The 144179-nt window shown below is 40.8% G+C and overlaps 3 protein-coding genes across 3 annotated transcripts in view; all 3 read left to right on the top strand.

Moving 5' to 3' along the window:
* Positions 1-11668, top strand: part of LOC139318474 (uroplakin-3b-like) — a 19965-nt gene extending 8297 nt beyond the window's left edge. The window contains exons 4-6 of the mRNA XM_070945941.1: positions 5266-5342; positions 8634-8763; positions 11497-11668. Of these exons, the coding sequence (XP_070802042.1) occupies positions 5266-5342; positions 8634-8763; positions 11497-11668 (379 nt within the window). The remainder of the gene's footprint in view (positions 1-5265; positions 5343-8633; positions 8764-11496) is intronic.
* A 14257-nt stretch (positions 11669-25925) lies between these two features.
* Positions 25926-39493, top strand: LOC139318465 (uroplakin-3b-like). The gene is made up of 7 exons (XM_070945930.1): positions 25926-26013; positions 26286-26373; positions 29818-29967; positions 32871-33093; positions 36022-36101; positions 37667-37796; positions 39385-39493. The coding sequence occupies exons 1-7, from the start codon at positions 26002-26004 to the stop codon at positions 39491-39493; spliced, it is 792 nt and encodes a 263-aa protein (XP_070802031.1). The 5' UTR covers positions 25926-26001.
* A 25571-nt stretch (positions 39494-65064) lies between these two features.
* On the top strand, positions 65065-143958 carry ZZEF1 (zinc finger ZZ-type and EF-hand domain containing 1). The gene is made up of 55 exons (XM_070932096.1): positions 65065-65692; positions 71275-71419; positions 72645-72839; positions 75046-75217; positions 76829-77028; positions 80655-80865; positions 82900-83016; positions 83117-83295; positions 84632-84730; positions 85840-85931; positions 86623-86771; positions 88048-88159; positions 90474-90689; positions 92288-92388; positions 92881-93050; positions 94707-94837; positions 95159-95229; positions 96445-96559; positions 103742-103901; positions 104082-104203; positions 104300-104422; positions 105385-105551; positions 106541-106622; positions 106751-106952; positions 108195-108343; positions 109258-109498; positions 110311-110390; positions 111259-111352; positions 112265-112757; positions 113578-113742; positions 113952-114071; positions 115511-115672; positions 117186-117315; positions 118225-118363; positions 119095-119260; positions 120286-120548; positions 121845-122005; positions 122922-123096; positions 123459-123595; positions 123938-124215; positions 125067-125241; positions 125639-125771; positions 126819-127015; positions 128872-128991; positions 130047-130232; positions 131150-131250; positions 131983-132118; positions 132769-133128; positions 134143-134286; positions 136267-136435; positions 138135-138233; positions 138613-138778; positions 140358-140508; positions 140595-140666; positions 141028-143958. Exons 1-55 carry the CDS (start codon positions 65162-65164, stop codon positions 141100-141102), a joined length of 9099 nt encoding a protein of 3032 aa, XP_070788197.1. The 5' UTR covers positions 65065-65161; the 3' UTR covers positions 141103-143958.
* The last annotated feature ends 221 nt before the right edge of the window (positions 143959-144179 follow it).

Genomic DNA, 144179 nt, shown 5'->3' with positions numbered 1-144179 from the left:
CTATTCCAGGTCCTTAGGAAGGACTCGATAGGTGGACAAAAAATGCCAAATCCATTCTAAACATCTGGCTGACGGTGTGACCAACCATCATAATAATTTCCTAAAAGAAATCAAGACAGAAAATGGATAAACATCCCCTCGTTTCCACTTGGTTATCTAAGCCAACAGACCTATCGGTGTCTCAGATTGCATCCAGTCACAAATCTGCAGGGCACGTTAAACATAATTTAATCCTGACTAGGTTTGTTTTTTATGGATGCACATGGCTTACCACATCGGCAAAGCTGGCTTCATTGGATAAGTGTGCAGGGCAAATCCATTCTCAAATTCTCTTGGAAGCTATTGGACCTGACTGGCCATGAAATGTTTTTTGGGGGGATGGGAGGAAGAGAAACAAAAAAATATTGGGGAATTTTGGAAACCTCACTTCAGTAACTAATTATTTGGGGAAAGAAGGGGAGGTATATAAAGTCATTAGGAGCGTGAGGATGATCAGTTTTCGAGTCTTTTGTTTGCTGTATATGAAATAAAAAGCAGGGAAGCTTCCTTGATTACTGGACTGATAGGCAAGATGTAAATCAAAGAATGATATCCATAATTTTAGCAAAGGCTTTCCTCTTTTGTCTCCTCCTCCTTTCCTTCATTTTGAAGGCTACAAGGGTCAGAGCAGCAATGCAATCTTTGGCTATTTCTTTTTGGAATTTTGCAAGCTTGGGAGAATTAAGACAAAACGTTTTGCAGCAGAATTTCAGCAGCAGCCTCAGGGATGGTAAGGAGAGAGGTTTGAAGAGGCTTCCTGCTAAAGGATAGATTATTTATTTATTTATTTGTATCCCACCTTTATTACTTACTAATAACTCAAGGCGGCAAACATATACAACACATCTTCCTCCTCCTATTTTCCTCACAACACCAATCCTGTGAGGTGGGTTGAGCTGAGAGAGAATGACTGGCTGAGGCTTTAACCACTAGACCAAACTGGCTCTTAATCAGGGGTGAAATCCAGCAGGTTCTGACAGGTTCTGGAGAACCGGTAGCAGAAAGTTTGAGCAGTTCGAAGAACCAGTAGCAGAAAGATTGAGCAGTTCGGAGAACCAGTAGCGGAAAGTTTGAGTAGTTCGGAGAACCGGCAAATGCCACCTCTGGCTGGCCCCAGAGTGGGGTGGGAATGGAAATTTTGCAATATCCCTCCCCCTGGAATGGGGAGGGAATAGGGATTTTGCAGTATCCTTCCCACGCCCACAAAGCCATGCCCACAAAGCCACACCACACCCACAAAACCACACCCACAGAACTGGTAGTAAAAAAATTTGGATTTCACCAATGCTCTTAATGCAATTAAGTTATTTATTTTTAAGTAATATATGCCTGCAGAGATACAAACAAAACTTTCTACAGCATTTTATGATTGAGAGACTTTGATGATGTTCACACACACACCCCGTCCTCCATAGCCAATTTTCTTAACCAACTGCATTTGTTGATCTTTTTCTGTCAATTTCCAATTGGAGAGAAATAAATATTTGGGGTGAGCAGCCATTTCTCCAAAAACATCTTTAGAGGGAAGGGCGTAAAAAAATAAATCAAGTTGATGGCCATAAGGCACTGATTGAAGCCCTGCCCCTTTTTAGCCATGTCAAAAAATCAAGATGGCAGCCATAACCATGCAATCGAAACCACATCCTTTTTACATGCATCTTTGATTGCACAGTTATATTTATTTGTTGGTTGGTTTGTTTGCCAAACATGTACAAGGTAGCAGGTATAGGTATAAACATAAACATAAACAAAGGAAGTAAGTACAGATAAATGGGGACAGTAAGACAGGGATGGTAGGCACGCTGGCACACTTATGCATGCCCCCTTTATGGGGTGAGGTCCACAGTAGACAGTTGAAGCTGTGAGGGTTTGAGGCTGTAACAACAGAGTCAGGTAGAGCATTCCAGGCGTTGACCACTCTGTTGCTGAAGTCGTATTTTCTGCAATCGAGTTTGGAGCGATTTACCTTGAGTTTGTATCGATTTTTTGCCCGCGTATTATTGTGGTTGAAGCTGAAGAAGTTGTTGACAGGTAAGACGTTGTAGCAGACAATTTTGTGTACTATGCATAGATCGGACCGCAGGCGGTGCAGTTCCAGATTGTCCAAGCCCAGAATTTCAAACCTGGTGGCATAAGGGAATCTATTGTGAATAGAAGGGTGGAGTACTCTTCTTCTGAAATACCTCTGGATCCACTCAATCGTGTTAATGTCCGGTATACAGTGTGGATTCCAAGCGGATGAGCTGTATTCAAGAATTGGACTGGCAAAGGTTTTTTGATACCCTGAGACACTCAGGCCTGCGTCTGCCTTAAAAATTAAGGAAGAATGAAACCAAATGTCACAATTCTGAAACAAAGAAGGGGAAAAAAACCAACCCCTATTTATTCTGAAGTTGGAAGTATAACCAGTTTTCGACACTTGGGGGGCCCATCCCTTGAGAAAACAGCCATGGGAATGCAGACCCATTCAACCAGATTTTCCACCCTATAAGTGAATGGAATGAAGTCAGAGCCAGGAAGGTTTCGCAGGCTTGAATAATACAAAAGGAAGTTACAGCTCTAATCAGATAATGATGGGTTTGTAGCTACAGAGCCTCAGAGGGCAGAGGCGGGCGGGTGTATGTGTAATGGATGACATCCGTAAATAGGATGAAGGCTTCTAATATTTCAAAAGTTGTTATTTTGCTTGAGATTGTGAAAGTTTGGGTAAATTCCATTTTTTCAAATATCCATCAATCTTTTCCAGGGAGACTTTCTATGTTTTTCATACAAATTCAAATAAAATCATGGAAGGATTTTTAAATACACACATTACGTGTTAACATAGTCTCACCTTTAATCAATCAAACTATCAGAATAGAGCTGGAAGGAATCTTGGAGGTCTTCTAGTCCAGGGGTCTGCAACCTTAAACACTCAAAGAGCCATTTGGACCCGTTTCTCACAGAAAAGAAAACACCGGGAGCCACAAAACCCTTCCTGTGCCTAACTATTTCTTGAGTGGCCACAAAACTAGCATATGTAATTGAATTAAATGTTCTGTTTTCTTCTGAAACTTTTTTTTTCTTGGATTTATCCATGGTTAGCCTACCGGAGGTTGAAAAGCTCAATAAATTGCATGCCAGCGGGTGTGGCACATTGGTGGTTGTGATGCATATTTTGAGTGACAGGGAGCTGCAGCAGAGGGGTGAAAGAGCCACATGCGGCTCCAGAGCCCTAGGTTGCTGACCCCTGTTCTAGTCCAACCACCTGCTCAAGCAGGAGACTCTGACCATTTCAGATAGGTGGCTGTCTTTTCTTAAAAACCTCCAGTGATGAAGCACCTGCAACTTCTGAAGTCAAGCTTTTCCACTGATTAATTGTCCTCACTATTAGGAAATTTCTCCTTAATTCCAGGTTGCTTCTCTCCTTGTGTAGTTTCTACCCATTGTTTCGTGCCTTGTTTTCTCGTGCTTTGGACAATCATTTGACCCCCTCTTCTTTGTGGAAGCCCCTCAAATACTGGAATGCTACTATCATGTCACCCCTAATCCTCCTTTTTTTCTTCCCCCCCTTTTTTCCTTCCTAAATTTATTTATTTATTTATTTATTCAATTTGTATGCCACCCCTCTCCAAAGACTCAGGGCGGCTCACAATGCATTTAAAATCATTATAAAAAACATTTAAAAATAAAAAACATTAAAAACATTAAAACCCATTCACACCATTCATGGCCGGATCTCGCCGGATCGCAAGAGCAAGATCAACGGCCCCAAGCCTGCCAGAAGAGCCAGGTCTTCACTGCTTTTCGGAAGGCCAATAGGGTGGGGATGATCCGGACCTCAGGAGGTAACTGGTTCCAGAGAGCTGGAGCAACCACAGAGAAGGCCCTCTCCCGCGGGCCCGCCAGCCGGCATTGTTTAGCTGATGAGACCCGGAGGAGACCAACTTTGTGGGATCTTACCGGTCGTTGGAAGTTATGCGGTAGAAGGCGGTCTCAAAGATACCCTGGCCCTGAGCCATGTAGGGCTTTAAAGGTAATAATCAACACCTTGAATTGTGACCGGAGACCAATAGGGAGCCAGTGCAGCTTGCGGAGAATTGGTGTAATATGGGTGTACCTAGGTGCACCCACGACAACTCACGCGGCTGCGTTCTGGACCAACTGTAGTCTCCGAACACTTTTCAAGGGTAGCCCCATGTAGAACGTGTTGCAATAATCTAACCATGAGGTGACAAGGGCACGAGTGACCGTGAGGAGAGCCTCCCGATCCAAGTAGGGTCGCAATTGGTGCACCAGGCGAACCTGTGCAAAGATCCCCCTAATATCATTTTCTTTTTTTTCCTTCCTCAGTTTATAAACCAACCATTTTCCCTGATTTGTTTGCAAACTATAATTTTTCTTTGCTTCACATAATTTAATTTAGTCTCTATTTCGCTCATGGTTAACATAGATATTTGCTGATATAAAATAAAATAGGGAAAGCACCAGGTCCTGGTGAGCCGTCAAGTTAATATTATAAGTATTTTCAAGACCAGCTTCTACAACCACTTAAAATGTGCTAAACTCTATTTTGCAAGGATCTGCTATGCCAGAATCTTGAAAAAGGGCCAATATTACTTTACTTCCAAGATTTGTCTTCAACCAAGAATTATAGAACAATTTCATTGTTGAATACAGATTATAAAATATGTACTGCAATATTAATTATTATTATTATTAAGCTTTAAATTATTATTAACATTATTAATATTAAGCTGATAGCTTAAAGAAAATTTTGCAGCTTTTCATTCATGATGGTCATGATCAAAGCAGCCTGTTAGATTCGGTGATAGAAGAGACGGACACAGTTCTTCAGTAACAACAGCTCTTTAATAGGAGACCAGTACAACCCAACAACCAGCTCGTCTGGCAGTGTCCTCTTTTATAGAGGGCTGCCAGATGGCTTAGCCAATGAGATTCAAGTATTTTCCCGCCTATTTGGAGGACCTGAGTGAAGCCTGCAGCTCACTTTCTTACTTCCTTATATGGTATATAACACAGCCCAAAATAGATGGGTCCTCTGTTCTCTTTCTGGACCTACCTCCCTGTTTTGTTCATTCACCATTATGTCCAACATCCTGAGAGTTTTGACCAAACTCTGTGGACACACTTGGTCATTAACTGAGTTGAAATGCATTTGGAATGTCACGGATATTTCTTTCCATTCCTTCCTCCTGTATTTTAATTCCACTATATACTTTTCAGAGTAAAATTCCTCGCCATGAACTCCTCGGGCTCGAAAGCAGAAACAAGATGGTCTTCTCCAATCTGGCTGAATAAAGGTATGCAAGGAGAGGAGCTTGCTGCCCATGAAAAAGCTGAGAAATGTATGGTAATGTAAAGTTTTGTGGACCTGGGAAATAACGGGAGTTTCATCGGGTTGGAAAAGGCTATTCTAGACGACAGAAATAATCTCCATCATCCAAAAATGGTGGAACCTCCCATCGCTCTTTTATTTTCAAAGGATGCCAAGAGCAGTGCCATGCCTATAATCCTTCTAGTTCTTTATTAATTTCCCTCTTTCCCCATCCATTGAAAAAACACTCCACAAAAAGCAAGGGCAGTGCAATTTCTATGCAGGCAAAGAAACTCTTGTTCAAAATTAAAAGCAAACTTGGTTTTCTAAATTGTATATGTATGAAACAGTGGTGGGTTTCAAAAATTTTTTACTACCGGTTCTGTGGGTGTAGCCTGTTGGGCGTGGCATGGCTTGTTGGGCGTGGCTTGTTGGGCGTGGTAGGGGAAGGATACTGTAAAATCTCCATTCCCACCCCACTCCAGGGGATGGTTACTGCAAATCCCCATTTCCTCCCGATCAGCTGGGACATGGGAGGCAGAGAATAGATGGGGATGGGGCCAGTCAGAATTTTTACTACCGGTTCTCTGAAATACTCAAAATTTCCGCTACTGGTTCTCCAGAACTGGTCAGAACCTGCTGAAACCCACCTCTGGACTGAAACAAGGGGTCCTTGGCACTCTCTGAACTGGCTTGTTTTCTTGCAGACGTTTTATTACCCAAACTAAGTAACATCATCATTGCTGTTGAAGTTACCCACTTTGGGTAATAAAACGCCAGCAAGAAAGCAAGCTAGCTCAGAGAGCACCAAGGACCCCTCATTTCAACCCTCAGCTACAAATATAACATCTTAAATGAAAAAGAAACACATGCAAAGGGGAAAGAGATCTATTTGCAGGATTGGAGGAAGCATACAGGCTTTCAGAAGCATACAAACAAAATATTAATGGGCAAAAATACTTTTCACAGGTAGCAAAATGATGATTAGAGCAACTTTTCCCCAAACTACTGCCTTCTGGATGGGTGAATTCAGTGGTGGGATTCAGCCAGTTCGCACCACTTCGGGAGAACCAGTTGTTAAATTCCTGAGCAGTTTGGCAAACTGGTTGTTGGAAGAAATCATTAGGGCAGAGAACCGGTTGTTAAATTACTTGAATCCCACCACTGGGTGAATTACTGCAGCAATCTCTTCATTCCTAGCCAAGATAGTTAGGAGGCCTGTAGTCTAACACATCTGGAGAACAAGTCATGCAATTCTGAATGATTTGGGAAGGAAGGAACCCAGATGAGAAAAATAAAAGAACTGTTATGACTTATTAGCTAGCTTGGACTCCCCACAAAATCTCTTCCAACTATTGGGGCCATGTTCTTTTTGACATGTATGTTTTCATTCTGTAATCTTTAACCCACTCACTCTTAAAACTATAGTTAATATATAGAATAAGAGACCTAATGTGACGTAGTCATTAATGTGATGCACAAGGGCTGGGGAGATTCAGGCTCAAGTCTACTCTTGTACTTGGGGCTCACGGTTCACTGGAAGACTTTGTAGGGTTATTTTTAGGAGGGTAAAATGGAAGGAGATCCTTCTGCATCCATATATGTCTGAGAACAAAGGAAGAAATGATACGTTGTGTGTTCTAATATCATGATGCAACCCTAGTGTTTACATATTTTTGTCCAATCTCAGTCACAAGTATGGAAGGGCAGGGTTTGCACTGTGAAGTCACCACATGCACTCTGCCCATTTTTTGTCATCATGGCCACCTATTCTGTTTTATGTACGTAAGCCAGGGGTGAAATGCTCCTGGTTTGGACCAGATCGCCCGATCCGGTAGCCATGGAGACGGGTGGTTCAGAGAACCGGTAGCAAAAATCCCTCCCCCCACCATGCCCAGCTGAGCCGCACAATCATCAAAGTTTTTTTTTTTTTACTTTTAAAAGCATTTTTTCTACAACCTGTTCGGCCGAAAAAATGCTTTTAAAAGTAAAAAAAAAAAGCCTCTGATGATCGTGTGGCTCAGCTGGGATCGTCAAAGGCTTTTAAAAGAAAAAAAGGGTTTTTTTCTTTTAAATGCCTCTGATGATCCCAGCTGAGTTTTTTAAAAAGCCTCTGCCAATCAGGCAACTCAGCTTGGATCATCAAAGGCATTTAAAAGAAAAAACCCCTTTTTTTCTTTTAAATGCCTCTGATGATCCCAGCTGAGTTTTTTAAAAAGCCTCTGCCAATCAGGCAACTCAGCTTGGATCATCAAAGGCATTTAAAAGAAAAAACCCCTTTTTTTCTTTTAAATGCCTCTGATGATCCCAGCTGAGTTTTTTAAAAAGCCTCTGCCAATCAGGCAACTCAGCTTGGATCATCAAAGGCATTTAAAAGAAAAAACCCCTTTTTTTCTTTTAAATGCCTCTGATGATCCCAGGTGAGTTGCCTGGTCGGCAGAGGCTTTTTAAAAAAGCCTCTGCCAATCAGGCAACTCAGCTGGGATCGTCAGAGCCTTTTGAAAGCAGTTTTTTACAACCTCTTCGCCAAAGAGGTTGTAGAAAAAATGGTTTTAAAAGTAAAAAAAAAAAAATGGCCACGCCCACCCAGTCACATTACCCTCCCACCAAGCCACGCCCACAGAACCAGTAGTAACAAATTTTAGATTTCACCACTGACGTAAGCCACTTGATCCCAGGAACAAAAGGAAGATCACAAACTAACAAACAAACTAACACAACCAACTGGAAAGAAGATAAAACCAATAGTTTGAATAGAGGTACATCGGTTAGATAAAAGCCACAATCACATCAATGCATCAGCCTTCACATACACAAATTATGTAATTTGTGGCAGACATATTGCATAATCTGGATCATTAATTACATGATTATGTCTAGACCAGTGGTAGGTTTCAATTTTTTTTACTACTGGTTCTGTGGGTGTGGCTTGGTGGGCGTGGCATGGCTTGGTGGGTGTGGCTTGGTGGGTGTGGCAGGGGAAGGATACTGTAAAATCTCCATTCCCTCCCCACTCCAGGGGAAGGTTACTGCAAAATCCCCATTTCCTCCCAATCAGCTAGACTCGGGAGGCAGAGAATAGATGGGGGCGGGGCCAGTCAGAATTTTTACTACCGGTTCTCAAACTACTCAAAATTTCCGCTACCAGTTCTCCAGAACTGGTCAGAACCTGCTGAAACCCACCTCTGGTCCAGACATATGTTATTGCTCCCCTCCCCCAGATCATCAGAAAACGATATCATTAATGAATAATGTTATATATTATCATTCTTCTCAGCTGAAATCTGGAAAACAATAGACACTTGGCCCGGACGACGTAGTGGAGACATGATTGTCATCACTGTCATTCTCTCCGCTCTCTGTGGAGTCATCACCGTTGGCTTCCTGAGCACCGTCTGCTACGAATGGTAAGTACCCACACCTAGAACCTTAGCGCTGCAAAGGACAGGGGATTGTCTTATCTACACCCAGAGAAAAATGAGGTGTTGGAGTCGTGAAACAGTAGACAAGGTTGAAGGGTGAAAACAATGCTGAAGAACATTGGCATAAATCAGGGGTCTCCAACCTTAGCAACTTTAAGACTTGTGAACTTCAACTCCCAGAGTTCCTCAGCCAGCTTTGCTGGCTGAGGAATTCTGGGAGTTGAAGTCCACAAATCTTAAAGTTGCTAAGGTTGGAGACCCCTGGCATAAATATAGTAGAGGCAGGGGAGGCCCACCAACACTGGGAAGCCCAGAGAGCTCTTAACTTCTGGCTCCTTCCTTCCTCCACACCTTTCATGTGGGATAGGTAACGTATCTGAGCTGCAGAGATCCAGCTGACCACCAGATGGTGGCAAAGACTTATCTGAATACAAATAACTTTGAATTTTCCAGAAAGCCCAAAGGTCAGCCCTTTAAACACCAAATGAACGAATACTAAAGCTACCTTTATTTTAGGATTACAATAGCAGAATCTTGCAAGTCTGAAAACACCTCCCCTTCCTTCCTTTATCCTAAAGAGTACTATGGAGGGTCAAGCCTGAGGCATTGATTTTCTCCACCTGAATTCCTTCGGTGTGGGCTGAGGTTTCTCTTATCTGACTGTTGCTTCACAGAATAATAGAGCTGGAAGGGATCTTGGAAATCTTCTAGTCCAGGGGTCTCCAACCTTGGCAACTTTAAGACTTGTGGACTGCAACTCCCAGAATTCCTCAGCCAGCAAAGCGGGAGACCTGATACCATTTCAGGCAGATGGCTGTCCAATATTTTCCTAAAACATTCTTTCCAATTTTATTTCTTAAAACCTCCAGTGTTGGAGCACCCACAATTTCTGATGGCAAGCCGTTTCTCCTTAATTCTAGGTTGCTTTTCTCCTTAATTAGTTTCCATCCATTGTTTCTTGTTCTGCCCTCAGGTGCTTTGGAGAATAGGATGACCCCTCCCGTTTTTTTTCTTCTTTATGGCAGCCCCTCAAATATTAAAATACTGCTATCATATCATCCCAAGTCCTTCTTTTCATAGCAATAGCACTTAGATTTATATACCGCTTTACAGCCCTCTCTAAGCGGTTTCCAGAGTCAGCATACCGCCCCCAACAATCTGGCTCCTCATTTTACCCACCTCAGAACGATGGAAGACTGAGTCAACCTTGAGCCTGGTGAGATTTGATATGCCGGTGATAAGCAGAAGTAGCCTGCAGTACTGCACTCTAACCACTGCGCCACCGAGGCTCATCAGTCTGCCTTGGTTGCAGGTCTTCCTTCTCTTCCTTATTCTTACTGCCCATTACACCAAGTGAAGAGGTTTTCTAATGGGGAGTCGGTGTGGCATTTGAGGTTCCCTCTTAACTCTAATAGAGGAGACCATTGCAAGGTATAAACCCATTTCTGCACTGCTGGCAGGAGAAAGAAGCACTGATGAGAACAGGAATCTCTCCATAAAGGGAATCAACAGAGCCAAGTGCTGGCTAGGATTGTACAGGTAGTCCTTGAATTACGACCACAATTGAGCCCAAAATTACTGTCATTAAGTGAGACATTTGTTAAGTGAGTCTTCCCTCAGTTTACGGCCTTTCTTGCCACAGTTGAATCACTGCAGTTGATAAGTAGTTAAACTGGTTGTTAAGTGAATCTGGTTTCCCCATTGACTTTGCTTGTCGGAAGGTCACAAAAGGGGATCAAATGACCTTGGGACATAGCAACAGTCATAAGTATGAACCAGTTGCCGAGCATCTGAATTTTGATCACGTAACCATGGGGATGCTGCAAAGGTCATAGCTGTGAAAAATGGTTTATTAAGTCACATTTTTCAGTGTCGTTTCAACTTTGACAGATAGTCCAAAATTGAGGACTACCTGTGTAATCTGGGGCTTTGATTATTTGATCACTCCTATACAGTGAGGGACTTGGTAGCTCAGTGGCTAAGACGCTGAACTTGTCGATCGAAAGGTCGGCAGTTCAGCGGTTCGAATCCCTAGTGCCGCATAACGGGGTGAGCTCTCATTACTTGTCCTAGCTTCTGCCAACCTAGCAATTTGAAAGCACGTGAAAAATGCAAGTAGAAAAATAGGGACCATCTTTGGTGGGAAGGTAACAGTGTTCCGGGCGCCTTTGGCATTTAGTCATGCTGGCCACATGACCACGGAGACGTCTTCGGACAGCGCTGGCTCTTCGGCTTTGAAACAGAGATGAACACCGCCCCCTAGAGTTGGGAACGAGAAGCACATATATGCGAGGGGAACCTTTACCTTTATATAGTGAGGAGAGTCAAAAGATGGGGACCATGGCTGTGCAACTGAACACATTAAAAAAAAAGATAAGGATTTGACCATCTTGACTTTTTGACCCTTCTGCACACATCACTGAATCCAAGTGAGAATTAAATCATAGTCCTTCTGCCACTGTCAATGATTGGCAAGATAATACGGTACAGTGGTCCCAGGACTGAAGAAATTGAGGTCAGGTTTATGTTAGATTAGTGGATGACTTTAGGCAAGTTTCAGCATATTTAGGACAGGGATATTTAGGACATATTTAGGACAGGGACAGGGATTTAGGACAGTGGCCTCCAACTCACGGAAAACTCAGGTTGGTCCATCAAAGAAATAAATTAACATGCAGCCGCTTCCTTACTCAAGCCAGTTTTTTTCTTTTTTGACAGCTTCAAGCGTTGGCGCCACGATCCATCTGAGAATCAAGAGGAGCAGCGCCAGGAGCCTTTCCAAGGCAGCCGCTATGACACCCACCACATTCCCCCTGCCCCACCTGTGCCTCCTCCTCCACCACCTCCTGCAGATATGCCTGGCTCTCATCTCACCCCTTCCTCTTCATAAGGCCCACAACTGCACCAACAGCCCCCTAACTGGATCTCTATGTCTTTCCATGGCTGTCAGACCCTACTCACACCCACAACCATGCTGCTACATGCAATAAATGCTCTCTGCATTGTCATCTCCTTGGCTTTTCGTAGGAGAATTCTGGCCAAGAGGACGCAATACAATCAAAGCTGGCTCTGCCCAGTCAGGCAATGCATTTACAGGTAGTCCTTGATTTACAACCATTTGTGTAGCAATCATTTAGAGGAGGGGTGGTATTCACTTACCTTCGCTACCGGTTCGCAAATGTGAGCGCGTGCACAGGGCCTTCTGCGCAAATGCAGATCATCCAAAATGAGATGTGATTATGTCCGGGTGGGTGGAGCCTCCCACCGCCACCGCTACCGGTTTGCCCGAACTGGATAGAACTGGCTGAATACTACCACTGATTTAGACTAACAATGGCCCTGGAAAAAGTGACTTACGTCTGGTCCTCAGACTTATGACTGTTGCCGCATCCCTGTGGTTGTGTGATCAAAATTCAGGCACATAGCACCTGGCGTGCATTTATGATGGTTGCATATATATCCTGGGATTCTATGATCCCTGTTTGCAGCCTTCCCGGAGAGCTTCTGACAAGCAAAGTCAATGAGGGAAGGCAGATTTGTTTAACAACTGTGTGATTTGCCAAACAACTGTGATGATTCGTTTAACAACTGTGTCAAAAAAGGTCATGAAATTGGGCATGGCTTATTTAATAATCGTCTTGTTTAGCAATGGAAAGTCTGGTCCCCGTTGTGTTCATGAGGATTGCCTGTATGTACCTTAATATGAGGTTGGCTCTAAGAGCAGCTGGGTTGGAGCCAAACATTCGGTTGGGCAACCACGAAATTCTGGCTTTGCATGGTTGGCTCATATATATTTTTCCCCCATTACCTGCCCTCCTCCTCCAGTTTCCCAGAGTGCCTGCTTGGGTCTGCCAACTGACTCTCACAGGCCTTCTGCAAATGCTGGCAATAGGGCTGCTTCCGAACTCCCATCTTTTGCTGAGATTACTGTTTCTCAACCTTGACAGCTTTAAGTTGTGTGAACCTTAATTCCCAGACAAGAACAGAAAATTATGGCTTAGGGCGAGTCTTCAAGGACAGTGTTTCACTCAGCAACTTTACATGCGTGGACTTCAACTCCCAGAATTCCCTACCTAGCATGCTGCCTGAGGAATTCTGGAAGTTGGCCCATATATCTTCAAGCTGTCAAGATTCAGAAATGCTAGTCTAGTTTAATGACTTCTAGGTCTTTGTTAAGCATGAAAGTCAGCTGGGTGACTTTGGGGTGATAGAGAAAATAGGAGGTGGGAACAGTATGTGTGCCTCCTATACAGAAATAAAGCAAGAGATAAACAAAATAAATCAGATGCTTATTCTCCTAACATAATATGTTACGTTTCGTTGATGTTTCTATATATATGAATCATGAGGGCAGTGGATTCTGTACATATTTCCATTGTGACAGTGTATAGCTGTATATCTCTTGTTCAACATGTTTTCAAATCAATGAGTTATCTTGTTTTAATGGCACACCTTTACAAGCCAAAGCAAAGCATAAAATAAAATAAAATCTTCAGAAAACATTTTCTGTGATAAATATATCATATCAGAAATTTTGCTTTCTGGAGTCCTTCCCCACAATTGAGTGAAAGCCCCTCTTTGAGGAGAGCAACAAACACCGAGACTTACAAATGGCGCCATATTCTCTTTATAGTGAAAACAACATCTTTATTTATTTATACACATATCAAATCTGGAGATCACTCATCTTACTCACAAAACAACTCTGGGCGATGTACAATTAAAGCACAAAACATAAAAACCGTAAACCATATAAATACCATATTCATGCAGACATGGGTCTTTAAAATTCATAGCCAACCACCAAAGCAACTCAAGCAACAGAAGTGTGATATGCATCATTTGTGAGACACCAAGTTTTTGCTATCTCCAAGATTACTCTAGTTTAATTTGCTATGTGAACCTGTAGATCTCTCCAGCTTTCCATCTACAAGGAATCCATTTCTACTGCATAAAATGTCTACTTTGGCTTTACTTTTTAATCCCCCCCCCCGGGTTAAAATAGGGAGTTTGGTGCATTTCAGTCCCTTTTTGTATTTATATATTCATCCTTATTGAAGTTTTGATGTATTTTGCAGTAATGATCTCCTCTGTTGGTTTAAAAGAGAAAGTGATTCTCTTTGTAAAACCAATACATACCAGCTATTCTCCAAATATGCTGAACTTAATAATTAGCATGGTTAATGTCAATCTTGGTGTGTGGGTGGGTGCAACTGGCTTAACATGTTGTGTAAAGCCACCATATTTTATTAATTTAAGATTCAACCAATCCAGTAATCTCATCAAGTATCTTATAGCAGGGGTCTCCAACCTTGGCAACTTTAAGACTTGTGGACTTTAACTCCCAGAATTCTTCAGCCAGCAAATTCTGGGAGTTGAAGGCCACAAGTCTTACAGTTGCCAAGGTTGGAGACCCCTATGTTACAGTATATGAAGATAGCAAACAACTACCTGGGCTATTTGCCTATAGGTCAGACACATGTGGTATTTGTGATGTAACCTGATGTTGCACATCAATCAGTTTTAACAAAATAAAATTAAATGAAGAAAGGGAACCAGATGGCTTCTGCACCAGAGACAAATTCCTTGTGTGTCTAATCACACTTGGTCAAATAAACTATTCAATTCAATTTTCTATACTTTTTTGTTCTATGCTGGTTTTTGGACATAAAGAAGTTTAAATGTTAAATTTTTCAACCCCCCATGGGCATTTTTGAGGGGCGGGGGCAGGATATTAATTGAAGCATCCCCTGGAAGAAGTCTTTATATGGACTGCAGCTTATATGGAGGTCATTTGTCTCCACTGAAACCCGAGATAATTCTTAGGGTTGTGCCTGAATTGATGAGTAATGATTGTCCTGAATGAAAAACATTGATTCATTTGAATTGTGAAGCACAGTTGACGTGCATACTTTCAAAGCAATTGCCGCTCCCCACATGTCTTCTGCTATATGACAAATAGAAGTAGAAACCACTTCTGAAACTACTGGACCCAAGGATGATCTCTCTCTCTCTCTCTCTCTCTCTCTCCCTCCCACTCCCTTCCTCCCACTCCCCCCTCCTTCTCTCTCACTCATAAAATTGGAATTCACTGCACACTGCAGGAATCCAAATCAAATCCAAAGCAGAACAGTCTCGTGGCTGCCCCTGCTTGAATACACATATCAAACAAAGGAGAAACATCAATCTCTTTGGGTCACTAGTTTCACCTGTCAAAGAGTTCCTGTTCCTGTTGACAATTTTTTTCCTTAGCTTTTAATCAGAACTTTTTTTTCCTATAACTTAACATCTTTAATATTTTTATTTTATTTATTTATATCCCACCTTAATCTTTTTTTACAAATAACTCCAAAACTTTTGAGCAAGACAAAATATGGTTTGATGTTTTAGGTGACATCCTATCAGGTATTTGAAAGAGAGCTATGAAAATCCTTTTTAGCTCATCATCCAGCCTCACCTTCTCTCTCTTTATTTACCCAGAAAAGGGAGAACTTGCATTTGGCAATAATCTTGCACTTTCAGGGGACTTTTGAAATTATTCAATAGGTGAGTTGCCTCTGTTTACCCAAGGCAGATCCATCTTAAATCTTATGTTTCATGTCTCATGTCTTCCCTAAGTTCCTATATGTCACTGTATTTGACTGACACGAAAAGAATAGAAAGAATTTTTTTTCTAAATACGTTTTTAAAATAACAAATCCATCATAATCTGGATATGAAAATGCCAGTATTCTTAGCCCACATCAGAAGGAAGTCCCCTTTAAGACAACCTTATGCCTTGAAACAATATTCTCAACCCCTTTAAGACAACCTTATGCCTTGAAACAATATTTTCAACAACCCCAAAATTGCAATTAATCATGTTGGCTTTATTGCCATATGGGTTGAATGCTAAAAAAAAAATGCATGAAAACTGCATTTGGCATTTGCTTGCTTCAAATCTGTATGGATTTTTATCTTTGGTTATAAATGATTTTTAAATAAATCCTGGGGGAGGGGGAAAGAACACTGCTTTATTGAAATGATAGCATTTTACATGATAAATGAAGTCTGCTTTGGATGTGCAGGCAAATGTATACTACATATATATTGGTGTTTCTCAACCTTGATAAATTTACAACAACTTTAAGATGCTTGGACTTCAATTCCCAGAATGAAATGCTGATTGGGGAATTCTGGGAGTTGAAGTCCAGGCATCTTAAAGTCGCCGTGATAGAGAAACATTTCTCTACAAGTACTTTGATCTCTGCCACTCTCTTGAACTCCATAATTCACACAAATTGTGTCAACTTGGAATCTCTCTCAAACAATGTAAGCTAGTTTGATGCAATCAGTAGCTGAGAGAAAGATCTCCCAAAGTCATGCATCAATTTGTTGAAGCCAAGGTGAATTGGGTCAAAAAAGTCAACAAGGCAATTATGATTGCACCATCAAGTTCCTTTCTTTTGATACATGCATTAAGTTTTCACACACGTGCAAGGAGGGAGGACTTTATGGTGTGATTATGACTGTCCTTTCGATTATTTTGGATGCATACAAACACACATACACACAGCCTAGACACACCCTACATCCACAACACATAGATAAATTCAGATTTGAATAAGGAGGTAAATAAAGAGGAATCCGTGGGGAGGACACCAAAGATGATGCAACTTACGTATTTTCATCAGAATCAGCACACAAGTATGCAAGGGAGGTATTTGAGAACTGTCATCATTTCCAGATCAATGTAGTTTGCTATAGTTCCTGCTGAATTGAAAGCAGGGTGCTAATTTCCTTCTCTGAGATATCCCTGGGTCTTCGTTTAATAAAACTCTTGCCCATCTCGTATCTGATGTCATGTTGGTTTGATCCTTGTAGTTAGCAGGGAGCAAAATTGAACATTGGTTGAGATTCACCTGAATTTAGTGGCCCATCTAGAAGAGTGCCTCTCTCTTCCTGCCTCCCTGGGGAATTTTGTATATGTATTCACATGAGGTGGGGATTGCATTTAGAATGGGCATCCACTCGTGAGAAACTTATGGCTCAATTTACATTAGCCTTCCCAAAGAAGCGAGAAGCATCTGAAATATATTTTCTGTTAGTCATATCATAATAGAGTATAGAAGTGGGGAATTTTTCAAAATAGTCATAAAATTGGGCATGGCTTACTTAACAATCATCTTGTTTAGCAATGGAAATTCTGATCCCAATTGTGTTCATAAGGATTACCTGTATGTATGAGCTGCTCTAAGAGCAGCTGGGTTGGAGCCGAACGTTGGGTTGGGCAACCACGAGATTCTGGCTTTGCATGGTTGGCTCATACATATTTTCCCCCACTACCTGACCTCCTCCTCCAGTTTCCCAGAGTGCCTGCTTGGGTCTGCCAACTGATTCTCACAGGCCTTCTACAAGTGCTGGCAATATGGCTGCTTAGATTACCGTTTCTCAAGCTTGACAACTTTAAGAAGTATGGACTTTGTTTCCCAGACTCAAACAGAAAGTTATGGCTTAGGGCAAGTCTTCAAGGGCAGTGTTTCTTAATCTCAGTTGTGTGGACTTCAACTCCCAGAATTCCCCACCTAGCATGCTGGTTGAGAAATTCTGGGAGTGGGTCCAGATATCTTAAAGTTGTCAAGATTCAGAAATGTTAGTCTAGTTTAATTACTTCTTGGTCTTCATTAAGCATGAAAGTCAGCTGGGTGACTTTGGGCTGGTCACTGTAGCTCAGTACACCACCCCTATTCTAATTTTTCCTTGGTCTTTCCTGGAATTGCTCCTGTTATTCCATTGAATTCCATATCTGAAATACTGAAGGTGTTCATTTTTTTCATATTTAAATCATATTTAAATCTTTTAGATATTTTGATTTTTATGATTCTTTATTAATGCAATACGGTAAAGCCAGTAACAGTAGCAATAACAGAATTGGAAGGGATCTTGGAGATCCCTACATTTATTATTCTAGTCATTTAAAAAAACAGGGTAAAAATGTAAATTTATGTAAATCAACCCAATCCCATCAGTTGTCTTTGAGATGCTGATTACGGAAGGTGGATATCTGGAGCTTGCTAAGTTGCGATGATCTGAGCTGTCAAAATTTGCCAAAATGACCTGTTTCACAAAAGGCTGGTCTCTATTTAGGAAACATTTAATTTCATGGTCCTATGATTCTTTAAAAATGAGAAGTGTTGCTAGATATGTTGTAACCAGTTGGTCCCATCTTCTCCAAAACTTCTGCTTATTATTGTGCTTGTCCATGCATGAATATTGGCAGGCACACATGAACATTTTCTAGGTATTTGTATGTATTCTTTTTAAAGGTATGGTTTTAAACCAGGTGAAAATAGTATGCAGCTAGGTGTGACTTGATAGATAATACCCCATTTGTTCTACTTCTTACCCAGACAGCTCTTATTCACCCATTGAAGGATAATAGAGATGAAATAAAACCTGGTAATAGAAAACACTTGCCGATAGAAGAGAATATTTATAGCTCAGGATTGAACTGTGGGTTCCTTGGTGCTATCTGAGCAAGAAAACAACCAAGCTCAGAGAGGACCAAGGATCCCCCACAGAAAGTACTTGGTTACATAGCATGTATGTAAATGCATATTTAAACTATGATATGGTGGAAACCATCAATTTAGATGCGGATAAGACAAATACATATATGCAGCGTAGGAATGTCCCATTATGTATCTGTTTGTCCTTTCACAACTCTGGAAAAACTTTCGTTGTATTTATTAATCGTATGGCACATTCACACCATATTTTAGTAAAAAGGAACACAGGGAATATGAACAAGAGAATACAAAACAAGAGAATATAAAATTTGAAATCTTGACAGGAAGATTACAAATGTATATCTAAGTTGCAAATATAGGTGTGTTTTTTTACTTCATTTGTGGCAGTCAGGAAATCAGCAAAATCTCCATTATAGGCTCTGTTTTGACAATGTCACTATGTGTTGGACAGTTTGTTTTTCAGCTCCACAGCCACAATACGATGATTCTATTTTACCCCACGTATAGAGGGCATCTGCACATCTATCATGCCCAATGTGAATCCAGTTCAATGTTTTTTTTTTCCCCCCAAGTCTGTATCGCATGGCGATGGCCAGGGAACAATTAGCCAAGAAGGGCCTTTGATGATATGGCATCATTGCTATGAAACTCTCTTCTTTTGAAGCTATACCACTTGCCTTCAACCACTGCCAGGTTTGCCAGCTGCTGAGGGCACATCACATTAATAGTTCTTAGTATACTGTTGGCCTTTGAAATGCTGATCGGTCTCTATGTTGTTGCAGTTATCATATATTTTTATTCAGGTTTTTTTTTTAGTAATCACTGTTTTTCTATTAAGTGTATATGTGCTTCTTGATAATAATAGCATCCATGTTTGGATGAGTAAACTTTAGTACCTACTCATTTGGACTGGAGCACTGTTTCTGAAATTTGGCAGCTTTAAGATATGTGGACTTCAACTCCCAAAATTCCCCAGCCGGCAGGTAATGCTGGCCCTGTCAGAGTTTTCTGATTCTGCATCAAACATAGCATTTTTTTTTTAATTTGATTTATATGCCGCCCTTCTCCGAAGACTCAGGGTGGCTTACAATGTGCTCAGCAATTTGATGTCTTATGCCAGCTCAAACCCCACTAGTGTTCAATTTGTGTGCTACATTTCACTCATCTAAGTTGCATTAACAGAGGGATATAATCAAGATCAAGTGAGGTACTAATACCACTCTATAAAGCCCTAGTAAAACCACACCTAGAGTACTGTATCCAGTTTTGGTCACCACACTATAAAAAAGATGTTGAGACTCTAGAAAACGTGCAGAGGAGAGCAACCAGGATGATTAGGGGACTGGAAACTAAAACATATGAAGAACGGTTATAGGAACTAGGCAGGCTAGTCTAGTGAAGAGAAGGACCAGGGGAGACATGATAGCAGTATTCCAATTCTTGAGGGGCTGCCACAGAGAGGAGGGGGTCAAGCTGTTTTCCAAAGCACCTGAAGATGAGCCTCTTTTTTCACCCGTTAAATTGACAAGATTTCAGGTGAAATTGACCACAATCCAGATCAGTGTTTCACAGCCTTTGCAATTTTAAAATGTGTGGCCTTCAACTCCCAGAATTTCCCAGCCAGCCATCATAAAGTTGCGAAAGTTAAGAAACATTGATCTAGATAGATGCTTTCTCCTTCTGTCCTATGGGTTAGAAAAATGGCAAAACCATTTAAAAAAAACAAACAAACAGTCCTTCTAAGCAGATAAACTCATCCCTTACGGCCAGGGCAAACATGGTCCAGTCAGAACATCAAGCCATCACTCTGGCAAAAGCAAAGGAAGGAATTGAAATACAGAAAAGGACTTCTTAAGCCAGATTCATTCCCAGGTGCATTACAGGTGGGAGAGAATTAGATGAAAGCTGCAGTGTGGCAAAACCCTGCCTCAAAAATCAGAAACAATATGCTTTATGAACTAGCATTATAAAACAGCAGAGAAAGAAAGCTATTACCCACCTGAGGGCATCTGGGTGGCTACTGTACAATGCAGAATGCTTGGGTTTTTAACCGCGGGAGGACCCCTTGGAGGGTAGAGCCGAGGATTTTGTTCAATATCTGTATGACAAAATCACTCAGATTCGGGAAGATCTGGACTCTGACTGGGTAGTCTCAGGGGGAGGGACTGGGGCAGGTCTTGAGAATGTTATCTGGGACGAGTTTGATCCTGTGACCCCTGAGGACGTGGACAGGATTCTGGGTAGACTGAACGCGACCACTTGTTTATTGGACCCGTGTCCCTCCTGGTTAGTGCTGGCTTCTCGGGAGGTGACACGAGGCTGGTTCCAGGGGATTATAAATGCTTCGTTGGGTGAGGGTGTCTTTCCTGCCACCTTGAAAGAGGCGGTGGTGAGGCCTCTCCTCAAGAAGCCTTCCCTGGACCCGGCAATGTTGGTAAATTATCGTCTCCAACCTTCGTTTTGTGGCGAAGCTTGTTGAGAGTGTGGTCGTGCAACAGCTCCCCCAGCACCTGGATGAAACGATGTATCTGGATCCGTTCCAGTCGGGCTTCAGGCCCGGGTACAGCACAGAAACGGCATTGGTCGCGTTGGTTGATGATCTCTGGAGGGCTCGGGACAGGGGGTGCTCCTCTGTCCTGGTCCTGTTAGATCTCTCAGCGGCTTTTGATATCATCGACCATGGTATAATGCTGCACCGGTTAGAAGAGTTAGGGGTGGGAGGCACTGTGTTGCGGTGGTTCTCCTCCTTTCTCTCTGACCGGTCGCAGTCTGTGTTGACAGGGGGACAGAGGTCGACCCCGAGGCCCCTCATATGTGGAGTGCTGCAGGGGTCGGTCCTCTCACCTCTCCTGTTCAACATTTATGTGAAGCCGCTGGGCGAGATCATCCGTGGTTTCGGGGTGGAGTACCATCAGTATGCTGACGACACCCAGCTGTACATCTCCACCCCGGATCACCCCAACGATGCCCTTGAAGTGATGTCCCGGTGCCTGGAGGCCGTACGGATCTGGATGGGGAGGGACAGGCTCAGGCTCAACCCATCCAAGACCGAGTGGCTGTGGTTTCCGACGTCCCGATATAGTCAGTTGACGCCATCACTGACTATTGGGGGCGAATCATTGGCCCCCACGGAGAGGGCTCACAACTTGGGTGTCCTCCTGGATTCACGGCTGTCCTTAGAAGAGCACCTGATGGCCGTGACCGGGAGGATTTTTTATCAGGTTCGCCTGATTCATCAGTTGCATCCCTTTCTGGATTGGGACTCGTTACGTACAGTCACTCATGCCCTCGTCACCTCCCGCCTGGACTATTGTAATGCTCTCTACATGGGGCTCCCCTTGAGAAGCACCCGGAGGCTCCAACTGGCGCAGAGTGCATCATGGCGCTCCCATGTGTCACCTCTCCTGCGCGAGCTGCACTGGCTCCCGGTGGTCTTCTGGGTGCGCTTCAAGGTTTTGGTTACCACCTTTAAAGCGCTCCATGGCTTAGGACCTGGTTATTTACGGGACCGCCTACTACCACCAATAGCCTCCCACCGGCCAGTACGCTCTCATAGAGAGGGACTCCTCCGGGTGCCGTCAGCCAAACAGTGTCGGCTGGCGGCCCCTAGGGGGAAAGCCTTCTCTGAGGGGGCACCTACCATCTGGAATGAGCTCCCCCCAGAGATACGGAGGATCCCGGATCTGCGCACCTTCCGCCGCACTGTGAAGACCTTTTTATTCCATCAAGCGGGCTTGGCCTAATCTCCTCCCTCTTTTAATATGTAAATTTTAATCTGTTTTTAAATTATTGGGGTGTTTTAATCTGTCTGGGCCAAAATGATTTAATTTGATTTTATCTGGTTTTTAAATTTTGTGTATTTATGTATTTTATTGCTTGGCTGTTCACCGCCCTGAGTCCTTCGGGAGTAGGGCGGTATACAAATCAAATAAACTAAACTAAACTAACTAAACTTACCTGTCTCTCCTCTTTTTGAACAGTGATGTGAATTTAAGTCCAAGAGAGGTGGGAGGGCCTGAGAGGGCCTGGGGACAATGAGAGGGCCTGGGGACAATGAAAAGAAAGCTGACTCCAGGGGTGAAATGCTCCCGGTTCGGACCGGCTCCAGCGAGTAGGTAGCGATGGCGGCGGGCAGTTCGGAGAACCGGTAGCAAAAATCCCTGTCCCCGGCCCCCATGCCCAGCTGAGCCCTGCGATCATCAGAGCCTTTTTTTCCTTTTAAATGGCTCTGACCAGCCAAGCTCTGACATCCCAGCTGAGTTGCCTGCTAATCAGGCAACTCAGCTTGGATCGCCAGAGCCATGTAAAAGAAAAAAAAGTTTCTTTTTTTCTCCCCCACTCCTCTCCCAGCCTCCAGCTTGCTTACCTTAGCTGCTGATCGCATGACAATCGCAATCCATGCATCAGCAAGCAACTGAATCTCCCTGCCTGCAATCAAGCTCATCAGTGAGCAGCTCTTTCTGCCTGCCTGCCTTCCTGCCTAGACTTGTGGACTTCAACTCCCAGCAAAGCTGGCTGAGGAATTCTGGGAGTTGAAGTCCACAAGTCTTAAAGTTGCCAAGGTTGGAGACCCCTGTTCTATTGGGTAAGTTTTTTTCCCCTTTGGGAGCTTTAAAAAAAATAGTTAATTGGGGTTTTTTTTAGTTGTTCTTTTTTTAGACCTAGCCATTTAAAGTTTAGGAAGTTTTAAATTTAGCTGCTTTTATATAAAAATAAAAATAAATTAAAATAAAATAATATTTGTGTAGCTTTCTGAGATTTAGTGTGTTTCTGTAGTGTTTCACTCTAACTACACAAACACACAAAATCTCACAAAGCTGTATGTGGAATTTTGTGTGTGTAAAGTGTGAAAGTTGTTTTTTTGGGCTTTTTGTGGCCGTGTGAGGTTCCTGCTTGTTGCGGGGTCATTATGAGTCTAGCACAGCTGCTTTTACATTGTGGGTTGTATTGTGTTGTGTTTTGTAGGTTAAAAAAAGGGCAAAGAAGTGACATTGACTTGGCCACGCCCACCCAGTCACCTTAGCACAAAGCCCCGCCCACTAATTAAGCCATGCCCACAGAACCAGTAGCAAAAAAATTTAGATTTCACCCCTGGCTGACTCGTTTGTGAATTGGAACCCACTGAGGATATTTGCTCTAAAGGTTCTTCAAAATAAAGGTGCTTTCCAAAAGGTGATGGGACTTTCCAAGTCCATCACAACCATAAGTGACAACAATAACCTGGATGATTGAGAATCTCCATAGATACGTCCTTCAAAATAATAGGGACTGTATTATCTCCAAAGCACTGTGTTGCTAATTTTCTTTCCCTGTTGGCTCTCCTTCCTAAAACATGGTTCTCTGGCAAGGCTTTCAAACTTATAGAACAATTTCCCCCAAACTTTGGCCTTTCAGGTGTGCAGGAATATTGTTTCCAGCCTCCCGAGCCACTTTGTTTACTAGCCATGGAGAACTCTTAATTGGGAAATGCTACTTAATGATGAATGAAAGTTAGGTCAGACAGTCCTGATTTTGGGAGGGGTGGATTGCTGTTCCTTCCAGTCCCCGACACCTCCTCTCATAGATGTTTCCTTCTTCTACTTCCACTTCCCAGGATTCTTCAAATTTTTTCTTCCATGGTCCAGTACAGGTAGTCATCAACCTACAACTATAATTAAGCCCAAAATTTCTGTTGTTCAGTGAGGGATTTATTAAGTGAGTTTTGCCTCGTTTTATGAACTTTTTTTGCCACCGTTAAGTGAATGACTGCAGTTGTTTGGTTAATACACAGTTGTTAAGTGAACCTGGCTTCCCCATTGACCTTGCTCATCAGAAGGTCACAAAAGAGGATCACATAAGCCTGGGACACTACAATAGTCATAAATATGAGTCAGCTGTCAAGCATCTGAATTTTGATCACGTCACTATGGAGATGCCTCAGACTGTAAGTGTGAAAAATGGTCATAAGTGATTTTTTTCAGTGCTGTTATAACTTCGAACTGTCACTAAATGAACTGTTGTAAATCAAGGGCTACCTATACAGATTGAGAAGGAGAGACATGGACATACAAGAAGCAAGCAGAGAATGCCTAGTCCATTTCTATGGACAGGCATTAATATCAAAGGAGTCTTGTCCATTTTCTCTATGTTGTTGTTGTTAGTTGCGAAGTCATGTCCGACCCATCACGACCCCATGGATAACATTCCTCCAGGCCTTCCTATCCTCTACCATCCCCCGGAGTCCATTTAAGCTCACACTGACTGCTTCAGTGACTCCATCCAGCTACCTCATTCTCAATCATTCCCAGCATTAGGCTCTTCTCCAGTGAGTCCTTCCTTCTCATTAGGTGGCCAAAGTATTTGAGTTTCATCTTCAGGATCTGGCCTTCTAAAGAGCCATCAGGGTTGATCTCCTGTAGGACTGACCAGTTTGATCACCTTGCAGTCCAAGGGACTCGCAGGAGTCTTCTCCAGCACCATAGTTCAAAGGTCTCAATTTTTTAGTGCTCAGCCTTCCTTATGGTCCAACTTTCACAGCCATACATTGCAACTGGGAAAACCATAGCCTTGACTATATGCACTTTTGTTGGCAGGGTGATGGCTCTGCTTTTTAGTATGCTTCTCTATATTTGTAAGCAATCATCTATTAAATAATAGCAATAGCACTTAGACTAATATTCCACTTCACAGCGCTTTACAGCCCTCTTTAAGCAATTTGGGTCCTCATTTTACCAACCTCAGAAGGATGGAAGGATGAGTCAACCCTGAGTCAGTGAAGATTGACCTCCTGGCAGTCAGCAGAATTAGGCTGCAATACTGCACTCTAACCACTGTGCCACCACGGTTCCTGTAACAAGTTTCTTTGAGGAGGCATCTCCCAAAATTCTACTAAAAAGAGGTCAGACATACTGATGAGGGGTAAATTCCTTTCAGTGCTCATGATATCATCTAAAATGGAGATTAAAGAAGCAATAAAAATCATTGGAATTGGAAATTTCAGAGACAACCTACCTCTTTCTGCCAGGTCCTCTTGATGTTGCCTTCATTTTACTAATTTTAGTAGCCCTACTCACGTTATTCATTTTTATAGCCCATTAAGTACACAGCTTTAAGTTGTCCATTGCTGTGCATGTATTAAAATCATCTTCCCCCACATCTTCAACACCATCCAAGGACAGTCCCGGATATGTAAAATATATTAAGCTTTGACATCCAAGGGGAAGTCAGGTGACTGAGGGACTTGAAATGGTGAGAGGCAGAAGACTCAGCAGCAGAGGTGACAAATTTCATGCTGGCACATTTTTTTTTTTTTTTTTGGCCAGCTTAAAGATAGATTAAAAAGCACTTCAGCTCGGGGATATATAATATTCATTAATTTATGAATTTTATTACTTATGTTTCTTTCCCTTCAGGGTCTCCAAGGCAGCCTCTCTCTTAATTTTTGTCCTCAAAACAAAAACACTGGAATACGTTGGGCTGAAAAGAAGTGATTTACCAGTGAGGGCAACTTGAAGCTGGCTTTTCCTAGTGCTAATCCAATCCTTTAACCAACATACCTTACTGGTTTTCTTTTATCTACTTAATGCCAGGCCAACCTGTGGAACATGCTGCATCTTGAGAAACACATCCATTGCCACAGTAAATACCTGCCCTTTCAATTCAAGATCTCCAAGACAAAGAGCATACATCTTCATTCTTTTCCTGAAATAAATCACCTCTAAGTGGCATCCAGAGAATGCCAGTCCAGGTGAGACATTTTACAACTCCCCTCCCTATTGACTTCTTTGTTCAAGTTGATTCGCTTGCTTGCTCACATTCAGTTTACCTCTCCCTCTTGAAAACTAGCCATACCTGTTTGCTGCCATCCTCCCTTGCCCCTTTTTATTGAGAAGAATACACAGTTGTCCCGAAGATGGATGAGATGTGTGGGCGAGGCCTAATAAGGCAGGACCACAAGTGGGGTGGTGAGGAGAGGGAAAAAAGCGTCTCAACTCAACTCTTCCACAGATACTTTTGCAGGACAGGAAAGGAGACATGATGATGGAAGCGCTGGCAGTCTCCATGGTACTTTTGATCGGGATAACAATCAATGCCACCCGTGCAGGAGGTAAGAGGGTTGTTGCTTGGCTGTTGTTTCAGTGGATTCCATGGGAAATTAATGAAATCCTCATTTGGAATTGAAGGTATAAAAGATAAGGTGCTACATCTTTCATCGAACATCCTCAAGCTAAACGGGCATTCCTCAGCCAAATTGCAAATTCTTTAGGGTAGGTGGGAAAAGGATGTTGGCTCTGTGTCAATATATTGCGTGAAACCTGGCGGAAGATGGAGGGAAGAGAGAAATGTTCCCACAACATGCTAATTTTGTGGGGAAAAAAATTATAATTTGTTCCCACAAATTATTATAAGAAATTATAAGAAAATAAATAAATTATAATTTATTTCTTGCTAAAAATGTTTTGGTAAACCAGTCAGTGTGGTGGATATATGGTTCAATGTATTATGCCGATCCAGAAAATTAATTAAATCAGCAATCACATTGTGTGAACACGGCCTTTGGATTGCAATTTCTATCTCTTGCTAATTATGATTTATTCTTTTAATGGGCAGATTATTAACAAAGCCCTAGATTTTCACCGTTCACCGGGGAAATATTAATCAACATGTAAGTGATTTGGTGGAAAGAGAATGAACAATGATTTGTATAGAGACCTTTCCTAAAATAAGGTAAAAAATCAGGACCTAATTATGAAAAGGTCCCTCCATTCTCCATTTTCTATTTTTAAAGAAGAAAAAAATTGGCATTTTTTCAATGGCATTTTTACACTTTTGAGAAAATTTTAAATTAACAAATAGCATAAACTGTCACAGGCAACAACCTGGTTCAGCAGATCTTGACATGAAACACATGAAAGCAAAGTGGAAAAGCTACTTGAAAGCTGATCAATGGAAAATGTTCCCACTTCTTTAATAATTAAGACAATGAAGGATCTTTGTAATACATTTAGTAATCATAAATCTAACTGATGTCCTAGAATCCCAAGATTTATATGGACAATTTTCTGATTAATGTCCTCTTTAATTTTGTTGGTAATATGCTTATTCAAACATCTAAAAGGACAAAGAGTTTCTCTTTTAAAAGTAAGATTTCTTTCCAGATAAACTTTGTTCCTATTCTATTTTTGTGAGAGACAACTAAAGTTATGGTTTGTGATGTAATAAACAAGGGTGTATAACCTTCATTTATTACAGGGTGTTCAAATTAGTGTTGACTTTGGGTGATTGCCTAGACAAATCCCTGCAGTTTTCTTAAGGCTGCAGTGGTGGAATTCAAATAATGTAACAACCGGTTCTCTGCCCTAATGATTTCTTCCAACAACCAGTTCACCAAACTGCTCAGAAGATTAACAACCGGTTCTCCCGAAGTGGTGCGAACTGGCTGAATCCCACCACTGGCTATGGTTCAATATTCTAAGACCATCTCCAAGTGTTCATAGTCTTGACTGCTATGCTTGACCAGTGGCACAGTGGTAAGAATGCAGTACTGCAGGCTACTTCGGTTGATTGCCAGCTGACTGCAACTTGGCAGTTCAGATTTCATCAGGCTCAAGGTTGACTCAGACTTCCATCCTTCCGAGGTCGGTAAAATGAGGATCCAGATTGTTGGGGGCCATATGCTGACTCTGTAAACTGCTTAGACAGGGTTGTAAAGTATAGAAGTCTAAGTGCTGTTGCAATTGCTATCCCAGCCACCATTCTCATGGATGGTTGGCTGCTGAGTCTTCACATTCTGAGCTTCCCTCATGTGCATCTAACTCAGCACAAGTTTACCTGCAACCTTAGCTTATAGTCAGCCCCCCACCCACCCTCTGCTTTAAATGCACACACAAAAGGCACCTGGGTAAGTGCAGTGAGTTTTGACAGATTTCTAAACTAGGAGTTTCTGGAGCAAGTCAAGATTTTTTTCAGAATCACATTGTGCCTTCGTGTCCAGGGAAATACGCTGTAAAAGAAAACCTTATCACGAGTTCGAGAAGTTTGATTAAACTCACGAGAAGGTTTTCTTTTACAGTGTGTTTCCCTGGACACAACGGTGAGGAAAGCGACGGACTTGAAAGGTAAGACCTGCGTCCCGCTTCTCACCTGCCCCACCTGCCACCCCCAAACTGCATCCCTAAAGGGGGTGGGTGGCTAAGCAAGGGGTAGAAGCCAGGGGTGAGTTCTACTTACCTTTACTACCAGTTCACAATGGTTGCTTTCTAGCGAATCTAAATCGCACGGCACAGCTGTTCCCCCCCCCCTCGCTGTTCTACTTACCTTGTGAAGCCTTTTTTCCCCATGCAAAGCGTGTGTTTGGTGTACAGTGTGCATGGGCGCATAGCATGCTTTTAGCGCCCACCGCAAATGCGTGGGCAGCGAACCGGTGGCAATCCGCAGAGGATTTCACCACTGCTGAAGACCGATCATGTCACCCCTAAAGCTTCTGTTTGTTAGGCTAAACATATTGTACCTAGTTCATTGTATGAACCTTTATCATCTTTGTTGCTCTTCTTTACAATCCAGGATTTTTAATTTTACTTCTTGGATTTTTTTTTTAATTTTACTTCTTGTCTTATAGCAAGATGAATGGCAAACAAAGTTAATAAATAAAAATAATATTTTTTTTATTTTACTTATCATCAATATTGTAGCAACAATAAGAATAGCACGTGGGAAATACTTTCTGTTTTGGTAAAAAAAAAAAAGTCTTTCAACAGCGGAGAAACAGCTTTCTTGGATGCAAAAATCTGAGGCCTCACAAATATTTCAAATAGTTTGGACTTGAGCTTCAAGCAGCCCACAACATAACTACTGCACTCTAGTTTCCAAACTGAAGAGTTCTTTCTCTGCACAGCTCAGATTTTAATCACATCACCCTTCCCTTACTCCTTAGCTATTTTAATACAGTTTTGATAAACAAGAGGTGTTACGAGAATCGTTTAATTTTTTTTGTCTCCGATGATTAATCCATTGCAGAATGCACTATATCAGGGGTGTCAAACTCAAGGCCCGGGGGCCGGATTCGGCCCATGGGGTGCTTAGATCTGGCCCGCGGGGCTGCCCTAGAAACAGCAAAGGACCAGCCCATGGTGCCTCTGCCAGTGAAAACAGAGCTCAGGAGGACTGTGCATGGTCGTCCCAGGCTCCATTTTCAGCCACGACGGCCTCCTGCTGCCCTCTGCCAGTGAAAATGGAGCTGGGGGGATGTGTGTGGCCCCCTCGAGCTCTGTTTTCACTGGCAGAGGGTGGCAGGAGGCCATCATGACTGAAAACAGAGCTCAGGAGCTGTTTTCACTGGCAGAGTGCTCGGGCCACCACAGACGCCCCCGACATGAGTGACGTCAATCTGGCCACGCCCACCCTTGCCACGCCCACCCCAGTCCCCGAGGTCAAACACAACCCTGATGTGGCCCTCAATGAAATCGAGTTTGACACCCCTGCACTGTATGGAGAAGCTGTGGGCACTGAATGGAGAGAAAAACTCACTTTGTTTTCTTCTTTTTTTTTTCAGACCTGGTTGACTATACCCCTCATCTCACTTCTGAGGAAATGGAAGGGAAGATCACTGCTTCCACTTTTGCCCTACAGCAACCACGTTGTGTTTTCAACAAGGTTGTCGATCCCGCTGATGTTATCTGGCTGGTTGTGGCTCTTAATGAAGGTGTGTTATGGTTCTAAGCAATGCACTACTAATATTTTCTAAAAGAGAGGGAATAACCAACCTCAAGTGGCCCCTTCTAGAGAAACAGATCTACATCACAGTTGCAATTACTATATTGATTGATTGATTGATTATTTATTTATTTATTGATCGATTGATTGATTACTGAAAAAATACTAACCCCATTTAAACTGTGTAAAAACCAGGTGATGTGGTCAGTAACCTTACTATGCAAATTAAATTCCTGTGCAGTGCTTTTTGAGTCGTATCAGCTGTGGTGGTGCAGTGGTTAGAGTGCAGTACTGCAGGCTACTTCTGCTGCCTGCCGGCTGCCTGCAATTTGGCAGTTCAAATCTCAGCAGGCTCAAGGTTGACTCAGCCTTCCATCCTTCAGAGGTGGGTAAAATGAGGACCCAAAATTGTTGGAGGCAATATGCTGACTCTGTAAACTGCTTAGAGAAGGCTGTAAAGCACTGTAAAGTGGTATATAAGTCCAAGTGCTATTTTTGCATAGAACAGCCCTCTTTTCTATTTAAAAAAACCAGCCCTCTTTTTAAAGATTATTCTTGGTTCGAAGATAATGTATGGTTACAGTCTCTACTGTATGATCCAGTTTAGCTCCAAGATAGAACACTCCATTAGATAAAGCTTTGGAAGTGCCATTATCACTTCAGGTGGGACTGGATGAGGAATTACAATCCCCAGTTTCCAACAGTGTGAATTAAAATTCACCAGCTAATCAAAGATTTTCAGAAAGGGGATTAGAGGAGGGTGGGAATTAAAAGAGGTATTAAGCCTTCATTAAGATCAACAGTTTTATCTTATTTTTTATTCCGAGACAACCCTCCAAACAGGACTTGGACATTTCAGGGTTGTACTTTCCAGTGACATTGCAACAACATAACCCATCTCCCAGAGGTGAAATCTACTTACCTTCCCTACCGGTTCGGAAGTGGTCCTGCTGCCCGCGCACACAAACCCTCTGTGCATGCGCAAACCCTTTTGCACATGCGCAGAGGGTAGAAAACAGGTTACTTCCTGGTTTTAAGCAGGAACGGCGACCGGGCAGGTGGGTGGAGCCTCATGCTGCCATCGCTACCGATTCTCCGAATTACCCGCTGCCATCGCTACTGGTTTGGCTGAAGCGGTCCGAACCGGTAACATTTCACTCCTGCCATCTCCTCATCCCCAACTTTTTCACTCTGGCAATGTGCATAGACGTGTTCCCAAATGAACTTAACAACTGCAGCGTATGAAAGGAAAACAGCTGGGCTGGACCTCAACTGAATGTTAAGGGAATTTATGTTATCGCAAGAAATGATTGCATGCCATATGTGCAGAAATGACCTCTACTAGGTTATAATGGTCCAGGATTCCTGCACTGACAATGAATTGCAAAAGAGATTAAATTGATTATAATGGTAGTAATAATAAAGTCCTGGCTTTTTTCCAGATACAGTAGGTTAGTTTCCATCCAGCACATTCTCAGTTTATCTTTTTTTTAAAAAAAAATAATATTTATTAAATTTCCAAAGATTAAAATACACAGTAGAAAAAGAAACGTAATACACAAAAAAAAGCAAGAAAAACGCACACACACACACACACACACACACACACACACACAACCAAAAAATATAAACAACCAAAAACAAACATATCAAAATTTCAATACTAATAACAACTTTTCTGCATTGGTATCTCTAGCCTATTTAACCTCTTTACACAAATTCTACTTCTAAATATCTGTATCTTAAACTTACATCTTTATCTCAATTATCTTGACTTCTATTTACAATTCGATCTCATAACAAAAACAGTTTTATGTTTACTCTCCAACCAGGAATACCATTTATTCCATATTAAATAGTACTTGGTGTCCTCCCTCTCCTTCATTTCCATAGATAATCTGTCCATCTCTGCACATTTGTATATTTTTTTTATTATGATTTGATCTGGAGGGGTGTCTGATTGTTTCCAATTTTGTGCTATCACAATTCTACTTGCTGTTAGTATGTGTAATATGATATTTTGTATACTTTTCTGCATTTTCCCTTCCAGAATACCCAGAAGAAACAATTCTGGCTTTCTTTCTATCTTCTGCCCTGTTATTTCATCCAGCCATTTTTTAATCTTGTCCCAAAATTTCCTAATCTTAGGACAAGTTCACCACATGTGGTAGAATGTCCCTTGTTTGTGTCCATATCTCCAAGAATTCGGAGACCTATTCGAGAACATCCTGGCCAATCTCGCTGGTGGCAAATGCCATCGGTAGAACATTCTCAGTTTATTTTTATGGTCAGAACAGAGCAAGTATTTAGGCTGCTCAGATTAGACACCAACAAAATAATATAGGTTGGTGTCAGTGGTGGGTTGCCCCCGGTTCGGACCGGTTCGCAAGAACCGGTAGTAAAACTGGCGGGAGGCCCTGCCCACTGCCCCGTATGTCATCATCAGCTATCTGCGCATGCGCAGAAGTAAGGCACGTGAGCGAGCGATCCCGTTGCGAACCGGTAGTAAAGGTAAGTAGAACCCACCCCGGTTGGTGTTAATCATAAATATCAGCAAACATCAAAACAGTTAACTGGCAAAGCTGGACAAAAGGCAGGCAAAAGCACAGAATGTGAGAAAGAGGAACAACAGGCAGTGATTTATATTGTCTATACATCTAACTACAGGTAGTCCTCAACTTACGACCGGTCACTTAGCAACTGTTTGAAGGACCAATCCTTTATTATTTGTTAACTTAATTTTGTTGTACATTAACGAATGTCACTTGTTTTGTGAGATGAATGGTATTTAAATTTGATGACGATTTGGTGGATAAGGCATGATGGATCCATCACTCACAACTTCAGCTTTATTGGAATGGAGAAATAACCATTTGCTCTTTGTCCCTCTAGCTGTGAAGAGTTTCAAAAATCCCAAAACGCCTGGGGATCTGCCTTACCAATCTTTTGCCAAGAATTATTTTTACATGACTTTGAACACCACGGTATCAAACTACCCCTGTCCAGAAAAAAGCGATGATATTGCCATCCTGCGTGTGGGAAGTGAAACCGAGTGTGTTGCGGATCTTTGGCGGCCAGATTGTAATGGTCCCCTCCCAGGCCCCGGACCGTACAGGTGAGAAAAGAATATTAAAAGTTTCCCTGAAGTTCTTCATAACTTATTTCTTCATTGTCTAAATTAATATCAAAATAATATATGTCCATTATACAGAATTGGCATCTTTGAACTGTGGTGCTGGCGTAAATTGTAGCATATATTGTTTGTTATTGTTTTTAATCATGGGGCCAAATTTATATATATCTTTTTAATTGTGTTTTAATGTTTGTAGTTTATGCTTTTACTTGGCTGTTCACAGCCCTGAGTCCTCAGAGAGAAGGGCGGTATACAAATTTAAAAATAAAAATAAAATAAAATGAATAATATATCATGGTCACCCAGAGTAACTAACAGAGAAGTGTCAAATCGTATAAAACCAGACACATCACTGGAAGTTAAAAATCATAAGACTACGTCTGATTTACTTTCACTATGTTATGTGTGTGAATTCTTTGGAGAAGGCAATGGTGCGAGGAATGGTAGACAAGGAAGAGGAAAGCAAAGAACACACTGGCTTGATAACATCAAATTTGATGCAAAGTCGAACAACAATTTTGTTCTTGAATTTTCCAGTGTTTTGTAACAATAGATCAAAAATTTATTCTTCTAAGAAAAGAGCTCAATCAATTATTTAGGTTGCAATAGTTTGTCTTAGGAAATATGGGCGTAAATCACTAACAGGATTCCTTGTCAAAGGGTTATTTCTCCAAGAACCTTGGACCACAAAAAATGACTAATTGGATGTTGACACTTAAGGTAATTGTGCTACATTTCCTGTTCATTTCTTGTTACAAGCCACCTATTTGGGAAGGAATGAGAAAGGGTTTAGTAGCTACATTCTAAGCCAACATGGGCGCTGGGTGATTGGAAGAAGAGAATCCAATAGAAGATTCTGGTGGCGCAGTGGTTAGAGTGCAGTACTGCAGGCTACTTCAGCTGACTGCTAGCTGCAGTTCAGCAATTCAAATCTCACCGGCTCAAGGTTGACTCAGCCTTCCATCCTTCAGAGGTGGGTAAAATAAGGGCCCAGATTGTTGGGGGCAATAGGCTGACTCTGTAAGGCTGTAAAAAGCACTATGAAGCAGTATATAAGTCTAAGTGCTATTGCTAGTGCTATTGCTATTTTAAAACTGTGATTTGCCTATTTTAGAACTTACACTACAATTTTCAGGTACTTCCTTTATTGATCTGGGACAATCAATCATCAGTCTATCAATCATGTGTTCTCCATCTCAGAGTGAAGGGACAAGGGTCAGTTTTGATGCTCATGTTCAAAGGAGGGTCCAAAAACCAGAATAAAAGGAAGGTGTAGGTCTCATCTGGCCCAGGAGCCACTGGTTCTCCATGCCTACACCAAGCCTGCCATACCACACCAAATTATGAATCAGTTTCACACACAAAAGTATATCATTTTTCTTTCTCCCCCTCCCTGTTGTTCAGGGAGAAGGTTTACATGTAGAACCTTAACTCCCTGTGGAGGTTTTCTACTGTTGTTGTGGCCCGCCAGTCGCCAGCGGAGCTGGCAGGAGATTCGGACAGTGAGGAGATTGGGGAGGAACATGGGGCAGTCCTGGAGTCTGGGGAAGGCTCTGATGAGGGCTCTGCGTCAGAGGCAGAGAGGGGGCCAGGGCCATAGGCCAGCTATCAGCTGCCTTCGGAGTCAGACAAATGAGGCAGATGAACAGCTGGAGGCTGTTCCCAGTGTGCGCATGAGCAGAGTTGCCAGACGAAGGGAACAGCTAAAGAACAAGGGTCGACCTGGGAGTAAGGCCACAGATGGACAATGAATGGCCCCTCCCAGAGGGAATAAAAGAGGAGCAAAAGGGGAGTGGGCTTTTGCAGGAAACAATTCGGTCGGTCGGTCGGTCGTTCTGTTCAAGAGTGTGAAGATCTGTCTGTGAATCTCAGAGACTTTGTGCCAAGTCTTTCCTTGCACAGCACTGCATTTGGAAAATATTTACATGGCAGCTTTCCAAGCTAGATAAGATCTGTGGTCATAAATTCACCTTTGAAAGATTGTTTGCCAGGCCTTTGCTGAAGGTGAATGAGAGGAATTCACTGTTTGTTTAATAACAGGGGTTTTGTCGGGACCAGGAATCTGCTAGGTGCTTTTTGGGGAAGCCTAGGTCAGAACAACTGTTTGTTTATTTTTTTAAAAAAAATCTTTTCTATTCTAGGAGGGGGGTGGCAGGAAGCTCTGCTCTGTATGCCATGCACATTAAAAGCAGGCGGAGCTTTGATCTGATGACCATCTTGACTTTTTGGGACACTTTGCAGACACGCCTGCTCTAATCTCTGGTCACTTGCCTATTCTCCACCATGCTTGCCTTCTTTTTACAGCTGATGTTCTTGTTAATGACACTTGTTCTGAATTGCAGTTGTTTTTAATGAGGTTGTTTTATTTTTTGCCTTGTAACACTGGATGGTTCTCCCCTCCATTATCCTTTTCTCACATCTGTATTTCATTCCTCTTTTTAATTATTAAATTAATAGTTAAAAAGCAAATAGAAATACAACTTACATTACTAAATTAATGTTAGCCGCGGGGTAGACATTTGTTAATTAAATTAACAAGTAAGGCAGTGTGGTTATTGGGCAGCCCCCACCCCACCCCAAGAATTCTGAAATTTGGCATTTAAAAGGCAGCTAAGGTGGGAAGAGAATGGGGGTCCACATGTGACATAGCTATTTGGTTTTTTTTTTCCAAGGCAAGAATCCCATCCATGTTAATGGTAGAAATTAGAATGGCCTTACCCAACCAATGTTGGTCACAAGCATCATACTACAAACCCCATACTTCCCAGCCTCACTGCGTGGTGAAGTCAAGGGCATGTGGGAAAAAAGATCAGGCAGGAACAGTTGCCATTTATTGGGGGGGGGAAGCAATTACTGACAAATTTTGGAACACCTTCACTGTTACTGACACTCAGAGCCTTCTCTTTCTAGGGTCAGATTCCTGGCAATCAATTCAACAGGCGTCGTCGTAAAAGAATCAAAATGGTCTGATCCCATCACACTGATTCAAGGTAACTAGAAATGGGTATCACTAGCATCACCTGTCACATATCCAGCCTGTTCAAATCCCATTCATTTTGGTCAGACAGTCACACTTAGCCTGGCTAGGTGGCTCAGTGGCTAAGACATTGAGCTTGTCGATCAGAAAGGTCAGCAGTTCGGTGGTTCAAATCCCTAGTATAGGTCTCCTGCATGAGCAGGGGGTTGGACTAGAGGACCTCCAAGGTCCCTTCCAACTCTGTTACTGCTACGTGGACCTACCTCTGCAATACTTCATGTACACTAACCTGAAAATAAGCATTAACTTCAGCTGGGTTTCTTTCTGAAAAGGAGCGAAACCATTGTATATTGAGTCTGCCTTTCTCCTCTGAGAGGGTTAGTTTTAGTATTGTGATTTTTGCCACTATTAGTTATTTTCAACTCTCTGAAAACTCCCTGGTGTTGCTTCACAAGTGGGCAACCTTAGACATTGGAATTAGACATTAGGGTTAGTTTCACTGGGTGAAACCAAGCTTAATAGCAGTAACTGTGAGAGGGATCTTGAGCAGTGTGCGGCGGCAGCCAAAAAAGCCAATGAAATCCTAAATTGCATTAACAGAGGGATACAATTAAGATCAAGTGAAGTACTAATACCACTCTATAAAGTCTTAGTAAAACCACACCTAGAATACTGCATCCAGTTTTGGTCACTACACTATAAAAAAGATGTTGAGACTATAGAAAAAGTGCAGAGAAGAGCAACTAGGGTGATTAGGGGCAGTAGTGGGTTTCAATTTCATTTGTTAACGGTTCACTCGTGGGCACGCACAATGCTTCTGTGCATGCGCAGAAGTTTCAGCACATGCGCAGAGACGTCCGGCAGGGTGGGCGGAGCCTCCTGTCGCCGCCACTACCGGTTCGCCCAATCCGAGGTGAACCGGTAGCAACCCACCACTGATTAGGGGATTGGAGACTAAAACATATGAAGAATGGTTACAGGAACTGGGCATGGCTTGTCTAGTGAAGAGAAGGACCAGGGGAGACATGATAGCTGTCTTCCAAAACTTGAGTGGCTGCCACAGACTGAAGAAAGAAATATTTCAGGCAGGGGTGAACTGCTCCCGGTTCGGACCGGATCGCCCAATCCGGTAGCGATGGCGGCGGGTGGTTCGGAGAACCGGTAGCAAAAATCCCTGTGCCCCCCCCCCCCCCACCATGCCCAGCTGGGATCGTCAGAGGCTTTTCGAAGCATATTTTTCTGCAACCTCTTCTTCCGAAGAGATGGTAAAAAAAAAATGCTTCGAAAAGCCTCTGATGATCCCAGCTGAGTTGCCTGATCGGCAGAGGCTTTTCAAAGCATTTTTTCTGCTGAAAAAATGCTTTGAAAAGTTAAAAAAAAAAAGGTGGCCACGCCCACCCAGTCACATTACCACCCCCTCACCAAGCCACACCCACAGAACCAGTAGTAACAAATTTTGCGTTTCACCCCTGATTTCAGGTATTACAAAAACTATTCTATTCTGGAGAAAGGAAAATTCTTCTAAGATGGCATCTTGAAAGGATTACATGATAAAAATATAAATTTGTTTTTTACCAGGGAGAAATCCTGATAGAATTGTTGCCAAGCCCAGAAGGCGGAGAACTGAGACAAACGTCATTATTACCATCCTCTCCATCCTCTCTGCCATTCTTGTAGCTGCTCTCATTGCCGCCTTCATCTATAAATAGTATGTTTCATATATCTATGAATATATGTACACACACACATCTATCTACCTATCTACCTACCTACCTACTACCGTGTTTCTTTCCAGACACAAAATAACAGGTCTTATTTTTGAAGGATTTTTTTTTTAATTTGATTTATATGCCGCCCTTCTCCGGAGACTCAGGGCGGCTTACAGTGCATTAAGCAATAGTCTTCATACTTTTGTATATTTATACAAAGTCAGCTTATTGCCCCCACAAACTAGGTCCTCATTTCACCTACCTTAGAAAGGATGGAAGGCTGAGTCAACCTTGAGCCTGGCGAGATTCGATCTTATTTTAATTGCAGACAGCTGGTGTTAAATTACAGTGCTTCTGTCTGTTGAGCTATCCAGGCTCCCGGATGTCTTACCCACTTATCTTAGGACCACTGCAGCTATGCTTCCACGCCTGACACCTGTTGCTCCAGTGTGTGACTTCTGCGGCCGCTTGTGGCCGCTCGCAGCCAACACCGCAAAGCTTGTTGCACCAGTGCTGCCGCATGTGGCAGGAGGTTGCATGGCACATTGTGCCATTGAGCAGTGGCATTGGCATGATGAGCCTCATGGCATCCTGCCACAAACGGCAGTATCAGCGTTATGCACCACGTGGCATCCAGCCATGAGCGGCCGCAAGCAGCTGCAGAAGTCGGGCAGTGGCATGACAGGTGTCAAGGCATGGGAGGCCTAGCTGCAGCGGTCCTAATGTAAGCGGGTGCAGGGCGCATGGGGCAGTTGTACCCCCTCACCCCCATAGTAGCTTGATTTTTACATCTGTTCCTTGCCCCATCTTGTACAACTAGATGGTGGGCAAGGCTTAAATAGGACTTATTTTGGGGGTAGGGCTTATATCAGGCTAGAGCTTGTTTTCGGGGTAGGTCATATTTTTAGGGAAACATGGTGTATCTATGTATGCGTATGTATTTTTCTTGACATTGTGAGAAAATCCACACATTTCACTAGAACACAGATTTGCTTGCTTTTAGGGATAAGAATCTAGCCATTGTGATTTGTATACCATTATTTACAGCTTAGTACAGTGCGTGAGGCCAGCCAAATGCGGTTTACTCAAAACCACGTTTAACAAACATTTGGCTCAGCAGAATAGACAAACTTGTCCATCTGGAAAGTCCTCCCAACCGTGAGGGGAAAAGATTCTTGCTGAATCTGGACTGAATGGAGTGGACCAACTCGTCTAGGAAATGATGAATTTAATTTAATTTAATTAATTCAATTTATATGCCGCCCCTCTCCTAAGATTTTCTATACTGTGGTGGAAGTTCTCCATAGTCTTTGGTAGGTCTTCTCCAAATTTGATACCTGAGATTCTACAAAGTGGGAACCTTCTGTACCAAAAGACAACATTTTTCTCTGAGGTGATAAGCTGTCCTTCAAATGGCTTCTCGAAACCTAAAGGCGCTGTGGGAAGGCTGCCATAAAACAGATGGGGAAATGTCAATGTTCTTCAACTAGTTGTCTACTAGGTAGGCTAACCCTATTATCTTGTGTAATTTCTAAGCCCTACATTGTATACTCATTTTCATTCTTTCGCTGCCTTTCTTTTCCACAGTTCCAACATTTGTGACAAACCGATGTCTGCCGATTTTGTGGGAATACAGGATCCAACCATAGTACGCTACACCACTCATCAAATGCATGATCGGTTGTCCATCAAGTAATGAGCTCCTACGTTGCTGAGGATTAGTCAGTATTTTCTTTCCTTTTCCTGCCTGCTTCCGGTTTCATTTATTAATTGCAAACTTCCAGTTGTGTTTTATGTTTGAAAAAGGGCTGCCACAGGGCTGAAATCTAAAATTTGTTACTACTGGTCCTGTGGGCGTCGCTTGGTGGTGGTGGGGGTAATGTAACTGGATGGGCGTGGCCAACTTTTTTTTTTACTTTAAAAAAAATGCTTTTAAAAGCCTCTGACGATCAGGCAACTCAGCTGGGATCGTCAGAGGCTTTTAAAGGAATTTTTTTTCCTAAGAGGAAAAAAGAGGTTGCAAAAAAAAAAAAATGCTTTGATGATCGTGTGACTCAGCTGGGCATGGTGGGGAAGGGGGTGCACAGGGATTTTTGCTACCGGTTCTCCGAACCACCCACCGCCATTGCTACCGGATCGGGCGATCTGGTCCGAACCGGGAGCATTTCACCCCTGACGCTGCCGTGATGATATGAGTTTGACACCCCTGGAGTAGATGATCAATGTTCTTTCAAAATTGTTTGCCTTCCTGGATTGAAAAATTGATTTGTAATGTGATAAATATATTGGAAATATTTCTTTTATCAATAGAGACATAAAACCTGTGAAAAAGGTTATCATTTGTGCCCATTTTCAAAAGATGTAGTCCTTAATGGAACTGCATAGTTCTTAATGGAACTGCATCTATATGGATGGAAGTATGCAATGGGGTATCAAGATCATGTGAAGTGTTAGTAACATTTTATAACGCCTTGATAAAACCACTCTTGGAATATTGCATTGAGTTTTGGTTGCCACAATAAAAAAAAAGATGTTGAGACTCTAAAAAGAGTCTAAGGAAGAGTAATAAAGATTTAGGCAACTGGAGGCTAAAACATATGAAGAATAGTTGTGGGAATTGAGTTTAATGAAAAGAAGGAATAAGGGTGACATGATAGCAGTGTTCCAATATCTAAGGGGTCGCCACAAAGAAGAGGGGGTCAACCTATTCTCCAAAGCACTTGAAGGCAGAACAAGAAGCAATGGATGGAAACTAATCAAGGAAAGATCCAACCTACAACTAAGGAGGAAATTCCTGACAGTTAGAATAATTAATCAGTGGAATGATCTGCCTCCAGAAGTTGTGGGTTCTCCAACACTGCAAATTTTAAAGAAGAAATTAGACAATCATTTGTCTGAAATGGTATAGGGTTTCCCGCCTAAGCAGGGGCTTGGACTAGAAAACTGCCAAGGTCCCTTCAAACTCTGTTATTCTGTTAAAATACTTATTATATGAGTTTGCCTAACTTGTAAGCCATGGCATAATGGGAGTGGGAAAAGATGAGTTGGTTCTATGATTAACAGCTAAACATCATACAACCCTCTAAGCTCTTAGTTTAGCTGGCCCAATGCAATCATTTAAATAGTTTTATCTCTATCTATCAGGTAACACTAAACAATTATTCTTGCTTAAGGTGCCAAGAAGACCTACAAAATGCATTCTTTCTGGGCTACGTATTCATATGCCAATCTATCTTTGATCGGTCATTGGTAGAGTCCCTTGATTTATTTGTATCTCAGGAAAAGAGGGGGACAATTGATATACTTATGATCAGCGGCCTCAAAATATTCTCATTGGTCTGTAGCAATAGCAATAGCACTTAGACTTACATATTGCTTCATAGTGCTTTAGAGCAGGGGTCTCCAACCTTGTTCCCTTTAAGACTTGTGGACTTCAAATCTCAGGATTTGAAGAACTCTGGGAGTTGAAGTCCACAAGTCTTAAAGGGAACAAGGTTGGAGACCCTTGCTTTAGAGCCCTCTGTAAGCGGTTTACAGAGTCAGCTTATTGCCCCCAACAATCTGGGTTCTCATGTTACCAACCTTGGAAGGATGGAAGGCTGAGTCAACCTTGAGTCAGTGAAGATCAAACTGCTGGCAGTGGGTAAAGTCAGACTGCAATACTGTATTCTAACCACTGTGCCACCATAGCTCCAGTAATGAGAACATTCCATTTTGTTAACCAACTAGGACAACGGTGGGACAGCAGGATCACTAACATATTCTGCAGACATAGCTGAAGAATCTTTGGAACGAAATACCAGTGTGTGCTACAATCCATGAAGACAAAAAAATAAAAATAAAATGATGAAACCTGGGTCATGATGTCAGAATGTAAATCCTAGCTATAAAGGCAATACAAGATGGGATCCACCTCTAATTCCCATTACAATGTAATGTTATATTTATTCTGATGTTAAAAAAAAACTTGAAGGGGTTTGTAATAGGATTTCTCTGTTTTAAATCATTTGTTTTTGTAAAGCAAAAATTACGAATATTATTAAGAGTAAATTTATATTCTTTCACAGCCAAGATATGATTGTGTTATTTTTATTGCATTTCCCAAAGGAGAATTTTTTTATTGGATTTTTAAAAATTGGATCTCACAAGGAAATTAATTTTCTTGGTTGGAGACTCACAGCACTCAACACAGTGGTGGGATTCACCGGTTGTAATTACACATAGTAATTAATGTTATTGTGAAAAGCTAAGAAGCCATTAAGAAAGTGTAGGAAGTTAGCACCCACCCCTCTCCTAGAAGAATGAAATATTTTAGGAAATATTAAAAAGGCAGAATATATTTCCCTGGATGAGAAATGGAGAAACATGTTTTAAAGACAAAGCAGCTTCCTGCCCCCCCACCTCTTTGTCAATGGGCCAGAGGCAGAAACCCAATCCCCCCCCCTTTGTCAATGGACCATCATCTGCAACACAATAGGATCCATCTAGCAACAGAAACTCATCACATGGCACCTGGGAAGATTGCATCAGCCAGCAAGCTAAGAACCCCCGCCCCCTGGGAGTCTGACAACCAATCAAGATACTCTTCCTGTGCCCCAGGAAGTTCAAAGCTCAGAGAGGGCATAAAACCAAGGCACGCTCAGCATCTTGCCCCTTTTTCTGTTCAGGAACTCAAACCATGTGATCCTGTCCACCATTAAACCATCTTTCCAAGCATCTTTTTCCCCACTTGGATATTTCTTCCAACAAAAGAATTCTGGCAATTAGTGTGCATCAAATGCAAATCCTATATACAGTGAAATAACACTTCAAGTTCTTTTCCACCTCTTCCTCCTGCCCAAACTGGCTGGAGGTCCATTTCTTTGGGCAGAAAATCTGGTTTTCACCTATCTTTTGTTTTGGCCATGATCTCACATCTGGTTGCTTTCCTCTGCCTGCATAAGAACTTATTTCCACTAAGTGCTACAACAAAAGTGCAGTATTAGAAATTTAAATTTGTTCATGGTGAGAGTAGGGATTATCCTGGGATAATCAGAATATCTTATTTCCTACAAGAATGTAGGAAGGGTCATAATAGGAGTGCTTTCCTGAGTCAAGTGTTGCATTCAGTAAGTAGAGTTGCATGGTCTTGGAAGAGGTAGAATGAAACCAAAACTATATGTGCATTTATTTCCTTTGTGTTTGCATTATTTATAGTTATGAATAATTAATTGTTATTCATTATGTCTCCCTTCTATAGCATTAAAAATTGAGAAACAGCATCTCAAATGTGGAGGGAGAGAGGAAAGAAATGTGATTTGTTCATTTGTCTCCTGAGTTACACATATGGCTTCTTAAAATAGCCCACAGCACAATGATTAAATCCAGAATCTAAAATTATCCAGCTGGACCATCAGGATATTATAATATAGGTAGTCCTCGACTTATGACCACAATTGAGCCTAACATTTCTGTTGTTAAGTGAGACATTTGTTAAGCGAGTTTTGCCCCGTTTTACGACCTTTCTTGCTACAGTTGTTAAATGAATCACTGCAGTTGGTAAGTTAGTAACCCGGCTATTAAGTGAATCTGGCTTCTCCATTGACTTTGCTTGCCAAAAAGTCACAAAAGGGGATCACATGACCTTGGGACACAGCAATGGTCATAATTATGAATCAGTTGCCAAGCATCTGAATTTTGATCACATGACCATGGGGATGATGCAAAGGTCATAACTATGAAAAATGGTCATAAGCAGTGATGGGTTTCTACCGGTTCGCCCTGGTTCGCGCAAACCGGTAGTGGTGGCAGTGGGAGGCTCCGCCCACCCGCCCGGACGTCATCACGGATGCTCTGCACACACGCACAGTTGCAGTTCTGAACTGGTAGCGAAGGTAAGTGAAACCCACCACTGGTCGTAAGTCACTGTTTTCAGTGCCATTGTAAGAGTCACTAAACAAACTGTTGTAAGTCGAGGACTACCTGTATGTTTATAGGACTGAGATTTTTATAACCGCCAATATGTCTCTTATGGATTTCATATTCCTTATGTTGTTGATTTTTTTAATGTGTTTTAATGACTGCAGTAATCATTTTATTTTAAAAATAATTGAATTGTCCCTAAAGCTAGCCTATAGTTATACATAAAGCTATGCCCAACCCCCAAAGGGGATAAAGTTATCCTCATTGTTCTGTCTACTGCTATTAGACTGTTTTAGAAAGTTTTGGATGTCACGTTATCCTAGAAGTCCTTCATCCATGTTGCGGTCGACTCCTGCACTCACCAGTCAATGTGCAGTCCTGGTAACTTGTTATTGCCAAGTTTATCTAGACCAGCGTTTTTCAATCTCAACAACTTTAAATTGTGTGTGGACTTCAACTCCCAGAATTCAGTGTTTCTTAACTTTGGCAACTTTAAGAGAATTCTGGGAGTTGAAGTCCACACATTTTAGTAACTGAGTAACTGAGGTTGAAAAAACACTGGTTTAGAAGAACAGAGGTCTACTCTAGAAGGACAGAGAATCAGTCTCAATAGAAAATCAGCATTACACTTTTTCCACAGGGTGCACCAGTAAGTCTGCAGGTGAAAATGTATATCCAATTTCCATCGATTCACCTTTAAACGCTTCTGAAGAAGATCGGTCCTTCCTACCATAAACGCTGTCCCCTTCTCTGCACATTTTTAATGGGAGTTTCCAGGAACTGAACTTGCTTCTTTCAGTTTTTTCTCAATAGGTTCTGCCTTGACAAGTCCAACTTTTGTTTCAATCTTCTTTCTCTCTTAGCATTTGTTTTTCTACTTGTCTCCAGTTTCCTTTCTTGGTTTTTTTTTTTTTTTTTTTTGCAAATACTGATGTTCCCTTGGGCTTTTCTCCACAACTTGTGAAAGCCTTCTCCAACCCATCTAGAAGATGGCAGAAAATTACACTGGTGTTAAATTTTGTGGTGCCTCTGCTCCCATACCTCATTCTGCCTTAATATAAATTCAATCAAGCCTTTGAAAAATCATGAGGAATTACAAAAGAACCAAGCAGTGATGCAGAAGTTCTTGGTCCCTTGGTCCATTTCATTCTTGCAGTCTTTCACACAACTGGCCAGAGGAATAGCAAAAGTACAGTACCAATAGGATTGAATTACACGATTACAGAATAACATCGCAGGGTGAGGTTGGATATTAAAACTTTGCCTCCAGAAGTTATGAATGCTCCAACACTGGAAGTTTTTAAGAAGAAATTTGATAACCATTTGTTTGAAATGGTATAGGGCTTCCTGCCTGAGCAGGGGGTTCAAGACCTTCAAAGTCCCTTCCAACTTTGAATCTAGATCATAAGTAACTTTTTTGGGGGGATCTGTCATAACTTCAACCGGTCACTAAGTGATGGATTGTAAATCAAGGATTACCTGTAATTACGATTAAGAGGTGGACTAGATTTGGTCCTGGTAATATATAAAACATGGGGGAGGAAGGATGCAGTCTTCATTTTGTGTGTCTGTGTGTCTATGTGTGCCTTCAAGTTAGTGTTGTGACTCCTGGCAACTGCTTGTGGTTGGCCACTGCCTCCTTCTCAGGGTGAGAGAGAGAGTGACAGGTCCAAGGTCACCCAGTTGGCTTTGTACCTAAGTAGAGACTAGAACTCACAGTCTCCTAGGTTCTAGCCCTATGCCTTTACTACTACACTGAACTGGCTCTTTTTATCACTACAGTCACCAGCTCAGTATTTCAAAGAGCAGTCCTATATTTACGATTAAAGGTATTGTCCACTTTCAACCTAAGAAGGAATGCAGACGGTTCTGTCTCTTTTTACTCTGAGAATCGGTGCTCTTGAAATGGCCAAAACTGGAGTTACACATTATGACAATACTTTAATTAAGTTATGTTCATTTACTACCATGATGGCGAACCTATGGCACACGTGCTAAAGCTGGCACTCTCTGCGGGCACGTGAGCCATCGCCCAGCTCAGCTTCACCACGTATGCACCTCCTGCTGGCCAGCTGATTTTTGGGATGCACGGGGGCGGGGCGCATGCAGGAGATGCATGCGCATGCTCAGGGGGTTGCATGCATGAGCTCAGGGGGGCAGGTATGCATGCTCGGGGGGGCAGGAGTCGTGCGCGCATGCACGGGGGTGCCTCCCCGCAGCCCGTTTTTGGGCCCAGGAGGCTGCAGGGAGGCCTGCTAGGCCAAAAATGGGTGGGGGGATTGCGCATGCAAAAATGGGGCGGGGGTAGCAGGGTGTCGCTTGTGCATTTGTATATGGGGGTGGGGGGGAGCATGGGGGTCATGCACACATTGCAGGGGGGGCGCATTGCATTATGGGTGCCTGCACGCACGTGTGCTGATACACGCCACTGGCATGCTTTCGGCACACAACGAGAAAAGGGTTAGCCATCACTGATTTACTATATACAAATGGACTTCTCTTGATCACTATCCCCCATGCAGTTCCTATTAATGGCTGTTCAGGGAAGACCATCAGTAGATCAAAAATTGAGCAAATGAGAAGATAGCCTAGGCAGAAAATAGCTGCAGGGAACATTTTATTGTTATCCAGCCCAGACTAGCTATAATGCTATCCCTCACTGAATAAACCATTTATATTTTCATTGTTGTTGTTTTTTCCTCCTCCCTCCCCAATCCCTTTCCTTGGTTCTTCCATCTCTGAAATTGTAAGACAGATGGCAAGGGCCATATATTGGTTTTTGTAAGTTGCCCCATGAACCTCCTTTGTTTGAAAAGTGGGATAAAATACTTTTCCCACTCCTGTAGTTTTAAAGATGACCATGATGTAGTCCTTGCTGTCAGTCCCTTTCTATCTGTGAATTGACTTGCTAGCAAGTTGCAGCAGGGTTTAAGCTTTTGAGATACGATAATCTTAAAATTAGGGTTCTAGGATGGCCGGCCTGTAGAAATAGGAACAGCAGCCGGGCTACCCAGGAAGAGAGGGGAGAAAGACAAGAGAGGAAGAAAGGGAGAAGAGAGACGTCCTATCTTCCAGCACTCTGTTCAAAATTCAGAATTCTCCACTCTTTCTTAGGAATCCTTTCTGGAATTTTACAAAAAAGATTTTGTGAACCACGTTATTGGTAATGGAAAAGGGGGAAGGAAATGAAAGGGTAGCAGAAAGAGATCGATGGCAACGTGTCAGCCAAAGAACAATTCATTGGGCTTTATCGTTTTTATTGTTTTGTGATTTTTATCATTGCTGTTAGCTGCCCAGAATTGTGTGCCACAAGTTCAGTGGCCATGTTAACCTTCTAACTAAACAGTTAAATTTTCATCCACCTTTCTGCTAATTGAGGGGATTTTAACCAATTGTGGAGCCTTGGTAGTACAGTGGTCTAAAGCACCCTGTTATTAAGACCAGCTGCCTGCAATTACTGCAGGTTCGAATCTCGCCAGGCTCAAGGTTGACTCAGCCTTCCATCCTTTCTAAGGTAGGTAAATTGAGGACCCAGTTGTGGGGGCAATAAGCTGACTTTGTATAAATATACAAAAGGATGAAGGCTATTGCTTAGCGCATTGTAAGCCGCCCTGAGTCTCCGGAGAAGGGCGGCATATAAATCAAATTTAAAAAAAAAAGTCCTTTGCTTACTTGAGTATGTTGCCCTTCAGTTCGAAAACAGATGCTCCAGAATGGCTCTGACAGCACAGCTGCTCTTCTTAGCCCATGGAGGTCTTAAGGAACTACATCCAAAGCAACTGCAGTTCAAAGATGTTTTTAAATGGGCCTTCTATTACTTAATTACTTAGTATCTTTCAGCACTCTGCTTGAGTTCAGGAGCATAATGTCTGACCAGGGATTTAACTTTCCAAAGGACTTCTGTTCTCTCTTCTTCCTCTCATATCAGGTCTCTCTTGCCCCTAGAAATAAGCCAAGATCCAGCATTTCTCCAATCATGGGCTATTTAGAGGAGGAAGTCAATGCTTGTCCCAAAGGTGCTTTTCAGTGGTGAAAACCATTTTTTTTTACTACCGGTTCTGTGGGCGTGGCTTGGTGGGCGTGGTGTGGCTTGGTGGGTGTGGCAGGAGAAGGATACTGCAAAATCTCCATTCCCACCTCTCTCCAGGGGAAGGATACTACAAAATCTCCATTGCCACCTCACTCTGGGGCCAGCCAGAGGTGGCATTTGCCGGTTCTCTGAACTACTCAAAATTTCTACTACAGGTTCTCCAGAACTTGTCAGAACCTGCTGGATTTCACCCTTGGTGCTTTTTGAAAAGGCAGATGGACTTTGTTTTTCCTTGAAGACATTTCACTTCTCATCCAAGAAGCTTCTTCAGTTCTGACTGAATGTGGAGAATGGAAGAATTCATATTCTTTGGAGTTAACTAGTCATTATTACTACAGCTCTCTTCTGAGAGTCGTTGAGACCCACTTGGAGTTTTATTCATGCCCTCAGGATCACCTGAGTCCTGATGGTCACCTGTATAGTGCAAATGGCTGTGGAGCCTTCTTGGGAAGGTTCCACAGCCATTTGTACTGTCCAGGTGACCCTGGGGGCACAGATAAACTTCCAATTGGCTTCAATGACTCTCAGAAAGAGTACTAACGACCAAATGACTGCAAGGAATAGAAATCCTTCCATTCTCCACCATTCAGTCAGAACTGAAGAAGCTTCTTGGGTGAGAAGCGAAATGTCTTCAAGGAAAAACAAAGTCCATCTGCCTTTTAAAAAAGCACATTTGGGATAACCATGACCTGGACGACCGAGAATCTCCATATTTTATTTTTTATTATTATTAATTTGATTTATATGCCGCCCTTCTCCGAAGACTCAGGGCGGCTTACAATGTGCTCAGCAATAGCCTTCATCCTTTTGTATATTTATACAAAGTCAGCTTATTGCCCCCACAAACTGGGTCCTCATTTCACCTACCTTAGAAAGGATGGAAGGCTGAGTCAACCTTGAGCCTTGGCGAGATTCGAACCCTGCAGTAATTGCAGGCAGCTGGTCTTAATAACCAGCTTAATAACAGGGTGCCTTAAACCCCTGTACTATCAAGGCTCTAGATAGATGAATAAGAAGAGGCTTTCCCACCAAACCCACAATGTTACCATGGCCTTACCATGAACATGGTCCTTGCTTAAAATATTATTACCCACCCTCCTAAAACAATACCAAACTCTGGTGCAGGGAAAGGGAAATACACCTGGATAAATGAATAAGGAGAATAACCTTTCTTTCCCATGATATAGTCAACAGGTATCTCTGGGAAGCCCAGGCAAGATAATAAGCCACTCCTGCTGTTTTACAGGTGCTGGTATTCAGAGCCAATCTATTTTTCTTTGCTTCAGGCTGATTCAAGAATGCACTAAACTGTTTGGGAAGATACATGCAGACACAGGTCAGGTCTCCCAGTAGTAATACTAAAATAGTACTAGCATCTGCTCTGAAATCACCAAGCGGCAGGTAATGGACCATCAGAACGGCTAGTCCTTCAGCTGGAGGGTTGCATTTTTGTTACAGAATAAGGGAGGTGACTCAGAGGCTAAGACGCTGAGCTTATCGATCGAAAGGTCGGCAGTTCAGCAGTTCGAATCACTAGTGCTGCGTAATGGGGTGAGCTCCCGCTACTGGTCCCAGCTTCTGCTAGCCTAGCAGTTCGAAAACACGTAAAAAATGCAAGTAGAAAAATAGGGACCATCTTTGGTGGGAAGGTAACAGCGTTCCATGCGCCTTTGGCATTTAGTCATGCCGGCCACATGACCACGGAGACGTCTTTGGACAGCGCTGGCTCTTCGGCTTTGAAATGGAGATGAGCACCGCCCCCTAGAGTCGGGAACAACTAACACATATGTGCAAGAGGAATCTTTACCTTTACCTTAAGGGAGGTTTGGTGAGAGGAAAGAACTGTAGGCTTGAGTAACTTTGTATTAGCACTTTATTTATAAATGTACATAACACGGCACGTAGGTAGACAGTTCTGGTCTTTAAAACAGCATCAGTTCCCTCAAGGGGACACAGTGTATTTTTAGAGATATTCAAGACCCCTCTTCACCTCAACTTACATTTCTAACCTTTAGCTGGTGATTTTGTACACAATGAGGGTTTTTTCCCCCCCAAACCTCAATCCAAACAATTGATATGTTGCCATCTAGTATCTTCCAGTTATTATAGATCTTTAAAACTCATTCAAGAAAACCTTTTCTAGTCACCATGTTGATAGATAAATAAATAGAGAGAAGCCCTTCTCTCCAGTTTGTTCAAATTGTGGTGGTGGCAGGGGAAACAAAAAACAGCAGACAGATATTAAGAAGGAAGCGTAGCTCCTGACCTTTGGTGACCAGAGTTATCCATGATTTGGATAAAGTTAGGGGAAATCAGGAGGTGGAGTTTGGGCATTCAATATCTATTTACCATTTGCCTTTTCATAACTTATTTTTTTGAACATAATGCTTTTGCAGAGCATTAATAATAAGCATATTGTGGATAAAGTCACATTAACATTGAGCCGATGGCCACCTGGACAAGGCTACATTGTTTTGTTGACAACAAAATTTTTCTTCCTTTTTTAAGAAAAAATTGGTTTAGTCATTTCCTAGTCATCTCTTACCTAAGTTCTAACTAGGTCCAATTTATCAAATACAAAAGAGTTAGACTGGTTCCCATACCAAACAAAACAGGGAAAATCCTAAAAAGAGCTTCATAGTCATTATGGATAAGGCACTATCCATCTGGTATTATTTTTTAATAACCATGACCTGAAGAAAGACCCTAAAACGATTCAATAACATCATAAAATGACTTCTGGCAATTTTTGCTAATGCTGCTCAATAAGCACAGTGATTGGAAAATATGGTGGATAACAGATACAGTTGGAGAATTTGCTGAAAATTACTGTATATAAACAGGTTTCAGCACCTCTGTGATTCCGTAGTGAAAGGAATTTAAATCAGACATAAATATTAAGGGTTTATGTATCTGGAGCATTTCTATTGCATATTAGGGATCTCTAAGACCGTATTTCTCTCTTTTCTACACCTGCGTGACTTGAATGTATTTTGAACTGGAGATATTTTGTAAGTACAATCAGGTCAGAGAAATAATTTGACCTTGCTTTTTTGCTTTAATCTATAATGAACAGCTGCTCAGTATGACATCTTGTATGGGAAGTGTCTGCAAGTTAGTTTGTTTGGGGGGGGGGGAAGCAACATATGAAATCAGACTGTGAATATAGATTTTTACTGATTCCTAAGGGCATAAAGTCACCAAGGGTAACAGCTTCTAGCAAACTTTTTCTGATTTCAAAAAGTTAAAGGACATCACACTTGATGAGCTTGTGAACGGGTTCCATCCATGTATTTACTGGGAGAGGAGCTTGAATAAGAGTGTCTTTGGGCTCTAAGCATAGCACAAACACTTCTTAGCAACTTTTTTCCTCCATATCTACCTGACATTGCTGCCCTAGCAATTTATAGCTCCTTCCAGAGCAGTGTTCCTCAACCTTGGCAACTTTAAGATGTGTGGACTTCCACTCCCAGACTTTCCCAGTCAGCATACTGCAGCCACTGATCTATAGCCATCTATCTGTCTTTTCAGAAAAATAACAATAATCACATTGCTTCATATGACGGCTGGGTAAGGCTCCTAGCCACTAGTGCAGAAATCAGTCTCACACACAGCCCGTAAATAAGGCAGCTTGAAGTCATCCTTCAGTGCTGTGAAAATGCTCTGGCACGCTTCACTGCTCACCTCACCTCGTGCTGAGCAATACTTAGACGCATGCGCTGACGCAACTACGCATGCGTCTAAGTATTTGGGGGGGCTTATTTTCGGGGGGGTTATTATAGCACGTGCGCTCGAAAGCTCAATTGGGCTTATTATCCAGACATCAGGGGTGAAATCCAGCAGGTTCTAAAAGGTTCTGGAGAACTGGAAGCGGAAATTTTAAGCAGTTCGGAGAACCGGTAGCGGAAATTTTGAGTAGTTCGGAGAACCGGCAAATATCACCTCTGGGTGGCCCCAGAGTGGGGTGGGAATGGAAATTTTGCAATATCCTTCCCCCAGGAGGGGAGGGAATGGAGATTTTGCAGTATCCTTCCCCTGGAGTTGGGTGGGAATGGAGATTTTGCAATATCCTTCCCCTGCCACGCCCACCAAACCACACCCACAGAACCGGTAGGGAAAAATTTTGGATTTCACCCCTGCCAGACATGTCTTATTTTGGGGGAAACACAGTATCCTTTTTCTGAACTAAACAAGGTGGAACTCAATCACTTCCTCCTGCTCTGGCCTGCAACCTCTATTGTCAGCCAAAATTATTTTGAACATGGGTTTAGTGGAAGGCTAGACCAGTTTCTTGAAATAACCTGATGGTCAGTGTTAGGTATAGAGGAGGAGATGAAAGAGCAGGGCATAAGGAGAGTTCCTTCTACTTCACTCGGTATCCCCCTCTTAGTTCTGTCACTGGTGAATCAGAATTTAGCAGGTGACTAAATCGGCTATTCAAAACGTCTGTTAAAGTCACCCTTTCCCATATTAGAAGAGTGATTCGTAGTTGTTTTTCAGCAGGCAAATCAAGCCGAGTGGGAAATGAAACTGGGGGACATTTATCAATTATAGAGAGTAAGAAAGATGACCTTTGCAAAAAATATGCAGAAACAATTACCGAGGAAAAAGGGGATAGAATATTTTTTTTCAGTCCAGAAAGAGATAACATTTGGAAGTAGCTCAGGCAGACACCTCCCTAAATCACTGGGGGAGTATAAAAAGGGGGAGAAGACACAGACTTGCAAGAATCTGCTATTATAGCCAATCTCAATAAAGTAGTTTTACCTAATGGGGCGGACATAATCCCTTCCTTAACTTGGCAGCAGTAACAAAAGGCAGCTTAGTTTGCTGAACTCCTTATAGATCGACCACAAGCAAAATGTATGCCAACATATTTTTCAACTGGCTCAAGGACTGGTGGATAGCACTAATTTGGCCATGAGCCCTTGACCTAGGGCAGAGGTCTGCAACCTTAAACACTCAAAGAGCCTTTTGGTCTTGTTTCCCACAGAAAAGAAAACACCAGGAACCACAAAACCCTTCCCGTGCCTGCCTATTTCTTGAGCGGCCACAAAACTAGCATATGTAGTTGAATTAAATGTTCTGTTTTCTTCTGGAACTTTTCTTTTCTTGGATTTATCCACGGTTGGCCTACCGGGGATTGAAAAGCTCAATAAATCGCGTGCCGGCGGGTGTCGCACATTGGTGGTTGTGACGCATATTTTGAGTGACAGGGAGCCGCAGCAGAGGGGTGAAAGAGCCACATGCGGCTCCAGAGCCACAGGTTGCTGACCCCTTACCTAGGGGGAATAACTTCTTTGTGTTTTCAGATATGTAGATATGTATTTGTGTGAGCTCAGGCAAGAAATAAGTTAGAGAGAGAGCTCTGGCCCAAAGAATTTATGACACAAGTCATACAGAATTCACTGGCATCAACAATTTTAGAGTAGCTATCGAAAGTACATTCCTGCTAAGAGGTTTTTGCCCAGTTCTCAACTGAAGTGCACTCAACTCGAGTTGGCTGTATATTAAAATGAGGCGAGGCTTCCATCACACGGTTGTGCTACCATCATGACCTTTTTTTTGACATGCATCTCCATAGACACACCTGGTCAATTTCACTTTTCCAGAAAGGCTGCCCATTAATTAAAAAAAACAAAGGGTCAACTTGTTACAAACAGCCATGGAAAGTTATGGGTGCAGTATTGCAAATATTGTGTACGCTAGTAAAACTTCATGATCTACCCAGAATCTATTGGACTTAAGCAGCAAATAATGTCCAATCCAATCCAATCCAATCCAATCCAATCCAATCCAATCCAATCCATCAATCAATCAAAAGAACCTTGCCAATTAGCTAATGATATTAAATCAGTGTTTCTCAACCTTGGCAGCTGGTAGATGTGTGGACTTCAACTCCCCAAATTCCCCATGCTGGCTATCCACACGTCTTCAAGCTGTCAACGTTGAGAAACACTATTCTAAACAGTACCATGTGACTTTTAGTAAAAAGGAGATGGCAAAGGGAACGAGATTATCTCATATAACCTTTCCCCAGAGGCAAGACAGTAACAGTAACAGAGTTGGAAGGGACCTTGGAGGTCATCTAGTCCAACCCCCTGCTCACGCAGGAGACCTATACTAGGGATTCAAACCACCGAACTGCCGACCTTTCTGATCGACAAGCTCAGCATCTTAGCCACTGAGCCAACTAGCCAGGTTATTATAGGTCAGTGATGGCTAACCTTTTTACTATTGCGTGCCAAAAGTGGGGGAGCGTGGGGGGGTCGTGTGCATGCATGCCCACACCCATAATTCTATGTGCCCCACCCTCAACGTATGCATGCGCGACCCCCCGCGCTTCCCCCTTTTGGCACGCAATGGCACAGTAGGCCCGTTTTTTGCTCTCCCCAGGCTCCAGAGCCTCTCTAGGAGCCTAGGGAGAGCAACAAATGTGCCTTCTCCACCCCCACAGGCCCTCCGGAGGCAGGAAACAGACTATTTCCCTACTTCCGGGTACGCGCCGGAACTGAGCCATGTGCCTACCGATATGGCTCCACGTGCCACAGGTGGCACGCATGCCATAGGTTCACCATCATGGTTATAGGTTATATAGACCTTTAGTCAAGTTTTGTGATGGATTTCCTTGTCATTAGAAATCAAATGGTTGGTTATCAGAGAGAAAGGCCTCCCTAGGGTGGCATCAATTTGGAAGTCCAGGGCATATCCTGGCCTTAAAACCTCCCTAATGTTCTGAAACAGAACAACAGTTGAGTAAATTTATGTTATAATTTACCTCCGTTTTGTCATTTCATTCATGGCCTCTCTAGGAATGTCCAAAAGGTCCCCGTTTCTGCCCCCCCACCATCCCCTCCAATTCCACCTGAAAATGGTCAGGATGAACCTGAATAGAATGACTTGTCAGCCTGAAGCTCTCACAGAGAATTGACAGGCAGCAAAGGAGTTCTCTCCCTGTCAGCTGAGGCCAGAGAATGGCAGGCCTTACCTACCACCCAGGAACCAAAGCCTCCCATCACTCATTGTTGCTTTCTCCCGTTAAACAAAATAAATCATGGTGAATCCCTAACATTTTTGCTGGCCTTAAACGTCACCGTGGGGCTAAGTGCCAGAGGCAGGATATGTGAAACTCTCTCCCCACCCCACCTTCTTAACAGCACAGAATGTCCACTGGAACTCCTGGCAACAAAACATTACCACTCCCAAGCCTGAGCAGGCTTCTCTCGTTGGAGGAGAGGTGATAACAGTCACAGGGATGTGCTGGGAAACATCGGAATGGCAATTGTCCAGCTGCGGTGTCAGGCAATCATTAGGGACCTGGACTTTCATCTGGAAACGTCCCAAGTTACAGATGTGCTTGTTTTCATTACGAACGGGGAAAGAAGGCTGTGCACTTTCTCCATTAATTCATTGCCATCTCCATTAAGCATACTTTGGGCTCGGCCCTTACTCAGAAGCTAAGATCTGGTATATCAGACCGGCACAAATGAAGCCTCCTAACAGTAAAGTGTAGACAATTAAGAAATAAGCCAAAGCTCTTTGGAGTTCTTGAAGAATTTCAGCTACCAGCCTTGTGAGCTTCTTCTTTCCAGACATGTCTCTTGGTGCAGATACCTCCAAAGAGCTGTGGAGCTTGCGGCCTTCAGGTGTCCGTGGCAGGAGGGCTGGGGGATGGATTTTGAGATCACAAGAAGCCAGAGACTATGCTTTGCCTTCACTCAGTTTCCATTGTCTCTGCAGTGGGATCTTCCTGCATACATACAGGGGAAAAAAATGATGTTTTATTTCAGCCCTTCTCTGTCTTCTCCAGCATGGTGAGCAGACAATATAGAAGAATAAGTGAGAGAATATGATTCCCTTCTTTTTTTAAAAAAATAACAACTTCCCAACTTTCTCAATATTTTTCATGATATAAAGAAATTGACTGTTTAAAAAAAAAACAAATATGAGTATCTGATAAAAGAGAAAGCTGATATATCAGTCCATTTATAGGTTTTCTACAATCTGAAATAAGTGAAAGCAATCCATGTTACTGTTAAAAAGCTCCTCTCTCCTGTAAGAACATTAAGCTCATCATCTAAGCTTAGCTGCATTGCAAAGACTGGGAAAATCTGGATCTCTTATTTAAACCGAACTAAATTCCATTGTCTATTTCCACAACAAAGATAGCTCTGCTATCCAGAAATTTAGCCTCCAGAGATTCTCCCTCTGACTTCCACATATGAGGGACGGCTGACATCAACCTTAACTGTTTACTAAGAATGCATGACCCCTTGTTTCAGAGATATGATTACCAGATTCCTCAACACCGTCAACAATGGCAGACTATCTAATGTACTGGAAAAGTTGTTAAAAATTCAGGGAGCTATCCAGAGATGTGTCTGCTTTTAAAATAGCCCATGTTGAACTGTATAGCACAGTCAAACACAAGGAGTTGACCACAGAAAATGTTTGGTGACATTTTATAACATTTGCCAAATTTCAACTCCACGAGAAGCTTGTGTCCCAGATTTTGGATGTGTTCTGTAACTGTAAAAAAAAACCCTTGCCCTATGATGCATCATTTTAGGTTACGGATATGAGAGTTTTAGTGGGCATATGGACTGCTAGGTTTATATATCATCATAATCGATACGGTTGATGCAATAAAAGCATTAACATATACAATTCAGTGATGAAATTCAGCCGGATCTATCCGGATCACGCGATCCAGTAGGGCTGGCGGTGGGAGGCTCCGCCCACCCGCCCGGACATCATCATGTCCCATTTTTTACCCTTTGTGCATGAGCAGAAGGTTCTGTGTATGTGTGGAGGAGGCGCGCGCAAGCGTAGCATACATGTGCACACTCACTTTTGCGATCCGGTAGCAAGGGTAAGTGCACTTCATCCGATACAATTCATAAAACAAATTGCAAAACAATGAACTGGTTGGTCTTTGAGTTGTTCTACCTGTTTTCCCAAAAATAAGACATCCCCTGATAATAAACCCAATCGGGCTTTTGAGCACATGCGCTAAAATAAGCCTCCCCCTGAAAATAAGCCCTCCCCAAAAATATTTAAATGCAGAGCTGGAAATCAGGTAAGACGGCAAAAGGAGCCCCATCTTGCTTCACATGCCCCAAATAATAAGACCTCCCCAAAAATAAGGCCAAGCACTTATTCTGGGGTTCAAAAAAATATAAGACAGGGTTATTTTCGGGGAAACACACGTAATGAAATGACTGCCCTAATTCAGATTTGAAGTTTTCTTTTTCTTAAAGCTATTGTGAATACAGTATCTTCTTTTTTATGCTTTATTCATTACAATGCTTTTATTTAAGCTTGCATATCTAGTACCCAAGCCCACTTCCTTCTTTCTATAGATGGTATATAAAAGCAATAATATAGAGAATATATTCTCCATAATATAGAGAATTAGAGATATTGCTTTAAGCCATCAGGATGCACAAACAAGTAAGACTTATGCTGCTCCATCTTTTTTTTTAAACAGCACTTTTTTTAAAAAAAGCATCCATGTCCATGTCCAGTTTAAAGAAATCTAAAGTAAAGATGGAAATAGTCAGAAAGGCATGGAGCACAAAAACAGGACACTCTGGATTACTCTGTTATATATTTATCCATTTATTTACTTTTAAAACCTGCATTCTCTTCTTTAAAACAAACCATTCCCAGGATTGCTTAAAGCACAGTAAGTAAAAAAAAAAAAGATTAAGATTAGTTGTTGAAAATGAAACTGAGAAAGCATAAACAGCAGGCATTGAGTAAAAGTTTCACTGCAGGATAGAAATGTAAGATATGATATCAATATATTAAAAATGTTTAATAGAACAAAAATACCTTTATTCTGTTTGATACATTAGGGGAATGATCTGAAAGCGATGGAATGAAATTTATCAGAGACAAGTGAAAGATGGTGGTTTTGTTTTTCATTTAGGGAACAAAAATCAGATGCACAGGTATACAAGGCTTGGCTGATAATGAGACTTGTCAAAACCAGAATCGATTGCAAACTGAATGTGAGCCAGCAATATGAGGCAGTTGCCAAAAAGAAAAAAAGAAAAAGAAAGGTAAATACAATTGGAGACGGCATCAACAGAAATATAATTTCTAAACATCAGAAATAGAATTGCTTTGCACAAACAACCCCCACATACCTTGAGAACTCCAGTTCTGGGCAGTCTACTTTAAAAAAAAAATCAGAGAAATCAGAACAAGTTTGGGGTAAGGGCAATGAGAACGATCTGGAAAAGATGTTCTCTCAAGAGAAATTGCCAGAACTGCTGGATATGCCTGGCTGTGAAAAAAGATAGCTAGTTCTGTACAGCTCTGGACTGTAATCCATCCAGAGTCACTTTATTGGGAAGATGAGTGGCATATAAGTTTAATAAATAAATACAATAAAAATAGATGGGAATATGCTAGCAATCTTCACGCATCTGGAAGGATGTCACCTGGAAGGTCAAGACCTGTTTTTCATCATTCCAGTACAAAATAATGGATTTAAGTTATAAGAAGATTATGGTGCAATACTAGACAAAAAAATCAAAATATCAGAGCAGTTTTGACCATGGAAACTACAATCAAGATAGGTAGTGGGATCCCTTTTATTAAAAGTGTTCTACTGAAGATGACCATCTATTTACAAAGTTTTAACGTGGATTCTTGCACGAGTAGGTGGTTGGACTTGATGCCCTGCCTGGATCAATATTTCTCAACCTTGCCAACTTGACGATATGTGGATTTCAACTCGGCATGCTCGCTGGGGAATTCTGGGACTTGAAGGCTACACATCTTTAAGATGCCGAGATTGAGAAACATTGCAAGATTACTCTTTCCAACCACAGGATTCCAGAGGTTCATTCCAGAGCCAAGTAGCCACCACTGAAAAGGCCATTCCTAGATTGCACACTTTTATTTTTATCTCCATTAGTCAGCATTTTTAATGTGCATCTTTGTTTTTATTCATTGTAAATATCAGCATTCAATTGCACATAAAATCTAGCAAACTCTAAGTAATAATAATCACATGTAATTAGCAGGTACAAAAATTAGGCATGAAATCTATCTGGGGCTTCAGGATAGTGGCTTTCCTGATGGTGCCCCAACCATACCATTCTGGGAAGCTTCTACATTCATCTATTTGGAGACTGTGGGTCCTTCTTCTCCAGCCTACCATTGCACTGCTCCTTTAAAAAGTTAAATAAGAATAAGCACAAAGAAATAGCAAATGTTTACATATACTGCACTGCCAACATACCTTCCTTTCAATTACACGGGGTCAGGTTACGGCATAATTGGTATGAGAACAGGCATGCTGCTTCTGACAATGGTCCATTTAGTCCGCTAGGAAAGCCCACAACCAGGAAATTAAGGTGATGTCCCTTTCTCACAGTTGCTTCCTAGCAAACTATCTAAAAATACACAGCTTCTGGACAGGAAGGATCCATCTGGATTGTAGATGCCTCCTTTCATTTTCCTTTAAGCTTGGTTCTGCCCACGTAACTGAGATAATAGGAAAGATGAATTTGGAAGCCTCAGAATCTCGTAAGGCCCTTTGACCTGCACAAATTGGACAAGCAAAAATAATATACAGAACCTCCAAAAGAGGAAGCCCGACAAGAGGTCTTTAATGAACGTTCGAGCCTTTCGCTTACCTTTGCTTGCTCCTGAACTTTGGCCACTTACATCCAAAGATCTTCTCCTTCAGATCCCGTGTTTGGAAAACCGGAGGTGCCCTCCCATCTCAGCTGTTTCCAAACCTTCCCTGTGCAATTAAGCAGGATGCCGTCCTCGGCTGCCTGCAAATGATCCGCTCTGCTGTGCAACAATGGGGCTGGGTGACTGGTTCAGGGAGGGAGCCAAACAAAAGGTGGTGGATCTGAGCAACGGGATGCGATTGTGTAGCTCGCAGATTCTGAGGGTGGGAAAAAAAAGAGGTGGTGATTTACTGGCTTCTGCTGAATGCTGCTTCTTTCATCTGCCATTCCCCCATTCTCTTTCCAGAAGAGCTACTGCTTTTGCTGCTGTTGCTTGGAGACTCTGCTACAGTACTGCCTGCCCGATGCACCTCCTCGTCTATATTCTAGACTCCAGAGTGATCGATGCCCTAAAGAGAAAGGGCTGCCTGCTTTAACAAATGCTACAGCTTTATGTCGGACTGCTGGTTTGGTGAGATGATAATCTGAAGCCTGGATCAGGAGAGGGCCGATAATGCACTGACTGAGTAGTTCACTGATCCCATGGCTTTCTTCTAATCTCTCCTAAACACCACAGGCAGCAGTAGTAGCCCTTGCTAAGATCTAGGTAGAGGCACAGCTTCCATCATTATCGTTTCAAGGTTCACCTGTCTGCAAACATGCATATTTTTCAGCACATTTATTGACTTCATCCATTTTAAGGCAACCGCAAATATGTTTACAAGTGGAAAAGTTGTGAGGCTTTGGAAAGGGAAGGTGAGGGCAACCAATCAGAACCGGGCACAGCTGGCTTCTAAACAACCAGCCAATCAGAAGGCTAGAAGGAGAGCTTTCTTGTATATTATTTTTTATTTCCCCGAGGCACGCTCTGGTTAAAGGCAGCACAAGAGAGAAGACATCAGTCATATAATTAAAACATGTGGAAATGACTTTTTAAAAATGAGGTGCAGCAGGGCCAAATTAGAATAAAGGCCCTTAAGCAAAGATATTTTGTTTAGACCTGGTAAAGAATAATATTATGAACATGATGATGTGCCTTGACTGAAGCTTTTCTTAATTATTTCTGGTTTTAAAGAAAAAAGCTCTCTGGAAATTCTGGAAGAAAGTTCCCCCCGAGCTCTGGTTGGTACCACCCTGTTGGCACTCTGAAGCAGGGGTCTCCAACCTTGGCAACTTTAATTCTGGAGGACTTCACCTCCCAGAGTTCCCCAGCCAATTCTGGGAGTTGAAATCCGCCATCTTAAAGTTGCCAAGATTGGAGACCCCTGCTCTGAAGAGCCATAAAGACCAGGCTGTTCTCCCAGGTTCTGGGCTAACATGATTTCTGCCCCTTTGTCAATGGCTAGCGAGATCTTCTGGGGTTTGCTGGGTTCACAGTTTTCTTTCCTTTTTTTGTCCAAGTTTGATTTTGTTGTTCTTTATCTTTATTATATGGCTTTTATATTGTTTTGATGTATTGTGAGCTGCCCAGGGCTGTTTAGAGTCGGGCAGCATCAAATGGAATGACATAATAAATAAATAATAAGTGTCTTATTATACACTCAAATGATCTTCGCACATAAGCAGCACAGATTTCTCACCGCTACTTTTTTCAAAACATTTCAGGCATAATTAGAGAGGGAGACACGCATGCTCCAACAATTATTCACAGATTTCTTGTCCTAATGAGAAAGTACATAATTCAATGCCCCTGGGGGGATAGGTAGGATATAAATAAATATTATTGTTTCAAAACTCCGAGACATAGATCGTTCACCTGCAAATGTTGTTTGTCCTATTATGTGATGCTTCTTCTGGTACTGTCTTTGCAGTAACTTCTGATGCTTTCTATCATTTATTTCCCATAAGAAATAAACATTTCAATGGGTAAACCGTACAGTGACAGAATGCACTTTTTGTACCTTCTGGATTGTACATAAGAAAAAGTAAAGTAATGATCTCTGCTTTCCAGATCTCATGAGTTTAAATTAGCGGAGCACCAAAACCAGAGGTGAAATGCTCCTGGTTCAGACCAGATTGCCCGATCCGGTAGCGATGGTGGTGGGTAGTTCGGAGAACCGGTAGCAAAAATCCCTGCCCCCCCCATGCCCAGCTGAGCCGCGTGGTCATCAGAGGCTGGTTTTTTTATTTTTAAAAGCATTTTTCTACAATCTCTTCAGCCAAAAAAATGCTTTTAAAAGTAAAAAAAAACAGCCTCTGATGATCGCGCGGCTCAGCTGGGATCGTCAGAGCCTTTTAAAAGCATTTTTTCTACAACCTCTTCAGCCGAAGAGGCTGTAGGGAAAAAAATGCCTTTAAAAGCCTCTGGCAATCCCAGCTGAGTTGTCTGATCATCAGAGGCTTCTAAAAGTATTTTTTCTGCAACCCCTTCGGCCGAAAAGGTTGTAGAAAAAATGCTTTTAAAAGGAAAAAAAAAAAAGGTTTGCCACACCCACCCAGTCACATTACACCCCCACCAAGCCACGCCCACAGAACTGGTAGTAACAAATTTTAGATTTCACCCCTGACCAAAACTACCTAAATTTGGTCATTGGGTAAAAAATATTTTGATTACTTCAACCATGGACTTACACAGTGAAAATAGATGTTCTCACTTATTGGAAATGCTTGCAAACATTCTTACTCTAGATGGTCCAACACTGGAAGTTTTAAAGAAGAGATTGGACAACTATTTGTTTGAAATGGTAATGGGTTTCCTGCCTGAGCAGGGGGTTGGATTAGAAGACCTCCAAGGTCTCTCCCAACTCTGTTATTCTGTAGATTTTCTATACGGACCAAAATATGTCCCGCCCACTACCAACTCTATGATTTAGACACATGAACTTTGTGGAATAAACTCTGTAACCAGGGTATATAAGACAACAGAATTCACTTGCAGAAAGTGCTCTTTCACCCCAGGATTGCTGTCTTACTGGATGTTATCAAGACAATATCCATTTGTTGAGCTGCAGTGCCACCTCTATGGTGGCCAAGGCTGAAACTGCAGCTTCTCAGTCCAGTCACGGTTCAGCTGTTGGCAGCTGGATTTTGAATTAATTTCCAGTTTATAAGTGGTCTTCAAGAGCAGACTCAATATATTGCAGAAACACATCTGGTGGCTAAATCAACTGTTACCAAAAATATACGCTTTCTCATTGCCCAGTAGTTGTACTACATTAAAAGCATGAAATCTTTACAGATGATTCATCAGTACAAATAATTCTTGCTAGATTGCCTGTGAAAAGAGCAGGCATAACAGGCAGTACACAGAAATCAATCATACAGAGAACCAGTTTGATGTAGTGGTTAAGGAGCTGGGCTAGAACCAATAGATTTTATTTATTTCTTTATCAAATGTATTTGCCATCCATCTCGTGGTTCAAGGCAACTCTGAGTGGCTTGAATCACAAAACTCCCTTAGGTATAAAAACTGGGTGGGTGACTTTGGGACATTCACTCCTTCTCAGTCCAGCCCGTCTCAAAGGGTGGTTGTCATTGTTGCAAGGAAAATGGAGGCAAAGTATTAGATATGTTCACTTCCTTGAGTTATATACAAAAAAAAGTATAAAATAAATAATAATACAGTAACATTTGCCATGTCACAGAGACTTCTAATGACAATGCTGGGTCAATGAACAGCTGTATTCAAGCAACACATTTAAAGCCGTTGCTGAATTAACCTATTATCTGGGCCATGAATCACAAGCTAATTAAAAAAGCTAGACATGCACCACATATCAATGTCCTGATACACAATTTAAGAGAGGGGTGTGTGATTTTTTTAAAATGCAAGGGGTGCGTTTTGGCTTGGCATGCCACAACCTTATAAAAGTAAGGAAAAAGGAGTAATCTTTGATATCAAAATTTTGTTTTTATAAGCACTTCCCTGTATTTATCTGCAAACTCCGCCTGTTGTAAAAAAAAAAAAGCAGCTTTGAAATGTAGAGAGGCAATTTATAAAAATGCATTTTTGTGCTGTATTTGAGGATTTTTAATTATTTGGTTTGCCTGAGAAATCTTGAAATGGGGAGGGGGGGTTGGATGCAGGGTCTTTAACCGCTTGCTGTTTACCTAGGTCAGCGATTCTCAAACACTGGATGCCAGGAGCAATATATCTATCTATTGAGAATCAGCGCAGCAGGCAGCATAAATTACACAAAGAGGTAAATATCTTACATCTATTGCTTTCCAACCCAGCTGGAAGCATGCAGGTGGTCACTTATATTGCAAAACACGTTACCCAGGCAGTCTCGGGGGGGGGGGGGGAATCGCTGCGTTAGATGATCAGAACCTCCATTTTCAAAGGCATTCTACCCGTCGCAACTCCCCGATGCTATCGCCTTTCCGTCCTGCGTAGCGATTTCTCCTCTTGTAACTCCATAGAAAATAATCTCCCGCTTGATGAGATGAACCGCGTTTCTGCCTAGTGGGAATCATCTGTTTTTTTTTTCATTTCTATGCAACCAATCTGGATCTGCAAACAAATCCCCTTTGAAATAAACCGACAACAAACAGCACTGATGATGCTACCTACTATACAGTGGTACAGTAGTATTCACTTACTACTGTATAGTGCAGGGATCCCCAAACTTGGCACCTTTAAGAATTGTGGACTTCAACTCCCAGAATTCCTGAGCCATCTTGGCTATCTCAGGAATTCTGGGAGTTGAAGTCCACAAGTCTTAAAGGTGCCAAGTTTGAGGTCCTTTGATATAGTGAAATATTAATGCAATATCAGGGGTTTTCAATTCAATTGTACAGAATGTGAAGGATGTGTGCTGGTGTTTTATTTTTATAGTTATAATGTACACTGAAGATGGCATTTAACTTCGTTGTACGAGGTGCAACGACAATAAACTAACTTAACCTAGTTTACGTCTCCCAAGAAAACAAGCAAGCACAGAGAGCACCAAGGAGCCCTCATTTCCAACCCTTGAGCTGCAAATATTCTCCTTCATTGGTGCCCTTTGAAATAAGCAGGTGACTCTTCCCTTTTCTTATCTCTACGCCGCAAGTTTCCCTCAAGCCAAAATTTAACACTATCGGGACCACAACTCTCTTGCCTCTGCCGTCAAAAGACGAGTCCCGATCGCCTTTTGCGACATTCCGAGACGCTCGCCTCGCGCCCGTTAGGTTATAAGTATACTCTTAGCTCTAGGCCAGGGGTGGGCAAATATTGCCCCTTTATGACCTGTGGACTTCAACTCCCAGAATTCCTGAGCCAGCTTGGCTGTCTCAGGAATTCTGGGAGTTGAAGTCCACAGGTTGTAAGAGGGCCACAGTTGCCCACCCCTGCTCTAGGCGACTGTGGTTTTTGCGACTCGGCCACAAAATGAGGCCAGCCCTCTGTTGCTGTAGAGACACACACCCCCTCCTTCCCGTGCTCAGGTTTGCGGCGTTGCCGAAAAGCGACGCTATCACTGAATTAGACGACAGGGGGCCATCTTTCGCCGTGCCGCTCTGGCCCTGGAACAACTCCCACCACCACCACCCTACCGCGCACTCTCCAGCTCTGCTGTACGGCAGGGTCGCAAACCGCCACTGGGCGAGCGGACTTTGCGACGTTTGGGCGGAAGTGTGTCCTGAGGGAAAGAAGACGCGAGAGAGAAAGAGCGAAGACGGCCCTTCCTGATCTGTGACAGGAGTTCGCCTGAAAGGGAAGGAGCCGGAGGGCGGCCAAAGGCGGCCCGAGGGCTTCATGGGGAACGTGGGTAGCCACAGCGAGGGCGAGGAAGAAGAGGAGGAGGCGGCAGCGGAAGGAGGAGGGGGAGGAGGAGGAGGAACGGCGAGCATCGTCACCTGGAGCAATAGTAACGGCAACTGGGCCGCTGCCACCAGCGAGTCACCTCCACCGGGATCTATGGAGGCCGCCTTCCCGGGCGTAGCTTCCCCGCCGCCGGCTTCGTCGTCGTCGTCGTCGTCTTCCTCGGCCGCCTCGACCCTCCCGCCGCCGGCGGTGTTGCTCGGACAGGCCCGGCTGCGCGAGGAAGCCGCCGCTCGCCTGCGCGAGGTGCCCTCGGCCGAGCCGCTGCTCTCGCGCCACCACGCCGCCCTGGTGCGCTGGCTGGAGGAGCGCCTGGGCCGCGGGGAGCACGCCATCAGCCTCGAGCAGCTCTGCGAAGCTTTGGAGATCCGCGCCGGACCCGCGCAAGGGACGGCCGCCACCGCCGCCGGGGCAGGAGGGGATGCCGCTGCCGCTGCGGCCGAGGAGCGAGTCAGGAGCGAAGAGGTGAGCGCGGGAGGGAAGGGAAAGCTCAGGGCGGCCCGGGTTCAACTGCACCTGCAGGGCGAAAGGGCTGGCACCGTAACGCTTCTCTTCCAAGGATGGCAAAAAAAAAAAAAAAAAAAAAAGACTTGTTGCGCTCAGAGAGGCTTTCAGGGCATCTTTCTGATGTATGATGTGTATGATACGAGAATCATTGAACAATCAGAATAATAAGAGCAGGAAGGGACCTTGTAGGTCATCTAGTCCAACCCCACCCCACCCAAGCAGGAGATCTTACACCATTTCTGACAGATGGCCGTCCAATCTCTTCTTGAAAGTCTCAAGTGATGAAGTTCTCACAACTTCCGAAGGCAACTTCTGTTCCATTGGTTGATTGCTGTCACTGTCAGGAAATTTCTCCTTATTTTCAGGTTGAATTTCTCCTTGATCACTTTCCATCCATTATTCCTTGTTTGGCCTTCGGGTGCTTTGGAAAATAGGTTGACCCCTTCCTCTCTGTGGCAGCCCCTCAAATATTGGAAAACTTTTTTTTTTTTTTTTTTTTATTTGATTTATATGCCGCCCTTCTCCGGAGACTCAGGGCGGCTTACAATGCTTTAAGCAATAGCCTTCATTCTTTTGTATATTTTTATACAAAGTCAGCTTATTGCCCCCACAAACTGGGTCCTCATTTCACCTACCTTAGAAAGGATGGAAGGCTGAGTCAACCTTGAGCCTTGGAGAGATTCGAACCAGCAGAAATTGCAGGCAGCTGTGTTAATAACAGGGTGCACTAAACCCTTGTACTATCAAGGCTCTAAACTGCTATCATGTCTCCCCTGGTTCATTCCATTGTTCTTCCAATGGAATAGCAACCAACCAGTGGAATAGTTTGCCTTCAGAAGTTGTGGGTGCTCCAACACTGGAGGCTTTTAAGAAGAGACTGGACAGCCATCTGTCAGGAATAGTATAGGTCTCCTGTGAGAGCAGGGAATTGGACTAGATGACCTCCAAGGTCCCTTCCAACTCTATTACTGTTATTGAACTGCAGTTCTGTCTAGAGCTCACTTCCTGCCAGGTTCCACCATGCTCAGACCTAAGGAACAATGTTCAAAAGAACAGAATGAAGTCACTTCAAAAAAAAAAATTGTGTGGGACAGTGTTTTTGTTTTCCACTAAAGATGCATGGAGTGACTCAATAACTCTGGGTTACATTTAGTATTAAATGTATTATTGGAATTTTATCTTTGGCTTTCTCCTGAACCAATTAGCAGGCTTGAAGCATGTGCAGTTTTCACCAAGGATGCCATTAGGGAATACATTTGAAATAATGAGATTTGGAATGCCTACAAACATATTTTAAATCATGTATAGTTGAACCATAGAGAAATGGAGACCAATTGTCAGTATGATTTTAATGGAGCCCTTTCAGCATGTTTATTTTTAGATAAATACAGAGTACTAATCCTAATGTTTCCTTTTGGGGCATCAGTATTATGCAGAAAAAAATAGTAAACAAAATAAATTAGAATCTACTGGAGTTGGCTGACAGTTAAAATTTAGATTGAGTAATGATGGCAAGAGATAAGTGAAAAAGGTAAGTAAAATCTAATGAAAAATTTTATACCTTTTCCCCCCTTACCTATCATTGTTTCCACTATGTCTGTACACTGTCTCACATATTACTTTTTGTTCTTTAATCCCACTGTATTCAACTTTTCATTTTTTTCCTGACCAACTCTTCTGTATAACAAAATGGTTAGAAGCATGTTCTTATATGGCATCATTTTTCTTCTTCTGGCAAGCATTCATTCACAGACCATATATTTCCCCTGCCTATCAATTTTTCTTAAAATTTCTATCCATTTTCTCAAGTTTAATAAATTAGGCATATTTCATCTTATTCTATTTTTTTGTGATTTATCTCTAAAGCTGGAAATTGTTTACTGCATTTTATTGTTCAACACATTTTTATTGTAGGTCCATATTCCTTGTCGCATCATATAGTGCAATATTTGTGGCAACTTCTTTAGGTTCTTGGCCAACAACTTTATTGTTACATATAAAAAGTACAAGCATGTTTATGCAATCAATGACTCACACCAAATAGCTGTTGGCCATGCTTGATATATTCTCTTTATCACAGAGAAATGATCTGATAACAGGAGACTTTTGCACCAGTTCTTGTCGCAGACAGATCATTCCTCATGAAAAAGAGTTTAATGGGGGTTGCTAACCTCTACAGGGAGAAAGCATTGATTTAAGATGACCTGCCTAAAGTGCTTGATGAACATACAGGGTTTTCAGATGGGTTTAGGGAATTCAACAATTAGGGCAGCTTTATGGAATGTTTTGATAGCCTCTTGAATATGAAGGCAATAAGTATATACATAGGGCTGCTTCTTTCAGAATGACTTTGTTTTCTGATGAGTTTGGGGAAATTAAGTTAGCAAAGAGATACTTGGAGCAAGCTTGGGGAAAACGTGTGAATACAGCTGAAAATAGGCATGAGCAAAAAATTTGAGCCTACCTCATGTAATAAGGACAACAAAGCAAGATTACATTTCTGTGAGATGGGTAGCATATAAATATGATTCAATAAATAAGTTCTCACTCTTGTTTTGTCTGCAGAGTATTTGCCCATTGCAGAATTCAGAGTGTCCTAAACTCCTCTATAGAATTACAGCTAGAAGTTCCTGCTGGGAAATTACCTGGCAATTACCTGGTTAAGCATTTCAGGGATAAGGTTGCTCAAATTTCTCTTTGAAGCTGGGCGGACAGTATCTTGCTAGCTCCAATGATGTTATATCTAGTAGGGTAATGAAACATCTGCAAGAAAACAACCAAACTCAGGGAGCACCAAAGATCCCACAGTATCTTAAAATATTGCAGAAATGACATATTTACCTGAGTGGGCTTTGAGCCTGTGGCACTTGAGGAAGTGAGGAAATTGTTGAGAAAATGTTGGAGCAATAATTAAAGCTCTGGAAGACGTGATATCTTGCAGTTGGGAAACAGGCCGTAGTAAGGAGAAAAACTGCACTGATTGTCCTCATGGTTGTGGGTTATCATGATTGTCTTTATCCTCTCAGTGACAAATGCTGTCAAACACTGGGCCATCTGTGAGGATTGGGAATTGGAGGCATTTTTTTGTATTGATTACACTTCTGTTTGAGTGGGTGGATCTGACCCTGGCCCAAAAAATCCTGGCCTTGTTAGATCCTTGATAGGAAAAAAGGTTTATACTTAAGCCAAGCAAAATGGAGTGGATGTTAAGTCAGAAGCTGGCTGAATCCAGGTTAATGTCAAATATAACTCTTAGTAGGGTTATCCTTACTCAGCACAGGTTTACTACTACAGTTTTTTTTTGTTTTTTTGTTTCATAGTACCTATTACAAAAGCAGATGGAAGTTGTAGCTTATACTGCCTTTTGTTCAGCTCTAGTCAATGCACGAATTGGATTGGATTACTATAATTAGTTTTTAATGAAATTGCCCTCAAAAACCACCCAGGAACTTCAGCTGGTCCTGAATGCATCAGCACCAGCAGTTAAATTTACTGAGCAATCTAGACATTGCAAAGTTACACTACTGTTCTGAGAGCTATATTGATTAGCGGGTGTTTTCTGATTGCAGCTTAAGTTTTGGTCATTAAAGTTCCTTTTGGTTTGGAGCCTCGATATCTAAGACATCTCCTTTCCCAATTAGAGCCAGTTCTGATGACTGGGATGGATGCTAAAGATCCTTTAGTTTTAAATGATCAAGAAAAGTGCCAAAAGCACCTGAAGGCTAGATTAAATCAAGTAAAATTGAATCTGCAAAATATTTTGTTGCTTTTGCGGGAAGGGTGTGGAAAATAAATAATGTAATCAAAGATAATGTCAAGAGAAGTACAGTATTGCTTCTGGGCAAAGGTTCAGTGGACCACACCCTGTTAAAAAACAAGTTATTCAGATGAGAAAGCTGGTTGCTTTACGGTACATGCCTTCAAGCTGTAGCAAATGGCAAAGTTATCTTGCTTACTTATATTTCTGGAGTCCATTTCTGCAAATCCAATCATGCTATGGAATTATGCTATGGAATATATTGAAATAAAGTATGATCTTTAAAAAGTAACACATATATCTATTTAATTAAACATTAGAAAATTTAAATGCAATTCACAATATATGGTACATTGAATATTAAGACATATCATAAATAATGCTTGCAAATAGAAATAATCAAAGCAGCACTATAGCAGACAAAATCAAAATTATTGATTATTAAGTATAGTTAGATAAAATCTACCAGTACCTGAACAGAGAGAGCTTTGAATAATCAGTTTACTGCCTACTCTGTTTACATACCATTGATCTCAGAAAATTGCTGCTTAAGGTGTGGTAGGTGCTTAATACAGGTGAAACAAATGTATTCTGTATAAATAGTTTTAATTACACTACCGCTAAATATGCCCAGAGCCAAGTAATTATTAGTGTATATTTCTTCTTTGTTTCCTCACAATATCCCTTCATGGTCATTTTTATGGATTGAGACAGATTCATCAGAAATTATCCAAACTTTCAAGTCTTGTGCCCTCCAGATGGATTTGGGCTCCCATAATTGCCATTCATTATGGTTACCACTCTCAATAGCAATTTTTAGGTTCAGAGTTTTAACATATTTATTTGGAGAGCGCCATTCTATGTTAAGTGGATATCATCTAACACAGGGATGTATAGGTTATAAATGTTCTCCAAGATCATTTGCTTTCATCAGATAAAGCAAATCTGCTCAGCGGTATATCTACATTCGTTGAGGATAGAATCTTAAATAAGTATGAGATCCTTTCAAAGAGTCAGGGCTTATTGATTGAGCTGAAACTGCCATATTAAAAGTAGAAAATTATGTTCTTATGTTAGTCCATTTTGATATCAGTTAATACATTGTTTCATATAGATTATATTTGTAAAGTTCAGATGCAGCAACATTCTGTATGCATCAGTTTGCAGTGTTGACCCCTGTGTCTTGACAACCAGAATTGTATTTATGCTGTTTGGAAAGCAACTTAACATGTTTCAGAGAAAGGTCTTTGAATGTTTTGTTTCTTGTCATCAAATATTTGCAGTCAGTAAGGATACTGTAATCTAAAATTGTGGTTTATAGTTACCTTAACTGCAGAGATCAGAAAATCTGAGGCCTTCACCACCATTAATATCAATCCTTTCTGTGGTTGGACTGTGGTAATAGGGAACAGTTGCCAGGAGAAATATGAGCATTTGTTTCTTCAGGCGGGGCATACTTAAAGCCTGTCACTCAAGTTTGTATATGTTTTGCTTTGCATATTATCCCAGGAAAACCAAGTGTCATTTATTTGTAATGACTGCAGTTCTTGATTTCTCCTATGAGAGACCTTTTACAGAATTTAATTTTTTATAACTGTGATTTGTGATTACTATTATTATTAGAGATAATTATATGAGAGTTATTTCTTTAGAATCTCAGAAAGGTGTTTGAGCAAGATGGTGTTAATGCTGACCAAATTCTAATCAAGAATTTGTTGGTTTCTAACAGCTGATGGGTATGATAAGTACTGAGAGGCTCTTCTAACTTTTTTCCCCCCACTAGGCTTTTGCTCAGTTTGATCCTGAGGGTGATGGCACGGTGGATGTGGAAAATATGCTGGAGGTTCTCAAGAATTCCAGTGGTGCAAATTTGCAAGGAGAGCTTAGTCACGTAATCCGGCAGATGCAGAGTTGTTCACTTATTCCAGGTAAGAAAGAAGGAAGGAACATATTCCTGTCATCTTCACTTAAATGATCTTTGATTTTTGATCTTTGAGGCCTTGGAGAGTCCTGGTTTGGATGAATACAGCTTTTAAGAAATATGATGTTTCAAGTTGTGTACATGCATATATATTTTGTCTACTGCCTGAAATAAAATATTATTTAAGTTCATGGAGCTCTTCCAAATTTTTAGAGAGAAGAGGGGAACAAAATTATATTTTCAATGTCCTTATTTTATCTCCAGATTTTTTTTTAAAAAAAAGCTAACTGAACCTTACAACCTAGAATTGGAAACGTTTATAAAAATGCCTACAATTAAGTTTAATATGAAAATGTGTTCATAGGCCCTTCTAAGATAAGATAAACAAATCAGATATTGTCAATTTAATGTATTAATACAATGGAACCATTGATTACTTTTTTTATGGATACATAATCAAATCATGGATAGCATTTAAATCATGACATAAGTTTCTGCTAAGCAATAATTCCACACAGATTCCACACAATCAAAATTAACCCATACATTTATAGCATTTATTTTTCTTGAGTTTTACTCTTTTTTCCCAGCTCGATTTGATTGGTTGATTGATTGTGTGCCATAAAGTTGTTGTCAACTCAGACACCATATGGATAGTTTTTGATAATCTGTCCCTAACCTGGTTTTTCAGGTCATCCAATGATGCACCCAAAGCCACTATAACTGAGTTCATCTGTTTGACTACTAGTCATCCTCCTCTTCTTTCTTTCTTTCTTTCTTTCTTTCTTTCTTTCTTTCTTTCTTTCTTTCTTTCTTTCTTTCTTCCTTCCTTCCTTCCTTCCTTCCTTCCTTCCTTCCTTCCTTCCTTCCTTCCTTCCTTCCTTCCTTCCTTCCTTCTTTCTTTCTTTCTTTCTTTCTTTCTTTCTTTCTTTCTTTCTTTCTTTCTTTCTTTCTTTCCCTGCATTAGAGTTTTCACCAGAGAGTGATAATGTGTCCAAAGTAGGATGATTTGAATCTGGCCATTTGTGCTTTGAATGAGAACTCTGGTTTGGTTTGTCTTCTCAGGATATTCTCCAGCACTCAATTTAAAAGCACCTATAATTTCCATTTGTGATGAGGTTTTATTAAACTCCCAGAGTGAATATATATGGGAAAGGATATGGTAGAATAAAATGAGCTTTCCCACCAACTTTTATATGCTTTTCCCTAAGGATCTTTTCTTTTTCTTGCAGGTTTTATAGATATATTTTCAGACTCAAATGAGCGCCTTAGTCTTCATGCTACTATGATTCTTAGATTTCTGCATCGGCATCGTATCACCAGCACTGTTATCCCATATCCTGTCTTGGAATACTTTAACAATATTTGCACTATGCGATCTTCTGTACTAAAGGATTCTTTAGATCGACTACTCCTAAAAGAAAAGGGTATTAAAAATTAATTTTTAATAGATTTACTTTGGGCTTGCTTATTTAAAATATTTATATCCTGTTTTTCTGTTGCTAAACCTTGAATATAGTTTTCAAAATTGGATACCAATGCAGTCTATATTGAACTGAAATCAAAAAAACATATATTTCAATTGCAATTGATTCGTTTACATTTGGAATGCACCACTTAAATACACATACTCATACCCGTTCTCACTCCTATGTCCTTCATCTCATGGTGGCATCCTAAATAAGGCTTCCAATGCTGATATTACAAAAAAGACAGGCTTGTATGAGAGAAGGAATTTGTTTAGAAAGTCTCCTGTAATCAAAGTAAATAGGCTGACAGTTGGGATTCATAATAATCTGACTTTTGTATTTGGTTTTGATAAAATTAGTTAGTGGTGTGTTGCCCTATGTGCTTTTCTTCAATTCCCCTAATACTTACGAAGACAATGATTTAAAGCAGGATTCCCCATAGTGGTCAGTATCAACCCAGTATCAAACAGTATCAACAGAGCCTGTAGTACAGTGGACTAAAGCACTGTTATTAACATCTGCTTGCAATTACTGCAAGTTCAAATCTCACCAGGCTCAAGGTTGACTCAGCCTTCCATCCTTTCAAAGGTAGGTAAAATGAGGACCCAGATTGTGGGGGCAATAAGCTGACTTTGTATAAATATACAAAAGTATGAAGGCTATTGCTTAACGCATTGTAAGCCGCCCTGAGTCTCCGCAGAAGGGCAGCATATAAATTAAAGCAAAAAAACAAAAACAAAAAACAAAAAAACCCAAGGGACAATGGGGGTTGACCAAAACTGGCTGATGATACCATTATTATTTATATTATTGGTTAAAGTAGTATTTATTAAATTGTTTTCATATAATAAATGTTTGGGGGGCAGTCAAGGAACAATCTCAAAATTCATGAAAAGGTTGATGAGCTGAAGAATTTGGGGATCCCTGATTTACAACATATTTATAGAATTATTTTTCTCTGATGCTCTTCTTTTCCTGGAAGGATTGTGCCACTAAAGAAGCAAGCTGCAGCATTGTGTAATTGTTAATTTAGGAAAGTGGATTTGAATGCTTTTAAGTGGAGCAGAGCCAAAACCACTTAGTGTTCTAGGTGTTTATTTCTTTCTCATTCCTCTTCTAAGTAAAAGGCCATTTTGCAGAATTTTCCTTAAGTGTTCTGCAGCATTTTGGTGGCCATCTCTCTTTTCTACTTAAGATGACCTAGAACAATGCTAGGGCTGAAGCATGAAGGAAGCTACAAAGCAGCAACTATTCCAGGATCTAGTGCTGTCCTTTGCTCCTCTCCTTCTTGAAAAACTTTAGAAAATAATGAATTGCTCTTTCATTGCAGCAGAGACCCATTCCTGAGAAACCATTGAGGAATGTTTCTCACACTGAAAAACTGAAGTCAAATTATTCCATACATTCCTTTGCCCATAAATAGTGTGGTAAATTTGATTTGCTCAAATCAGTCAACAGTTTCGTTTGGATTTTTTGTTTCGTTATTCAAACAAGTGCATATTAGTCAGCAAAACTGGGGAAGAAGTGCTTCCCTCTTTTTTTATGAAACTGAATAGAGACAGCTACAGATGTCAAAAACCACAAGCAAGAAAAATATTAAAAATTAATGTAGAAGTAGCAGGCTCGGTAATCACCAAACAGGAGTGGGTGAAATTCTTTTCTTCAAATTTTAGTTCTATTCACTATGGGATGAGGTGAATTTTATGATTTCTGAGAATGCAGTTTTTATAAGCTTTTAGCTAAACACTTTAGAATGTGGCTTGCAAACTGTATTCTGAGTTTGTGGTGCCACATTTTGAAGGTAGCCACCATGAAAAGAGAGAGCAGACATTCACAAAGAACGGTGGACTATCTATCTGATCTCAAATGTATCAGTGGTTGGTTGCTACCGGTTCGCCCCGGATCGGGCAAACCAGTAGCAGTGGTGGCAGGAGGCTCTGCCTACCCTCCCGGATGCTTCTGAGCATGCATAGAAGCATCACGCACCCACAAGCGAACTGGTAGCGATGGGATTTGAAACCCATTACTGAAATGTATGTCTCGAATGTATGTCTCTAGGAAGTTAACACTTAAAAGAAAAACAGTATACAAATTGATAATGACATCTGTTGATAATGAGTGCTTCTGATTCTCCTGTTTCTCCCTATATCCAATCATTTTACAGAGAGCCCTAGTGATTTAAATGGAAACCAGGAATTGGACAAACTCAAATCAGTTTCTAAGTGCTACACCCATATAGAAACCTCCTCTAATTCAGCCGATATAGACAAAATGACAAATGGAGAAACTTCCTCCTTCTGGCAATCAGATGGGAGTGCTCGATCACACTGGATACGGTGAGACCTTCTTGCTAAATATTAATAAACTGTCTAAAATGGCTAGAATAAAATCTGACTATCATGGAAATTGATTTATAATTCTGTTAATAGAAGACTCCCAGGTGTTAGGGTTGGTACAACTGGATTCATTTAACCAGCCAAGTTTGTATAATACTCATAAATTGGGCCTGGCCCCAGCCTAATGCTGGCATATACTTAAAACATATGAAATCTGACCTGGCCAAAAAAACCAAAAAGCATTTCTCTTATACCAGTTGATGGATTTGAAATAGCATACTATGATTATCATTCAGGACTATTAATTGATTGCTTAATATGTTAAATGTTATGATATGTTAAAAGATAAATGTTTCAATGATAAATGTTAAATTATATGTTAAATTTGCATAAGAGAAACCTTTTTCTAAAGGGAAAAATCTTTTCTCTCTTCACAGTCTTCAGAATCATGCCTTCTTGTATCAGAGAAAATTGAATTTTTAGCTAGATTTTGTGTAGTATATATTATATGCACATATACATGGTATATATTACAAATAATTTAATAGAATAAAAATGATAAAAATATTTTAAAATAAAAACGGTAAAAATGCCTGGATAAAAGCAGTGTGTTAAAAGACCAGGGTTAATGACTGGATATGGCTAACACACATTTGGAATTTTTAAAAGATCCTTTAAACATGTAGCTTTTATCAATCTACAATGCAATTCTATGCATCTCTGATAACCTGTTTTAGGTAAATGGAATTTTATTTCTTGTTAAGTGTGTATATGTTCCTTCAATTTATATGGCAACCCATCTCAAATATATGACTTTAGGCAACTGACAAGAAATTAAAACAGTTAAAAACATCATAACATAAAAAACAAAAACACAACAGCCAAGATAAAACCATCCAGCACAATCAGTCTATATCAGGGGTGTCAATTGATTTCATTGAGGGCTGCATCAGGGTTGTGTTTGACCTTGGGAGGAAGTGGGCATGGCCAGCAGGGGCGTGGCCAGCTCGACATCACGTTGGGGGCACTTGTGGTGGCCTGAGTGCTCTGTCAGCGAAAATGGAGCAAGTTCTGTTTTCGCTGGCAGAGGGTTGCAGGAGTTGCAGAGGCACCGGGGGCCAGTCCTTCCTTCACTGTTTCCAGGGCGGCCCTCAAGGGAGTCTTCAGTTGACACCCCTGGTTTATATATCTCTCTATATATTTATATCTGTAGCAATATAACTAGGAATGCAGCCAAATGTTGCAGTCTTTTGTTTTATCAAGATTCATTGAAATGGAAAATTGTTTTATCTTTCTCATGAAATATAAGCCTATCAATTGATATAGTCATACTTGCTATAGTATGCTATTTTCTGTCAAGTAGACTACAGTTGAACCTATTTTTGTATTGGTTGCTGAGAAATGTGAGTATTGAAGGCATTCCTCTTGGTTTTTTCATGTTTTCATGAATAATGCTTGTATTAAAAGTTTCCATAACAGTGTTATATCATCACACCTTAATTGTCCTGCGTTTGTGTTTTTATATTTCATTGCATATATTCTTACTTTGTGAGCCAATGAGGCTCACAATGGTTGCAGTTGATAAATAAACTCTTTCTTTCTGCCTTGCAGTTTAAAGATGAAACCAGATGTCATTCTGAGGCACCTCTCCATTGCTGTCGCGGCAAACGACCAGAGTTACATGCCCCAGCAAATTACAGTAGCAGTTGGAAGGACTCCCAACAATCTCCAGGAGGTCCGAGATGTTCACATTCCCAGCAATGTTACTGGATACGTGACATTGTTGGAAAACGCTAACATTAGTCAGATGTGTGAGTCAATAACAATACAATTGGCTTTTTTTTGCTGTTGATTTTTTAAAAAATTTAAGTAAATTACTGAATGACTTGGAAGCTAAAGGGAGAACTTTGCAAACAAGTTTGCAGGTTTTAAAATACTCCTTTTTCCACCAAATTATAGGAATATAATTGCAAATACATTATTTGTGTTGTGGCTTACTTTTCCTATCCCTGAATAGGAATATGTAGGGAACTTCAGGAAGGACGTTATATTTGATGTGCTTTTAAAGAAGGTGCAAGCATCCATTGCTATTATTTACTAAAGCTGAATGAGAAAAATCACTCTTTTCTTCACCCTGGCTTTCTCTATGAGAAAGAACATATTTCTTTTTTATTAAAAGTTTGAAGGAGATAGAAGCAGCAAGGCACTGCTGCAGCGCTCTGCAAATGTGGAACCTGAGGAAGCTTCTCCATGGAGAAAAGAGATGGTTTTATCCCTATAAGGTTAGCCTTTTCAGAAGCATCAGATGTGCCAATCTGCCATTCCTTTTCTTTGTAGAAGGTAGATAGCAGGGGTGAAATTCAGCCGGTTCCTACCAGATTGCGCGATACGGTAGGGCCGACTGTGTGAAGCCCTGCCCACCCGTGTGGACGTCATGACGTCCCTATTTTTGCAACAATTTTCAGCCTCTGCACATGCGCAGAAGGCTTTGCGTGCACATTTGCGAACCGGTAGGGAAGGTATGTGAATTTCACCCCTGGTAGGAAGCTATGGGTACATTTTCTCTCTTCCATTTTTTGGAGTTTTGCAGGCAAGAGCAATGAGGTCCAACAGATACTTTGTTAACAGTTTTGATAGAGAAAAATCTTTTTTCTGTTTGTTGAGAAGGAAGTTAGTGGTAGTTGAGTCTTTCTGCAAATTGGGCTTTTAAAGAAATTGCAACCACCATCTCCTGTTGGCTTTTTAGAATGAAAAAGAGACTGTCCTCAAAATCTTTTTTCTCTTGTGGTCATGTTGGTTTTTTTCAGGAAATACTGTAGCTGTGTGTTGCTTTCTTTAAAAAAGGAGCCTGTAAAATAGAAAATAGTTTCTTTTCTGAAGAACCTGAGAGGAAAGGGGAGGGAGCTTCTCACAAGTAGGAGATAGACATACAGATGTAAAAGGGGCTCATCTCTTAATCAAGAGATGACAATGTGTTCACCACCTCTTCCATCAGATACTTTAATTACAAATATGTTTCCTCCTAGCAGAACCTTCATCCGTTCGTAGCACCTATAAACTTACAAAAATACTTATTTCTTAGAATTCTGTCCTGAGATTGTAGTTTGGTCCATTGCAAGCATCATTATCTGTGCAAACAGAAGCCTTGAATCTTTGGTTGTTTATTTGTGTAGAAATGGAATAGGGCCACCTAAAAATAAGATTATTTTACATAAGCAGGCACTTTAATAATAAGAAATGATTTCAGTGGAGACAGGGCATAGATTATTGGGAGCACAGACACAAGAGCGACTCTGGATTTTATAATACCCAAATAAGGTTATACTCAGGACTCTATATGCATACGTATGTACACATGTCTAAAAATAAGAAAAAACTCAAAAATTATTTGGAACTTTCCAGTATGTACAGAATGTTGATGTACCAGTTTGTTATAAGGAGGAAAATTTCCTGCACTTAAATACGTTTGGGTTTCTCTCGTATGTTTCATACTGTAAGAAGAGGGTGACAGCACTTTCTCCTGTTCTTTTTTGAAATCTCCCTCCTTTGAACTCTGAACTTTTAGGTTTTCAAGGTCAATCAGCACTAAACAGGATCACTTTTTAGATTTAGACCTATATTGATTACAGATCTCAGTTATTTGTCTGAATTCTTGATTGTGTGAATATGCCTACAATATTTCAGGAATCACTAAAATTTCTCTTTGGGCAATAGTCATATATCGTAATTATAACTAACCCTTAAATATATATGCTGGCAGTGACAATCAAAACAAAATCCTTTTTTTTAAAATCATGAAATTGTTGCCTAGGCTGGGTAGATCAGCAGTGTTCAGAATCAGTCCGTGAGATCAGAGACAAGAGAAACCCCACTGGAGTAGATATGATAGGACTGAAAGAATTACATTATGTGGAGTATTTCTTGGGTTTGTCTAAGAAAAGTTTTCACTTTAAAACAGTTGTGGTGGTAATGGAGCCCTGTTTCAGAATAATTAAACAGTGATAATGTTTAGGAATAGGAATAATGGAGGCCAATCCATTCTGTTCCCTTCTGCCATTTTTTAAAAACTATGCTATTACAGTATCTCCCCACCCCAATGCATTATTGCTGGGTGTATACTTTCCTCTGTGATTAATAGTTTGAGGGAAGGTAATTGGATCAGAAAAAATAGTGCAGGTTGACTTGTATCCCGATCCAAATGGAATTCTACTTCCCTTTGTAATTTCTGGTTTTATTTCTCCCCCTAAGTAACTACTTTAGCAGTTTTGCTGTTGATATAATATACTGTCTTAATTCCTTGTAAATTTGATTGATTACTTAGATGTAGGAATTTATTCTTAATTTTGGCAATTGAGTTCTGAACTCCAACCTTATAATCATTGAGAAGAAATAATGCTCTAATAAGTCAGAGATGGTGAATTACTTGTTCTGGTTTTCCCCCCTCTTTTTTTTTTTTTTTTTGTAGAACTCCAACATAAGATACATCAGCCTCAAGTGGCAGAACTTAGTTCCTACTAAGTTATCATGGTATCATAGGAGTTGTTCTCATGGTGCTGGGACATTCATTTGTTGAAATTGTCGGGTGTTGTGCTTTTTATTTCAATAGACTCGTTCAGAAGGATATACCAGATGATTGAATTTGTATTAATCCAGTTAGGTTATGGAATGCCATTTTGCAATTCTCCAAAGCCCCAAAACCAGAACTGACATTGTCACAGGAGTATTGCTGGCCATTTAAAACTGTTACATTTGACAGACATGGGAACTATGTAGGTTTCCTTTGCTTTTTTGCTCTTAAATCATATCTTTTTCCATTTAAATTCACCGGGGGAGGTTGAGTGTTTGTGTTCAGCACATGTACTGATACAGATGTGCCCTGCTGGAGATGATGCTGCAGTGTTTGCTTGCATTTAACTTGCTTGCTTTCCCACTGTTAAAAGATTCATAGTCTAGTCCTTTCAAGGTCATGATTCTAAAAGAGTCTAGTATAGTTTTCAATTGATATCTTTTTGAGCTGGCAAGAGGTTACTTATTTCTCTGGTGCTTCCTATGAAAGCATCTATTCATTACTCTTGGCATGAGAAATTATTAGAAATCAATATTTAGAATGACTTCTGAGAAATAAATTACTATTACTACAACAACAAAGATGTGTAGTTTTCCCATTGTAACCTGATTATGAAAATGGCTAGGCATTTACTTTTTCTAAATTATCAATTTTTCCCACTGCTTCAGGAGCACACTCTTATCTTTCACATTCCCCATACAAACTGTCTTGCAGAGGATCTTCAGAAAGTTGTTGAAAGATTAATTTAATTGTGTAGCCATGTGCCTTCAAAGCTGTTCTTAAATGGCATATCAAGAACTGACTGACTTCTGAAATTTTCAGTTTGGCCCTTGAGTGGAAGAAATTACCTTTGTTTGATATTCTTGACAGATGTACAGATTAACATCAAGCGTTGCCTTAGTGATGGATGTGACACAAGAATTCATGGTCTCAGGGCTATTGGGTACCAAAGAGTGAAAAAAGACTGTGTCTCTGTATGTGATGCTTCAGCAATCTGGTACTGGTCACTTTTGACCTCTCTGGTCACAGCATCTATGGAAACCAACCCTGCGATTGTTCATGCCATTCTGCAAAATACCCAGTAAGTTCTCTCCTCTTTCAGCATGTGAACTCTCCTTAAATCACTTTTCTGTTTTGTAGTGTGAACATACCTTCTTGTATATTCCTTTATAGCATTAAAGAACAATATTCATCCATATTCACATTTAACCTTGGTATTCAGCCAGGTCAGCCTTCCCTAAATTTGGCACCTGCCAGGCTTTAACTCTCAGCAGTAATCATGCTGGCTAAGAAAATATGGAAATTGTTTTTTTGTTTTTTTTTTTGATTTATATGCCGCCCTTCTCCGGAGACTCAGGGCGGCTTACAGTGCGTTAAGCAGTAGCCTTCATACTTCTGTATATTTATACAAAGTCAGCTTATTGCCCCCACAAACTGGGTCCTCATTTAACCTACCTTAGAAAGGATGGAAGGCTGAGTCAACCTTGAGCCTGGTAAGATTCGAACCTGCAGAAATTGCAGGCAGCTGTGTTAATAACAGGGTGCATTAAACCACTGTACTACCAAGGCTCCTTATAAGGTTATATATATAAGGTTATATAAGGTTCACTTATCTAGAGGGGATTCAGGTAAAAAAGGTTGCTCTGCAGTTTATGTTTGGAACTTTGAATAACAGTATATAAATATATTTAATCCAGGAATGCAAAAAACTGATTTAAAAACTTTGATTTTAAAATATAAAATATGATAAAAAAACTTTGTTGATTTGGAACAATTTCCTGCTGCCCATAGTCCTACAGCCTATAAATTTTATAAATACATGCTTCACTTTTATTAATGTAGTATAAACATGCTTCAAAATGAAGCAGGCAATATCTAACTGCTCTTGTACAAAATACAAGATAGGAAAATCAGATGCCTTATCCTTTTCCTTTGCTGGTTTGTCTGCCTTAGAAGCAATGCAACTCATGAAATAAAGTCTCCATTTGGAATGATGGTTTTTAAGTGATTTTAAAATGCTTTATTATTTTATGCATCATAATGAAAGTTAAAACTCAAAAACAGTTAAAAAACTGTAAGCTATTACTTTCAAAAATAAAATTGTATAAAGTTATGAAATTACCGTATTTTTCAGAGTATAAGACGCACCTTTTTCCCCCTTAAAAGGGGGTGAAAATTTAGGTGTGTCTTATACACCGAATGTAACCCCGCCCACCCACTGGCCCCCACCCTTTGGCCTCTGCCTCGCAGCAGTTACCTCCTTGCAAGCAAACAGCAAGAAAAAACAGCTCCTTTCAGCTTCAGCACAGCCTAATTAGTACAAGTTGATTGGATCAGCCTCCCAACTCTCAGCTGTTTTGCACAGGGCTCTGCTGCTTGCTGCAAAGAAGTAAATTGCTGGAGCAGATTTTTTTTCCTTGTGCTAATCAAGCTATGCTGAAAAAGAAAATGAAAAGCAGGCTGTTTGCTGCAACGAGGCAAACAGAGGCAGAGGTAGAGGGAGATTTCTTTTTCTTCTTTTCCTCGCCAAAAAAGATAGGTGCATCTTATACTCCGGTGCATCTTATACTCTGAAAAATACGGTAACTTAATCACTAAATACTTTCTTCCCTGCCTCCATGGAGTGGAGGAAAAGCTGCAGGCAACCTAAAAATATTAACTGCTAGCCTAGTAGCCAAAAGATTCAAGATCCATATACTGTAAATGCTACTTTTTAGATAACTATGTTGATGATCAGCCAATTTTTAAATGCACCTTCAGGAAAATACTAAGAAGTACATCACAGGACTGGATGACATGGATTAAACCAATTTGATTGCAAGATGGGATGTTTTTGTTTCTCATAGAAATTAATTTCCTTGAATTCTCTGTAGAATAAGCTCTCATGATTGAGCCTCTTATAGGGCAAGTGTCTGAGTATTCATTAACAATCTGCTTTCAGGAATCTGAATGGCTAAAAACAAGCAGAGTTTGCTAAAACACAAAGTAAAGGCAAATGTAATTAAGTCCCTTGTTCCTTTGTTGCCAGATTCTTGGCAAATATTACCCATTGTGGCTGTCTTTTTGTGATGGGCTTGAGGGAATTACTGATGGCCTTCTTTCCCTTCCCCTCTAGGAAGGCATTGCAGCATATGCCACCTCTGTCTCTGTCTCCAGGCTCCACAGACATTTCAAGTTTCTTATCTTCCAATGTTTTGGAAGAAGTGGACAATTTTCTCCTGGGAATTACCAGGTATGATAAGAGTTAAGCTAGAATATAAAAGGGGAGGATGGTGGCAAGGTAGAATAAACTGCAAGTTTTTTTAAATTTAAACTTTCTTTTTTCATTCCAGTTATTGTGCCTCTCCAGAAGTAGAACTTACGCTGCTAGCTTTTTCTCTGGCCAGAGGGAGCCTGACCAAAGTGTTGAATTCACTTTGCACAATTGCTGGCCACTTGGAAACTACTTATAAGGCTGCTTCTCTCATTACTTCCATGGCTACAGTCAGGCAAAACCTGCTCTACAAATATGGTAACCATCGCTGGAAACTTTGGGCTTGGGGATGTTTAGTCCACTCTGTGCCAAACTTTAGCAGATAACCTATTGTTGCCACCAGGAGTTTGTTTTGTTTCTCTGCTAGCCTTCCTTAAGCCACATCACAGGGAGGCAGCCTACAGGCCACCTGAGGTTTTCCAGCATCCCACACATCTCTGAGATTATACTGATGATATCCAGTGTCAAGATGGCCCACTTTATACTGTGTGGTGCAATATTTGGGAGCAAATTAAAGGTGGGAATGAATGTGGGAGGCCTCTGAAAGTCGAGTCATTTCTATTCCCATCTTTAATACTCCCATTTCCTACAACCATGAAAGCCATTTTTGTGCTACATATCATGAGCATTATTTTGTGTGCCCCCCCCCTCGTGTTGGGAGGTTTAAGGATGAGAACAAAAGAGGGTTGCCTCTCAGAAGCTCTAACCCCTTTTCCACTCTTTTCTCAAGCCCCCAAATGATTCTGATCCCAGTTGAACATCTTAAGCTCTGTGATACGCTGACTTTCATGGAGTCAAGCGATCAGGATGTTTCTGAGCAGTGGCCAAATAATTTTATTATAGTAGTAGAATTTAATTCAGTCTTTTGCATGCAAATCCGTACCTGATTCTCCTCCCCATTTTTCCCTGAAGTTGACTATTTCCCACAGCATCTGTTGTGGGAAAATAACCCCAGTTATTTACCTCCCTTTGTTTCACTCAGTTTAACAGTTTACTAGAAGAACACACGTGTACTCAGTTCATTTTAGTGACCGTTTGCAGTTAAATGGCACTGAAAAAAATTGACTTATGGCCATTTTTCACGTTTACGATCGTTGCACTATTCTTATGGTCATGTAATCAAAATTTGGCTGTTTGGCAACTGACATGTACTTAGGACGGTTGCAGTGTGCCAATGTCACGTGATTACCTTTTGCAACCTTCTGACAAGCCAAGTCAATGGGGAAACCAGATTCACTTAGCAACTGTGTTATTAATTTAACAATTTCAGTCATTCACTTAACTGTGGCAAGAAAGGTTGCAAAATGGTGCAAAATTCACTTAACAACTATCTTGCTGAGCAATGGAAATTTTGCACTCAGTTATGGGCATAAATCAAGGACTACCTGTATAAGTGTTTCTTGAATCTTCAGTATAATGCAGCATTTGTACTGTTGAAAATATATTGGGCAGAATAAATTTTAAGTTTTTCTTTCAGTCACATACTTCTGCTTGTAAATGTTGGACCTGGAGTCATCCTTGTGAACTGGAGCTGAAAGAGTTTGACTCAATTGGGCACCCTTTATCTCTTCTAAAGCTTCTCTGCTTTTTCTAGGAACAGCCCTGCAGCTAACTCTGCAAGCTTGTGATGTCAAAGGGAAGGAAGACAAATCAGGACCTGAAAATATGCTCGTGGAACCATGGACAGGAGATGGTAAGGTCCTCCTTTGATTCTCATTTTCAACTCAGTAAAAACATATCCATCTTGCTCTTCTGCCTCAGACAGAGATATCAAAGTGCCGTACAATAAAACAGTGATTCAGAAAATTAAAAGCCCAATAAACAGAAAAGAGCAATGATATCAAACAACAATACAAATGTGTGACATTTCCACAAGACAGCCATCATCACGGTAGAAAGTGGTTTTCATTTATCATAAACTATTCAGTATTATGGTGGTAAAAGCTGGCAATTTGAATTGAGGCTGGAAACAAAAGCAATATGCCAAATAATAGGCATTTTTAAAGCATTTTCTCAGACATGTTATGAACAACCAAAAGCTTTTAGATGTTCTTCAGAGCCAATTCCATATTCAGCATATTGCATTAGAACTGGGCATGTGTAACAGTGGCTTGAAATACAAGTAGTCCTCAGTCAACAACAGCAATTGGGACTGAAATTTCCATCACTAAGTGACACACTCATAAAGCACAACTGCACATGACCATGCTGCTCAGCAATTGGGACCGGAATTTCCATCACTAAGTGACACACTCATAAAGCACAACTGCACATGACCATGCTGCTTAGTGACACAACTTACCGTTGCTGCTGTTAGGCAATTCCTGCAACATCACATAGCTGCCATTTGCAACCTCCTACTGGTTTCCCCCATTAATTTTGCTTGTTGGAAGCAAGCAATCAAGGTCACAAACGGTGATCACATGACCATGAGACACTTGTGATGTTGTAAATGTGAATCAGTCACCGAGCACCGAGATATTGATCACATAACATACGTCTACCCAGAACTTTGAGGACTGATCATAAGTATCATTTGTTTGGTGCTGTTGTAAGTTTGAATAGTCACTGAATGAGTGGTCATTAAGTGAGGATCATCTTTGCATTTTATACCCTAGCCAGTCATCAGGAGTAAAGCAAGTTCCAAGAGCACACTCAAATTGCGAACTTAATTCTTAGACACAATTAAGTTTTAATTAATGTGCACACCAATTGCACAGTTTCAAGCAAACATGTATCAAGGTGGAAAAGTTTGTTCTGAACATTCCAGATAAGTTGTTGCATATTCCGCTTTATCCAAAGGCTTCCTGACAGAGACCGGAAAAAGACAGGCCAGCATCATTCTCTCAACTGGGACAGAATCAGCCTTCCAGGTCACACAAATCAGAATAAAGGTCTGAATGTGCTTCTTAAATATTCTTTGTGAATCTCTTCGTTTTGCTTTTAATTGCATGGTCTTTATCAGTAAGATAAAGTTTTGCTCACTTAGCTTCTTGTAAACTTTAAAGTTTAGCCTGATTGTTAAAAAATGGGGAAAACAAGTTTGTATAACATATATTTCAAACAATAAAATATTAACAATAGGAATTAGGTTTTTTGAAGTAAGGAACCCATAATAATAATAATTTGTTTAAGAATTGAGATGGAAATGGGCTGGTCACATAGCAAGAAGAACTGATGGCAGGTGGACCAAGGCAGTCATAGAAGCGCTCTTAATAAAAAGCATCCACAAAAGAGACCTAAAACAATTGACGATATCAGCAAGTATTGTGGGCCCAATTGACAAAAGAAAGCTCAGGACCGAATAATTGAAAGCATGCAGAAGAGGCCTTCATCCTGCAGTGGATAGACAGTGGCTAAAATCATGAGAAGGAGGAGGATGAAATTAACAAGCAGTGAATATCTGTATCCTCTACTTATATGAATGAGTTAGATAATGCATCAAATCAATTTGAAAGTTGAGAAGAGTATTATTTACATAGAATAAGGTTATATGGAATTTATATGAGCTAATCTCAGAAGAGTCATTTAATTTTTCTCTTTTTGGTTTGTGCAACACTAAGCATCCTTTTTTTTACCTCACAGGTGCGGAGAGGAGCAATTGGAGCCCGATGCGGACTGGTATTTGCTTACAATTCCTCTTCAGATAAATTTCATGCAGATGAGCATTTCAAAAGATTTGAGAGCTATGACAAATGGAAATTAGAGGATTTCCGACACTTCCTAAAAACAAGGTAAAGCATTAAAATAAATGTGCTTCATTAACACATGTTAAGCTGCCTTTTACTAAGTTAGCCTATAAGTTTCTTTCATTGACAGCAACTCCCCAGGAGCTCAGTAGACAAAAGCCTTGCCTATCACTGCTCACTTGCTCTTTTTAACTGAAAAGACCAACAACGGACTCTGGGGCTTTCTATGCCGACTCTTTGACTTGGGATGTTTCCCTGAAAACGTCTGTTTACAACCACAATTTGAACCAGAATTTCCATTGCTTAAACAAGGTGATTGTTAGGCAAGTTATGCCTGATTTTTATGACTTTTTTTTTGTCATGATTGCTAAGTGAATCACTGTAATTGTTAAATGAATCACAAGGCTTCACTTGGTGAATCTGGCTTCCCCCATTGTCATCATTTGTTGGAAACTGGCTGAGAAATCTGCAAATAGTGATCACATGAACCCAGAATGCTGCAACCATGATAAATATGTGCTGGTTGCTAAGTGGCCAAATTTTAATCATGTGATTGTGGGGATGCTGCAGTCATCATAAATTCAAGGACCAGTTGTAAGTCACTTTTTTCAGTGCTCTTGTAACTTTGGTCACTAAACAGACAGATGTAAGTCGAGAACCTTATAATGTGAAAGGATCAGGACCTGTTTGAGTCTGTGGAGATTCTCAGTCATCCAGGTCATGGTTGTCCCAAAGGTGCTTTTTCAAGAGGCAACTGGACTTTCTGGGCTTTTTTCTTTGAAGATGTTTCGCTTCTCATCCAAGAAGCTTCTTCAGCTCTCATTCACCATCCAGTCAGAGCTGAAGAAACTTCTTGGATGAAAAGTGAAACGTCTTCAACGAAAAAAAACAGAAAGTCCAGTTGCCTCTTGAAAAAGCACCTTTGGGACAGAACCTGTTTGAATAATCCCAAAATGCTGGATATGGAAGAATGGATTTTAGTTATTACTGCAACTGAATATTAGAAAATTGTTGCTAACAGTAAAAGCAGTGTGACAGTGGAACCCATTACACAGAGAACTGGTGGGCTTTCACAGAATGTGTTAAGACAAAATAGAAATTAGTTGTAGATGATTTAGTTTGGATTTACGCACTGAGCAGGAGGTTGGGCATGCCTTGCTGTCATTAGCACAGTGATGCTTTTTGATTATTCAGCCAGTCTTTCCATTCCTTTGAATCTTCCCCAGAAAAAGATGTTCAGTACTGGGAACGCTTTATTGTAGCCCTCTGGAGGTAAGTTGTTATAAAGTATTATTTTCTTCTAATACTGCCTGTTTTTCAGAAGTAGCACTGTATGTGATGAACTTGGAGAGGAAGATCCTGTTGGATGGTTTGAAATGGAAGAGGAATGGGATGAAGTAGAAGTCAAAATGCAGCAGTGTAGAATATCTAAGGTAAAACAGACAGACCGTCTCTTTGTCTCTGGATATATACATGACATCTTTTCTCTGAAAGCTCAAGATAACTTGTGTGGGGATATTCCTTCATTTTTATCTCCACAACAGGAACTGGGCTGAGAGTGAGTAACTGGCCCAAAGAAGTCACCCGGTGCTTTCTTACAATTAAGGAAAGTACACTGTATCATATTGTCTCTCATTCTATCACATAACCAGACATAAAAGAGTAATCTATTACCTTATGGGTTAAGTGATGGTTCAATGAGTTGCATATAACTTCTTGGACTTATTAGCCAAACCAAAGGTCCTGGAGGTCAAGCAAACAGAAAAACATACTGGTTTGCATATTATTAAATATCTCCAATGTTACCTGTCCTACAGCAGGAAACTTAATCCTACTTTATATCAGGAAAGACTGACGTCTGGTATGATATACTGTGCTGTAGATAGAGAGTATTAATGTTTGGTCCTACCTTGAGGGAAGGGGAGAGCACAGAGATTGCCAGGCACATTCCAGGAAGAATTCTAGGAGCCCTGGTGGCGCAGCAGACTAAAGCACTGTTATTAACATCAGCTGCCTGCAATTACTGCAAGTTCAAATCTCACCAGGCTCAAGGTCGACTCAGCCTTCCATCCTTTCTAAGGTAGGTAAAATGAGGACCCAGATTGTGGGGACAATAAGCTGACTTTGTATAAAATATACAAAAGTATGAAGGCTATTGCTTAACGCATTGTAAGCCGCCCTGAGTCTCTGGAGAAGGGCGGCATATAAATCAAATAAAAAAAAAAAAAAGATCCTGCACCAGGTGTGATCTTGGCTTTCTGATTCAGATGATTTAATAAACAAACCACAGGATATGTGTCTGTCGTTAGCTACATCCATTGTCAGAAGGAGCCATTTGGGTCATTGCTTCAGTTCATTCCTTGTTCCTAGTTACGCCAAAATCCTGGCTAGCTTTGTCTATCCATATTAAATGAATGTGGTCTATATCTCAACTTTGTTGTTAGGCATTGCTAGGAAGGACTGCACTGAGATTGAGTCTTCAGTTGTGCTGAAATAGAAAGTAGAAACTGGAAGACTGGGTTGTAGTCCTTTCATAGATGTAAAAGCTGGCAGGATAGCTTTGGACCACTTTCTCTCTACCCAACCCACTTCACTAAGTTGTCATGGGAAAACTAAGAGGCAGAAGCATTTTCTACACCTTAATAAAGATAAGGTACTAATCTAATAAATACATGAATTATATATCAGGTTTAATGGTAGGTACATTAATTTGCTGTTAGATATCTCAGTCACATTGAGCTAAAGGCAGCATTGCAAACAGCAATACCATTCTGTGGTTGCTTTTTAATTTTTATCCCAATTTGGTGACTGTTATTCTGTGCAATTTGAACTGTTTATATTAGGGACTGTTGTATTGTTGCTGTTAAAAGACTAAATCTAAATATATTTGTTCATAACAAAGTATAGCTTTAAAGCAGAGGTGTAGTCTGGGGCAGAGGTGGGTTTCAGAAGGTTCTGACCAGTTCTGGAGAACCGGTAGTGGAAATTTTGAGTAGTTTGGAGAACTGGAAGTAAAAATTCTGACTGGCCCCGCCCCCATCTATTCTCTGCCTCCCAAGTCCCAGTGATTGGGAGGAAATGGGGATTTTGCAGTATCCTTCCCCTGGAGTGGGGTGGGAATGGAAATTTTACAGTATCCTTCCCCTGCCATGCCCTCCAAGCCACACCAACAGAACCAGTAGTAAAAATTTTTGAAACCCACCACTGGACTGGGGCCACAAATGTCCTATTAGCTTCTGTTATATTTGTCCTTGCCTCACATACATCGTGGGATGGTCCCATAGTTCAGCCTTTTTTGTTGTTTTTTCAGGGTTTTGGATAGCAATTTAAGGAGCAAAATGTATACCTTAATTATTGCAAAATTTTAACATACTTAAAGCCCTAATGATTGCCCTCCCTAAAATGGGTTCTTGCCTTCTTTTGCATTAAGTGCCTTGATCTAATAGTAATTGCACATTCCTGATCTAATGTAAAAAGTCACACACTACGTTAGATGCGTGCTAAACGCTGCAACAGGCATTGTGTTAAAGGCAGTACCCCCAACAGGAAAGAAGCTATTCTGTAATGACCTGAATCAAATATTTTCATTTTATGGATTCAGAACTCACATGTTGATGTTAAAACAACTGAAAATGTATTAAACAGCACAGCTAATTGTGTTTGTAAATCTTAGTGTGAAATGATATAGCCTTTTTTTCCCCCAATGAAAATTGTTTAGATTCATGATTGTTTTCTGTTTTTTTCTAGTACTTGATGATAAAGTTCTTATGCACCAGGCAAGAGAAAGCTGAACGGCTCGGAGTACAAGGCTTAAGTATCTTTGGTTATATCCGGTCAGCATCTGAAGAACCTAGTAGAAACAAAATCTGTAGGGAATGTGACAGACTAAATGGTGATACCGTTTGTGGGATGACTCTTCTTCTAAAAACTCTGTCCTTCATTCAACAACTTGCACAAGACTTGGTATGTGACATTCTGTTCATTGTAACTTCTGTAGAGTGTTTTGTAAAGACACATTGACAACAATTTTTAATAAGCTCATAAAAACAAAGGATCTTGTAAGAATGACAATATAAAATGATGCAAATTTTCAATAAAACCTGTTCTCTATGGAATTCAGATATGCAGAGGAATTATCAAAGAATTATCAAAGGAGCTTTGTGGTGGCGCAGTGGTCAGAATGCAGTGCTGCAGACTACTGTTGCTGCTTGCCAGCTGCCTGCAATTTGGTAGTTCAAATCTCACCAGGCTCAAGGTTGACTCAGCCTTCCATTCTTCTGAGGTTGGTAAAATGAGGACCCAGATTGTTGGGGGCAATATGCTAACTGTAAACCGCTTAGAGAGGGCTGTAAAGCACTGAAGCGGTGTATACCATATTTTTTGGACTATAAGACGCTCCAAAGTATAAGACGCACCTAGCTTTTGGAAAGGAAAACAAGGGGGGAAAATCTGCCTCTGGCTCCCAGCAATTTACCTCTTTACAGCAAACAGCCTGGTCAGCTTTAGCACAGCCTGATTTAGCACAAGCAGCTGATTGGCAGTTGCATTGGCCTGCCGGAATACCGGAATACTTTTAGCTGTTCCAGGCTATGGGGATTGCCACCGCCCGCTGCTGCCCATCGCTGCCACCGCCTATCGCTGCCTCCGTGTGCCCCATTTTTGGCCTCCATGCGCCCTGTTTTTGGCCTGTTCCAGGCAGTGGGGATCGCTGCCATCCCCGCTGCCTGGAATGGGCAAAAAACTGAACACGCGGAGGCTGAAAGCAGGGGGTGCGGAGGCGGCGATAGGTTGTAGCAGCGATGGGCGACGGGCAGTGGCGATCCCTGCAGCCTGGAACAGCTGATAGGCGCTATTCCGGGAGGCCGATCCAACCGTCAATCAGCTGCTTGTATTAAATCAGGCTGTGCTGAAGCTGACCAGGCTATTTGCTGCAAGGAGGTAAATTGCTGGGAGGCAGAGACCGAAGGGTAGGGGCTGGCGGGTGGGTGGGGCTTCGCCAACATTCACTGTATAAGATTCACAGACATTTCCACCCACTTTTGGGGGGGAAGTGTGTCTTATACATGGAAAAATACGGTAAGTCTAAATGCTATTCCTATTAACCAGAGTGAGATTGCACTCTCTTCAAAATGCAGATTTGCAATTTGAGGCATTTTTATTTGGCCAGTTGCATTTAAATCTCTGAGTTTCTCCCATCATAGTTGGGTGTGGCAGTGGTGTCTGGTTAGAAAGAGATGATCTAGAATGATAATGCAGCTCCTAATGACATCTAGATTCAATTATCCTAACATTTGAATATACTTCAAAAGTACTCAATAACTAGATGGTATAGCTTAGATAATGACACGTGCATAATTATATGACCCATTTCAGACTTTCGGATGTATTATGCAATTAGCTTTCAGGGATTGGATTCCATTTCAGCAAATAGCAGGTCACCAAGTACATGATGCAAAATCAGTTCCCGCTAATTCTATTTAAAAGCTGCGCTTTCTGTCCCAGCAAAATCTATTTCATATCAAATTCTTTTCCATTTTATTATTTAGTAATTCCTTTTTTAGGTTCAGAAGAAGGAAAGTGGTCAACGGTATAAATCATATCTGGACTTCACAGGCCTGGATTTAAAGCTTTTCTGGAATTTTTATAGTAAACTTCACCAAAAGTAAGTCCCTTTCAATTATACTAAACAAAAATCAGTGCAGTTAGTTGAATGTTGGATTATCATTATGGTGGTTATTAATAGTGAACAAAACCTTCAGCTTTGGTCTATTGTCAAATACGTGAGTAGAATCACAGTGTCCTGTTGGGTGTAACAAATCAGATTGGAAGACGTGAAATTGGTATGTTATAATAAATGATAAACCACATTTGCAATTATCAGCAGGCACAATGCTGTTGTTAAAAGGAAATCAATGTACAGTTGAGAAAAATAAAAATCTAAAGCAAGTATTGGATTTTCCAGAACTCTGTGTTACACAGGGCATTTATTAACTCCCACAAACAAGTTTTCTAAAGACTTTCTGCTGATTAGCATATAGGAAGTTACACAACATAAGGTTCTAGGCTTGGTTATGTTTAGGGAAAGCTTTTTAAACACTGAATTACTGTCTTAACCATCATTTCATGACAATTGTTTTGTGGCTTCTCCTTGTAGCCCAAGAGAAGAATGCATTGATGCCCAGGCCGTGCTCTTACAGCTTCTTCAGAGTTGTTTCTCAATGCTTACATCCGATCCCAAGGCTGCAAAGACTGAGAAAGCTGCTCAGAAAACAACACTTGACAGTACGGAAGCAGCAGAGGAACTTTATAAACATTTGTGTGAAGGTAATTCTTCTCATGTTTCATTGCAATCCATGGATTCAATGTAGTTGCAACTTCTTCCTTTAATATTATAATATGAGGCATTTATAGAGCAGGTTGGCTGGCAATTCTTTGAGGAGTTGTGGGAAAGGGAATGCACTTGCTATGAAATTCCTGGGAACAAGGATTTCATACTGATCTTTGATTCCATGACCGATACCTAATCTCAGATCCCAAGGTGACTGGCACTTGGAGTTGAGTTTACTTTCTGTTTAGGGAAGGAGGAAAACTACTGTATTTTTTGGAGTAAAAGACGCTCCAGACTATATGACGCACCTACCTTTTTTGGGGAGGGAAACAAGAAAAAAAAAATCTGCCTCTGCCTCCCAGCAATTTTCCTCCTTGCAGCAAACAGCCTGCTTTAGTTTCATTTTCATTTTCATCACAGCCTGATTAGCACAAGAGGGGGAAAAAAAATCTGCCTCCCAGCAATTTGCCTCCTTGCAGCAAACAGTGGAGGCCCACGCAGCAATAGGCAATGGCAGTCCCTGCAGCCTGAAACAGCTGAGGGTTGGGAAGCCGATCCAACCGACAATGAACTGCTTGTGCTAATCAGGCTATGTTGAAGCTGAAATGGGCTGTTTGCTGCAAGGAGGTAAATTGCTGGGAGGCAGAGGCCAAAAGGTGAGGGCCGAGAGGTGGGTGGGGCTACATTCGGTGTATAAGACGCACCCAAATTTTCACCCTCTTAGGGGGAAAAACATGTGTCTTATACTCTGAAAAATACGGTAACTGTACCTGAAGTTCACCCATTTATAGTCTCCCTTTTAGCTTTTTATTGTGGTCAGTTCCTTCTTAACTGACAGAATTTTAAAAAAGCAGGACTTTGTTCATAAGAATATCTGTTAATCTTTATTTGAATTTCAATTTAATCTCCTATTTGCTGGAGCCCAACCCTCATTTCATCCAGGTTGAATCCTCAGCCACTTCATAGTAGCTGATTTCTTCTGGGGTGGGAGTTGTCATAGCGTCTTCCAGCCTTTTGCAGATATCACAAATTGGTACAGCTGCTGAAATTGTTGCATACAAATTGTGGACTGTAATTTATCCTCCCAAAACAAAGATACCCTTAATTGGTATCATCTTGATGGGTCTTAAAGAAAAGAGGAAATACAGATAGTCCTTGATTTACAACAGTTTGTTTAGTAACTGTTCGAAGTTACAACGGCACTGAAAAAAGTGATTTATGACCGTTTTTCACACTCATGACCCTTGTAGCGTCCCCATGGTCACGTGATCAAAATTCAAACATTTGGCATCTGGCTCATATTTATGACGGTTGTAATATCCCAGGATCACGCTATCCCCTTTTGCAATCTTCTGACAAGCAAAAGTCCATGGGGAAATCCAGATTCACTTATCTACTGTATGTTACTAACTTAACAACTTCAGTGATTCGCTTAACAACCGTGGCAAGAAAGGTTTTAAAGTGAGGCAAAACTCACTGAGCAACTATTTCGATTAGCGACAGAAAGTTTGGGCTCAATGATGGTCGTAAGCTGAGGAGTATCTATATGAGATTAGATTACAATAGAAGTTAGAATAGAAACAGCAGGAAAAAGAATTAGAATTCAAAATGGTTTATTAGGTCAGCATATTTTTATCTTTTTTAACACACAGTTGTTAACAGTGACAGTGAGTCCACACCGCTGAAGACTTTGAAGCAGGAAGTGACTAACACATTACTCAATGGAGCAGCCATCTTTTTCCCCCATAGACATATCAGGCGGGAGCAGCTCTTTGCAATGCTGGTATGTTGTATGGATCAGTGAAATGTAGCTTTTGTTGTATCTGTTACATAAAACTACTTTTTAAGATTAAATTCTTTAGATACATGCATCTTCTGTCCAATCTACCTCAACCTTCCTACCAGCAACATATTTTTATTGGTTGTAATTTTTATTAACTCTTTTATCTTGTACATGTTCATTGTAAATAACACTATCTAGTTAAGTAGATTCCATCACTGCCATTTTGCATCTACCCAACAATCCTCTGAGGCTTATTTTTTCTGTTGCCAAAAGTGTATGTTTGAGAGATTTATTTTTTAAAAAGCCTTTTCTATTCTACAGAATAATATTACAGAGCAGAAACACAAGCCATCTGTGCAACTTACTTTCAAGTCACTTTGTGCTTATTTTAGGTAAGCAAGCTAATCTTTGCATTTCTTGACTGAATTATCTCATTGGCATTTTTTTTTAACATTTTCAAATTGGCATTTTGTGGTATGAACCTGCAGATATCAGAATGAGATTGCTAGTTCAGGAAACAAAAAAAAAAAAAAAGGTTTATATAGGAACTTCATATGAATTACGGTACTTAAAAAGATAAACTGTGGCCATAAGGATTGAAAAACACATGACTCTATTTTAGAACCTGCAGCCATTCATATGTTTGTTTTATTTTTTGTTTGTTTCTATCCCACCTTTATTATTTTTACAAATGACTCAAGGTGGCAAATATATTCAGCATACTTTCCTACTCCTATTGTCCCTACAACAACAAACCTATGAGGTAGGTTGGGTTGAGAGAGAATGACTAGCCCAAGGTCACTCAGCTGGCTTTCATGGCTAAGGCGAGACTTGAACTCACATTCTCTTATTTTCTAGTTTAGTGTGATAACCACTAGACCAAATTGGTTGAATGATAGGTCCTAGCACCCATTTTTATTGCTCATACTGGCTGTAATGGCTGACATTGAATTCTGCATTATCTGGAGCAGTTTTTCTCAACGGTGGCAATTTCCAGGTGTGTGCACTTCAACCCCCAGAATTCCACAGCCAGCATGACCATTGATAAGAATTCTTGCCGTTGAAATACATATGCCTGGAAGTGGCCATGGTTGGGGAACACTGATCTAAAGATTAACCAGTTGCCAATTCCAATTGTTTAAAAATGGATGTTCTAGAGCAGGGGTGTCAAACTAAAGGCCTGGGGGCCGAATCCATCCTGCAGGGTACTTAGATCTGGTCCATGGGGCCGCCCTGGAAACAACGAAGGACCGGCTCGTGGTGCTTCTGCCAACAAAAACAGGCTCCAGAGCTCTGTTTTCGACTGCCACAGCATACAGCCCTCTCAAGCTCCGTTTTCACTGGCAGAGGGTTGCAGGAGGCCGTGGCAGGAGAAAATGGAGCTTGGAAGCCTGTTTTCTCTGGCAGAGCGCTCGGGCCACCACAGCCTCCCCTCCCCCTCGAATGACATCGAGCTGGTCACACCCACCCTGGTCACGTGCCCCTCCCCTCAGCTCCTGAGGGCAAACACAACCTTTATGCAGCCCTCAATGAAATCAAGTTTGGCACCCCTGTTCTAGAGTATTAGGTAATTAACAATATATTATTATGGAAATGTTCTTTGTCAGTGATCAGGATCCAGGTGGACTTCTGCTGTTACCAGATAAAGGAACTTCTGCAGATGTTGATGTTACTCAGGTGCTAACAGTGATGAAGACCCTCCTGATGGTGATGTCAAAAGAGGTTGTAGTTTTTAAAAATGTTATTTTCTATATAGAAGTGATAATTTATATATACACATTATTTCTGGGAAGTCTGTGAAAGCTACTTCTGACAATATGTTCCAATAGTTGCAGAACAGGTGTATCAGGGTTTTTTTTCCAATAAATACTCTTGAGGTGACAATATAGATTGAATTTGCAGAAAATTACTGGCACATTTAATTACCAATAGAACTGGGTTTTTGTTAGTCATAAAACTAAAGCTGAACAGAAACTTTGTATGTGTTTAGTAATAAGCTCTGCTTGATATAGTAGCATTATTTTACACTATTTTTAAATTAAACCATCTATTGTAGATTGTGAAGTAATGGTGAAGTAAGGATGCCTAATTTTTCTGGGTGAAGTTTCACGTTTGACATTTGAGATCTGCATTAAGCATTGCCCTTCCCAAAATAGGAGAAAGAACCAGCAGAAAACTGATTTGGTTTCATTTAAAATTATATTTAATTATAATTACACATATTTGAAAGAACTATGACCAAGTTGAAATGGTAGATAGCCAGAAAACTGCTTTCATTTTGATTTCTGATTGGACATCAAGTTAAACTTAATGATTCAATGCTGCTTCATAGATTTTTATTTAAAAAAAAAACCAAATAGCCATTTCCAGACTACTTATATGATGTTATCTCACCCACTTTATGATCCTCGATCCCTTCATCTCGTCAGGTTTGGCTGTTGACTGCCAAAAGATTGTCTACCCTGCTTAATTATTCTTGATGTCACACTTAGACTTAAAATGGACGTTGTCTTACCTGAACGTCCCTTTTGCGTAGCAGAGGGTCCAGCAGTCATTACAGGGTTAACTTGTAGTTCCGGTGATGACTGAGTCTGCAATTTGTGAAGCTCCTCCCACATCCACTGGCTTCCCAGATTTCTGACGAGGGAGATTCTGCAGACCGAATAGCTGAGCTGGGAAAACCACAACAAAGAACAGAAAGAACCCCCACCACCACCACCACGAAACATGAAGAAGAAGAAGGAGGAGGAGGAGGAGGAGGAGGATGGGGTGGGAATGACTGCTGGACCCTCTGCTACGCAGAAGGGACGTTCAGGTAAGACAACGTCCATTCTACTATAGCGAGGGTCCAGCAGTCATTACAGGGACATGCCAAAGCAGAACCTCTATTGGGGGGGACTACCAGTCTGAAAGAGAATCCCCTTGAAGCACCTGCTGCAAAACTCGGCGGCCAAAGGCCGCCTCCGCAGAAGCGTATACATCCAACTTATAGTGACGAATAAATGGAGAAGGGGAAGACCATGTGGCTGCCCGGCAAATATCCTCCAGGGATGCCTGAGTGGCCCAGGCTGCGGGCGTGGCAGCACTATGAGTGGAATGAGCAGTGATCCGGGAAGGCACTGGCAATGCTTGAGCCTCGTAAGCAGAGGTAATAATGGCCCTAAGCCACCGACCCAGGATGGGAGAGGAAACCCTCAGACCCATAGAGGAAGGTAGGAAAGAAACGAGACTCTCTGAACGCCTGAACGAAGAAGTCCTCCTAAGGTAAATCTTGAGGGCTCTACGAACATCCAGAGTGTGCCAGGTCCATTCCCTATGATGAGAAGGGGAGGGACAGAAGTTGGGAAGGATGAGTTCCGAAGCTCTATGGAACGGGGAATTAACCTTAGGGATGAAGGAAGGATCTAATCGGAGAACCACTCGGTCCGAATGGAAGATGCAAAGGTCCGAATGAGAAGAGAGAGCTGCCAATTCAGAGATCCTGCGAGCCGAGGTTATGGCAACCAGGAAAACCATCTTATAAGAAAGAAACCGTAAACCCACCCGCCTCAAAGGCTCAAAGGGAGGACGGGTGAGGGCAGAAAGATCTTTGGGGAGATTCCAGGTAGGGTATCTGTGTAAAGTAGGAGGGCGAAGTTTAGAGGCCGCCCTGAGGAATTGCCTGATGAGTGGACGTCTGGAAAGGGGCAGGGAAGACCCACAAGACAAAATCGAGGCAAGGGCAGACACCTGTCTGTGCAGGGTGCTAGGAGCCAAACCTGAAGATAACCCAACTTGAAGGAACCCCAGGACCTGCTCTTCTGAGGCATCTAAAGCGACCAGGCCAGAGCGAGAGCACCAACGGCAGAAGGACAGCCAGGTGGAGTTGTAAATGCGGTTCGTGGAAGCCCAATGAGATGCCTGAAGGGTAGTTATGATGTCAGTCAAGAGACCTCAACTGCGGAAGATTTGCCGCTCAACCTCCATGTGGTTAGTTGAAGCCACTCGATGTCTGGATGTAGAAGGTCTCCTTGACTGAGAGCTCTCTTGTCTTGAGGAAGACGCCAAGGAGGAGCCACCGACAGAGCCACCAGGTCCGTGAACCAAGGACGGCGAGGTCAATGGGGGGCGATGATGATCAGCTCGGCCTCCTCGACGAGAAGCTTCCGGATGACCTTGGGAAGAATCGCCAACGGTGGAAAGGTGTACAGAAGCCCCGGTAGCCAGGGACTCTGAAGGGCGTCTACTGCTTCTACCCCCTGGTCTGGAAACCACGAGAAGAACCTGCTCGTCTTATGATTCTTGCTGGAGGCGAACAGGTCGTCAGCTGGAGCCCCGAACCGTCGGGAGATCTGGCAGAAGATGGCTGGTTGAAGACGCCACTCGCCCTGGTCCACTGTGGCCCTGCTGAGAAGATCTGCTCGCACATTCGCTGCTCCAGAGATGTGGGTGGCTCCGATGGATTCCAGGTGTTTCTCTGACCATAGGCCCAGCAGGTCGGACTCCTCCATCAGACGTTATGACTGTGTTCCCCCTAAGCGATTCACGTGGGCCTTCGCTGCTACGTTGTCTGTCCTGACTAGAACGTGACAGCCCTCCAGCTGGTCCTGGAATGCCCTCAGAGCTAAGTGGATGGCTCTGAGCTCCAACCAATTGATACCGTTGGATAGATCGGCCTGGCTCCAGCGGCCCTGAGCAAAGAGGTTCCCCAAGTGTGCATCCCAGCCAAAGAGACTGGCATCGGTGGTCAGGACCACCAGAAGAGGTTCCCTGAAAAAAATGTCCCTTGGATAGGGCCGGAGACACCCACCAGGTTAGAGAAAGAAGAACTTTGGGTGATAGCTGAACTAGGGTGTCGGAAGAACTCATGAGGGACCATTGAAAAGGTAGGAGGAACCACTGCAGAGCCCTGCAATGGAGACGGGCCCAAGGGACGATCCCTATACAAGACACCATCTTCCCGAGAAGCTGCGACAGCTGACGCACTGGAACTGGCTGTCCTAGAGAGACCTGCCCCACCAGGGACCGCAAACTGATCAGACGCTCTTGTGACAGATAAACCTTGCCCTGGATGGAATCTATTATGGCCCCCAGATGTTGAATACAAGTCGTCGGTACCAGGTGGCTCTTGGCCTCGTTGATCGAGAAACCGTGACTTTTCAGGACCTGAATGGTGGTGAGCAGGTCCTGATGCGCTAACTTCTCTGAGCCGGACTGGATCAATAGATCGTCCAGGTAAAACTCGATCCGAATGGGAACCGCTCGAAGGAAGACTGCTAGCGCTGCCATCAATTTGGTGAACACTCGGGGAGCCAAGGAGAGTCCAAATGGAAGAGCCCGGTACTGGTAATGACGAGACGCCAGACAAAAGCGAAGAAATTTGCGATGGGCCAAACAGATGGGAACGTGAAGATACACCTCCGTCAGATCGATAGACGTGAGGATGTCTCCCTCCCTGATGGATTCTAGGATGGATTGAAGAGATTGCATTTTGAACCAACGGTAGATTATGCGACGGTTCAGGGACTTCAGGTCGAGAATGGCCTCCAACCCCCCGATGACTTCTGGACGAGGAACAGGCGGGAGTAGAACCCCTGTCCTCTTTGGTCTACTGGAACTGGTTCGATGGCCCGGATTTGAAGGAGGTGTGCCACCGCCTCCTCCAGTAGAAGCCGTTGAGACCTGTTCCGCGAAAGAGGGACCCGGAGGAATCTTGTGGGGGCGGAGTGGATAGAAATTCTAAAGATAGTCCCTGGGAGACCGTCCCCCTGACCCAGGCATCCGAGGTCGATGCCTCCCACTGGCTGGCAAAGAGCGCCAGGCGGCCTCCTATGGGAGGGTTGGGCAAAGAGTCAGCGAAACCTGCAGGAAGAACGACCCCTCCCCCCTCTGAAAGATTTGCGACCTTGGCCGCGGAATCCAGGACCCGATTGTCTGTGCTGGGATCTGTCTTGCCTGATAGATTGAAATCTCTGGGACCTGGAGGAAGGAAAACTCAAGGGGGGGTTCCGAAAGGGCCGAAAGGAAGAATGGGAAGGACGACCTTCTGACCTTCGGGACAAGCTAGGCAGGACCTTCCTCTTATCCTTGGATTCGATAAGCAAGGCCTCAAGAGGACGACCAAAGAGAAGGTTCCCCGAATATGGGGAAGATGCCAAACGCCACTTATTCTTAGTATCAGCCTGCCATTGGTGAAGCCAAAGGAGGCGGCGAGAAGTGATGCTGGAACCAATGGATTTAGCTGCAAATCTGGAGGCGTTAGGAGTGGCATCTGCAGAATACTCCAGAGCCACTATAATTTTATTGATATCCTGGTGAGCCCTAGTATCAGACAAAGGTAAGCGACCCTGCAGTTGTCTAACCCACATAAGGGTAGCCCTGTTAAAGAAAGAGGCTGCCGAAGAAGCCCGAACGGCCTATGGTGCAGCTTGGTCAGCCTTAGTCAGGGAGTGCTCTAGACGCTCGTCTTCAGGACGGAGACCTTCCTACGGAGGGCCTGTGAGCACTGAAGAATTAGATAGAGCCACAATAGGAGGATCCACTGTTGGAACCTGCAAAATTGAAGAGATGATAGAATCCAGATTATAAATGCGTCTGTCCACCGAACTAGGATTAGGCCCAGAAACTGGGGCTGACCATTGTCTAGTAATAACATCCTTAAACATCTTGGGACCTGGGATTTCCTCCGATTCCAGAGGAAACAGTTCCTCAAATAGGGAAGTGGAGGCCCCTGCTTCCACCCCCGAAGAGTCAGGCTTCTGTGAAGGGAGACCCAGGCTAGTGGTTAATTTAGCCTTGTGGAGAAGGGATCTGAAAACCTGAGGTTTAAATAACCCAACGAATGAAGGTTGATCAGGAGAAAGATCTTCATCATCAGATAAACCAGGCTCATCTAACTCCTCCCCCGCAGCAGACCCCTGACCGGCATAGGTTCCAGAAAAATCCTGCTCTTGTGCCTGTTCAAGGTCGTCAGAACCCTGAGCGAGTGAAGCCCCATGAGTCCTGGCCTGTTCTGAAACCCAAGATCCAGTTCTGCGTTGCATTTCTGCAGCAATGCCCCGCTGCACAGCTGCTTGAATAAGGGCTGCTAAATCAAGAGGTTGGCTAGGAACCATCCCAGAAGGAGGAAGAGAAGTCTCTCCCTGGGTGGCAATAGGTTCAGGAGGAGACTGAACTGGCTCCTGTTGAGGAGTTAAAACTGGAGCCTGAGGGGCCACCTGAGGGGAAGCTATAACCTGAACCACAGGAAAAATATGGGGAGGTGGAGGAGAATGCTGAACAGCCCCAAAAAGAGCACTAGCCTTAGCTTGAGAAGGAGGAAATGTGCTCACATCTGGAGACCAGGAAGCCATTGCAGGCTGATCAGGAGAAGCAATGGGCTCCACAGCAGAAGCCTCCATGGCCTGAGACTGGAGAAACTCCTCTCTAGTGACCTGCTGAACCGCTTTCTCAACTGCCCCTTCCAGGGACTTATGTCTTTGAGCCTCCACCCTTTCGCTAGATCGAGACCCTTTCTGAGCAGGCTGGGCTTTGGAAGCAGAAACCTTGCTCCTTTTAGAATGTCCCGAATCCGAACGGGTAGATGAGGAAATTGAGGGCTGAGATGGAGCTGGTCTCTTAGAAGGGCGAGAGGGAGGCTTGGAAGCCATAGAAAGGCTTGGCTTGAAGCGGCTGGAAAGAGGTTAAATTCCTGTGCCGGCACTCAGTGGAGTATAGACCAAAATGGCCGCTCCCACAAAGGAAAACAAAATGGCCGCCACCACAAAGGAAAACAAAATGGCCACCGCCACAAGGGAAACAAAATGACCGCTGCCACAAGGAAAACCAAAATGGCCACCGCCACAAAAAACTACTAAAACTCCACAAGGCAAGGCTCCTTTAAAGGTGGGGGGGGGAAAACGCCCAAAAAACCTCCGAAGCGAGCCAGAACAGGCTTACCAAGTTCCAGTGCTGCCTGCAAAGACCTCTGGAGAAGCCTCACCCGGACCGCTGATTCTCCAGGCCTGCTGAGTTCAAAGTAAGCCACAGCCAGCAAGCGTATGGAGCAACACCCCAGGGACGCCAAATTGGGTCTGCCAGCCTGCAGACCCACCGCAGTAAAAGCGGTCCTCAGCGGAATGGGTGTGAGCCTGTCTCGCTGGAGAAAGCAGAGCTCAACCAGGTCCCTGGGAGCTCTGCAATCCTGCAAAGAAGTAAAGAAACTAACTACCAAAAGGAATTATTATCTAAATTAAAGAATAATTTCCCAGCTCAGCCAAAATAGGTCTAACCAGAACGACTGAGTCTGAGATCTGGGAAGCCAGTGGATGTGGGAGGAGCTTCACAAATTGCAGACTCAGTCATCACCGGAACTCCAGGTTAACCCTGTAATGACTGCTGGACCCTCACTATAGTAGAAAGTACAGTTTCTGTTATGTTAATGCAGTGAAAAATAATAAATGGGGGAAAATGTGATGTTGAATACCCATTCCTCCAGTTAGTTAGTTAGTTCTAATTCAGGAGTGGCAGCTCACAGTTAATATCCCCTAAGACTTAATTTGCACCTGGCATACTTTTTGAGAAAATGGGACTGAAATTTTTGGATACAGATTTCTTGTGGGGGACCTTAAGGGATTGAAATTATATCCCTTAAAAACCCTGGAACCCTTCCCCAAATCTATCTGAGAGGTGCTAATTTTGAGGCAAGGATTAAAAGGCAGGCAATATTAAAGCACTGGTTGTGTTTCTTAAATTCTCTAAAACCCCAGGAAGCAGGGGAAAGTATCTGAAAAGTATCTATCTGCTCATTGGTTCCATACCTCTTCTGGTCCCCAAGTAGAAAATGTGATCCCGCTTAGGCCAAGAAAAGGGTGTGTATTTTATTCTAGTTGCTTCATTTTTAGTTTTGATTTCTAACAGCTTTGAACTTAACTGATTTTTCCCCAGTGTGAAATGTTGATGAAGGACATTGTCTTGCAAGATACTGGCCCTGTTCTCTCATCCTTATTCTGGTCAGTACAGGGTAGCCTCCTGTCTTGGTGTTACTTGCAACTTAAAGGCAGTGATGCAGCATCTAAACGTCTTGCCAAAGAAATCCTTACAAAATGTGAGTAATGTATCTGAGGTAATAATCATAAGTACTCACCAACAATTTTACGATGTATGTGTCAGTCTGTTTGAAAATGAAAAGAGATGTAATCCAATATAGTTAGTGGGCACCCAGTGACAGAATCTTGTTGCTGATATTTCCTTTAACTGTTGCCTTGTGCTCTTTTTTTTTGTCTAGATGTGCAACAGTTCCTATCAAATATTAAGATGATTTTAGAGTCTCTCCTATCTCAATACGGTGTGAAAACCACTGTGGAAAAATTAAGCAACTCTGTTTTTGCCATGGTAGTCCGTCAGATGGTGAGTAGCTGAATGAGTTCCTATAGCAGTTGCCTTTTTTTAGTTTGGTGCCTCTTTTTGTAAGTGTTAACATCAGATGCGTTGTCTATTCCCTAGATGATCTTTCTGCAGGATTTCTGCATTTTAGACATCCCCCATGGGAGCCTCCTGCAGGATGTTGGCACATTGACAAAATTATTGAATGATCTGTCTGCAGAGTCTGAAAATTGTCCAAATAAGGTAACCTGACAGAAAAAAAATTACAAATGTTTAACAATATTTCATTTTTTGATTAAATACTGGGACTGTAATACTAACACTGTGGATAAGAAGTCATAGTGAAGCTCTTAAGTAGATTGCAGGCATCTGGGTACTTAGGAAATTCTTATCTTCATTTGGAACACATTCTTCTGGTATCTCAGCTTTTTGGTTACCTGTTCCATTCCAGGATCTGTTGTAAAATGCTGATAGGCTGTTAAAAGATATTAAGACCAGGATAATATATGGAGTACATTCCTGGGAGTTCAGAGACATAACCTGAGATTCTGGGACGAAGTGTGAAGTAGTCACTCATATGTTAAATAAGGAGTGACAGACCCAGTTTCTAGTTTATTCTGAATCATAGAATCTCCTGGGGCCCATCAGGTTTTTTTTCCAGTTCAACCTACCTCATGCTAATATTATAATGGGAAAAAATAGGAAGAGTGAGCACTTTGTAAATTTTACCAAACTCTGAATGAAAAGATAAGTATCCAAAAAATAAGTGTCTATTGTAGCTGGAGTAGCACTGAGAACTCTGTTTTTATTCAGTCATTAAATGAGTCTTAGCTCTACTGCTCTATTTTTACAACTATGGTACTTGTGGCTGATATTTCTCTGTCCTGCTTAAAGCATGTGTCAAAATCTGTAAAACATCACAGAGGCTTCACTTGAATTACAGATTTCTAGGCTCTGACATATGAAAATGTGTTGTTAATCAGCTTAGGAAAATCCAATTTTGAAAGTCAGATACAGCTTTTAAATTAGAGAAACAGATCCCTGAGTGATCAGGCCCATAACTATCAGACAAATCAGGATCTAAAGTGAGGGTCTGGATTAATTTTCCGTGTGCCCATTGCATAAGTAGTCACAATTGTTTTCTAGAGAAAGCTTCAGAGAGTTAACTAATACCTGCTCCTCCTTTGTGGTTTTATTTGTGTCAGATGGGTATAGAAAGCTGGCAGCAGGAGCAGCCAGTGGTACTACGAACATGGACAACAGAATCTCCCCATAACTATGATAACAACTGCCATGATGTTACTGTCTTCCTGTGCCCAGGAGCAACTTCCTTCGAAGTTGAATTTGACGAAAGATGTGAAACAGAGAGGAGGCAAGTTGATCAATCCTGTATTAACATTTTTTGATTGTCATTTCCTTTTGGCCTTATTAGCTGCATTCTTGAAGCTACTGGAAAAAAGAGATGGTTCTTAGATTGTTTAGGTAAGACCAGTTCTAGGACTCTGCTTCATCAAGAGTCAGAAATTTTAAATCTAGAACCAAATGTAAGAAGACAAATGGACGGTTTTGAACAATAACATTTGCCTCACACGTTATAACTTCTCCCATATATTGTGGTAGTCAGTTTCTTGTAGGGATTGCAGTTTATTGCATCCAAATGGTAACTTACCTGTAATAGTAAGTGACATCTTCAATTTAATCTAGTTAAAAACTGTGGGATATTGACTAGGGTGCTTGTAGAGGGCAGAGGCAATGGCCTTGAAGAACAGGAGGAAGAGCTGCTACCAGGCAATGTCTATAGAGGTTCTCAATCGTCTAAGTCATGGTTGTCCCAAAGGTGATTTTTCAAAAGGCAATTGGGCTTTCTTGGTTTTTTCCTTGAAAACGTTTCTCTTTTCCTCCAAGAAGCGAAATGTTTTCAAGGAAAAAAAAAACAAAGTCCAGTTGCTTTTGAAAAGCATCTTTGGGACTACAAGGCAATGGTCAAATAAAAGAGGCCTGAGCTCAGACCAGGAATAAAACATGACGAAACATCTCCGATCACTTCCTAATTTGTAAAAAACAAAACCCAGAACTTACTTGGCAACTTTTCAGCAACATTCTTGGGGAGAGTAGGCTTTCTGCTATCCTGCTAGTGGAGCCTTCTGCCCGCTATGTAACTCCCTTCTCCATGTCAACTTTCTGTTTTCTTTCAGCATCATAATGGGTCTTCTTCTCTTCAGCAGCATTGGTGGCCAATATCTATAATAAAGACATTGTCTCGTGGCTCAGTTGCATGCCTTTTTTTCCAGATTAATCACAGGGGTGCCAAAATTAGCCCATTTAAAACCTGTTCTTTTAATCTGTTCAAAAAAATTGTAGGTATGATTATCTGGAATTTACTGATGCCAAAGGCGCCAAAACTCGCTACGATACCAAAGTTGGCACAGATAAGTGGCCCAAGGTGAGTAATCTCCAGATTCTAAGCAAGAAATTCATATTGATGTCGTTCCTATCCCTGATATCTGATCTTAACTTGTTCTTCTGACCTGTTAACACCTACAAAAATCTGGTTGTTTTATTGTTCTGTAGAAAGTGACCTTCAAAACTGGTCCTCGGTTGCAGTTTCTCTTTCACTCTGATAGCAGTAATAATGAGTGGGGCTACAAGTTCTCTGTCACGGCCTATGGATTGCCTGATGTTGACATTTCTTGGGTCCTGGATTTGCATCTTCTTGTGGCCAAGTTAATGGGGCGCCTCGCCTCACAGAGTATGGTGTTAAAATCTTCACAGGGTGAGTCATTAATAGTTTAAATTTCTTCATTTTCACATTCTTGATGGTTTTATAGATGGGAGAGGGATGAGATATGAGACAGCTGAAAATTATTGCTGACTTGCAATTTTTATTTTCAAGGTTTATTTTTAAAATGCCTATACATTTAGGAGACAGTGGAAGAAAAGCTAAGTAATGTGCTTTAAAACAAATACTCAACATCAGAGCTGAATTTGTCGTTTGTCTAAATTCATTTAAAACTTCTGTGTTTCCATATCCCACCCACTCATTTATTCTAAAAGGATTATCTTGTCTGAAGTGCATCCCTCTCTCCCTCCCTCTCCATTCCCCCCCCCCACTCTCTCTCCCTCCCTCCCTGAGCTGTAAGCCTTGCTGGGGGATACTTCATCCTGACAAAAAAGGAACAAATAATAATTTTGCTAGAAAGTGGATTAGAATAGGGATAACTATCCTCTGGTGCTTTACTTTTCTTTAGCCACTATAGTTCCCCAAAGAAGTATTTGTCTGACATGAAATCCAAGATCCAACAAAAAGAGCACCATAACCTATGTCTGTAGAGATTCTCAGTCATCCAGCTCATAGTTGTCCCAAAGGTGCTTTTTCAGGAGGCAACTGGACTTTCTTGTTTTTTCTCTTGAAGACGTTTCCTTTGGGACAGCCATAACCTGGATGACTGGGAATCTCTACAGACATTTTAGCTATACAATTTGGGATGAACACCCTTTGAATGGTGTGAGAGCAGGAATGGATTTCCAGAGGAAAAAATTGCAAACTACAGTAACCAGGAGCATTACTTAGGTGACCCTGAGGATACAGATAAACCTCCAAGTGCTTCAATGACCCTCTAAAAGGATGCAAATTACCAGCTGCCTGCAAGGAATATAAATCCTTCTATTCCCCACTATCCTGTTAGAGTTGAAGAAGCTTCTTGGATGAGAAGTGAAACATCTTCAAAAGAAAAAACAAGAAAGTTCAGTTGCCTCCTGAAAAAGCATCTTTGGGACCATAACCTATGGCAACAATAAATGCATATATTGAGAGTCTCAGAAGGAATGGGAACAAGGGTGCAAAGAGGGCCAATTTCTAACATTTATATGTATTGGCTAGCTTTTATAGTGAATTTACTTTTCGTTTTCTACCTTGTAGAAATCTTTATAAATACAGATTAAAAAACTATAATTTTAAAATATATTAAATTTGATAAAGCCTCTACTATTCTAACTTAGTGTTTATTCTCCTCAGGAGTAGGAAGTGAAATAGAATTGCCTCCTACAGAAGCAACGGCTGTTCTTAACTCTCCTTTATGGAAACCTGTCTTCCGGCATCGGATGCGTTCTGAGCAAATGCCAGTAGACAGAAAACAAAGCCAAACTGAACAGGAAAATAAAAAGGTATTTTTTAAGGTTGGAGGCTTACACTTAGTAACACCAATTCAGAGAGCCTTTTGATCATTTTCCCTCCTTCTTTTCTGACAGCTGTTATATAATTCAGGGACAGGAATGCTGTGCCACAATTTACCACATTTAGTATCAGAAACAAGTGATCAAGACTAAAGATGGGATCAGATAGAGTTTGGATTAAAAGATGCTTAACATCTGTCTGAGAGCAGCTGTAATTAGGCTAGATTTCATTTGTGGCAGTAGGAGGAATCTCTTTTTTTCTACCCTAATTTTAGCATTTCTTCAGAGTTCTTGTTCAGTTGTCATGTAATCTTTGTTTTTGTGAACATTCTTTCACTTCCTTGCCTGGAATACTTAGGCTAATACAGTAGAGTGCTGAACTATAGATCAAACCAAGGATTTATTCATACAATATCTACTTTTCAAAAATAATTTGAAATTTTAGGATTTTTATAAGAAATTGCAAACCCACAAAACAAAGAGTGCTGAGATCATACAGATTTATCTCTCAGGGTTTTATTTCCTTTAATAAATTGTGGCATTGTTACTGATACTTGAATAACCTAGTTGAAATCTTGGCTAGCTTGCTGATTTTTCCTTCTCGTGGTAAAGGCAACCATCCGCAGTCCCCATTTCAGTTAGGGAAGTGAAAAATGGATTTTTAGGATTAATGGTCCTTTTTTATTAATCTAAATAGGATACCTTCTTTTTTTTACTTTCTTATTTAAAATTATTTTAACTGCATCTAAGTTAAGTTTTTACTCAATCTGATTAAAAGTTTTTATGACATTTGTTTTAATGTTCACAGATAGATCTTATCATGCTTATAGAATTAATTTTTAGAGGCTTTGAGTTGGGTTGAAGTAGAAGTTAATGCCGGTATCTCTTCTGATGTTCTTTTTTAGGCAGTCAACTCAGATGCCAACTGCTGCCATAATTTTCTCCTTGAATTCTCAAAGTCAGATCCTACCCAGGAGTTCTGTGGGCCAAATTCTGAACTTTTCAAAGGACTCTTACAGGCATGTAATAAACAGGCTCCAAAGACAGATATAGTTGCTGGTTCCACTATCGATCAAGCTGTCCAGTCTACATTTGCTGCTTTGGTGTATCTCTCTCCAGATTTGTATGGGAAGCTGCAAAAATATGGTAACTTCTACATTAGTGAATATTTACTCATAAGAAAGACTGCTGCTCTTATTATATAGCAGCCTTCTGTGGCATGATGTCCTCCACATGTGCTGGACGATAGTGAACAGTCAGAGGTTGTGACAGTTGGAGGATTATGGGAACTGTAGCCTAGCAAATTAACAGGTCATCAGGATGGGAAAGTTGTTATTTGAAATTCACCAGTAAAGTACAACTTGCATATTTTTTCAAATAATATTTGATCTTGACATACATCACTTTATATACAAGGAAAACCTGAAGCATATGCTTCAGGAATCAGTAGTGTTACCGGCAGGGAAGCAGTACACAAATTAATTTTTCCTCGGAAGCTTAGTATAAGAAACCATTCTTTTGAAAATTCTCCTGTGAATGTTTTGAGATATGTTCAATTTCCAAGGCACCATAATTGGGTATCATATTTGATTGGGATGCATATGCAAGCTGTGATTTTTCTACCTCAAAAATGGCAGACCCTTTGATATCTTGGGTGATCCCAGTCTTCTTAGAAGACAGAGATGTTGGGTTGTAACACATTCTGGTCCTTCATGTAATCAGATGAAAGGGGAAGACATATATTCCTAAAAGTACTGTAAAGTTATAGACCAAGATGGTTGGGAATTCTGGACATGGTAGAAAGGTCAGTTCACTATTTTCTCCTCAGCAAAGTTTTGCCATCTCTTTAAAAAAGATCTAGAAAGATTTTGCACCTTGTATGAAGGATGTGCCTTGTTCTTTGACTGATTTAGGCTAAAAGAATCTGTCTTCTTATCTCCATCTTTTTGCCCTTGCAGTGAATAGTGGTGGCAAAAATCCTTTAAGTGAAGAATTTGCTCAAGTATATTTGCTGGCAGATGGGATCAGAATATGGATGGTAAGATGTCTGCTAAGTGTTATCATATATTCCTCATTTACTAAGTGGGTCACAGAGTTGATCTGTTTTGGAGCTGTTCAGAATTGGTCAGACATTGTTTAAATGTTTGAGTATCTCTCTTTAATGCTCTGCTTGAGCATGAATCAGCTTTTCTTTTATGGGGCAATTAATTAATCCTGCATAATTCATTTCTCATGGAATTGATCAACATCTGTGCAGATTGTATCCCTAAACAGGTGTGGGCTCCCAAATAACCTTTCATTTAAAAATAACATAAAATCTTGCTACTTGACATCAGAGGTTCCCAACCCCCAGTCCGCAGCCTTGTACCAGTCCACAGCCCATTGTGGAACTGGGCTAGGCAAGCAGCGGGCAAGCATGTGAATGTATGATGCTCTATTGGTGGAAGTGGCGGGCACGCACAAAACCACGCCCTCTCCCCCATCGCCGCTTCCATTCCACGGAACCAGAACGGTTGAGGACTGCTGCTTTACATGTTAGGGAGCATGTTTAGTGGGTGCTGTCTCTCCCAAGTATACTAACTGATGAGTTACTGATATCCTTTCTTGTGCAAGAAATGACATGAAAATTATGTTGTTAACCCATTGATCCAACTATGGGTCATATACTTCCGGATGCAATCTGACTTCCAAAGACATGAACTGATCATTTTCAAACTTAGTAGTCCATGGTCTATAAACTGTCCATTCTGATGTTTTTCTAGGATATTTTTTTTAAGTTGTGGACTTATAATACAATTCCACTGATCTGTTGATCTCCACTCATTGTGAGGAAATATGTTTGTGGAGATGTCATCTGAGCAAGGCAAATGTGAAACTCATTCTTTTTTAAACTCTCTTTTCTGCAGCTGGAAATGAAGCAGAAGTTCCTTATGGGCCAGAGAAGTAATGGGGAGGAGCAGCAGGCTACTGAGATGAGCGAGGTAAACCCAGAATGTCTTGGTAAGTGTCTTTCTGCATGTGCCTCTTTTTGCAATCCTATTAGTTATTAATAATACGTCCATTTTCCAAAGAACTTCTTGAAGAACATTTGTCTTTCTCACAAAAAGTCCAAAAGCGGCTTCATTATCAACTTACCACTCTCTTTTAAAATACAACCAGATACTTCTTCATTCGGTACTTCACCCTCTTTTCTATAAACCCATCTCTCAATCTTTAGCTGTCCTTATTAATCAGCAAAAATCCATTAAAAATTAGCCAAAAACATTCACAGACATTTCTATATATTATAATTGCAGAAATAACAAAACTCTCTAAAGGGAAATACTTACCTGTATCTGTAGAAAGCCTCTCTTTAACTGAACAACAAATTATAATCCAAAAAATGCATTAGAAATGAGAAAAGTAGGTTCTAGTGTCCATAAATTGGGGTACGAACTTGAGGGAAGGCCCTGTCTCCCTATTGCTCACTTTATCAGCTGATTGAGGAAACCTCAATTGACTAGCTTTTCTGTCTCTCGGTAGTCCCAAGGTTTTGTTGCCCACTGGGGCTGTGTTTGAATTGCACCATCCAGGCTCACCATCAGTTTGCCATTGCCTGGATTGACAAAACAGTGCACTGATATGCTTGAGGCCAACCCTGAAATTTCAGAAGAACTCACCCAAGGCATTATTCTAATAGCTACTTTAATGTGTGTGAAATTTGTATTGCTTTTTTATAGTCTGCATCAGTCATTCATTCATTCATTCATTCATCCATCCATTCATTCATTTCTTTCATTCACTTGGAAATGCTGTATTCCAAAGGTGGGTGTTCCAGTTTTCTAAACAAAATGGCAAGACTGGTCTGAGATTCTGGGGTGCAGAGTGTTGCTTGTGTTATTCTTACAAAACATACATTGCCTTCCATTGTAGCCCAGCAGTGTATCCAGAAAAGTCTTCTGTTGCTGAATTTTTTGCCTATACGGGCCAAGACTGAAGGTCTTAACTCTGATCACCTGGAGGACCACGGGCAAGGCCTGAATGGTAAACGCCATAGGACAAGTTCTGTAATAGAAGCAGATTTCCAAGCCTCACATCCATCACCTGCTTGTGAAGCAACTGGTTTTCCTTTCCCAGAGGGAGGTCAAAACTCTGAACCTAAGAAAAAACAAGGGCCCGATTCCCCACAGAGGGAACTGGCTTCAGCATCCCAAAGTAGTTCCCTGGAAAAAAACTCAGAGCCAGAAGAAACCTTGTCCCCCCCTTCTACCCCTACCCGCAAGCCTCCATTCAGCCGTGGACGGCTAAGACTCCTCTCTTTCCGTTCAATGGAAGACTCTAAACCTGCACCCAGCATAAAGGAAAAATATCCCATCTTGAAAGATATATTGGATTTCATTAAAGATCGGTCTCTTTCCCATGAAAGGTGAGCCAAATTGTACCCTGGATGCAAATCTGTGCATAGGGCTGATTGTATTTTCTGCTTTAGAGTTCTAGGAGTGGATATGTTGTTTAACCCTATAAGTTATAGTCAAGAAATAATTCAAAAGATGTTATAGCAAGCAAACCCCTGATATTAAACAGGGAGAGAGCAAATGAAAGGAAAAATATTTTCATAGTTATTTCAGTACTTAAACATAATAAAATAGTCCCTGTTTTAGTAAAGAAAATAATTGTTTGTTTATAGTTTTAGAGCAGATATCAAGTGGATTACTCTACAGAAAAGAAATGCAGGGAATTAACTTTGAAAGTTCAACAACAGCCCCAATTAATGTCAGGGCAAAGCAAATATGGAGCTTAAACTTCTCTTTGAAATTGCATAAAGCAACAGAAATAGCATTTTCCGTTGATTCTTTCAGGTAGTGTTGATCTTTGAAGTATGGCAAACAAACTGAAAGCTATGTTTCCAATAGTCCAAGTGTTAAGAACATTGTTGTGAAAACAATAATGGTTGTAACTGGCTCCTCAGGACTTGGGACTTGACTGAATAGTGGAAGGCAACTATTCAGGTGTTCCAGGATCCAGAATAAGCAATTTGTTGTCATGCTACCCTATACTAATTTGGAAGAAAGATGTTTGTTTAATCTGAAGTTTAATCCACAACTTGAGGCAAGACTCATGTAGCTTTTTCCATACCAAGATTCTGTAAATTCTGAGTTATGTTCCATGCATCCAACATCTAATTATGATGGTGGTATTGGTATTCTGTCATCACATTTGGATATGTGTGTGTGTTTTATCCACAGTGTCCTGAAAATCCTTTCTTTGAGGAAAGCTCAAGCCAAAAATATTTTGGAAGTGCTGAAGATGATCCTCCAGTGCCTAAAATCCCTCAGCCAACCTCACTGTTTTGTTCCACCTTGCATAATTTTCCTGCTGGAACTTCTAGCTTGCCAGAAAGACTTCACAAAGTAAGACATGGTGAAAACCTTTCCCCTGACATTCAGTCCACTTAGACCATACATAATTGGACTGGTGTGCTTTGGAATGTCCACTTGTCCATGGAATGTCCTACCCCCATATCCCATATATATATGTAGGTAATGTAGGTATCACCCAGTGAAGGGCTTATGATGTAGTTCATCAGCCAGCCTTATTTTGTGTTTTTGTTTCTTTCCAGCTATTTTGGACACTTAGAAGGGTGTGGGGCTGAATTACACCGAGAAATACGGGAATCCTTCTACCAGCTGCTTCACTTCTTGGTCAATGCTTTGAAAGGATTTAACAGCTACAGTGACAAGTATGAGTGTTATTCATAAAGCATGTTAAATTACTCTTTAATCTTATTGCTTATCTTAGTAATTGATCTTCTTGGTAGCTATTGGTCCTTCTATGATGGAGAGTTTATAAACTCTTATTTGCTCATTTTATATATATTGATATTGATTAGATATATATTGGTTAGATTATTCATAGAAACTATTATTCTAATCAGTGAGTTATTTAAAAATCAGCTGGACTGTCTTGGTCTATCAAATTAAACTTTCTCCTAGAATTTGGTTTTCCCACAATTCAGTTAATAGATCGGATCAGTTTCTATACTATATAAAGCTGATTTAGTGATATATTTAGTTATTATATTGGGTATAGTGATATGCAGTATTTAGCTAAGAACTATGCAGACTGATACAGTTAAGCAAGGCTCTGGTATTGTCTTTCTGAAGAAATTTTAAATAAGCTATTAAACTTCAACCAAACCATGGCTTCATTTTTGGTACATTTCAGACAGACAAAGCTGCAGTGGCGCATTTTCATGTCGCATTAAATTTGACTAATCAAGCCTTAGGCAGACTGAATGGCTATGGTCAATATAAGTATGTAAAAATTGCTGACTTCCATGCAGTGGCGTCTTTTTTGTTTCTTTGTTGGATTTCAATTTATTGTGAGAAATTTATCAATATGTGGAGTAAGATTCAGGAATTTTTTAATGTTAATAGCCATTAGGTGACATTTCATTTTTTTTTTTTTAATTTGATTTATATGCCGCCCTTCTCCGGAGACTCAGGGCGGCTTACAATGTGCTCAGCAATAGCCTTCATCCTTTTGTATATTTATACAAAGTCAGCTTATTGCCCCCACAACTGGGTCCTCAATTTACCTACCTTAGAAAGGATGGAAGGCTGAGTCAACCTTGAGCCTGGCGAGATTCGAACCTGCAGTAATTGCAGGCAGCTGGTCTTAATAACCAGCTTAATAACAGGGTGCCTTAGACCACTGTACTACCAAGGCTCTTGGTAGTAAAGGTATTTTTTGTATACCTTTACTGATATAACTGAGTACAACTGTCCCAATAATGGAGATGGTGAGCTATCATTATCTTGGCGTAGGACAAATGAAAGCTATATTTTGCATACAACTAGATGACACTAAATGGGAAGAGTCTGAATCAACCAAATCATAAACGCTGTCCCATTGGATCAGTGAAAGAGACCCATTTTCTTACATCTGGATAGTTCTAAAAACAGAATGGTTTTCATGCTGCTCACCTGCCAGCTTCTGGCTGTTGCTGTGTTTCAAAATTTAGGTTCTTCTCATTGATGAATGAGTCTAATTGCCATGTAAAGGCCATCTTAGTTGGCATCTATTATGCAATCTTCCTGGTAGCTAAATTATGCATTATATGAGGATGTCTTGAACATAACAGCACTCAATTTCAATGGATTATTATTATTTGTTTAGATCATTACTGCCTGCCTTGTCCTGTGTGCAGACATGTCTCCTTCACTTTTTGGATATGGGCTGGGAAGCAAATGATCTTTCCTTCTTCATTGATATTCAGCTACCACGTCTCCTCCTCACCATGTCACAAGAAAATATAAGTACACATGACAAAATAATTTGGTAAGTCAGGAAAACATGTAATATTAGAAAGAGAAGTCAGTGAAATAATTCAAAATATGTTTTGCACATGGACATTTTCCACAACCACTTTAAAGACTTATTAAAATGGAATAAAAATCTTTAAATGACTATACATAGAACATGCTAATATTGTAAAAATTATGACTTCACTATTAGTCACTTTCTGCAAAGGGAATAGAGTTATAGCCTTAGGTTTGGTCTGATCTGGTCTGGTTTGGTCTGGTCTGGTTTGGTCTGGTTTTGTTTTGTTATCTAGAATAATGTAGTCATTGCTTAAAGTTAGATTTAGACTTGTCTGCAACTGCACGCAGGCTTCAATGCATACCTACATTGCAAAGGGGTTGATGGCTGTGCATAAGTTGCAGATAATTGCAGATGAGTTGCCGTGCACAACTCCCAAATCTCAACTACACGTTGTGCAAAGATGTGCATTCTGCATGGTGATTGGTTAACAAGGCTATGTTTTCTGTGCTTTGGCTAACATTTGCAAATGTATAAACGCAACAGCTATGCAACCATCTCCGAACAACAAACATATATATTCCCTCATGTGCAATGACGCAGAAGTAAGAAGTAAGTAAGGTGTAAGTGAACATGATTTATCTTAGTGCGACTGGGGAGGCCTTGGGTGGCCTGTTCCAGCACTAAGACTTCCCCACCCTGAGATACCTCATATGCACTTAACAACCTGTGCACTCAATTAGCAAATGCATTGGGTAAAGCACATTCATTTAATGTGATCCAATTAATGAATCCTTGGGTTACGAATGTAATTGGCAGGCTATATTACATTCGTAACTCAAGAATTACCTGTATATGCTTTTGAACAGCTAGGTTGGCAGGAATTTAGCAGCAAGTGATGGGAGCTCACTCCGTCATGCAGTGGTAGAACTTAAACCTCTGGAATATAGACCTTCTCCGGCGACTTTTAAGCCACTTTTAATGTAATGCAATTTTAATGTAATGCTTTCTTCTCAGCCACTGCACCTCTGCACCTCTTCTAATTAGATATGGGATGCTGCAATTGTAGTGCTATTGATAAAATTTTATTATACATTTTTATTAAAGGTGAAGCAATAATTGTCAAACAGATAAGGTCATTCTTCTGGGTATTTAGTTTTTCTATTGATAGTCTTCGAGGTATTTCATCTTTTGTGAGAGAAGATGTAAAGCATATTTTAAGACGACATTTCTGTCTTTCACATGTTAAAACTGTACTTAATTTTTTTTAAATCTCTCTTTGCAACTGGATTTCCTGCTGTTACATTGTACTTTGACTACTATATATTTCCTGCCTGAAGGTCATGTTAGCTAAAAATGCTCAAGGCTAAGATCATAACATTTCGAAAGCAGCAACATAAGAAACAGTGATAAGCAAACCAAAAATTGCAGCTTCTTCTGTTTTAGTTTTGTTTATGCAAATTTGTTGGAGATGGTCTTTCTGGCTTTGTCATTGTTCTAAATGAATTTTAATGTAATGCTTTCTTCTCAGCCCCTGCAACAAAGAAGAAGAACTTGCTGACTACAAGCAAAACTCAGAGTGGATGGACGAATGCCAGGAAGGAGTTTTTGAAACCTGGTGTGACAAGATAAGCCAAGCAGACCCTGATAAGCAGAGAAAGGTCATAAGGATAAAAATGTTAACATGTTTTTTTTTTCAGATAGAGATTTTAAAACAGTGATGTACTGTAGCTTACATATGTTAAATGTTTTTGGACAGCAGTAGGACTGGAAGAGCCTGTTCAGGAATCTCTGAACAGATAGTCCTCGATTTATGTCTGTAATAGCCTGGCAATTAGAGTCGTAAGTTGTGATAGTCATAAAGTGAGTCATCATGTGACCAATTTTATCATCTTTTTTTTTCTTTGCAGTAGTTGTTAAGTGAACACCTGTGATTGTTAAGCAACCCCCCCCCCACTTTTTTTTTTTTTTTTTTTTTGCTATGGGCCAGTTTTTGCTGGAAACCAGAAGTAAATGCCAGTTTATGGCAGAAACATAAATTGCAGTTCTGTTAGAAACATAAATTGTGGTTGGGTGATTGCAAGAGGCTGCAAACAGCCATAAATACAGGCCTGTTGCCAGGTGCTCAAAGTGCGGTCACATTACCACAGGGGAGGATAGCAGTCGGAACTTAGAAACAAGGTTGTAAGTTTTTGGAGGGGGATCTGTTATAGCTCCAGATGGTCGCTAAGCTACCCATCATATGTCAAGGACTACCTGTGTGGCTTTGGGAACCCTCCGTATCCAAGCCTCAGTTGAGCTTCAGAGAGATTAGATATGCTATTACACAACTTTCCCAAACAAAACCAGAATAGAATATGCATTTCTTCCCTTTGAAATTCAAAGCAATTCTGACAATGAAATTACTTTCAGGGTTTGGAAGATGCCTTCTTGGATTCCCATTTCCATTTGATTGCTCTTGTGCTTTTTCTCCAGTGTTCACTAGGTGGGAAGATGACACAACTCCCCCACTATCCCTGGCCATTATGTTATTTATTGTTCATCAGCGTTTTATCACTATTTCTTTCTAGATGCACATGTTCATTGCCCGCTACTGTGACCTATTACATGTGGATATATCATGCGATGGGTGTGATGAGATTGCACCATGGCATCGTTACCGCTGTTTGCAATGCAATGATATGGATCTGTGTAAAACATGCTTTCTGGGTAAGGTAGATTGATGGAAACTGTATCATAGGTTTGATTTCCCATAATGGAACTGTAGTTTAACTTTCACTGTTATACTCAGAGTCAGTTTGAGGGGGGCATGTGGGTGTATACGTGCACACATAGATGCACATATATTCACAAAGTAGCTCCACAATTTAATAAAGGGTGAAAGGGTATTTGTTGAAACCAAATGTCTATGTCCATTAAGTCTAAGTGGGTTTTTTTGAATTTTTGTAGCAGTACTGACACATGTGATGTCATAGGCATTGCCTTGAAAAAATGGAGAAAAAATTAAATAGACCTCTTCAATAATACAATAGAGTCTAATGCCAATTATGACTTCGTTTCATGGCCAATTCTTTATGATTCTGTGAAATAAACTTAAAACAATCTGCTGGTTTCTTAACTTGTTCATTTCTCAGGAGTAATTGGAGTAGAATAGAATTTATCAGCTTCTTGTGGAATAACATTCATACAGCAAGCAGAGCAGTTATTTTGTGGCACAATTTCTTAGCTTCTTCAGTAGGAGAAAAATAGGCAGCAGGGCAGTGCATTTGCTGGCTCCCAGTTACATGACAACTTTGGATGTGTGGCTTTGAGGCTTTAGTTTAGACCAATGTTTTCCAAATGTTGCAACTTTAAGATGTTTGGACTTCAAGTCCCAGAATGACTTGCAGGACAACAATGTGAATGATGGAATGATGTGTTTTGCATTTGCCTTCTAAAAGGTGGAGTGAGACCGGAAGGTCACGAGGCCAGTCATGACATGATTAACATGGAGTATGCTTGCAATCACTGCCAAGGTATTATTGTTGGCCAGCGCATTAACTGCAATGTGTGTGAAGATTTTGACCTTTGCTATGGATGCTACTCTGCAAAGAAGTACTCTGACAGGTACTAGCCCATTGGCAGCTACTAAATGCCAGCCTATCATTTGGTCACATTCTCTGTGTATTTACACTGTTTTTGCTATATGAAGAAAGATGATTGGGGGAGGATGAAAGGAACAAAAGGAGATAATTAAAAAGATTTAATTTCTTAGAAAACCACTTTGATTATTTCATTTCTACTTTGCTTAACTATCCTTCCCCCTTAAGCAAAGATTTTCTATATATTGATAGTCCTCAACTTATGACACAGTGGAGCTTGCTCATCAAGGTTGTAAGTTGTAATGGTCATAAAACGTGTGGGTCACACGACAAACCGAATTTTATAACCTTTTTTTGCTGTGGTCAATAAACCAACCAAGCAGATTTCAGTTTTTGGCAAAACCATTGATCACAGGATGCCACAAACAGCCATAAAGGCAGCTCGGTTGCCAAGCACCTGAAGTCCAGTCACATGACAGTGGGCCATTGAACTACCTGTACTGCAGTGCTGTGCTTCCCCATTTTTACAGAATTGAAAATCTATCAATTCATCTTTGTTTCCAGTATATCCCGATCTTATATGTATAATTTTCGTCCATTTTTACTATAGTCTTTGACATTGTTCACAGTATTTGGCGTACATCAAGAACAGCCACTTCTGTCTAAGCAAAAACCTATCAAATCATTGATTTTCAACTGGGTGGTACAGACTGGGTGATAGCTGATGCCTTGCCATAAAGTGGTCACGTGATTGAACCATCTTATGTTTCATTCTTCACTGTGGCAGACAGCAGGCTTCAGATATCTCTGAACAGAGTGCAGGAAAAATAATAGAATAGAATAACAGAGTTGGAAGGGACCTTGGAGGTCTTCTAGTCCAACCCCCTGCTTAGGCAGGAAACCTTATAGCATTTCAAACAAATGGTTGTGCAATCTCTTCTTAAAAACTTCCAGTGTTGGAGCATTTACAATTTCTGGAGGCAAATACATTGTTTTTATTAATGATCATATCAACCAGCTTTTATAACAAAGACTCTTTTGTTGTTTTAGCCACCTGCCTACCCATAGCATCACTGGATATCCAATGGTGACCTTTAGGATCAGTGACTGCCATAGGCTCATCCAGCCTTATCTTCACAACTATTCCTGGCTCCTTTTTTCTGCCTTGGCTCTCTACAGCGCTGACTTAACTTGTGGCAAACAAGCTGACGGGGAAGAACTCAGTGCAGAAATCATCGCTCATGCTAAAATCCTACAGCAAGAATGTATTCAGTTGATTGGAGATTGCCTGATGAAAGTGCAGCATGGCAAAGGTGAGTTGAGATGTTGTAACAATCTGTGGGAACATCCTTGAGAAATGGGAGGAAGAAGAATTGCAGCCAGAGCAAAAAATAAGAGATGAGATGTCTCGCCCCACAAGAGGATTAGGGAAAGGTGTGGAAAGCATCTCAGAAGGGACCCTTCCTAGGTGCATAAAAGAAATGGGGGAATGGTGTGCTTTCAGTCTTGCACGGTTCTGTTACTGTAACCTTACAATAAAGGCGAGGTTAGAACTCATGGTTTCCTACCTTGAAAGGCGGACAGACATGGTGGCTATTTGAATCCAAGATATTTAACATTCCTGTCCTGGCACAGCTTTGGTAGACATAAGAATCCACAGACATGAAGGATATTTGTCCACCAAAAATATGTTCGTCACAATTCCTCTTCCAGCATTCCGGATCAACCTTATCGGAACTGACTCCCTCCTAAATAGTCTTTGGAGTGTGTATAGTTGATTCCTTAAGCTGTTTCTCTTAAACTTAGTCATATAAAAATAGTAGGAATTAGGAATTTATACTCTCCACATAGATACTTTCAAATTACTCCACAGTGGTAGATTAATGAACATGTTACATGCTGAGGTTTCTCTATGTGAACAAAGGGGAGCTCATCTTTACCCTTGTAATGAATGAAGATGTTTTGACTACTCTTGCCATTATTGTGGTATCTGTAACTCTGGGATGCTTCTCTAGCTTCAAGAAAATTTCAGTTGCTGCTATTGATGGTTGACTTTCCATCTTCGTTACCACCATTTCTGATGTGAAAATTCTCTTTGTAGTAAGTTCATTTTTCCAAACTTGGTCCAAACATCATGAGCAATATTTAATGCTACTGAGAATTAAGCAGGATGAGGAGGGCCATGTTCCCCCCTACCATCCACATTTTGTGCAGCCCATCCACAACAGTAAGCAATGCTGTTCGTGACCCAGGTCCAGGCTTCAGCTCATGCCTGAAAGACAACTAGATAATCCGCCTCAACCTGGATCCTCTGAAGTAACTCCAGATGAGGTAGAAGTTGTCCAGGAGGGCTGGATAAAGGAACTTCCCCTTTGAGGAAGATATATCACTCCCTCTTTCGCAGTACAATTTCCTGTCAGCTTGAACAGAACAGAACAGAACAGAACAGAGTAGACCCACAAGAAGGATTAAGGATTCAGTAGATATGTGGTGGAACCAATTCCATGATGTATCCTGTCTTTCAGAAATTCATTGATTGGGGTGAAACCTGAATTCAGACTGTTTTTAACGTGCCTTGAACTTCTAAACTTTTCTTTCTTTGCATCCAGGTCTGAAAAGTCAAACTCTGCTTAGCATGTTGCCAGAAGAACCTTTGTCTGAAAATGGGATGCCATCAGTTGATTTCTCCACAGATAGCAGTGTAGAAAATCATGCCAGTGAGGAAATCATGGAAAATAACAAGATGCCTAAATCTGTCATCCACAGCAATGTAAATGTTTTTTGAAAACACACATATATTGAGTAGTTTAAGATCCTTATAAATGTAGGTCCTTGATATTAAAAGAGATATATGTAAATATGGGACTATCTGTTGTGCACTCAACAGAGGGGAAATGGACTCTAAATTATTGTGTTTTAGATTTTTTTTATCCTATTTTTATAAATAACTCAAGGCAGAAGAACATGCTCAATATTTTCCCTACAACAACCCTGTGAGGTGGATTGGGCTGAGAGAGTGTGACTGGCCCAAAGTCACCAGCCGACTTCCATGTCTTGGGTGGGACAAGAATGCATGGTCTCCTGTTTTGTACCTAGTTCCTTAACCACTAGACAAGTAAGCAGGTCAAGCTGTATCCTACAGAGGAAGGCGAATGAGTTCCAGGATTATTGGTTCGCCTGGTCTTAGGCGAGATCTCTTTATGACCTCAATTGAAGAGATCCTAAATATTCCTAGGGCTAAACCTTCAGCCTCTGTGTCGCTCACCTCTTGTGTTTGTAGTCAGCTACTGAATAAGCTGTAGTTGACATTCTCCCTTTGGAGACCTAGGAGGGTTGGTGTTCGTTCAAAGCAGCCTTCTTTATCACTGAACACTCAAGATATGCTGCCACTGCACTTCCCCAAATCTGATGACTTTGCTAACTCTGAATTTCAGACATTGCATATCTGGAGAGCTCTAACTTGAGAAGGCTAGTTCAGATATTAGGAATGATCCCCCTTATTGCTTAATGATAGCATTTCTTCAACAAGAATATTAGAATTTTACACTGGTTTATGGTATGTTATTCTATTGGAGCAGTGCTCTTAAACTCAATTGCAAATAAAATGGCTAAATTAAAATAGCTTCTTTCTTAAAGTCAGTAACTGCTTAAAAATATGTTGAAGTTAATCTGTTATTTTTACTTAGGGAGATGAAAGCACGACTGAAATTCAGACTTCTATAAATACTAAACAAGAGAGTAAAATAAAGATTGAGAACAAACTTTCCAATGGTCTTCCACCAAAGAAAGAAATGGTATCACAAGAGAAACAGACACTTGCTTTTAATTCAGATTTATTTGCAAAAGAGAGCATATCCCCAGGTAAATATTACTTTTTAGCTCCTTTATTTTTTAAAAAAGCAATTGCTGTTCAATTTCCTTTTTCTTGCTTGTTTATATGCATTCTTTGCACCCAACTCTTATTACTATTGGTCTGCTCCTGATAGCAATACAATATTGTTAATTTCTAAATGGCCTAAAAACTGACCCTAACTAGCAAATTTACAATGAAAAATAAATAACTGCTAGCAAGCACAATATATGTAATTTTAAATGGAATTTTAGAGTAATCCATATTTAATACTGCAAGTTGCTGCATTGTAAATCTGCAGTGATTGTAATATTACTAATATTTCCAACAGTAAGCATAATTTGAGGAAGCATTTTTGTTTGTTGGTTTGCAGATGTTGAAGTTTCTGAGGTTTTGCCTCCATCCCAAGCTGAAGAAAAAGCAATGCCTTGTCAAGAGGAAGTATTTGCTGAATGTTCCCAGAAGAGGATTCTCGGGTTATTAGCTGCAATGTTGCCACGCCTGAAATCCGTAAGGAACTATCCAAATTAGGGAAATCAGTAAAGGAGTTTAAGTGCCTGATAATTAAGGAAGTAAGAAAAGGGCAATCCCTCCAGAAGATCATATGAATCATTAATGGTTCCATCAAAAGATTTTGAGAGTAGGAAGGAGCTTTGTAGGACATCATATTCAATCCCTTCCTCAAATTGTTTGATATCCAGTAGACCTGTTGTTGGTTCAAAAATGAAAAAAACAACCTGCAATTTATCTAGCTTTGAAAAACTGAACTTTTGAAGTATGTTAGTTAAAATAAAGTATGTTGTGCCATCCCCTCTGCTGATTTCCATATTCTTCCCTGTTTTCTCTTTGTAGGGCTTAACAATGTCTCTAATTAACTTGGACCAGATCCTTCCTCTCATGTTTGATGTTGTGATCTCCAATGCTGGCCATTTAAATGAAACTTATCACTTAACCCTGGGGCTCCTGGGACAGTTGATTCGGAGACTGACTCCTGCAGAAGTGGATGCTGCTGTGAACAAGGTCCTCTCCACCAAGCATAGCCTTGTGACTGCTGGTGATGGCTCCATAGTGCCAGAAGGCTGGAAAACCACCCATCTCCTCTTCAGTCTGGGAGCAGTCTGCCTGGACAGGTTAGTTTTCATGATGGCTTAACCTCAAAAGCTTTTAATATGTCCAGGTGACGTTTTCTGTTATAAACCTGTCATGGAATGGCAGAATGTTAAAAAATGTTTGCAAGCATGACTGCTGCTCAAAACAAAACAAAACCCTAAAAGGCAGCAAATGCTGCCTTCAATAAAGAACAAAATTGAGGCTCACAAGACATTAGTAAGAGCCATGATGGCACAGTGGTTAGAATGCAGTACTGCAGGCTAGTTCTGCTGACTGCCAACTACCAGCAATTTGGCAGTTCGAGTCTCACTGGTTCAAGGTTGACGCAGGACTTTCATCCTTCCGAGGTCAGTAAAATGAGGATCCCAGATTGTTGTGGGCAAAATGCTGAGACTGTAAGCTGCTTAGAGGGGGCTGTAAAGCAGTGTGAAGTGGGATATAAGTAAGTGCTATTGCTATTGCTATCAGTAGTACTAATGTAAATATTTTTTAAGGGAAGAAAGAAATGGCTAATGCTGAAAATAATCCTGTATTGTAGCTTATTTGAAAATAGAGCTAAATTTTAAACTTTGCAAGACTGTCCCGCCTAGAGCAAAGATCTCAAACTCACTGTCTGAAGGCCACTTGCTGCCTCCAAGTCATTTTCTGCAGCTCATTATAATCCATGGGGGAAACAGTAAGTTCTGCAAGAAATGTCCCTCTTAGCTGGCGGGATCTACCCCAAGAGAAAGCAGCCCATTTCAATGGGAATTACAAGTGAAGCAAAACAGTCATTGGCCGCTTTCAGTTTTTGAAGCAATGCTGATATAAGACAGTCACATGCGGGAGCACATGTGAAGAGAAATCGTTAATTTTAACTGTTGGTTTCTAGCCGTGTCGGATTGGACTGGGCGTGCACCATGGCAGACATTCTGCGAGCGCTGAACTCCTCCTCTCAGTGGCATGATGTGATTGGTGCCTTTACCGACCACTGCATCAAGCAGCTTCCCTTTCAGTTGAAACATACCAACATTTTCACATTACTGGTACTTGTTGGCTTTCCAGAGGTGAGCATATGAAGGCATGTGCTTTTCTAGGCCACTTTCTGAAGCTGCAAGTAAAAATGCAGCCAAGACATACAGTTTAAATTTGATTGATTTCAGTTTAGAGGACTTCAGATGTAATAGACAAAAGTTATATCCAGGCATTCTTTCAGAATAACAGTCCAGATGAATCGTATAAATTGTTGGACTGTAATTTGTGTCAATTTACATGTGTATGTAATTATGTTACATAATTGTCATAAATAGATGCAAATGATGTAAATTTAGATTATAATGGCTATCCTCTCCCTCAAATTGTCCAGTAAATCATAGTTTTACTTGTAGCTTGTTTGGATAGAGAGCAAATCTATCTACCTTAACTGAACAAATGTCATCTGAATGTCTCTTTCCAACTCTACAGGTTCTATGCATGGGAACCAAATCAGTGTATATGGATAATGCAAATGAGGCCCACAATGTGATCATCCTCAAGCATTTCACAGAGAAGAACAGGGCTGTGGTTGTGGATGTTAAAACCCGAAAGAGGAAAGCAGGTTCATGTCACTCATGTTTGGATATTTATTTACATCTTGTATAAAGAAACTTGTGTGTGTGTCAGCTAAGTGGAAAAATTGCATGATCACAACTGTGCTTTCCTTTTCCACAGTCACGATTTAGTGCTGGGATAGTTGGCATATAGCTGCTACCTGTAATTATTAGTTTCATAACTTCCACATTTGCTTGCCTCCTAACCAGTACTGCTTTGGAATGGTTATCCTAGTACTGGGATAATTAACAAGAAAGGAATTAGTGTTTTAATTTACATTCATTAGAGAGAAAGGGATTAGAAGAGAGTAAGCAGGCACACATTGGGGATTATTCTGGTTGTTTGCATAGCATGCTTGGTGCTACCAGTGCCACTATGTCCATTGTGTGCTTTCTTACTCTTGAAATCCCTTCCTCTCCAATCTCTCTGCTCTGCAAATATGTGGGGAGAAAAATAATAGGATAATATGCACTGACTGTATGGTGATAATGTAACTGAAGGGTGCTGTGAAAATTGTAAATGAAGACATTGGTTGTAAAAGTATTTTTCAGCACCATTGTAACTTTGAACAGTCACTGAACAAGGCAGTCAGTAAGCAGGGCTATCTATATTACATTTGACTAGGTGGCTCAAATGGCTAAGACACTGAGCTTGTTGATCAGAAAGGTCGGCAGTTCGGTGGTTCAAATCCCTAGTACAGGTCTCCTGCGTGAGCAGGGGGTTGGGCTAGATGACCTCCAAGGTCCCTCCCAACTCTTACTGTTATGTTGAAATAAAATATTAGAAGTGGCTGAATGTGCATCATATGACAAAATTATTTCCTACGAGCCTCTTCTTAATCTATATTCTGTCTACATCATTTTTCTGTAGATGTAAAAAAATATAATTCTTTAAAGAGTTTATTTTTGAGGTGGATCTGAAAACATTTTTTAAAAAAGAGTTTGTATTTTTTTCACATTGCATTATGCTAAGCCAAGGTCAGGCTTAAGTAAACAGAGCTGAACCCAGGACACCTACCAACTGAAACCTGTGTATTCATCTATTTCTGTTTTAGTAAAAGATCTCCAGCTGATTAAGCCATGTGAACAAGATGATGTGGAGTCTCAGGGCCAGCTCCGCCAGTATCTCCAACATTTTGTGTTTATAACTAGCCATCTTCTCCAGACCAGCATTGACAGTAGCTTTGCAGAGGCAGTGGAAGCAACGTGGGTTTTATCTCTTGCTCTGAAGGGACTTTACAGAACACTTAAGGTACAAAAACGGACAAAGATTCCCAAGGCATTTTATGAACCAGGATTATATAAATAATTGGGGGGGGGAGAAAGAAAGAGCACTGCTGATTTCTGATAAAGAAACATAGAATCACAGAACTGGAAGAAGCCATTTTGTTGTTGTTGCTCAGTTGCTAAATTATGCCCAACTCTTTGTGATCCCCATGGACTACACAGCACGCCAGACCTCTTGTCCTCCACTGTCTTTTTTTTTTTCCCCTCCTTTATTTTTATCTGGCTGTTTACCAGAAGGATCTTTTTTTTTTTTTAAATAATTTTTTTATTCATTTTATATTTTAAATTACTAACATTACAAACAACATATACAATATTTCACCCTGTGCTATACATAAGAAAGGAAGATTTGGTTCTTCGGATATATCCTCATGATCGCCAAAATCCACGTTCTCGGGGTACAGGTACTGAAGCATCCAATTTTCCCAGCGCATAGTCCACAAATGGTTTCCAAATTTTCCAGAAAATATCTTCTTTATAGTCACCATTTCTAATTTTAATATCACATGTCATTTTATCATTTAAAGCTAATTTCCACATTTCACAATACTATTCTTCTATTCTAAAATTCACATCTAATTTCCAATATCTGGCTATTATAATTCTACCCATTATAATCATAATTCTAATCAATTCTTTCTCATATTTTGTTGGTTCTATTTCCTTAATTATCAACAGTAATATAGTTTCTGGTCTCAATATTATTGCTTTCCCCATCATTTCAAATATCATTTCCTCCAATTGTTGCCAAAACTTTTTAACTTTATCACATTTGTACCACATATGTTCATAAGTCCCTAATTCCATGTCACATCTCCAACATTGTTTACTAATTTTTTTATCCATCAATGACAATCTTAATGGAGTCAAATACCATTTCCAAACAACCTTATAATTATGCTCTTTAATCCTTACAGATAAAATCTTCATAATTCTACTCTTCCAATTCACGTTCCATTGTCCTCCACTGTCTGCCAGAGTCTTTCTAAGCCCATGTCCACTGGGTCACTATTGCTATCTAACCATCTCATCCTTTGCTGTCCCTTCTCCTTTTGTCTTCACTTTTTACTAACATCAGGATCTTTTCAAATGAGACATCTCTTCTCATTGGTAGCCAAAGTATTTGAGCTTTCGCTTCAGAGTCTAAGAGGCCATTTAGGCCATCACATTCAGTTCTCTGCCCTGTAATCCAAAGCGCTGGATTAAAAATGGCTGCCTAGCCTTGACTTTGAACCAACCATCTTAGGTTCTTTAAAATAACAGAAGAAAGAACCCAAAGGAACAAGAATGTCTAAGAATACAGCTTAAAAATGTTGATAATTTTTTATTATCAAAAAGTTACAGTTAAGACAAAAACCAGTAGCCAAAACCCCTTTCACCATTCTAAAAAGTTATTTTCAATCTTTATAATTTAATACACAAGCATTGTAATCCAAGATTATGTTTTCTTGATCAGGATTACTATATACCACACTATTTTTGCTTTTGGAAGGAACAGTGGTCTAGATCTAATTCTGTAAAATTATAGATGAAAATGTGATCTTCATATGTTCAGTGCCTTTCTCATGTAAGAAATCCTTTAACAAAAAATCAGTCCATGTCTCAATATGTCCAGCATGTCTCAACCTCAACATAGTTAAAATGTGTGAACTCAACAGTGTTAAGACATGTGAACTCCCCCAAATCCCTAGTATGCTGCCCGGGGAATTCCAAGAGTTGAAGTTCACACATTTTAATCTTGCTGAGATTGAGAAAACACGATAAACTATCGTTCTTAGTCAAAGTATTAACGGTTGCCATTTTTTTTCCTTTGATCAACAGACACATGCTTTTGAAGAAATCCGCACAGCCTTTCTGCAATCTGGTTTGCTTAAGCTATTGGTGAAGAAGTGTAGCAAAGGAACAGGCTTCAGTAAGACTTGGCTTCTGAGAGACTTGGAGGTAATATAAGCAGCTGGGCAAGTTCTTCCCTACATACTCAGTTATTTGAATTATTCTGTACATCAGCAGTTCCTTCTCATTCTTGCAGTTTTGTGTTCATCATAATTTCAATCATTCTAATTGTGCTTCAGCTAAGCTAAGGAATGTTAAAAGGATGTGTCGCTAGCTTTTTTGCTCCAGACTGGATTGATATATACACACAGCAAACCTAAACAGAATGCAAATTGAGGGAGGGAGAGGGGCTGGAGGCTTTGTGAGTCTGTTATGGGATTATATACAGCAAAACTTTGTGACAGCCTTTTTGAGAATAAGAGTTCCATGGCACAATTCAATAAATGAATGTTCACTTCATCATTTACCAATATATTATTCTTGATTATGTTCATGCTTTTTTAATCAACTACTACCGTGGTTCCCCAAAAATACAACCTGCTCCGAAAGTAAGTCCTAGCTTGATTTTAACACGTGCGCCCAATATAAGCCCTCCCCCAAAATAAGACATAATTAAGACCCCTCCCACTCCAGGGTGCACAGATAAAAATTAAGCTAGGGTGGGGATGCTGGGGTGGAGCTGCCCTACTACTTAACTTCAGACACTTGCAGCCAGGCCTTGCACACCTCGACCCATTTTTCCTGCAGTCAGCAAGGCTTTCCTGAAGGCCTTTGTAGCTGATAACAGAGCTCCAGTTCAATCTGGAGCTCTGTTATCGGCTGCAGGGGCCTTCAGGAAAGCCTTGCTGGCCCTACTGGCCGAAGAAGTTCCTGAAAGCCTCTGTCAGCGAAAAGGAGGCCGAGAGCAATGCGCGCAAGTGAGGTGAGTCAGTGGATGACATCCCCCTCCCCCCCGAAAATAAGACCTGGTGCCTTTTTTGGTAGCAAAAAAAATATAAAACAGGGTCTTATTTTCAGGAAAACATGGTAAAATCTGAGAGTATGGCTAAAGGCTAAAAAGGAAGCAGCCTTACAGAAGAGAAGCAAATCTGGTCCGTAATTTGTCTTGTAACTTGAGTGGCTTTTCGATGGAATTTAAGTTGTACCTTATTTTGTCCTTGCAGATCTTGTCGGTCATGCTTTATTCTTCAAAAAAGGAGTTAAACTCCATGGCTGAGCAGAAGGACTTAGAATTCAATGAACGAGATCATGAGCAAGCAGTAAATGAGACTGTTGACACTTCTGATGCTGAGCAGAATAGGCTTGACCCACTGGAGGGCTTGGATGAAACCACCAAAATATGCTTCCTGGTACTGTCTTTTAATGTGCAATGAATGGGGCGGGGACAGTGCTTCAGTTGTTCTCAAAAGCACAGCATGTAAACTTGAGTTGCACTGTGCTTGTTGTTTGAAGTTCTCTTGAGACAAAAAGGGATTGGTCCTCATCGAGGCAAAAGGCAGGCCTAAGAATACAAGCAGAAATTTCAGATTAGTGTTTCACTCGGGTGAAGGCTAACTGATATAGAAGTTAAGGAGTGCAGCCATACAGTGTTTGTCCCTGAAGTTGTATTCCAATTTACCATCTCTGCTTCAATGTTTAACTTCAGTTTGTCCCAAAATCCAGATAAAAAGTCATGTTAGCATGTTACAGTGGCAAAAATACAAGACCCAATTATGCCTGAATGATCAATAGATTAGATGTACTATTGGTTTCATGGACTCAAGCCAACTTCAAACAGGTACATGATTTGCCTCCAAAGTGGACTCTAGTCCATATAAAAAAAATTCTTGAACAGTTCTATCTATCTATTTCAGGTAATACTAGGTTTTTAGTGTTTTTAATTCTTTGCTGTTTTCTGTGAAAGTAAATGAAATGAATTGACAGAAATTGCATTGACACCCCAACCCTTTGCAGGCAGATCTTATCTATCCAGCCAGTATAATAACTGTATGGGGTGGGGGTAGGGTATTTGTGTTTCGTGGAAGCCTAACATAGTAATTCAGATTCAGATGTTCATTCTACAGTTGCAATACTTCCACAATAGTTTTTAGGGACATAGGAAAAAAAGTTGGATTTTTGGTGTTCAGTGGCAATGAAATATATGGTAAAAAATATTTGCAGATGGAAAAAAAAACAACCCAACCAAAATCAAGAACCCAACAATTCAACCCGGAGCTACATTAGGAAGTATTTTTCCTCACCTAATCAGAATTAAACCTATTTTCAGATGACACATGATGCTCTTGATGCACCTCTACATATTCTTCGAGCCATGTATGAATTGCATATGAAAAAGACAGATTCTTTCTTCCTAGAGGTTCAGAAGAGGTAAGAGAATTTCCAAACCCAACTTGGAATGAAAAGTTATGTATCCATAGAGACTTAATTAATCTATTAATCAAGAATACCTAAAGAGGAAACTAGCAGATGGCCAAGAGTTTATTTTTAACAATTGCAGATATTGTGCAGTGGGGCAGGGGACTACCTGTATTTCTAAATGAGCTATTGATAATTTTGAGGAAGACAAAGAGTACCATTTCAAAGGACAGCTTTCTTGTTGGTCAGGTTTTAGTGAGGAGACATATTTACTGTGCAAGAAACATTCCATCATGGTCTTTCTCACTTACAAGCTGAAATGGCACAACCCCAGAGATAGGCAGACCACTTTTCTAAGATACCTTTATGCCATAATCTTTTGATAAAACAGCCATTTCCAAGCTGTTATCTTTTCATTCTTGCTATAAATCATGCCCAGCACATCCACAAATTTTCTTAACCTTAAAGACAGAGGATAAATTACTTGCAATCAGTTACCTTGTCTTTGAAAACATGCTGATATTGCAAACTAAAAATGTAAGATAAAAGATAATCTAAATTGCATGGAACATGGACAAGGTACTTAGAAACAAAAAAAGCCACATGACCATATAACTTCTAATATAAAGTAGCACTTGATGGGATGAAACACAGGGAAGTAGTTTTAAATGTAAAAATTGCTCAGCTCAAAGGTACTGTCTTTAAATTCTGACAGTAAAAATATTTGTGTGCATATTCTTAAAGATTTGATGGAGAAGTACTTACCATGGATGAAAGGATCCGTACATTGGCTCAAAAATGGCAGCCCAGTAAGCGTTTACGCACAGAAGAGCAGAATTCCAAAGCCCTGGATACAGATATGATCATTGTGCCATGTTTGGTGAGAGTACTGTTTTATGCAAAGCATTTTTTTAAATTTTTGTTCCGTTTATGTAGTAATATCTACCGATACTTCCATCAAATGTGATCATTAACCATATTAGCTGGAACTGATTAGAATTGTAGTCTGAGCGTCTGGAAGGACACGGGCATTGAGAAATGCTTGTTGATTGCAATGTACACTGAAGTAATATTGCTATTCTTCAATCATTCATTGGCATAGTTGTGAGATATTTGGGGAAGTGGAAATTTAATACATCTAGAAGATATTAAACTAGAAATACATAGCAGGAAATATGACATATCTGCAGTATCAAACCCTTACATTCAGAATGTACTGTAGAATGTTAATGCATTTTTAAACACTACTATCCATTTTGGAGAGCTTTACAACATATTGTCTTCAACATATGTCTGGTCATTTAGGTGCAGGTGATTAGCTGATTCAGCATGGTATACCATTCAGGATTTTAGATATGGACAAGGAAGACTTGAGTTCCAGCCTCTACTTAATCATAAAGACTCATTACAGTTTCTATTATTGACTGTTATTAAAAAAAAAATCACACAGTACATGGGCAGCATCCAAAAGCAGGGTAGATTTTGAAATGAGACAATTTCACATCTATTGAGACTCTTTGTATGTTACAGTCCAAGCCTGCTCCCTGCAGCAAAGCCACTGAAGAATCCAACCCAGTGACCCAGAAACTCATCACCAACACAGAAAGTGACCTCCAACTCAGCTACGCCAAGCAACGACGCACCAAAAGTTCTGTCCTCCTGCATAAGGAGTTGGACTCCAGAAGCAAGAAAACTGTGCGGGGTTATCTCTACCGAGTCAATGAAGCTACTGCTGTCCTCTATGCCAGGCATGTCCTCGCTTTGTTGTTGGCTGAGTGGCCTGATGATGTAGCAATAAGCGAGGAGATGTTAGATCTCAGTGGCCCAGCACACATGACATATATCCTGGACATGCTGTTGCAGCTGGAGGAAAAACAGCTGTGTGAAAAGGTAACTTGTTTTATCCCTCTGATTTGGAAATAACCAGGAAAAGTAGCTTGACGCTAGCAGACAAATCAGTCCCAAGCAACAAATGCAACTCACTTGTTTTGCTTTGTTTGGGACAATTTTGTTTTTAATGCGCTAGAAGACAATATTTTAGTCTTCTATTCAAGTTGGATTTCAAAAAGAAAAAAGAGAAACAGAATATTCCCATTTTTCTCGTTTCATTTTTTCCCCCCTTTTCTTGTTACCTGACTGTCTCAATTGTATAATCAGATTATCCAGGAAGATTGTATGAAGTTCATGACAGAAAAGATCAGATGTAGGATGTCTCTAAGAAATTGTAAAGCGCTTACTTGGCATGTCATAGTTCACTCTCAAATAAAGTGATCCTGGAATGCCTGAGTATTTAGATAGCTGCTAGTCACCTGTAAATGGAATTGGGCTAGGTGGACAATAGCTGCCTTATTTTCTCAGGGAGAAAGCATGTTTCCTGTTTTGAGCGTAATTGATGTTACTGAAGCAGTCCATTAATACTAACGAAGAAAATTCCTTTAGATGATCAGAGTTTTGGCCTATAGAAATGTAGTTGCAAGGTGTTCTTATCCATGTACTTCCACTTGGCTTCCACTTAGAAACTATCTCCTTCCTCCTAGTTTTCTTCTTTAAACTGGAAAAAAAGGTTTGAAATTGCTTCCTAATCTTGTTAAGAATGATCTCTAATTAAACATTCATACTTAAATCTATGAATTCATTCCAAAGGAGAAATAGTGTATATCAAGCATACCTCTATTAGTAATCTAAGAGTAAGTTCTTTTCTCACTTCTATACCTCAGGGTCTTGGGCAAAAGCAGACAAGGGCCATCCAGTGTCTCTCTGTTTCTTCTCTTACTTTACTTTTCTTGTTTCATTACTTATCACACCCACCTGTATTTTTTATTGATACCAAACTTAGCTTTTACCAACATTTATTTTGTGAATCACTTTTGTGTGGTCATTCCCCCATCTTGATCTTTCCTACAGATTCTACGGAAAGTGCTCCATGGATGCAGTGGAACCATGCTAGCAAAGATGGCACTTACAGCCTGTCAGTTCATGGAGGAGCCTGGGATGGCGGTCCAAGTGCGAGAGTCCAAGCATCCTTACAACAATAATACAAACTTTGAGGTACTATGCTTAGTAGTCTTGACGCCAGGTGAGCAAAATGTCAGTCATGCTTGCATTGGCAGTTGGCAGTTCCAAATGAAAAAGATCATCCGTATTATTCCATTTTATCAAAAAGGTGGCTATGGTCAACCCAATTAAATGCCGTACTGTAGACTAGGTACAAGGCTACCGAAGAAGAAATGGCAGGCTAAAGACAGTTCCGCAAAAAGCAAAGCTGATGACTGAAGTGAAATGCAGAGCTGGCAAATAGACTCGTTCGTTGATAATTGATCTCCAGACAAGGAGAAGACATGAGGTCACTCACAAGTGCTGCAGATTGTTGTTCCTCATGAGGAGACTGTGAGAAAGCAGTCTCTGGCAGGTTTAGAGCTCTGGCAGATGAGGGAATGGCCTTTTTGCTCAAACTGTGGTTGGCATCTTTGAAAAGGACACTGGGTTTGTATGCTTCTTTTTCTAAGCACTTTCGGAAATTACTTATTAACTGCTTTTCAGCTATTCGGAAGTTTTGGATCGACAAGTTTTACAGCACCAGATGGGTTCCCCTTAATCCTTAGTGAGAGAAGTGTTAAATACACATTTAAGGGTTTTAAAAAATCGATTGGAATAAACAACAAAAGGATGATTAAAATTTTGATTTTAGAAACTTACAAATGGGTTAAGGGTCCTGATAAGATATTTCAATCTTGTCTTGAAATAAGATTTTGATATTGATTGTAAGGAGTCCTTCCCATTAGAAAAGTGTTTTTTTTTTAATTCTTAAAAACATCTATAATAAAATTAAGTTTTTAAAAATTAGACTAAAAGGAAGTAAAGATTATAATTAAAGGAGAAAAACATTTAAATTTGATTCTGACAAAATTGAGACTGATTTGAAAGTAAATTTTAAAATGTCAGGCAGCAAGAATGACATAGAAAAAGATGTTACATTGGACATACAAAAGAAACCAACTGATGTCTTAATAATTGAAAGGGATATACAAATAACAAATCAATAATGACCTGGATAATTTTTTATATTTGATTTTAGATAAAGACTTATTAAAACTTTGACAAAAAATGAAAAGAAATCAAGTTCTGGGACATTATTTGAAAGGACTAAAGATCAAGATTGTTAGGAAAAAAAGCAAGGGCTATACAGTAATTTTGATCAAGGGCTGCCAGAAATAACATTATTTCTGAAGGGATGCTCATCAGATTTGTAGATGATGCAAAAATGGGAGAAATTGCTAATCCCACAGAAGACAGGTTTTAGATTCAAAAGGATTTTGATAGACTTGAACATTTATTTTTTATTCATTTTGTATGTATTACAATTTTACACCATCCATTTTCCCTAGAAGATAACTCTAGGCCAGTGGTCCTCAATCTTTCCAATTTGGTGGATCAGATGTTGGGGGGGGGGGGGGAGAAGAGATGGTTCTGTGTGAGTAGCAGGCATGCACATCAACACATACAACTCCATTTGCGCAAGCAATTCATTTAAGGGGAAATGAAGAGGACTGTCAGAAAGTGGAGCAGGATAGCATCTGAGCTTTGGTGTGAGGTTAAAAACAGTAGACACAGATACTCGTTGAAAGAATGGTGAAATAATTCATTTTATTTATTTAAAAATGTTTGATTATGCATTCAAAAGTGACTCTGCAGGAATTGACCTTTAACCTTCAGCTTTTGGTGGGGTGGTTAGATAGACCCATGCAACTTTACCTAGGGCCAAATGGTTTTGCTGGGCTGCATGTTCCTCTTCATGGACTAGGCAAGGATGCCTTTTGCAACCTATCAATCATAAGAAACATTTTTTAATTCTCCTTGCATCAGAGGCATGAAATTATCAAACCTCCACAGTAATTTCCCCTTTTTTGAGCTATAGGATTCCAGCAGGTTTTCTTTAGTCATTTTGGTTGATTGGCTTTTACCCATTTGGGTCATGTTGGTATGGAACTGTGGAACACGACTATTAGTCATACGTTCTTTTATCCACAGGATAAAGTTCATATCCCTGGTGCTATCTACCTCTCAGTCAAATTTGACTCTCAGTGTAATACCGAAGAGGGATGCGATGAGTTGATCATAGCCAGCAGCTGTGACTTCATCCATGATCGACATACATTCAGTGGGCCTCCACACAAATGGACTGATTTTGAACTTCCAGGTAAACTACAAAATAATCATGCCTTATTTGTCAGAAATAACAGAATATACCATTCCAGACAAGTAGCTGTCCAGTCTCTTCTTAAAAACTTCCAGTGATGGAGCACTGACCACTTCTGGAGGCAAGCCGTTCCACTGGTTAATTGTTCTCACTGTTAGGAAATTTATCCTTAGTTCAAGGTTGCTTCTCTCCTTGATTAGTTTCCATCCATTGTTTCTTGTCTTTCCTTTCGGTACTTTGGAAAATAAGTACCCAGTATTTTGGACCCAGTGGACACATTTTGAAATTTTGAAAGGATGCTATGACAAATTTTAGAAAATGGCTACTACAGTGAATATAGACAGTCAAAAACATTCATATATCAAATACTAATTGATGAGATTATTTTCTGCCACCTCTCTAGAAGCTCCCAGATACTCTCAACTATCACAACTGACCTTTGTCTTTTGAGAAGCAAGTGGACACCCTTTCAAACAAAATACTAAGTAGTATACACTCATTGCTTGTAATTTCTAAGTGCCTCTGAAATGCTTGTAAGAACTCAAAGCCACATATAGGAATTAGATCTATTTTTTTTCCCAGAAATGTCCGGTTTGGGGCAAAAATAAAAAATGCCCATTCCTGACAATGGGTACATTTAACAACGACCACACCTTGTTTGATGTACACCCTGTTCTACAGTTTGGAATACCTCTCTATTCCCTTGCTTGTTTGCACATTGGAAAGAGTCTTATGAATGAATTCTCGCCTTGTCCTTTGCTTTTTCTTTATAATATTATTTCTATACTAGTGCTAGTCTGAATTCTATCATGATAAGATAGGAATCTTGATAAAGTCTGTCTTTATCTATTTTACTGCTATTTTACTGCATCTCTGTAAACCAAGAAGATGGGAAAGTAGGCCTTCCAGATTACAAAGACAATGTGGTTTTTAATTTTTTACTAAATATTCCTACCCCTGCTTTAGCTGTTACTAGATGCTATGGAGCCTATTAAATGGCTCAAATGGTTGATTTGAATGTGTGTTTTCGCCAAGTTGGGAGGTGGGCGGGTATTATTTTATTTTTATTCTAATTTTTATTTTTTCTATATTGTGTTTTTATTTGCCTGTATGTCACCTAAAATCACTGTGAGTGAGTAGGCGGCTATATGTGAGTAGGTGGTAAGAGCCATGGTGGTACTGTGGTTAGAATGCAGTACTACAAGTTCTGCTGACTGCCAGCTGCCTGCAATTTGGCAGTTCAGATCTCACTGGCTCAAGGTTGACTCAGCCTTCCATCCTTCCAAGGTGGGTAAAATGAGAACCCAGATTGTTGGTGCAATAGGCTGACTCTGTAAACCGCTTAGAGAGGGCTGTAAAAGCACTGTGAAGCAGTATATAAATCTTAAGTGCTATTGCTATTGCTATTGCTATTGCTATTGCTATTGCTATTGCTAGATAAATTTTCTAAAATAAATAAATATACAAATAAATAAATAAATCTTGATTATTAATTTTAAACCCATCATCTTTATTAATTCCAATAAATGTGTATGTGCGCGCATATCATTTTTAATACAAATTCTTATGAAAACTACAAATAGCAAAAATAGTTAAAGAGGCAAGTCTCCCTCCTGCAGGGGTATGAAAGAAAAAGGGAAGCCTTGTCAAACAGGTCCCTTCAGGTTGTGTGAGAGAATCTTTCCTTCTTCTTTGACAGGAGATACGCTGTATTACCGATTCACCACTGACATGAGCAATACTGAGTGGGGTTACAAGTTTACAGTAACAGCTGGTCACTTGGGGAGATTCCAAACAGGTCAGTACTGCTTTAGGCCGCACCTTGTATTATTGCTAAGTGGGTATCTTTGTGTAGGGATTCTAAATAAAATAATAAATATGTACATTGAAAACTTAAGAAGTTCTAATTCAGTCTCCTTCCAACAACATTGAGATAGGGGAAGTCAGAGTGCTGTCCTAAACAAATAAAAATAATTGTATTACCTATCTTGATTATTTTAACTTTATGAAATCGCTTTTCTAATCTCCTCAATTATACCGTATGTTTTTCTTAAGCTCTGTACACCACCTTAGTTATGAACTTTTCTACGGATAAGAATATAAGATTAATTAAAGAGAAGAATAGAGGGATTTAAAAGAACACATAGAAAATGCAGTATGCTTATATTGAATTTCAGGCTTTGAGATCTTGAAACAAATGCTGTCAGAGGAAAAGGTAATTCCTCATATTCCACTTGCGAAAGTTTGGGAGTGGCAGGTGGGCGTGGCCTGCAGGCAAATTGGACACCAACGATTGAAAGCCGTCCACTTGCTCTTGAAGATCATACAGTGCAGCAGTGAGAGGTACATTTCCTGATCCCACCTTTGTTTTTTTCGAGGGAGTTCCTAGCTCGTGTTTTTTGCAGAAAACGCATAATCCACACTACTACTGTATATCGTGCCATTTTATGATTTTTGAGGGCTATGTATTTTCATTTTAAACCCTTTGTTTAAGTTGGAACTGAGAGTATAAAAAGTTGAATTCTCTCGGTTCCAAATTGTAAATGGAAGAAATAGTTTTGGCTCACAAGTGGCTGCTTAGCTCTTTTCATACTTCTTTCTTCATAAATATTGACCTGTTTGTTTTTCCAATGAATCCAATGGTAAGTCCCTCCCAACCACTCTCAAGGCAGCCCTTAATTTTTCTCCTGCAGCCTCTACAGCAGGGGTGTACAACTTGGCACGTTTAAGACTTATGGACTTCAACTCCCAGAATTCCTCACTAGCATGGCTGGCTGGGGAATTCTGGAAGTTGAAGTCCACAAACCTTAAAGTTGGTAAGGATGGACATCCCTGCTCTAAAAGGGATGGTCTCTTATCTCAGTTGTTGCCTTGCCTTGCTCCAGAGACAATGCACAACGGTAAACTCTATGGGCTCTTCTCTTCCTTTTTCCTTTAACTTAGCACAGGTGCCATGGTCAGCAGCCTCATGTAACTTACTCTCTTGAAGATCACTGCAGTGACTGAGGCCAAGCATGGAGACTGGGCTTAGTGGTGCAGCAATACTCCCCCCCTCATCTCACCGTGGTATTCCTTTCAATGTTTCCCCAAGAAGAAAGCAGGAAACATTGCCTTGGGTTGCCAGCTGGCACAAGTCACAAGGACTTTGGGGGCATAGTGAAATATCACCAGTCTGCAGCTCAGACTGAGATCACTCACCACAGTAGGCAAACACCATTCTGCCACACCTGTAGGTGGATTCTTGCCTGCATCCTAAGGAGAGTCTTACATTCACTATCTCAACTATCATCTGATCAGATGCAGAACTAGATAGCAAGGAGCAAAGAAGTAGAATTATCCTTAGTTAAGGAACATGGCCAGCAATTAATCCCCAGGTTCACTAGGATTAGTCAGAAAGCAGGGGTTTTTTTACAACTATTCAGGAACATCTAGACATCAGTAGGCTTGAAAGACTCAAAAATCATTTGGCCCTTCAGGTGTCCCAAAGGTTCTAGCCAGAAAAATGGGCAGGCACCTCAGGATTCCATCCCTATTTGCAGCCAGTTGTGCGTGGTTTTCACACCTCAGTGTCATATTTCTTCTGCACTTCTTTTTCTAGCTTTGCATTCTAACGCTGACGAAAGTACTCTATTTCCTTCAAGAAGAGGTCTTGAGCCCTGCCTTCATAACAAGTGGGCAGAAGATTCCTACTATCAATTGCCCCAGCCCCATTATGGAAAATGAACATTTACACTGTTGCTTTTTAGTGTGGTTGTGTGTAAAGCTAATATTTGGATTCATAAGAACTACAAGAATAAAATGGCATTCAAAATAGTAACTTGAGAAATTGGTATGCGTGTACGTAAAACAGCGGTTAGCGGTCATGCCATTTGCGGGGCGCTGTCTTTCATGCTAATTCTAACACACCTTTTTTTTCCCCCAGGGACTGTGATCTCACTATGCTGAAGCCACTGTGGCATCTTTTCAGCCACATGGAAAAAAACATGAAGTATGAAGTGACTAAGCCAGGCGTCCTTCTTCCACTCCACCGGGCACTCACTGAACTTTTCTTTGTTGCTGAGAGCAGAGTTAGTGTAAGTCATTTGCTTTCCTTTGTTTTTCAGATCACAAATGTGTGTTCCTATATTTTGCTTATGAGTCTCACTTTTTCTGTTTGCAGGAACTTGGGTCTCTGCAGGATTACTTGCTTGCCTTAAATTCCGAAGACCATCTCTACCATTGTACAGCCCAGGTAGGACAGCCTGTTCCTTCTGTTCTAAAGCTCCTCCATGGAGTACCTTGAAGAGTTGAAATAAATTTGAAATGGGAACAGTATGGAATGACTAAATTGGCATCAGGCCAATGAAACCAGAGACATTGCTCCCCAAATTAGCTCAAATACTGTAGTAAGAAAAACCAAGTGTTTATTATGTTCTTAATCTGCTTTCTCTTACTGGGGAAAGCTGGCTTTGAAATTCAAATTTAACATGCTGAATTGAACCTGACCAAAAACTTAACAGCCAATTGCATTTCTCAATAGTAAATGCCACGTGCTTTTAACCATCTTTCTACTTTTAATTGTTGGGGTTTTTTTTGTTTGTTTGTTTTAACAGGCCCTGAAAAACATTGCTGCTATTAGTCTTGCCATTAACTATCCCAACAAATCAACAAGTCCCTGGAATGTCTAGAAATGTCTTTTGCTGCTCAGAATAACTTAGTTCTTGTCCAGAGGAACCTTGGTGCAGGCGTTTTCGCTCGGTCCACAAATCGGAGAAAGGCAGAGGCCCCTCCTGCTTCAGTGTATGTGCACTCTGCAGCCAGCCAACCTTTCTTCCTCCCCAACCTAGATTCTGTAAGAGCAAAAGCGCACTTCTGGGGAAATGGGGAGAATTCCCCAGAGCACTTCTGGTGCCATCAAGAGTTATGTATGCACTTCATATCTTTGGAACAGTATTCACCCTCTGAATCTTGGAAGAAAAAAAGGCAGGGAAGAGGGGATGAAGTTCCCCCAAAGAAGGAGAACTCAGGTCATCTTCTGGCAGTCATCGCATCCTTCTGTCATCCTGGGCACACCCTCTCCCCAGAAGGCTAATGAGTGAATGAACTGGAATTAGCAAGCAGCAGCCTGTAAATGCCAGAATGAGGATGGAAGAAGCAAGATGTTTAAGAGGGTTTTAGGCTACAGCATGGCAGAAAACTGAATTGCTGCCTTACACCCTTTTTTTCTTTTGAGACGTGAGCTCCTTTCCTAGCAAAGGGGCAGCTTCCAGGATCCAGATCATTTCCTACAAATGAGCAAAAAGAAAGAAATAATGTATTTTCTGGGAAGAGCAGGGTAGATTTTGCGGGCAGTTATGGAATGATAGTGTTGGAGTCCGAATTCCTGGAGATGTCATACAATAAAAATTCCCGTGGCCTGGAATTTACAGTATTTGCTCATAAGAAGGCAAGAGAAAGGAAGGATTCCCCCCCCCCATAAGATCACACTGAGAAGAGAGGGAGAGTGCAACAGGGTTTTTTTTTTCCTTCCACACAATCCTAGGAATACTGTGATGTACAGAAAGTGAACTCTTCACCTTGCTTTTCACAACAATAACCACAGAGCTCCTTCTGAATTGGGAAGACATAAGATCTCAAACATGAAATACATAGGCTTTAATTTCTCACCTCAGGAGGGAAAGTAGCAGTGCAGGGTAGGGGAGATTCTGTTGTTATTGTTTTTGTCCTCCCAGGACAACTGCATGGAAAGCTAGGTGCTTCTATGTGGAAACCATATATTGCCAGCTGTATATTTATATTCTTATCAAGCTTGCCAGTCATCAGTTGTGCTTCGGTATGTCTTTCAGGATTTTCAGAATCCAAGGGAAAATGCACCTGGAGGATCTGAACATTGTGATGGCAAATCAGTGTAGGGAAACACATCAAATATATTGCTCCTACTGAAGCGTTAAAAAAAGAAACCAGTGTTTTCTTTATAAAATATCTTTTCAAAAAGTGGTTGATCTTTTGAAAGTGAAAGAAAGATTCAGTGTTTTCTCAATCTTAGCAACTTTCAGATGTTCAGACGTCAACTCCCAGAAAGCCTTGCTGTCTGGGGGATTCTGGGAGTTGAAGTCCACACATCTTAAAGTTGCTAAGGTTGCAAAACCCCAGGCTAGATATAACTGCTGAAGATGATGCTGGGTGATTGCATATTGGTCTTCATGATTGTGCCAAGGGGCTGGAGCTTTCCTGGCTTAAGCAATACACTATAGGAAAAGTGGAGACTGCTTGATTGTTTACAATGGCAAGTGTCAATCAATGTTTAAAAAAAACCCTCCAACTCTCTTCTCTCTCCTCTCTCTTCAAGAGCAGAAGCCATAACCAGCACAATCAGCTTTTGGCCAGGATGCATTCTCTCACACAATCAGATTTTCTATCCATCACAGGAGATGATCCCTGTTGTAGCAAAGATATCTATTGTCTTCCGAGCTGTATGTTGAGACAAGCTATGGATCCGGTGCAGCCAGATGGGAAGCATTTTCTGAAAGAGGCCATTTCAATGATAGTTGTATCCAAAGAGGCCAAAAGTCATTTTGAGAGCAATGTTGCTCCTATTTATATATAAAAAAAGTCCATCACAATTTTTAAAAGACAGGATCTTTTGATGGATAGCTTGTTGAAAGGGAAAAGGAACTCATGACAACTGGAGTCTTGGCTTATTTTTCTCTCTCCTCTAAAACAAACTTGCAAATTTTATTCATGGGACATAGTATGACCCCGAGACCTGTAATCAACAGCGTCATGGTTTCAATTCCTCCTGTTTCTGTTTGGCTTATAATGTGTCTCTACATAATCATATGAATATTGAAAAGAAAGGAACTGTTATACCTTGTATATTGCTTTTCCTATGACCAATAAGAATTTTGAAGCTAGAAAAAATTGAATCCATCTTTTGTTCTAACCTCTGTACAAGGAATTTACTGGGTCACTGCTGAGCATGAACATAAATCATTGCCTTACGTTGATTGCTCTCTTCATTTATTTTTCTCACAGGGAAGAATTATGGCCTTTGTTTTAGCTAGCATGAAAGATGCACATTATACATTGAATTTAAGACAGTTAACAAACATTGCAGTTCATTATCTGTAGTAGTTTCACATGAATGCAAAACCTGAGATTTGAAGGGTGAATGGGGAGAAGAAAACAAGAAACGTGCCTACAAGTGATTTAAATTGTGTATCTTAAATTGCATCCAACATATCAAGAGACTATTACCATCCTAATGCAACTTTATTTTCCCAACATAAAACTTAAATGTTAGCAGTCATTAATTTTCTTACATGCTTATTTTTTGGGGGGGTGGGAGGGGAGGGGGATTCAGAAAAAAAAATTATTTTGGTTGGGGGGGATAGTCTGTTTTGGTTTAACATAATTAAAATCAACTTCTTAGATTTATTCCTGTTTGGCTTAATATGTATTTAAAAAGAAGTTATAAATGCGATGAATATATACAAATGAAGAGATATATTGTAAAAAATTATATTAAAAATGGAAGTACCAAATATGTGACTGATCATTATGTAAATGTACAGTATTTGTTGACAATCAACAAAAGTGTTTGAATTGTAGGAATTTCAAATAAATGTTTTTGGACTACCAGAGCTTCTGAGTATAGCATCCTTCTCCAAACTGACGCCTTCTAGGTGTGTTGAATTAGCGCCTATCTTCCCCATCCAGTGTGATGGGAAGTATATCAACATATTTAGAGGGCATCAGGATTGGA

This window comes from Pituophis catenifer, unplaced genomic scaffold, assembly GCF_029215685.1.
Source record: "Pituophis catenifer annectens isolate HBS135680 unplaced genomic scaffold, rPitCat1.0.hap2 SCAF_1, whole genome shotgun sequence".
In the NCBI taxonomy this organism is placed as follows: domain Eukaryota; kingdom Metazoa; phylum Chordata; class Lepidosauria; order Squamata; family Colubridae; genus Pituophis; species Pituophis catenifer.
This window is presented reverse-complemented; position numbering and strand designations above follow the sequence as displayed.

Coding starts and splice junctions, on each gene's coding strand:
- ZZEF1 (XM_070932096.1), top strand. CDS start 65,162: ATGGGGAACGTGGGTAGCCACAGCGAGGGCGAGGAAGAAGAGGAGGAG. Junction 112,758..113,577: donor CGGTCTCTTTCCCATGAAAG/GTGAGCCAAATT, acceptor TTTTATCCACAG/TGTCCTGAAAATCCTTTCTT. Junction 136,436..138,134: donor GACTGATTTTGAACTTCCAG/GTAAACTACAAA, acceptor CTTCTTTGACAG/GAGATACGCTGTATTACCGA.
- LOC139318465 (XM_070945930.1), top strand. Junction 36,102..37,666: donor TCCCATCACACTGATTCAAG/GTAACTAGAAAT, acceptor GTTTTTTACCAG/GGAGAAATCCTGATAGAATT. Junction 37,797..39,384: donor GCCGCCTTCATCTATAAATA/GTATGTTTCATA, acceptor TCTTTTCCACAG/TTCCAACATTTGTGACAAAC.